Source organism: Peromyscus maniculatus, chromosome 15, assembly GCF_049852395.1.
Source record: "Peromyscus maniculatus bairdii isolate BWxNUB_F1_BW_parent chromosome 15, HU_Pman_BW_mat_3.1, whole genome shotgun sequence".
Lineage (NCBI taxonomy): Eukaryota > Metazoa > Chordata > Mammalia > Rodentia > Cricetidae > Peromyscus > Peromyscus maniculatus.
The window spans coordinates 77706435-77850613 of record NC_134866.1 but is presented as its reverse complement, the minus strand read 5'-3'; the positions used below and the strand labels follow the sequence as shown (position 1 = coordinate 77850613).

At 42.3% G+C, this 144179-nt stretch overlaps 2 protein-coding genes, 1 non-coding gene and 1 pseudogene across 5 annotated transcripts; 2 read left to right on the top strand and 2 right to left on the bottom strand.

Annotated features, from left to right (window-relative positions):
* Window positions 1-26637: 26637 nt before the first annotated feature.
* LOC121823018 (U1 spliceosomal RNA) lies at window positions 26638-26800 on the bottom strand. The gene has a single exon (XR_006064312.2). It is a non-coding gene; the product is annotated as a U1 spliceosomal RNA (small nuclear RNA).
* Window positions 26801-50716: 23916 nt separating this feature from the next.
* LOC143268715 (uncharacterized) lies at window positions 50717-53468 on the bottom strand. The gene is made up of 2 exons (XM_076552117.1): window positions 52922-53468; window positions 50717-50856 (listed from the first exon to the last, which is right to left on the bottom strand). The coding sequence occupies exon 1, from the start codon at window positions 53462-53464 to the stop codon at window positions 52973-52975; it is 492 nt and encodes a 163-aa protein (XP_076408232.1). The 5' UTR covers window positions 53465-53468; the 3' UTR covers window positions 50717-50856; window positions 52922-52972.
* On the top strand, window positions 53396-138623 carry Tnpo1 (transportin 1). 3 transcript variants are annotated; one of them, XM_076552115.1, is made up of 25 exons: window positions 53414-53543; window positions 85941-86054; window positions 88570-88645; window positions 93449-93598; window positions 97122-97228; window positions 100675-100808; window positions 109036-109117; window positions 112513-112635; window positions 114409-114527; window positions 114996-115056; window positions 115669-115837; window positions 118588-118740; window positions 119469-119694; window positions 121097-121268; window positions 122421-122507; window positions 124304-124411; window positions 124532-124690; window positions 124769-124856; window positions 127314-127412; window positions 127619-127714; window positions 130405-130480; window positions 131365-131464; window positions 132938-133012; window positions 133757-133899; window positions 136287-138623. In XM_076552115.1, the coding sequence occupies exons 1-24, from the start codon at window positions 53529-53531 to the stop codon at window positions 133862-133864; spliced, it is 2697 nt and encodes an 898-aa protein (XP_076408230.1). In that variant the 5' UTR covers window positions 53414-53528; the 3' UTR covers window positions 133865-133899; window positions 136287-138623. The 3 variants fall into 3 exon arrangements, 2 of the variants coding, with proteins under 2 accessions (XP_076408230.1, XP_076408231.1); XM_076552116.1 differs by lacking the exon at window positions 53414-53543 and adding an exon at window positions 85716-85809; XR_013044830.1 differs by lacking the exon at window positions 130405-130480 and having other exon boundaries at window positions 53396-53543; window positions 136287-136876.
* On the top strand, window positions 101867-102285 carry LOC102915700 (cytochrome c oxidase subunit 6C-2 pseudogene; annotated as a pseudogene).
* Window positions 138624-144179: the final 5556 nt, after the last annotated feature.

Sequence of the window (144179 nt, the reverse complement as noted above, 5' to 3'; positions counted from 1 at the left end):
AACAACTAATTCGTGCAAGCAAGGCTGGGAGCCGGACGTCCTGAGTTCAGTTCTGGCTCTATGAATGCCTTGCTGTGGGAACTTGAGGTGAATCACATGGTCCCTCTAAAGATTCAGGGTCCCCAACTGGAACTGGAGACTGAAGAGACCAGTATTGGCTCAGGATACCTTAAGACCAAGTTCTCAGCACAAAGGAGATTTATTTGCCCCAGAGGGACAAAGGGCAGGGAAAAAGAGGCAAAGACAATAGATAGAGGAAGAGGAGGATGGGGGAGGGGTATTTGTCCTGGAGAGGGGATAAAGGACTGCCTCTGGATAGGGAAAAGACAGATGTGGCCCATAGAAAAATGGTGCTTTATAGAGGTAAAAGGGGAAACCCTGAGTTAGGTTTAGGTGTCTCATTTTGATTGGACACATTAATTAGGGTAACCACAACGGGGCTTTTGATTGCTGGAGTTAAACACTTGGATAGCTGGACCTTGGTAGTCAGCCTCAGGAGGAGGAAGTGGCCAAATAAGGGAACAGACCTTGGGGGCTAGCTTTAGGAATGTAATCTGATGGTTTTCAGCAAAGCTGAGGGAATGGCAGAGAAGGGCAAGGCCTGCCAGAGCCATGTTTGCCATGCTCGGGCTGTCTAGAGTCCCTTCAGGGATGAGCAAAGAACTGAATGAGACCTAATTGATGCCAAGCCCTTAACTTACTGTTTGATACAATGTAAGCACTCTGCAAACATTAGTTGTTACCATAACTGTTGGAATTCATGGCCACTGGCCGCTCCCCCAGGTACATGACCGGGCAAGCGCTGGCAAAACGATTAGTCATCCCAGGGCCTTATCGTGAGCTGTGTGGTCGTGCAATCTATGCGCATGTGTGGCGTAGCCCTGTAAGCCCATGTGCGTATGTGCAGGGGAATCCGTAAAAAGCAGGACACAGACTCCTGCTCCTTCTCTCCCCGCCCTTGCCTCCCCCGCCCCCAATCTCCACAGGCCTAAGCACATCCTCTTTTGTCCCTCCTTCCCTAATAAACTCTGATAGTGGCTTTTCTCGCATGGTAACCGCGCCACTTAATGAATGAATGACATTGCGCCTCTGCATAAAACCAATAGTAACTTACTTATAGAAGCAACAGTACCCAGGTGCTGACTAAGCATCAAGAAGGCATTGAACTTAGACCTAAGACGGAGCAGACTTCAGCAGACACACAGACCTAAGACCGAGTGTGCTTGGGATTTAACCCGCATGGCTTTGGGCTTGACCTGACTGTGACAATAGGGAGTGAAGGACGGACAGGCAGACAAACGGACACAAAGGCTGGGATCCGGTGGGCCACACACTCTGATGGAGGTGCACCGGCAGCCCAGAAGCTCAGGTGGGGGGAGGAGGAGAGCAGTCTCACTTAGTCTGCTATCCTCAGAGAGGAACACGCTGTGACTGATGCTTTCTGCACAGGCTGTCAATATTGGTAGTCTGACCAGGGGGAGACCTTGGAGTCCTTTACATGGCCGTGCTCATGTCAACGGTACACATTCATATGGTGGTATTTTATTTGTACTGAAATGTGATTTTCATTGTATGTTAATAAATAAAGTTGCCCAGGGGTCAGAGCTATTAGAGCCATAGCAAGAGCGTGGTGGTGGTGGCCGCGGCGGCGGTGCACGCCTTTAATTCCAGCACTTGGTAGAAGAGCTAGGTAGATCTCTGTGTGTTCAGGGATACAGCCAGCATTGGACACATACGCCTTTAAGACCTGGAGGGCGGTACCTACAGACAGTCATGTGTTCGGGTTTACAACCAATGAGAAGGCAGAACAGAAAGACTATTTAAAGACAGACACACAGGAAGTAGCTCTCTTTCGGGGAAGCTAGGAGCACTGCAGGAGGTAAGATTTTAGCTCTGAGCTCTGACCTCTCGGCTTTCGCTTTTACATTAGTTCTGTGTTTCTTATTTTAATAAGACGGTTGGTTACATCTACACATTCACACAGGACTTCATCTGCTCCCTCACATCTTTGGTAGAATGCACACCCGATATGCAGGAAGCCAATCCTCAGTGCCGCATAAACAGGATGTAGTGACACACTCCTGTAATACTGCCACTTGGGAGATGGAGGCAAGAGGATCAAAAAGTCAAGATCATCCTTAACTACATAGTGAGTTCAAGGCCAGCCTGGGCTATGTGAGACTCTGTCTCCACAGCAAGGAGAAGGAGAAAAAGAACACTTTGAGAAATATGCACCTCAACTATCTATCCCTCCACATTCTCCAATTTTATAAGTGCAACCTTCTTTCTGGTGCCCAAATGTAAACAACCTCCCCCACATCCTCATGGAAGCAGGAGATCTTACCTGTACCTGTGGAATGGTGGTGTGAGAAATGACAGAAACTCCCCAGGTTCCTAGTCCAGAAGGCTCCCTCTGCAACACAGGTCCAGTCTTCACAGCGCAGCTTCATTCACCCCTCACTCTAGTCCCGGGGTGTTCGTTCAGATTCCCCAGCTTCACTTTCAGGTAAGTGGCACAGACACAGACCCTTCCATTGATGCCTCGAGTCACTCCTGGGAAGGGACAGTCCCTTCAAATAAAGCTTCAGTGCCCAGCTAAAGATGCTCAGCCAGAAGTCAGCCTACATACACTATGATAGTGACTTCTCAGAGACACAATCTAAACCCAAGGGGACTCTCTCTTCCTCCTACCTCCCATGGATCCAACCACACCCCACCCACAGGAATCTTCGTAAACCTCCATATTACAGAGTCTAACCTCAGTTTTCTCTTTGTCCCTCAAATGAGGAGAGACTCAGGACAGGGCCTTTCTCTTTCCCTCCTCAGGATGGTACCCAATTCCTGCTGCATCTCAAAGACACACCTGGGACAAACATTAGAGAGCCTACAACACATCCTCGGAATGACTCGATCTAAGTGACTCGAAGGTAGCACACCCAAGTTCCAATCCTTCTGAGCTGCGCCGAGATTCTCTCATTCTTCCGTGGACATCCATTTGCCAGGCTGGCAGGCGAAGGACAAGCCCTCCGAACCTTCCTGCACTAGTATGCAATCTTGGACACTACTTGGACTAAAATGTGAGCAACTCTACTAAGACATTTGCTTTCCCACAAAAGACAGCCTAAATCTAGATATAAATTATTTCTCTGCACTAACTTGTTAGTATTTCACCTTTACATCAGCTGACAGACATCTTCATAACATACAGTGAAGTGTTTGCATTTGACATTGTCACCCTACATTCACCCTGAGGAAAGTACACCTTTAGGTGTCTGTGAGCATGCTGCCAAAGAGAATTAACTGAGAGAATAAAAAAGAGAAAAATACCTTGGCAGTGGTGGTGCACACATTCAAACCTAGCACTTGGGAGGCAGAGTCAGGTAGATCTCTGTGAGTTCGAGGCCAGCCTTGGGTCTACAGAGCAAGACCCAGGACAGATACAAAAACAACGCAGAGAAACCCTGTCTCAAAAAGTGGGGGAAGGGAGAAAGCCAAAAAAAGTCAGCAATTTCCTCTCTCTGCTTCCCAGATGCTTCTACCAAGATGTAGGCAAGCAGCTGCCCATGATCACAGAGAGAAGTTGGGCCTGACTCCATACTTTTCCACATACAGTGAGTTGTGTCCCCCAAACCAGAGACCAAAACAAACCTTCCTCCTTTAAGATGATTTCAAAAATATTTTTTACATTTATTTATTTATTGAGGTTTGGGGGCCACTGCTGTAGAATAATCCTCTTGTAAACTGTAAAGATTTGTCACTCAAATTGGTTTAGTAAAATGCTGATTGGCCAGGCAGGAAGTATAGGCAGGGCCACCAAACTAAGAATGCTGGGAAGGAGAATGGTGGAATCAGGAGATGCTAGACAGCTGCAGAGGAAGCAAGACGTGTAAAAAAATTCGGTAACAAGCCATCAACCACATGGATAAACATAGATAAGAATTATGGGTTAATTTAAATGTAAGAGATAGCTAATAATAGCCTGAGCCATCAATCAAACATTTATAATTTATATTAAGCCTCTGAGTGGTTATTGGGGAACTGGCAGGTAGGAGAGGAACTTCTGATTACAGGGCACATGCCACCATGCATGTGTAGAGGTCAGATCTCTCCTTCCACCTCATGGGTCCTGGCGATCGGGACATCAGGCTTTCCTTGAACCTAGCAGCAAGTGTTTTGTTTGTTGTTTTGTTTTTTTTTTTTGTTTTTTTTTTTTTTGTTTGTTTGTTTTTGGTTTTTTGTTTTGGTTTGGTTTGGTTTGGTTTGGTTTTAGTTTTTCAAGACAGGGTTTTTCTCAGTGTAGCTTTGGAGCCTATCCTGGAACTCACTCTGTAGACCAGACTGGCCTCAAACTCACAGAGATCCACCTGCCTCTGCCTCCCGAGTGCTGGGATTAAAGGCGTGTGCCACCACCACCTGGGCCTTGTCCCCAGTCCCTAACTGCTTCTTGTGAGGTGTTTCATCACAATAGAGTATGCATTCTTCTTCCACATGCTTGTGTTCTAGTAGTTTTGAATGAAATAGCACAGGCAGAGCATACTAAGAACAATAAAACATTTTCAGATATGGTGGCTGCTGCCTATGATCCCAGCATCTGGGAGTCAGAGGTAGGTGGATTTCCATGTGTTTAACCCTGATTTACACAGATAGTTTTAGGCCAGCCAGTACTCCATACTGAAATTCTGTCTTGAAAATACTTTGCCTTCCTAAAAGATACTTTTGAACAAGACATGATGTCACATACCTATAACCCATGCACACAGTGGTTCTCAACCTTCCTAATGCTGTGACCATTTAATACAGTTGTAGAGACCTCATGTTGTAGTGACCCCCAACCATAAAATTATTTTCATTGCCACTTCATAACTGTGAGTTTGCTATTGTTATGAATTTTAATGCAAATATTTTTAGAGGTAGAGGTTTGTCAAGGGGGTCATGACTCACAGGTTGAGAACCATGGACTTAGAAGAATGAGTTAGAAATATAGAGCGCACAGTCAGCCCAACCTACATAGCCAGACCTTGTCTCAAAAACAACACACGCACACAAACACAAAAACAAAAATAAACAACAAAAAAAAAAAACCTTTTTCAGAGATCTTAGATGTTAAACAAAGCTTCTATCTAGAAATTAAGGAAAACCACTTTCTAGATAGTCAATAATCATTTAGTGCTAAATATATCCTCAAAAAGATTTTTATTGCTAAACAATAGTGGTGCACGCCTTTAATCTCGGCACTAGAGAGGCAGAGGCCGGTGGACCTTTGTGAGTTGGAGGACAGCCAGGGGCTACAGAATGAGTTCCAGGACAGCCAGGGCTGTTACACAGAGAAACATTTTCTTAAAACAAACAAACAAACAAAAAAAAATTTTTATTAACATGCCTCAAGATCCTGCTGCAGTGTGGTCCCAGAGCACGTCAGCCTGCCTTCAAACATTTCCCAACAACTCTCCCTGCAAATAGCCAAATTTGACAGATTTAGATTTCCCCATCAATATATTGTCTATCCTTGCCTCTCTGCAATAGGAAATTCTTAGATACATCTTTTTTTATTAGTGTTCAATTTTATTAACTATTAATAGCCATTAAAATAATATATCAGCATCTATTTTGATAGATTGTTGGAAAGTCAGTCAAGGGGCTAGGGTAATGACTAGAACAACTTTTAGAAAATTAGAGACCTCACTTATTACTACAAGGTGGGTAAAGAGGGGACACACTTCAGTTGTAAAAATGCCATTCAATCCTAAGAGGACTAGAAGGAAAAGGAATCAGTTTGCTCCCTGTCATGATGATAATGGACTGAACCTCTAAAACTGTAAGGGAACCACCCCAATTAAATGTTTCCATAGTAAGAATTGCTGTGGTCATGGTGTCTCTTCACAGCCATAAAAACCCTAACTAAGACTGGAGGAAACCAGAAAACATCGGCAAAAACAAACCAGGGAGGAAAAGCCGTCCGGTGCACGTCCCTGGCTCCTCACCTAGGGAACGAGGCCTCCCTTCTCCAGCCTTCAGCGGCAGATCAAGATCGCCTGAGAGGACCAGGTTCCACCTCCACCAAGCAGAGGGTGGCTCATTGCCTGAGGTCTCGGGGACCCCTTTTCAAGCTCTGGCCCCTCAACCCCACTGACCTCAGCTCCTCCCTGCTTCTAGAACTCTTCCGGCCAGGCAACACAACTGTGTTCAGACCTGCCAGGCTCCTGTTTCCTGCTGAGATCAGAGGCCTTCCCTGAGCAGCAGTCCACTAACTTCCCTCAGGCGGTGGGACCTGCCCTTAGGTTCTAAGAAAGAAGATGGATGAACCATCTGCAACACAGAGATGGCCCTTTGTCCTATTTTCAACACTGCCCCAGCTGGAAGTCCCTGGGGGATGCCTCTGGCAGATTGCTGGTTGTGTCTGTCCTGGCTCTTTGCTGTGGCCTTTTATCCAAATGCTAGCGCCTCCCGGGCCAGGCCAGCCCCACCTTTCCTTTAGAACCCTTCCACCAAGGATGAATACTCAGTGGCCCTCGTGGCCAAACCCAACTGAGTTAAGAGCAGATCTCAGGCTTTGCCTTACTGTGTAACCTGTGAGGATTTGCTACATGTGAAAAGTAACCAAGCCAATGTCAACACACACACACACACAAACACACACACACACACAGAGAGAGAGAGAGAGAGAGAGAGAGAGAGAGAGAGAGAGAGAGAGAGAGAGAGAGAGAGAGAGAGAGCTCTCACTGTAAAAGAAATGAGAGATAACATTCTGGCAACATTTTGAGTGACCATGGCCTGGGAAAACAGATTAAGGGTACCTCAAACTCCATGTCCCAAAATGGAAGCAGTTTCATGAAGTTTGATAGTTTTGCAGAAGAAAAAAGTCATAAGCCTTGGCTGGTTTAAAATACATCAGGGGGTACATTATAGAGGCAGTAACAGCAAGATGGAGGAAGTTTTCTACAGGCCTCAGAAGCTAGCAGATGATATTAGTAGGTTTTGGGCTGGTGGAAGCTAGTGGTCTGAGAAGTTAATAAATTCCTAAAGGTTTTATCTACTAGGCAAAGGTTAGATCCAACACAGACATGGACAAGGAAAGCTAGCCCAAAATAGGAAATTAGCCCCGGATGGGCGGATGGGCAACATTCCAACCTCTCCACATTGATGCAGTTCTGATAGTGAATCTCTGCAGACACAGCTTCTCTCCAGGAATTCTCGTGGATGGCCCTCGAGACCAAGACCATCTGAGTTAGAACAAGTCAGGATTTGCCTTATTGTGGACTCACTGTGAGGGTTTGCCCAGAGTTGACAAGGTCATCTGCAGCAGACGCTCAGAAGTGTCACAATTTGTCAACACACAGCTTGACTAGGGAGTCTCAGGTACAGACAGAAGTTTGTTCAGCAGGAGTGTGTGTCCTTCAAAGATAGACCATGCATGGCATGGCCTGCTCCATCTGTCTCTGGATCACTGAGTCTAGAGGAATCCAAACACTGTGTGTCTGCACACCCAAGCAGCTCCACAGAAAAGCCAAGAATTAAGAGCCCAGGCAACCCAGCACCAGTTTGGCAGGCATGTGAATGAGACACCTTCAAGTTGACTCAGACAACTCAGTCTCAGACAAGCCTGCAGGTCAGGCAGTCAGTGTCTGCCACAATAAGAGTCCCCTGAGATAGGACCTTCCACCTAACTACTCCAGACCTTAGCCATCTGTCACTGCTAGCGATGGCAGGTGACCGTTGTTTCAAAAGAGAAAAGCTATTTGGGAACCTGAGAAGCTTGCTCTACTTACCAGCTCAGTGACCAATATGTTTAGCTTTCCTGTGTCTTGTGTTCCTCATCTGTGAAATAGAGGCAGGAATACCTTCACCAGGTTTTTGTAAGAATTAATTTATCATAGGGCTGGAGAGATGGCTCAGAGGTTAAGAGCACTGGTTGCTCTTCCAGAGGTCCTGAGTTCAATTCCCAGCACTCACATGGTGGCCCACAACCATCTGTAATAAGATCTGGTACCCTCTTCTGGTATGCAGACATACATGCAGGCAGAATACTATATACATAATAAATAAATTTAAAAAAAAAGAATTAATTTATCGTTTGTCAATATTCAAGAACGGAGTATATAGTGGGCAGTCAAACAGCTGGTCATTGATTTTAAAGTGCCTATTTATTTTCATATTTCAACATCTCTCAAGTTGGAATTAATTTTATATTATGCTACCACCTAAGAACTTTCTTCTTTCTTAATAATATAGAAAATAACAGTACATCTTATAGCCCATGACATCTTAAGTCTGATGAAATACAATGCTTATCTTTTCTTTCTTTGACCTCAGAATCCAAGAACATATTTATTCTCTCTCAGACCTGATGAGTCACACAGCAAAAATAAAAGGAGCAGTGTGATAAATGGTGCCTTGAGCTGCTTCCACTGACCAAGAACAGTCCCCATCTCACCTGACGGGTCCCCTTCTGGGGCTGTGAAAAGACAGCAGAGATCTTTGTGAAAAATCTCTGTCTAACAATCTTCAAGACTGAATTTTTTTTTTCTTTTCTACAGGCTGGCCTTGTTTTTTAAAAATTAATTTATTTTATTGTGGCTCTCTATAAATGATAAAGATACGTACATACATACATATATAGATATAGAGAGAATGTATAATTCCACAGATATGTAACATCATATGTATGTGCTGAGGGATGTCTTTCTGTACGCTGTGAATATATGTTGCTCCCATTGGTTAACAAATAAGCTGCTGTGGCCTATGGCAAAGTAGCTTACAGGTAGGTAGGAAATCCAAGGAGAGAGACAGGAAAGAGAAAAGCAGAATCTGGAGAGACACCAGCTGCCACCTCTGAAGGAGCAGCAAGATGCCAGCAGTCTGGTAATGCCACAGCCATGTGGCAACTTATAGATTAATAGAAATGGGTTAAGTTATAAGAGCTAGCTAGTAAGAAGCCTGCCATAGTTCATACAATTGGTAATTAATTTAAACTTCTGAATGATTATTTTATAAGCGGCTGAGGAATCACAGGGCCAGGCAGGACCCAAGAAACCTTCCAGCTATGTGTGTGCATGTGTGCGTGTGTGTGTGTGTGTGTGTGTGTGTGTGCGCGCGCGTGTGCATGTGTGTGTGTGTGTGTGTGCGTGTGCGTGTGCGTGTGTGTGTGTAAGAAAGAGAGCAAGTTTTGTTATCCAAAATCAGTGGGCTGAAGGGTCCCCCAGTGAGCCTCACGCAAGCTGGAATCCAGAAATAATGGCACTGTAATTCCAGGCCAAGACTGAAGATCTGAGAACCAGGGGAGTCAGTTGTGTAAATCTTAGCCTGAGGCCCGAGAAGATGAGGTGAGGTATTCAGAGTCACAGAGACAGATATGAATGGAAAAGGAGCCAATCCCTCCTTCCCTCCTTTGCGTGATGTTCATCTGGGCCCCTCGTGTGAAGTCGAGCCGACACATAGACTTTACCCATCACACTCTAAATCACATAACTCTACCAGTCTTCTCCCTATTTTATAAAGTGTTCAACTTAAACCCATGTTAGTTAGTTCTGCCAAACCATAAACCAAGCAGGTCGAATTGTTTTACTTCTAATCTTGCTTGTAAAAAACTGATTCAGATGAGAACAGCCTTGACTGAGTAAGTCCCTCTGAGATACCTACGTAATTCTACGTCACCTGTCTCAGGGACAGCCCTTCTGGTTGCCCCTCAACAAGTGAGTGAATTCAGTGAATTCCTACTCAAGAGTCATGTACTGAAACGAAACAGTAAAGAACTTTACCATGCGACCGAAACACTTCCTGATAGCCCTGATCCAAATCAGCTTCTCCTCTATCAAGTTTTCATGACCCGCTATTGTACTTATTGGCCACTGCTCTTCCTTCATTCCCTCTGACTGGTTCCCAAAGTCACAGCTACATATTTGGTGGAGCAGAACCACATCTGTCAGACATCTGTATCTTTACAGCACCTCATGGCATCTCATAGTTCAGCCGGAAGGTAATGGAGATGGGTTAATGTTGCCAGTACTTTCACCAAATGCAGTGCAGTAGGGCCTTGTCAGAATGGTCGCTGTCTCTATTACATCCAAGAACCAAAGCATTGTAATGGACACGTGCCATGATTATGAAACATGGACCACGATTGTAAAACTGTACCTCTCTTGAGACTCGGCTAGCCTTGCTGCTGTCGCTGTCTCCAGAAAACAGCAGGTCTGCAGAGGTTACGGATGAAGGACTCTTCACCCTACCCTCCCTCTCGCTGTCACTCGCTTTCCTAATATCCTCCCCACCACCTATATTGGACTTCGTTCTCTTCCAGCAAGAAACAGGAGGCTGTCTCCACCGTGGTTGCTATGACGATCACGACGCCCCCGGTAGGAGCATGCACCCCCTCCTCCCTTCTTGTCTCACCCCAGACTCTGCCACATCGGAGGGTTAGTTACATGGCCTGTCTGCTAATAATCCCAGCCAGTTGTTAACAATGTGTCTTTTAACATATTATTTAAAAAAATAAATAAATAAATAAAAATAATGAAACACTAAATTAAAAAAAAAAAATTGAGATGGCTTTCCTGTGTCCCTCAGGCTAGCCTCCAACTCATGATTGTTCTACCTCTGCTTTCCAAGTGCTGGGATTACAGACATGCACTACCATGCCTAGTTCAAAAAAGTAAATTTAAACTTATGGTACAGGGAGAGAATAGAGCGGAAACACAGTCAAGTTACACTGCTCTGAATGCATCTTACTTTGTGTCTGACTAGGAGGTGCATAAGTATTTTAAGGGACTCTGCAACAAAATGAAACTTGGAAAAATTAATTCTCATAAAACAACAACCAAATTCAAAAATGACTCACGGAAATTATTCCAAGTTACTTTGCGACACAATCATTTGATGATGCGATCCTTGTAGAAAATGTCCTGACGGCAAGGGAGAAATACATAGTCATACGTTCTTTCTAGTAAAAGTATTGTTAGTGTAAAGTCCATGCTGTAATTTGGGGATATGTTTTGTAGGATAAAGCAACTAAGCATGATGCTGGTATCCTTGGTAACAAACCAATTTTGGCATGGAGAAAAGAGATACAGATGATGGAAGATTGGAGCATGAAATAAAAACTCCCTCATCTTGAGCTTTACTCAGAAGGACCAGTCTGAACTCACCATTTGTTTTCTGTTGTTTTTTTTTTTTTTAAATTCTTAACTGTCCACTGAAAAAGTCTAGAGAATTGATTACAGTTTCAAGACATTACACACACACACACACACACACCACACACACACACACACACACACACACACACACACACACACACCTTGGAGAACTGGCTGATTCCAGAGACGGGACAGAGATTGTGCCAGATGAGGCTGGAAAGTCACATTACACCAAAAAGAAAGAAAATTATAAATGACCAGCTGGGTCCTATCAAAACAACCCAGGAACCGATTTGGTGATGTTTCAACTGGCTGGAGATGGGGCAGTCTACGTGTTAATAAGGATGGAAATATACCAAATAAGTTTAAATCCATAGATTCACAATGAGATTTTGAAAACCTCCTCACTGCTGGACATGGTGCACACTTGCAACCCCAGATCTTGGGGTAGCAGAAGTAGGAGGATCACAGTGAGTTCAAGGCCAGCCAGGACTGTATAGCAACACTTTCCTTTAAAAAAAAAAACAAAACAAAAAAAACAAAAACAAAAACAAAAAAACCTAAATTTAAAAACTAACTAAATAAAAATCCCTCTCGACTGTGGTTTATAATAAATTTCGGTCTTACTCAATTATTGAAAAAAAAAAATAGCCAAACGAATGGAAACACATGAACTATGAACCAATGGCTGAGGGGCCCCCAACTAGATCAGGCCCCTCTGAATAGGTGAGACAGTTGATTGGCTTGATCTGTTTGGGAGGCAACTAGGCAGTGGGACCAAGTCCTGTGCTCATTGCATGAGTTGGCTGTTTGAAACCTGGGGCTTATACAGGGACACTTGGCTCAGTCTGGAAGGAAGGGACTGGACCTGCCTGGACTGAGTCTACCAGGTTGATCTCAGTCCTCGGGGGAGGCTTTGCCCTGGAGGAGGTGGGAATGGGGGGTGAGCTGGGGGTAAGGGGAGGGGGTGGGAGGGGGGAGAACAGGGGAACCCGTGGCTGATATGTAGAACTGAATGGTATTGTAAAATAAAATAAAAGGGAAAAAAATACAAAAAAAAAAAAAAAAATCCCTCACTGCTCATTTCCACAAGATGCTGAGAAAATAATTCATTGTTTCAAAGACTGGTAAATAAAGAGGAAGAATCATGCAAGTCTTAACATTTTTATCCAGACTATTTCTCAGACCACTCTATTTTGTGTAGGGAAGTTTATCTTTTCAGGAATCGTCCAGCTAATAAATAATTCTATGATCTAAATATAACCATCTTATAAACCCTGCTGACATCCTTGTATTCAGACTGGAGTATCACAAGACCACATTACAAGTCACCACATGCCAAATAATCCAAGACAAATGTCCCAACCCTGCAGAAATAAAGGAACAAGTTACAAAAACACAAGAGCAAGCACATGCTGATAACACTGTCACAGGGGGTCTAGCTGAACTATGTAGACATCTCAAGCAAAATCTAGTACAGTAGAGCTTATAGCAAAGTATGGAGGAAAATAGTTCTTAGTTTTAGAGGCTTAAAAACCCAAGATCAGGGCCCTAGCACATGTAATTGTCTGGAAAAGGTCTGCTGACTTTTTGTACAGCTATCTTGACAATGAGTCCTCACATGCCAAAGGACATGGAGTGTCTATCTTAGGGTTTCATTGCTGTGAAGATACACCATGACCATGGCAGATGTTATAAAGGAAGACATTTAATGGAGTTTAAATGTTTAATGTAATTAAAACATTTAATTCAGAGATTCAGTCCATTATCATCATGATGGGACATGGCAGCCTGCAGGCAGACATGGTGCTGGAGCTGAGAGTGCTACGTCTTTTTTTCTTTTCCTTTTATTTTATTTTACAATACCATTCAGTTCTACATATCAGCCATGGTTTCCCCTGTTCTCCCCCTTCCCACCCCCTCCCCTTACCCCCAGCCCACCCCCCCATTCCCACCTCCTCCAGGGCAAAGCCTCCCCGCGAGGACTGAGATCAACCCGATAGACTCAGTCCAGGTAGGTCCAGTCCCCTCCTCCCAGACTGAGCCAAGCGTCCCTGCATAAGCTCTAAGTTTCAAACAGCCAACTCATGCAATGAGCACAGGACTCGGTCCCACTGCCTAGATGCCTCCCAAACAGATCAAGCCAATCAACTGTCTCACCTATTCAGAGGGCCTGATCGAGCTGGGGGCCCAAGTTCTACATCTTGCACAGACAACAGAGAGTGTTCTGTCTCACTGGACATGGCTTGAGCATATATGAGACCTCAAAACCTACCTCCACAGTGACATGTAGCTAGAGTTTCCCTGCCTTGCCCACAGTCAGGACAAATCTCTGTCTACCACAGACGCTCAGACCCAACCAAGTAAACACAGAGACTTATATTGCTTACAAACTGTATGGCCGTGGCAGGCTTCTTGCTAACTGTTCTTATAGCTTAAATTGATCCATTTCCATAAATCTATACCTTGCCACGTGGCTCGTGGCTTACCGGTGTCTTCACATGCTGCTTGTCATGGCAGTGGCTGGCAGTGTCTCCTTTACACTTCCTGTTCCCTTAATTCTCCTCTCTGTTAGTCCCGCCTATACTTCCTGCCTGGCCACTGGCCAATCAGTGTAATCTGACATACCGACCATCCCACAGCAGTGACACACTTCCTCCAACAAGTTCACACCTCCTAATAGTGCCACTTCCTTCGGTGGCTATTTCTTTCAAACCACCGCAGTGTCCATCATGAGTCCCTTTTATAAGAAACCAACCCTGCTGGGTGGTGGTGGCAGCAGGTGGCGGCGGCGGCGGCGGCGGCGGCGGCGGCGGCGCACGCCTTTAATCCCAGCACTCGGGAGGCAGAGCCAGGTGGATCTCTGTGAGTTCAAGGCCAGCCTAGTCTACAGAACAAGATCCAGGACAGGCACCAAAACTACACAGAGAAACCTTGTCTCGAAATAGGAAAACAACAACAACAACAACAACAACAACAAGAAACCAACCTTATTTCTGAGGGCTCTGACTTTATGATCTAAGCACTTCTCAAAGCCTCCACTTCCAATTTCTGTTACTTAAAAATGAGAGTATTAACATAGGAGGCTAGGGGTGTGAGCCACTCAGTGGTAAAGAGCTTGTCCAGCATGCACAGGCTTTGACTTTGATCCCCAGTGTGATAAACAAACCACAAGATTTCAACACATGAACTTAGGGAGGATACAACATTCAGACCATGACTGGATTCAAGAAGTGAACACTGAGATCATGAGTAACCGTATAGGACAAATGGTCTTGTTTCTTCAATAAATTTCAAAGAAAAAAAAAAAAGAGGGTGTGGAGCAATTATAAATTGAAAGAGTCCAACTGACTAATTGCATTATGTGGGCCTAGATTGGATTGTGAATCAAATAAACATGAACTATGATAAGCCTAGGTGTGGTGGCTCCTGAGGCACATTCATGGCCAGTCCAGGCTACCTACCTAGAGTAAAACTGTTGGTGGAAGTTTCTGTCCCACCAGCAGCTCCCAAATAAACACACTGAGGCTTATATTAATTATAAATGCTTGACCAATAGCTCAGGCTTGTTACTAGCTAACTCTTACATGTTAAATTAACCCACATTTCTTATCTGTGGTTTGCCATGCGGCTTTGTACCTTTTCTCAGTACGGTATGCCCATCTTGCTCCTCTCTGCGTCTGTTTACAACTCCCCCGCTCTGCCCTTCTTCCTCCCAGCATTCTCAGTTTGGCTCTCCACCTCACTTTATCCTGTTCAGATATTGGCCAATCAGCTTCTTTATTAAACCAATCACCGTGACTTATATTCACACAGTGTAAAGGAATATTCCACAGTAAGACTGTTACTTTAAGGTGATCATTAGGGAAATTTAATAAGAATTGCAAGAAATTGGGAGGGTGCTGGGGAAATAGCTCTAGTCTGTAAAGTACTTGTCTTTGCAAGCACAAGACCTGCAATGGATCCCCAGAACCCATGTTAAAAAAAGACACATTTTCACAAGGTGCCGGGACACATGTTTAAGATCTCAGCAGTGGAGAGACAGGCAGATCCCTGGTGGCCCCTGGCTAGCCAGTCTTGCCTAATGGGTGAGTTCCAGGTCAGTGAGAGACCCTGCCTCAGAAAACAAGGTGGACAGTATTCCTGAGGTGTGACACTGAGGCTGACCTCTGACCTCTGCGTGCACATACATTTTTATACACACACATAATTACATAAACCAACATATACCTAAAAGTACACACACATATGCAAGTAAAGATTTATAATAATTAATAAGAACTGTTCAAATTTCAGGTGAAATAATGCTATATGATCTTTCTTTTTTTTCTTTCTCTCTCTTTTTTTTTTTTTTAGAGACAGGGTTTCTCTGTGTAGCTTTGTGCCTTTCCTGGAACTCACTTGGTAGTCCAGGCTGGCCTCGAACTCACAGAGATCCGCCTGCCTCTGCCTCTCAAGTGCTGGGATTAAAGGAGTGCGCCATCACCGCCTGGCGTTATATGATCTTTCAAAGACACTCGGGAAATATTTGTACATATAATCAGGGATGTGCTCCTCGAGGTGGGAAGTGGATGGAGGCAATTTAAATATGTTCATGATGCTGGGCCTAGATGCTCAGAAAAAAGTAAGGTAGACATGGAAGCATGGGGGTGGGGTGTGTCAAAGACAGCATCTCATTGCTTTTACAGTAGGATTTTGATACAGGAATTTGGTGGGGTTTAAAAGTTACTATTTTAGGCTGGGCGGTGGTGGTGCACGCCTTTAAGCCCAGCACTTGGGAGGCAGAGCCAAGTGGATCTCTGTGAGTTTGAGACCAGCCTAGTCTACAGAGCAAGCTCCAGGACAGGCACACAGGGAAAGCCTGTCTTAGAAAAAGCCAAAAATAAATAAATAAATAAAAAGTAACTACCTTTTTTTTTCCCTAGACAGGATTTCTTTGTGCAACAGTCCTGGCTGTCCTGGAACTCACTTTGTAGACCAGGCCAGCCTCAAACTCAGAGATCTGCCTGCCTCTGCCTTCCAAGTGCTGGGAATTACCATCACCCAGCTCTGAAGTTACTGTCTTAACATTGAGTCATACATGTTCAGGCCCTAAGCCTGGGTCATTGCTGTTTTAACATAAAATATCTATCTATGAAAGGAACATTATTCTAGCTGGTAGCCATCTCGGCAAATACTGTTAATTGTGCTGGAGCCTTGCTTCTCACATGGTGAGAGGCTTCAACCAGACCCCAGGACGAGGGCTTCCTTTCCCTCTCATGTCCCCATAATTTCCTTGTCTTTCTTTTCTCCATACTTGTGTATATGTTTGAAAAACTTCCATGACAAAGAATGCTCAAAATATACCCCTGAAAAATAATACTATGTATTTCACACCCTCATTTAGAATCTTGAAAACAAGCTAAAGGGAGGATGAATGTCTTAAGAAACTGCCGTGAGTTTCCTCAGTGTGGTTAGACGATTCAAGAGAGTACACTGTGGCCTGGAGGAGCTATCCATTCAGGTCAGCACAGGCTCATGCAAAATACATCTTTGGAATCTGGTACATGACTGGGATCACAGCAGCCAGGAGGCTGAGGCAGGAGAATTGCAAGTTTGGGGCCAGCCTGGATTATGCAGTGAGACTATTTTTCAACATTGAAAAAGATGCTTTTGGTTTTTTTTTTGTTGTTGTTGTTGTTTTGTTTTATTTTGTTACTTGAACTTAATCACACACATCTTTGTGTAACGCCATTTCTGGAAGATTCTCGGTGAGCTATAACATTAACTGCATTCTTGGACATCGTGCAAAACAATGGTGCTCCTTGCTCTGGGTCCCCCGCGGCACTGCTAAGGGGTTTGCAGAAGCCTCTGGTTTGTAGACTTGCAAGAGCCAGCAAGGCTCAGCTGTTGAGATTCCTTCCATTAGAGGTTGCAAATTTTATTACAATTTTATAAGGGAGACAAACATCCCTGGCCCCTCTTCTGCAGTAGTCTGCTCCTCTTCCAAGGTCTTAGGAACATAGACCGTATTTACTGACCAAGACTGCTGGGCTCGGACCTGGGCCCAGGTTGGCAGCTATGGCTGCAGCCTCTGGGGCCGGGGTGGGGGCGGGGGCGGGGGCGGGGGCGGGGGCGGGGGGTGGGGAGAGATCCTGCACACAGACATCCCTGTGACTCATGGTGAGAAGCTGGCCTGCCCATCCGTCCCCAGAGCCGGACCCTTCATGACCGTACTAACTCTGGTCTCTGCCAGGACAGGAACTACGGACATGCAGGCAGCAGACTCTCAATAAACAATTATGAAATCCAAGCGCACACACGGTTGTTGTGAGAAAATCTAAAGATTTTTTTAAATTTTTTTAACTGTCATTGAAAGAGCTTAGTTTCTCCACTTCCACACTGCAACGCACATAGCTTGAGACAGTAGCCATCAGTGTCTGGGCATTGGGTGGCAAAGCATATCCCTTCCACAGAGAGCTTCATATGGAGAAATTATTAACAAGGAGGAGGATTTAAACATTACTATTTCCATGTAATTGAAGACACATTGCATAAGCCATGTTTTTTTAATTTTGCACAAATCAGGAAACTATATTTCATAGTTTCTGGTACACTCTCCACAAGCTTCAGCAAATGTTAAGGGAAACATTAGGATTCTATTGTATTTTAAATTTGCATTTAAAATTTAATTTAGGTTTATACAGAACTGATTTATATGAACGACTAAATATTTTTAGAAAGAAAAATGAACCACCAGCTCTATGTGTGCCAAAATTTGTTTCAAAATAATTTATTCAGAAAACTTACCCTAAATGTTTTCACAGGTTATAAAACACTGTGACAATCCCTCCAGTAACATTAGCAAAAAGACTTGTCAAAAACTAAAACACTCAAAGGGTATTTTTGATTTGACATTTTCCAGGATCAACTAATGTTGGTTTTCATTATATCAATTGAAAACAAAATTGTAAAAAGTTTAAGTTGAATGACTCATTAAATAACCATGGAAAGACATTTAACTTTTGGGAAATTATGTTGTTAGTGATTTATCATTATTACCTTGCTTGTAATTTGCAAGTAATCAACATTTCAAAGGAAAGCCTTTACAGTGCCTTATTGGTGCTTTTTCCTTATGTTTTTAAACCAAGAGTTTTAGACTTTCATTTGAAAGTCATTTTAAATTCTTACATGAGAGAAGGGGGAAAGCCATAACTCTAAAATAATGCTGAATGATTTTGTACAAGCCCAGGATTACAGAGGGTTCTAATTGAGCATGGTGAGGGTGATCCTGGATGACCAATAATTTCATCAACTGCTTAGCAAAACGGAATCACGCAACTCTGCTTGGTTTGGGGTCTCAGGTGGTTTAGGAACAGAGTCCTCCTCTTCCTCCTCCTCCTCCTCCTCCTCCTCCTCCTCCTCCTCCTCTTTCTCCTCTTTCTCTTCTTTCTGTTTGATATAGGCATACATCACCCACCAGTGATGGTTAATATTTTGTTGTTATTTTATTTTGTTTTTCAATATCTTAATTTGTCTTGTTTTGTCATTTTGTATGTTTGGATGTCTTGCCTGCAAGCATGTCTGTGCACCACGTGTGTACCCATGCCCTCAGAGGTCAGAAGAGGGCATCAGAGCTCCAGAACCGGAGTTATAAACAGGTGTGAGCTGCCATGTGGGTGCTAGGAATCGAACCTGAGTCCTCTGCAAGAGAAGCCAGCACTCTGAACTGCTGAGTCATCTTTCCAGCCCACTTTTGTTTTTTTGTTTATTTTTAGTGATGCTTTATCATGATTGACAGCTTGATGGGATCTGTGAGGGCATTTCCAGGAAGGATGAACCAAGAGGAGACCTTCTACCCAGAGCTGACAGCACCTCCCAGTGAGTGACCCAAATCTAAAGATGCTCAAGTAAAAAGCTGTCTTCCTGACTCCACTCCTTAATGGTGACTGTATCCATCATTGCTGAAGCCACTGCCACACCTCCACTGACGGATCAGACGGTGTCTTTTAGCCTTCAGGGTGGACTACAGACTAGTAACTCTGCAGTCATCTTCCTGGCCTTCGGTGCCAGGCTGAGAGTGCTGAGGTATCCAGATTTGTGGGGTGACCAGCAACCAGGCACTCAGCCCTCCAGCATGCAGAGGCCACCGGTTGGGTCACTCAGCCTCAATCATGTAAATCAGTCTAATGCATCCCCTTTTATAATACATATGCATTCTATTAGTCCTGTTCCTCTAGAGAGCCCTGCTTAATAACCTCTGAGTCCAGTTCAGGGGCAAATCTAAAGAGAAACCACCTTAAGTCTTTCAGTTCTGCCTGGTACAACTCCTGATTTTGTTGGTTGCTAGCTGTGGTCCAGCAAATCTGAAAGCAACTGAGATATTGGGGGGAGGGGTGTTAATGTAAGTAAAGCAAAAGCTGAGAATCCAAACTGGGTTGTGAGACAGTCTCCTTACACAGCATCACATCTCTACCAGCAAGAGAAAAGGTGTGTCCAAAGGACTGGGGCAGTGAAAGAGACACTATTGTCACCCCAGATATAAAAAGGAAAGAAATACAGGCCTTCTGTCTTTTACCCCAGATTGCCGCTGACAGAGCTGAGCTGGAAGCGAGCTGAGAGAAGAGCCAGGGACGTTGGACCTGAAGGAAACAGCCCATTGTGAGATTGAGCAGAACAGGGAAAGAGTGGAGAACAGAGCTGAAGGCAAATGAGCAAATGAGCAGAAGAAATGCGCCAAGGCTAAGAACTTCAAAGCGTTTCCCAGACATGGGAAAAGTGCCAGTAGCCACAGGTTACTCGAAGTCTCCAATTATTGACCTAATGCAATTAAAGCTCTCTCCATAGGCTCTGCTCTGCTTTCTATTGATGTGATAAACACCACGACCACAAGCAACTTGAAAAGGAAAGGGTTTATTTGGCTTACTGATCCCAGCTCACACTCTGTCACTGAAGGAAGTCAGGGCAGGAACTGAAAGCAGGAACCTGGAGGCAGGAACTGAAGCAGAGGCCATGGAGGGAGGGGTGCTGCTGCTTAGATTGCTCACCGTGGCTCACTCACCCACCTTGGGCTGGGCCCTCTCACAACCACCATTAATCCAAGAAAGCGCTCCACCGATTTGCTTCTTAGGGGCCAGTCTTATGGAGGCAATTTTTCAATTGATGTGCCCTCTTCCCAGATGACTTCTGCTTGGGTCAAATGGACAAACTAACCAACAACACATCACAGTAAATGGAGGGTAAGAAACCATCGCTACTGTTACTACTAGTCAAGGAAAAGAAAGGAAGTGTCTAAAGGGTGGGGGGAACCCGTGAGATGGTTCAGTAGGTAAGCACATTTGCCACCAAGCCTGATGACCTAAGTTCAATCCCCAGAACCACTATGGTGGAAGGAGAACTCCAGCTTCTGCAAGTTGTCCTTTGATCGCCACATGCGGTCCCCTAGGGCATATGTCATACGTACATACACAGGCAGAATAAAAATGGAGCAAAACTTTTCTTAAAAAAGAAAGAAAAGAATCAGAGGGGTTTAAGCGAGGGTGAGGAGACCTCTCAGTATCTGAAACAGAGAGACCAGGGTGCATTTATTGCTTCTGCCCTTGTGGAGGTGGGGCTAAGCTGATCGGGCCTAGTGTCTCCATATAGATCAAGCCGTTGAATCGGGAGAAGCATGGTGATCTGGGAATAGACAGACTATCGGGATATTAGGGAGTCGACATCACCTGAAGAGCGTGGCTGCACAGTGACAAGTGTCACTGACAACTTTGCACTCAGATGCGTGTTTGTTGGAATCAGATTGTCCCGTGAGCTGTCAAGAGCGATGGGCTTACTGAATTAAATTACTCTTTATCGATTGAATGGCTTTAAAACTGTTTCTTGTGGTTATTTGTTTGCCCCACTATAGCGGGAGAAAAACTACTGATCTTTCCTCATTTCAGTCCTTCCTATTGGTCTGCAGGCAAAGCCACCCAGGTGAACGTCAAGACTTGTAAAGATCAGGCTGGAGATATGGCTCAGAGGTTAAGAGCACCCCAACTGCTCCTCCAGAGGTCCTGAGTTCAATTCCCAGCACCCACATGGTGGCTCACAACCATCTGTAATGAGATCTGGCACCCTCTTCTGTATGCATAATAAATAAATCTTTAAAAATATTTTAAAAAAAAGAGTTGTAAAGATCTTGACCATTATTGCTGACTTTGATTAGAGGTGAGATTTCAATAGTGTGCTGGCTAGTTTTGCGTCAACAACACAAACTAAAGTCATCTGAGAGGAGAGGACCCCAATTAAAAAAATGCATCCATAAGATCCTGCTGTAAGGCATTTTCTTAATTAGTGATTGATGGGCGAGGGCCCAGCCCATTGTGGGTGGGGCCATGCCTGGGCTTATTGGAGAAATTATTTTGGCCAATCCACATAGTTAAAAGGATATTTATTTAATGGCGTAACTCACAAATTAAGTGAAAGGTAGGTCACAGGGTCTGGGGAAAGTGTATCGCAGTCCAGTGGTGTTCTCCGGAGCTCTGTACAGTCCACCTTCATTGTTCAGCGTCCTGGCACAGAGAGAGCGCAGGCCCATCCAGCTCTCGGGTCCCCAGGTGCCTCCCCTGGCCCCGCCTCGTAAGCGTGACAGTTGCCAGAGTCTCAATGGGGGTTGGAACTTCTAGATCCAAGCTGGAATGGCTACCCACTACAGGGCTGGTCATCCTGGGTTCTATAAGAAAGCAGGTTGAGCAAGCCAAGGACAGCAGCCAGTAAGCAGCACCCCTCCATGGCCTCTGCATCAGCTCCTGCCTCCAGGTTCCTGCCCTGCTTGAGGTCCTGTCCTGACTTCCTTTGATGATGAACAGCGATGTGGAAGCATAAGCCAAATAAAGCCTTTTCTCTCCAGGCTGTTTTTGGCCATGGCATTCCATCACAGCAAGAGTGAATGTTTGACTCTCAGTTTCTGTGTCTCTTGGTTGATGGTACTCTGGCTCTTGTCTTTGAATCACTTGCTCAATCGTCTGTCAGAAGAGTGGAGGAACAGCACTTCAGATCTCACACAGCAGATGTTGAACAACAGTGAGGCAAGTCAGTGTCACTGAGGGCCTGGGACACACGTCAGATCCACAACCCTAGATTCCAAGACCTGATCAAGGAAACAATCTCAGAGATATTCCAAGTCACTGCGTATGGTGGTGCACGCCTTTAGTCCCAGCACTCAGGAAGCAGAGGTAGGATCTGTGTGAGTCGTCCAGCCTGGTCTACATAGTGAGTTCTAGGAGAGTGTGTGAGTGTGTGTGTGTGTGTGTGTGTGTGTGTGTGTGTGTGTGTGTCCTAAGTCTACCTCAGGTAGTCAGGCTGCTTTGGATATAGATTATTGCAGTCCACCTGTAGAGCTTGGGTTGGATATTCAGTGCCAGCAATGGTTTAAAAAAAATATTCCTTCATTTGGCTCAAACAATCCCAAGGCCATTTGTATTACCTATATCTGCATAGCTGGCTAGGGAATTTAACCTCAGGGGTTGAGCTGTATTATTTACTATGTCTGCTGGAATGATAGAATGGCCTTCTGATGAATGCCTCTGAAGTTTCATTTCGGTGGACTGTCATCATTCTCAAAATTCTTTTCTCACTACAAAATTTATATTTGTGTTGTTTTTAAAAAGAGATATAGTCCTTTTGGGATGTTGAGACATTGTATTAGTTATCTACAGCTCTGTAACAAATTATCCCAAACCAAGCAGCTTGAAACCAGAATATAGGGCTGGAGAGATGGCTCAGTGGTTAAGAGCACTGACTGCTTTTCCAGAGGACCTGGGTTCAACTCCCAGCACCCACATGGCAGCTCACAACTGTCTGTAACTCCAAGATCTGACACCCTCACACAGACATACATGCAGGCAAAACACTAATGCACATAAAATAAATAAATTATTAAAAAAGAAAGAAAGAAAAGGGAAGCAGAATATTATCTCCAAGGTCCTAAGGGTCAAGAGTCTGGGATCAGCTTCCCAGAAAGGCTCCGAGTCAGTTTCAGGCATGAGAGCTGAGGCTGCAGTTCTCCAAGGGCTTAAATAAGGGGGTATAGCCTGTTCCCAAGAAGGCTCACTCAGCTGGCTGTTCACTGGAATCGCAGTTCCTCCTGGCTTGAACAGGAGGGCTCAGTTCCCTGTTCCCATACTCAGAAGGCTGGCTGCTCATACTATGACAGCTGACTCCCTTTAGAGAGAATTAGAAGAGAGGCGGGCAGAGAACACAGTCCTCGACAACCTTGGGAGTGACATACCATCACGGTTGCCAGATTCTATTGGTCACTCAGGCCACCTGTGGAGTGCTGAAAGGATCCATGTCTGACGTTTACAGTATTTCTGGTTTAATTTAAAGCTCGCACTTGCCACACCCCCTGGTACATAAAAGTGTGGGGATATTTTGTTTGTGCTCTAACAAATAAAGCTTGCCTGAAGATCAGAGGGTGGAGCTAGCCCCTAGTTAACCATAGAGGTCTGGAGGTCTGTATAGACAACAGACAGGAAGTGATATGGCTAGGCAAAGAGAGGAAGTAAGTGATAAGGCCGGGTGGAGCCAGGATCTCAGCCTATTTTTTCAGTCTGAGGATTAAGTAGAGGTAAGAAGTCTCTCTAGCCAGGCAGTGGTGGCACATGCCTTTAACCCCAGCACTCAAGAGGCAGAGCCAGGTGGATCTCTGTGAGTTCGAGGCCAGCCTGGTCTACAGAGTAAGAGCCAGGACAGGTACCAAAACTACATGGAGAAACCCTGTCTCAAAAAAACAAAACAACAACAAAAACCAGAAGTCTCTAGTGGCTGGCTCCTTTACTTCTCCGATCTTTTAGTATTTACTCTGATATCTGACTCCAGGTTTTTATTATTAAGACCAATTAGAATTTGCACTACACAAACCTTTTCTAGACATTAACACTCTGGCAAGTTGTTCTTGCTATAGTAGGATGTCTCATGGGAAAGCTCAACTGTATCACTTTGAAGTTTTACATGGAGCCATATGTCTAATTTTGACAGATCTCGTCCCAATTCCTCAAATAATTAAATGATTCTCAGTGTTTCTTTTGAGAATGTGAGCACTGGGGCTCGTGAGATGGTGCTTGCTGCTCTTCGAGAGGACCTAAGTGTCCTGGTGGAAGCTCCCCCTCAGCCCCTGGCACCCTGGCAGCCCTATCCCCAAAGAGTCTAGAATGTTCTGATGGAAAATCCACCTCAACTCCCCTCCCCCATCTTTTTCCCAAACCCACCCCCTCAAAGCCCACCGAACACGGCTCCTCCCCCAGAGATGCTCAAGGCTCAAGACCACTCCCATAGGGTATTGAAACTGCATCCCGGAAAACAGACACATGGTTTTCCGGTCTCTCATCCCCATTTCCTCTCTGCAGGGGCTGGAGAATCACCTGGGAACACTTTACCCATTAAGCCGGGCTTTTCTAATTGGTCTGACTTGGTCGATTCCGATTGCTGCATCGGCGGAGAAGCCTATCAGGGTGCAGAAACCTTTCCCTAAGTTCATTTCCCAGCATCCATGGCAGGTGGCTCACAGCCGTCTGTAACTCCAGCTCCGAGGGATCTGCAGGTACCAGCACTCAAATGGACATACCCACAGACAGACACACACCTACATATAACTAAACGCAATTTGGAAAGATACAAACATCTGCCCAGCACAATGGTACACTTGAGAAGCAGAAGCAGGGAGGTCTCTGTGAGTTCAAGGCCAGCTTTATCTACATAGTGAGTTCCAAGCCAGGCAAAGATATGTAGTGAGACCCTGTCCCCAAAATTATATCACTAAACAAATAAAAGGTTTTTAAAAGAATAAGCACCCATATTTTGTGTATTCGTTATGGAATTCATAACTTCCCCTGTGGGTTTTTTTTATGATTATGCTAGTGTTTTTATGAAGTTCTTATCTAAAGAAATTTTTTAAATTTGTTTTGTTTTGGTTTTTTGAGGAAAGATCTCTTTATGTATTCCTGGCTGTCCTAGAACTTGTTATGTAGACCAGGTTGACTTTGAACTCCCAGAGCTCAAAAGCACTTCGAAAGTATTTATTATCAACATTATTGTATACCAGCATCTAGAATTCCTCTTTTTCTGCTTCTACCTTTAATGTAGCTGTTATTTTCAGGCATAATCAAGGAATCAAGTAATTAATGAGCCTATTTTTTATTTTTTTTAAACAACCTAATTTTATTTTATTTTATTTATTTTGAGACAAGGTCTCCGAGGTTTAGTCCATTGTTATTATGGTGGGAAACATGGTGGCGTGCAGGCAGACACGGTGCTGGAGAGACAGCTGAGAGTCCTGTACCTTGATCTGCAGGCAAGAGGAAGTGAACTGTGACACTGGGCAGAGCTTGAGCATAGGAAACCTCAAAGTTCAACCCCAAAGTGACACACTTCCTCCAGCAAGGTCACACCTCCTAATAGTGCCACTCCCTCTGGGGGCCATTTTCTTTGAAACCAATACAATATTCATGTGTGGGTGCATGTGTTTGTATGTGTGTGTTTTATATCACATTTGTAAACTCTCTTTAAATCCCTGCCTTTGATCCTTTGGTATACATACGCACAAGTATGATTGTTGGATCACATGTTACTTGAACTTACAATGCTTTGAAGAGCCTCATGATTGTCTTCCATAACTGTTGCTCTGTCCTCTAATCTCACTAACAGAGCATGAGTATTAATTTGTCTAGATCTTTTCCCTTTTCCAGTACCCTTCTGGATTTCTTTCTTCTTCTTCTTCTTCTTCTTCTTCTTCTTCTTCTTCTTCTTCTTCTTCTTCTTCTTCTTCTTCTTCTTCTTCTTCTTTTTTTTTTGGTTTGGTTTTTTGAGAAAGGATTTTTCTGTGTAGTTTTGGTGCCTGTCCTGGATCTCACTCTGTAGACCAGGCTGGCCTCGAACTCACAGAGATCCGCCTGACTCAGCCTCCTGAGTGCTGGGATTAAAGGCGTGTGCCACCAACCAACCAACCAACCAACCAACCAACCAACCAACCAACCAACCACCCACACCCCCCCAGCTCTTTCTTCATTTTTTAAAATTTTTTTATTTATTTAATTCCAAAAGAATTTTAAATTAAAATACAATTACCTAATTTTCTTTCTTTTTTCTTTCTTTCTTTCTTTTTTTTCCCCCCGGAGCTGAGGACTGAACCCAGGGCCTTGCGCTTGCTAGGCAAGCACTCTACCACTGAGCTAAATCCCTAACCCCTCCTAATTTTCTTTTAATAGCTGCCATCCAAATGGATCTAAGATGATCTCTAGCTGTGATTTGAGTCATATTTCTGTTAGTAATGTTCCACATCTCCTCATGTTTGCTATCCATCTGGATATACCTCAGTAGAAATGTCCACTCAAGTCTTTGCCCATGTAGAGTTTTTCACTGTTGAGTCATGTGAGCTCTTCATATATTATTACATAATCTATACATCTCTTATCAGAGATAGGATGCATGTTTTCTTGAATTCCTTTTTACTCTGTTATGTCTTTTGATATTCATTTTCTCTCTCTTTTTCCCCCAGGGGAGAGCATAAACGCAGTCCCCCACTACCAAAATTATGCAGTCAAGTTTCCCGAATTTGGGGAAATTGCAGGGGTCAACACACCCCAAGTGCAATGGGTGAGCCTCGCCTTGGGAAAACCACCTGCTTGATCATGGTATCTCCCCTGCCAGGTAAGTATGATATTCATTTTCTAACTCTGATATAGTCCAATTTATCTCTTTTTGCATTAATTATCTATGTTTTTAATGTCATATTCAAGAAATTATTGTCAAGTCCAACATTTGGAAATTTCCCCCATGTTTTTCTTCTAGAAGTTATGGTTTTAGGACTTACTTCAAGGCCTTTAATCCATTTTGATTTATTTTTATACATGGTAGAAGACAGGAAACTTTTAAATTTGTGTGTGTGTGTGTGTGTGTGTGTGTGTGTGTGTGTGTACTCACATGTCATAAATAGGTTATGCATGTCACAATGTGGGTGTGGAGATCAGAGGACAACTTGCAGGAATTGATTCTCTCCTTCCGTCACACGGCTCTCAGGGCTCAAACCCAAGTCATGGGGCTTGGTGGCAAGTGCCTTTGCCCACTGAGCCATCTCTACAGCTTTCAGGAAGATTCTTAAGGGCTTTGCTGAAATTAAGCTGACCATATCTGTGCAATCTGAATCTTGCATAATCTAGGCATATTATTAACCATATCATTGCAGTTAAGTAATTTTTTTAGAATTTTTTTTTTTTGAGACAGGGTTTCACTATGCAACATGGGTTGGTCTCAAATTTATGATCCCCTGACCCAGTTTCCCAAATGCTTGAATTACAGGGAACATCAACACGCTCAGCTCTCTGGGATTTAAAGTAATCCTTTGGCAGGATATTTTGTCTGGCCGTTTGTAAAGTAAACCCTACATTTTAAATTCGTAGATGCTGTACTACAGAGAAGAAATGGCTATTCTTTCAATCAAGGGGTCTATCAACTACCAGATAAGAACTGGGGAGGGACTTGGGAGTTTTGCCAATTTTCCTTATTTGAGAGCTTCTAGTAAACAGGAGCAAATGAGTCATGGTTTTCCTTGAGTCTTCTGAGGTTCACTGTGTCGTATGAAATGTGTCTTTCATCCTTTTGCATCTGGCACAGCCAGTCATTTTTATTTCAAGATAATTTGTTTTCCTTTCTGTTTTTATTGGAAGTATTAGTTGTTCTTCAAAGAACTTTAAGCGTTTCCCCCCGTGGAATATGATGTTACATAGTAAAGAGATCTGTGGTAGATACAGCTGCTGACCTAGCAAAAGCAAAGCTGCCTCGGTCCCTCTGCTAGTGCAGAGGAAGGGACCTCCAGGGATCCATCTGTCTGAGCAGCCTCCACGGACAGATTGTACACAATTGTCCTTCTGTCCCGTCACTAATGAAGAACACTCACTCTTTCTATGACCCTTGTATCCACAGCATCTACATCTATGTCCACAGGTCCCCGATTCCTAGAGGATACATATCCCATCGCCTATGTGAGCATAAATACATTTTTATAAAGAAAAGGAAACCAAATAGATAACAAAATATCAATTATGTAACAATTGTCTTCTTGAGTTCTGAACACTTGGAGAAATTTATTTATTTATTTATTTATTTATTGTGTGTGTGTGTGTGTGTGTGTGTGTGTGTGTGTGTGTGTGTGCACTATGTGTGTGGGGGTGCCTGCAGAGGCCAGAGAAGACACCATAATCCCTGGAACTGGAGTTATATATCATAGTAAGCCATCCAATGTGGGTGCTGGGACCCACTCTGCAAAAGCAGCAGGTGCTCTTAATCACTGAGCCATCTCTCCAGCCCCCCTCATGTATGAACCTTTTAAATTATAGCCATTATGTAGTTCTAGATAAAAATTGTTAATCTGTCCTGTGACCAAAAAATAAATGCAATATAATTGTCATTACCCAGAGAAGGCAAAGCTGACTTAGAAGGCCAGATAAAGCTGAAAAAGAGAAAAAAATGTTGTTCTTCAAAGAATAACAAGAGAGGCTTCCAAAGCTCGAGAAGTCTTGAGAGATTCTCTTGGTATTAGAATGATTTATGAGACCTCAGCACACCACAAAAGAAGGTGACTTTTTACTGGTGTTTTTCCTCCCGTTTGTTGTTTATGTATTCATTAGACTTTCCTTTAAATATATTAATTTAAATATTCATACATGTCAGATGTATTATTAGTCCAAATCAAATTTTTTCTTCTGCCGTGTACTGTTACCATTTTTAAATTTTAGTGCATCTCTTTTTGTAGCAATAATAGGGCTTTAATGTAAGGCATAATGTGTTCAAGACAAGTGCTCTACCACTGAGCTACAGCAACAGCCTTGGACTATAGCACATCCTAAAGGAAACAGAGGCCCTTTCAGGAAGAGACATGTAGATAGGAGCAAACCTGTAACCCATATGGAAAGGAGGGTGTTGTGGTCAGTTTACAGCATGAGGTTTAGGTGACTGATGAACCCCAACCAGCTAGAGAGTGAGGGAACCACATAGATTTCAACCTGATGATACTTGACTCTGGGGATGTGTAAAGTAAAGTGAGTTGCCTTCCCAAATTATCAGGTAACAAGAAGCCATCATCGAAGGTTTTATGCTTGGTCCCAGACCAAGTCCCCTCCCCTTTCTTAACAATTGATCACTGGTCTAATAGACTTCCAGCGTCAGCACCCAAGGCTTGCTTATTTGCCTTGGAAAGTCATGAGGCCCTCATGTCCACATATTCCTTAGAGAGCACTCCCTATACTCACCACAAAAACAAACAATCAAAAACAAGGAAGGCTGTGTGGGGACAGACAGGAGCAAAAGGGAGACCACAAGCAGGAGAGGAAGTAGGTTAATCATCTAAAAACGCTAAGTGGCTCACCTCCAAACTGAAAGGTCTACTTATCTTATTGCACAAAGACCTCGGTCTAATTATTTACCGTATGGCGCATCGTTAACCCAAAAAAGTCTAATTGCTTTCTACAAAACCTAAATTTAAACAAAAGCCTATTGTCTACAAATCTCAGAATAACAAAATTAGTTTGCAGTAAGAACTCAGCAGATAGCAGTCTGAGCAGGCCTAGATCACTTGGCAGTCCCCTGAAGAGAAATAAGCAGGATTTGGGTACAAGGTGTCCATCAAGCGCCGCTGCTGACCTAATGGTCACCCGCAATGCTACCAACTGAAGAGTACTCAAAACCATCTTGAAAAAACCCTCCCAAACTATCAAAAGACAAGAGACCATTATTTAAAAAAAAAAAAATCAAAGCCAACTATTGCTTATTACTGTAAGAGATGTGAGTTGACACAGTCCTCCCAAGCAGAACAAATGCCTGGTCGTACTCACATTCTGAGGAAGTGTGGGATCTGGGAATCAGTAATCAGTAATCTCGTAATTTTAAGTAGATTGGCGTCATCAGATGAAGTATGGCTGCTCACGTGAAACCGCTGTTGGCTGGGTAACACTCACAGGCACACTTACTGGAGTGTGTCTGTTCCTTTCTGGTTGCCTTTCTGAAGTGAGAGAGCTATAGTGAGGTTGCCCTATGGCGCTATTTACAGAAGTGAGCCGTTTGGTAGAACAGGACTCGAACCAGTTGTGGTGGCTACTTGTTACCAAAGCTTCTATAATCCTATATGTTTGCAAGGAACTTTTTAATTCTCAAGTTCAAGGAGACCAAAGCTGCATGTGGTAGTTCATAGCTGTAAGCCCAGAACTCTGTAGGCCCAGGGAGGAGGACCCCGAACCTGAGGTTGTTCTCAGCTACAGAGTGAGACCCTGTCTCAAAAAAGAGGAGGGGGAGAGAAGTGAAGGATTGGAAGCTACTCATGACAGAGCTTGACATACAGCAGAATTTACCACTGGGGACGCAGGTCTGCCTTGAGTAGTCTTCAGTGTGTGAATGATTGACTTACATGTAAGGTTGCGTTTTGCATGATTAAACCAATAGAAAAAGGAAAAGTCAGATACTTCCGGAAGATTTGCAATTGAACAAGGAGGGTATTTAAGCAACTTTCAAAGTTTCATTCTTTCCTGTATACAGCATTCCTTTTCCAGAATGGTATTTATGAAACATGAATGTAAATTTGTTGAAGAGGTGTTCTATTTTCTACTTACATATTCTCTTACTGTTTTTCTTCCTTATTTTATCAGCATGGCAGGTTTCCCTTCTAAGAACTCCATAGCCAACACGGCAAGCCCCGCCTAGCTTTAATTTATGATAATAACTCATTTCCAAGGCAACTGTCTGCGATGCTATTTGTAGCCACAGAGCTGGAACTTCGTCATAGACTAAACATGAGAAAAAGTAACTCGGACTTTACTCAGGGGAAAGGGCAGGAGGAAGTAGTGTGTTTATGACTGACAGCTTGACCTTTAGACTCAGGCAGATCTGGGTTAAGTCTGGGATCCTCAACAGGCAAACCGTGTGACCTGAGGCAAATTGTTCAACTTCTCCAAGCTTTTATGTTCTCACCTGTGAAATGACGATAGTAAATAATACAGACTTTACAGGTATACACAGGATTAAGAGCAATAAATGACCTAGCAAGTTTGCCACAGTTCCTGGCGCACGATAGACATCTATAAATGGGATGTACCATTTTTGTAATTTATAGGAAAAGATATGGAGAAATTTTATGCCAAGCCACAGCATTTACATGGCCTTCTTCCCTTATTTCAATTTTGCTTCTGCATAAAAATTACTTGTAATTCTTGATACTTCTTTCTTAATATTTACAACACAAGATCTTAGATACACTAATAGCAAGAAATCTACTTAAATCTCCACAGCCCTTTGAAAGAAATATGCTTGGTAACAGATAAGAATGGAAATACAGCCGGGCGGCGGCGGTGGCGGCAGCGGCGGCGGCGGCGGCAGCAGCAGCGGCGGCGGCGGCGGCGGCGGCGGCGGCGGCGGCGGCGGCGCACGCCTTTAATCTCAGCACTCAGGAGGCAGAGGCAGGCGGATCTCTGTGAGTTCCAGGCCAGCCTGGGCTACCAAGTGAGTTCCAGGAAAGGCGCAAAGCTACACAGAGAAACCCCTGTCTCGAAAAACCAAAAAAAAAAAAAAAAAAAAAAAAAAAAAAAAAAAAAAGAATGGAAATACAATGTCAAAGAAGTGTCTAGGGAAGAAAGTCATTTGCACTCCTAAAGACCTTTCTTTCCAGCAACCCTCAGCAGTGGCATACTATGTCACTGTAGCAGAACAAGTGACCTGTCCACTTGGGACAGGACCTCCCATCACTCATAAATGACTCTGAAACAGGAACATAGAGAAGACTCAAAAGGACAGGTAACACTTTTGAGAAATGTATGACCCATCATCTGGCAGCCAGGGGAAGGAAAATTGAACCCAACTGTGGATGAACAACTTTTATGTATGGAACAAATCATAACCCATTTAACCATTTTGTACTATGTGGTCCCTAGGTGCTTTCTTTTTACGGTGTAAATGCTGATGCTGCCAGAATTTTTATAGAGTCTTTTCTTCTACAAAAGCGACTCAGCACAGTAATAATAAATCCAGAAGCTTCAGATTCCAGCTCTTTCCTTGACCAGCCATGTGATTTAAAATAATTATTCAACCTTTGTGCACCTCAATTTCCTCTTGTGTCAAATGGGATAATGAACATTCTACTTCACATGCCTGCCGTGATGGTGAAGCCATTTCACACGTACATATGTTCACGTACTGAAAAAGATAACATTGGACTGAGGGTGTAGGGCTATCACCCCAGATACTCAGGGGGCTGAGACAAGAAGATCACTAGTTCAAGGTCTGCCTCAGCTGGGGAGTGAGTTCAAGTCCAGCCTGGGCAGCTCAGTAAGTCTGTCTCAAAAAAATATGAAAAGAGTGCTGGGGAGATAGTTTAGAGGTAGCGACTAGCCTGGCACAGGTAAGAACTTGAGTTCAAGCCCTGGGACCAATACCTAAACCTCTCCAAAGGAAAAGGTGCCTGGCACAGAGAAAGTACCCTAGATGGTAACTGCTATGGCACTGAGGCTGGAATTTGAGTTATTCTTAGTTGCAATACGACATTTCCAGTATCATGGTCTTGATTTTTAATGCTAAGTCACTTTTTATTTTATTTATTTACTTATTTTTATTTTATGTGCATTGGTGTTTTGTCTGCATGTATGTCTGTGTGAGGGTATCAGATCTTGGAGTTACAGACAGTTGTGAGCTGCCATGTGGGTGCTGGGAGTTGAACCCAGGACCTCTGGAAGAGCAGCCAGTGCTTTTAACCACTGAGCCATCTCTCCAACCCCCCTAAGTCACTTTTTAATTTACTATATTGCATCAATTATATTGACAGTGGTCAGTTTTTCCATGGCTTCCTCATAATTCTATGACATACCCTTAAACACATTAACTGTGAGACATCGCTCTGCTGTTCCTTCAGTGTGAATTTATTTCACTGTTACGGAAAGAACTCTTACAGTTACTTTTCCTTACCTGCTGTCAATGCCCTTTTCTTCCCTGGCCGTTGGTCTCAGGCTTTTGCTTTCTCTAAAGTCTAAAAAATTCAAAATGCCATTACTTCGTTTTTCCGATTTCCTTCAAGGACTTCCCCTCATCTCTTGTTTTCTCTCCTTTATTCTTCTATTGTTCTTCACTTTGTAGCATTTGACATGTTTATGGAAGCACATGTTTCCATCTTCTATTCTCCCCCCCACCCACCTGTTTCCTCTCCTCTTTTTTTTCTAATCACTGGGTTTGTTAATATTTTACTTCCTGTAGTTTTGTTCTTAAGACAGACTTAATCATTCTTGGGCCTGCACAGCTAGCCCAGCTCCAGCATGGAATCAACAGCCAAAAAATAGTTGTGGGGTGAATAATGAAGGGACGAGTAGACGGTGTTTCGCAGACCACAGAGCCACAGGGTGACACACTAAGGTCCTGTTCCTTTAACAGCCGAGCTAGGAAAACCACACACCTGCATGCTATGGACTCTTAAAGCCCGCTTTCCCGTGGGATCAACCTCCCCTGTGCCCATCACTCATCCCACTGATTCGGTCCTTACGATGTTTTGTTGTCACTGAGTCCAGAGGGTTACTCTTGTCATCTGGTAACTGCTTTTCCAGAATGTCATTCTGCCCTATGAGTTTCTCTCCCAAGTCTGGACTTCAAGCTTTCCCTTATGCCTCAAAGTGCAGCTAATGCAGGAATAAAGTGGCTAAGAGCCCGAGCTATAGTTAATGGTAGAGTGCTTACCTAACACGTGTAAGGACCTGGATCTGATCCCCAGAACCACAAAAAGTGATTGATTGATTGATTGATTGATTGATTGATTGATTGATTGATCAACTGACAAAAATGTGCTGCAGATTTGGGGTATGATTTTTATTATTGTTGTTTGTTTTTGAGACAGTGTTTCACTGTGTAACCCTGGCTGTCCTGGAACTCACTATGTAGACCAGACTGGCCTCAAACCACAGAGATCCACCTGCCTCTGCTCCCTGAGTGCTGGGATCAAAGGTGTGCACTACCACCATGCTCAGCAGATTTGGGTATGAAAGAATAAATATGACATGAATGCCAGCAACTGTTGGAACACCCAATCTGCAGTGGCCAGTTTACTCCCAAGCAGCAGAAATCTTCGACTGCTCCACACTCCAGAGCACTGGCCCTAAGAACTGTGGTAAGAGAGGAATCAGTTATACAGACAGACAGACAGACAGACAGACAGACAGAAGGAGACCCTCCATGCTTCATGTCTCACCTAAGAAGACAGTTATAAAGATGAAATGGCGGGCTGGAGAGATGGCTCAGTGGCTAAGAGCACTGGCTGCTCTTCCAGAGGTCCTGAGTTCAATTCCCAGCAACCACATGGGTGGCTCACAACCATCTGTAATGAGATCTGGTGCCCTCTTCTGGCCTGCAGGCATACATGCAGACAGAACACTGTACACATGATAAATAAGTCTTAAAAAAAAAAAAAAAAAAGATGAAATGGCAGGAAAAATCCCATCCCATCATGGCTCAGACAAGTCAATGATGATGCACTAACAGTTTATTTTCCAGGTCTGAGTTACTACGTCTTAAATAAAATCATGTGAACTATACCATGGTCCCATCCACGAAGTGTCCTAACAGCCCAGCCCCAACCGAATCCATTTTATACCTCTCATCTCTGGATAAGGGTAAGATCTCTACCACCATATTTCAGTCTCTCTCCCTCCCTTCCTCTGCCCTCTCCTCCTTCCTCTCCTTTCTTCTTTCCTCCTCCTTTCCCTCATCCCTTTTGTCCATAAATCAGCTACTCTGGAAGGAAAGTTTGGGCCTAAATCCACATTCCGGGGATATATACTTTTCACTCTGATCCTGAAAACAGTAACAACAAAGCAAAAAACAAACAATAACAACAACAACGACGAAACACCAGCCAATAAACCCAATTTACACGTCTAAGCCATAGTTGTCAGCCTACCAGAGACTTCAATTTTCTCCAAAAGCAACAAGGAGATATTTACTGAACACCTGGGTAATTTAAAAGGTCCATTCTGGCGATTTTCTCAAAACAAAGACATTCTTCTCCAAAAATCATTTGATGGCTTCCCTGCTGTAAAAAGAAAAGAGGCCTGGATGGGGGTCAGGGTGGGGAGCTCATGACTTTAATCCCAGCACACAGGAGACAGAGGCAGGTAGATCTCTGTGAGTTCAAGGCCAGCCTGGAATAGCGAGTTCCAGGACAGCCAGGCCTACATAGTGAGACCCTGACTCTAAATAAATAAATATCCTGTTGATTTGAATGCAGGTCCAGAGACAGAAGTGTGGTGATATTCTGATAATGTAGTGCATCGTTTGGGAACCACCTTTAGAATGGGTGTGCTGACTGCTTTTCTGACTGGGCGTCTGTTGCCCCTGGGTCTAGTTTCTCATTCAAAGGGCCCTGAAGGCATAAGTGGACTGTTGACTGTCTCATTTCCGCAGTTGAAAGGAAAGAAAACAGCTGGCAACTTTAAATGATTTAATGCAAAATTCTAAAACAAGCCAAGTCCTGTCGGGCAGCCTCTTACAGACTGCTCTTGTCCACAGGGACACCTGCTTTTTTTGTTCTGGGGATTCTGTTGTTTCTTTTCTTTTGCGCCAAGGTTAGTTATAGAGCAGAGTCTAGCCTAGGAATTTGTTATGTTGCCTAAGCAGGCCTTAAATTAGAAACCCTTATGCCTCAGCCTCCAAGTGCTGGGACTACAGCCATGTGGCTGCCATCCTGAGCCTGAACCTGGTGTCTCGCTGGCCCTTGAGTGACAGTTCCTGATTATCCAGTTCAGCTGAGCTGACCATGCTTGAAATCCATGCAATTATTCATTTTTATTACTTTAATACCGTTTCACCTTATTTCCTTTAAAGCCTTAATATCTAGCAAGAATAATTTTTGGGTTTTTTTTTTTGATAATACTGTTCAATTACTTAGCCATTTTTTTTTTATCAAATTCTATAAAGTATTCTCTGCTTTTTGATAGGTACATGTTACATCTACCTATTAATTTGAGAAGCGTCTTTACTATTATTTTTACTATTATGTCTCTGCAGTCACTTTTTTTGTTTGTTTGTTTGGTTTTGGTTTTTGGTTTTTTTTCAAGACAGGGTTTCTCTGTGTTGTTTTGGTGCCTGTCCTGGATCTCGCTCTGTAGACCAGGCTGGCCTTGAACTCACAGAGATCTGCCTGGCTTTGCCTCCCGAGTGCCGGGATCAAAGGTGTGCGCCACCACTGCCTGGCTGTCACTTGTTTTTAAAACTTTCTTTCATTGATGTTTTAATAGTTTGTAAGAACTTTCAAGTTATTCTAACTAGGTCATTATTACTAGTGGACAAAGTTTCTCTCTGTCTTGGCAGCCTCTCCCAAATAATCACTCAGACTTAATATTAATTATAAATGCTCAGCCAATAGCTCAGGCTTGTTACTAACTAGCTCTTACAACTTAAATTAACCCATTTCTATTACTCCATGTATTGCCATGTAGCTCCTGGCTTTACCTGTCCTGTAGCATGTCTTGCTCCTTCTGTGTCTCCTGGCAACTCCTCAGATTTGGCCCTTCTTCTTCCCAGCATTCTCTTTCTGGCTGTCCCACTTGTACCTCCAGCCTAGCTACCGGCCAGTCAGCTCTTTTATTAAACCAATCAGAAGGTGGCTTGGCAAAGACACATCTTCACAGTGGACAAAAAAATTATTCCATAACAACTACTAACAGAACATTTAGGGAAAACTGCAGGTGTTTTGAGTATTGTGTATTTTTGAATCTTACTGGATATTTTCTGTATCTGACAGTTTTGCAGAATGAGGGATGCTTAATTTGCATTTTATGTTTCTTTGAGTCACACTTTTGTTTTCCTTTTTGCCAATACTTCTCTCTCTCTCTCTCTCTCTCTCTCTCTCTCTCTCTCTCTCTCTCTTTGGAAGTCATACTGTGATAATAAAAACACAATTGACATTAAACTGGGCAATAAGGGTGATTGACAAAGAGCACTTTTGCCTTGTTCCTCTTTTAAAGGGACATGTTTGCTAGACTTGCGCCACCCCTTATAATGTCAAGTCTTAATTTTAGATTCTCTCAGTTTTCCTTTTTTTGTTTTGTTTTGTTTTGTTGTTGTTGTTTTTTGAGGCAGGGTTTCTCTGTGTAACTTTGCACTTTTCCTGGAACTCGCTTTGGAGACCAGGCTGGCCTCGAACTCACAGAGATCTGCTTGCCCCTGCCTCCCGAGCGCTGGGATTAAAGGCGTGCACCACCACCACCCAGCCTCTTTAACTTCTTTTAAAGCAAAAGACAAAGTATTTCCAAATGAGTAAGGAGATAAAGATAAATAACTCTTAGCTGGATGGGGACCATGCCTTTAATCTTAGCACTAGGAAGGCAGAGGCAGGTGGATCTCTGTGAGTTCCACAGAGTAAATTTCAGGACAGCCAAGGCTACACAAAGAAAATGAAATAAATAAATACTTGGACTCTAATCCAGTTGGACACTGCTCCCGTTATTAACACTTTGGGTCTCCTGCTTAAAATGAAGCGTCTGCATAGACTTAAGATGCCTTCTAGCTGCAATTCAAGAGAAATAATTTGATAGAAATTTATAAAATCAATATCAATATACTGTTTTTATGTCTAAATTATAGAGTAAACTCTGGTAAACCTTCAAGTATTGCTCTTACCCAAATATGATGCTGGCATTATGAGATATTTTTTCTTTCCCTAAACATCTGATGTCTTCCAATTAAGTTTCATGCTGAGTGCGGTTTATGTGTAATACCAGGACCAGGGGGACTGAAGCAGAAAGGATTCCCACAGGTTTGAATCCAGCCTGAGCTACTTTGCCAGAGCTGCATAGTGAGAACCTGTCTTCAGAAAAACCACTCACTGGACATGGTGGCACATACATTTAGTCTCAGCACTCGTGAGGCAGAGGCAGGCGGATTTCTGAATTCAAGGCCAGCCTGGGCTACAAAGTGAGTACCACAGAGAAACCCTGTCTTGAAAAAACAAAAACCAAAACAGGAAGAAAGGAGGGAGGGAGGGAGGGAGGGAAGGAGGGAGGGAAGGAGGAAGGAAGGAAGACCAACCATAAAAATATCTCGGAAACACTGACCTGGAGAGGTTCTTCTCCAGGGGAGATGGCTGGGTAGGTCAGTGCTTGCCCTACAGTAGAAAACTATGGAACTCCCTAGCTCTTCTGCTTGATTAAGGATCTCTTCCTTCTTCCCACCCCCCTCTCCCTCCGTCCCCCACCCCCCAACAAGCTATGCTACTGACCAGTACTTCTGACCACACACAGAATCAGCTGCGGTCCAGATGTGGTCCAGATGGGGCACCTCCTCAGATGCAGTGAGTCCCTTCTCAGGACTTTGGAATTTAGATAAGGAAAACACAAACAAACAGGGAAAGGGAGTTGATTCTTGAAGCTTTAGATGTAAACCTTAGACACACAGAGCAGCTGTGCTGGCCAGGGAAGGATGTCAGAAGAAACCAGAGGCCAGCAGACAGTCAGGACTGGATGGCTCCTCAGCTCCACAGCAGACTGGGCCATTTCCCCTTGAGAAATACTCAGGTGCACTTTGAATGAGGTGGCCGTTTTGCCTCAACAGTCTGACTTCCTTGCCTCCTCTCCTCCTTATGCTCCCAAATATCTAAGCAATGTGATTTATATTCAGACAGAATGAATCTCTGCTCTTCTGATAATCTCCGGACAGGGGAAGACTCCTGTCGTGGCTGCTGGTCTGAGACACTGCTATTCCTTGCCTTCCTTATGCACATTACCTGTTCTTTCAAACTGCGAATGCTCTGTTAGCTTAACTAGTCTAAGCTACAGTTGACCGGCACAGTTTAGAGCTATCTCTGCCTTGACCATCCTCCATGGCTGAGCCCTCCTCCTGCTTCAGACCAGCTGCTCTGAGTACCCTTCCCATGGAAGAAAACAGCAGACGCAGATCTAGGAATTGTATATGGACTTTTCTTGCACCAATAAAATGGGCCTTAATCATACTTCCTCAGAGCCTGGATTGAGAGGGAAAAAGAAGATGTGGATAGTTTGTGAGAAACCATTTTGATGATATCCCAGTCTTTTGGCTAAAATCCAACAGTTAAAAAACAAAACAAAAAACCTTAGATGTAAAGAATCACGGTAAACCCGTAACAGAGTAAAGTGAGGAGCTTCTGTTTCCTCGGCCCTAATCCTGTATCATATCTGTATGTGCCAGTTGTCTCAGTGGGGTGTCTATTGCTGTGAAGAGACACCAAGACCACGGCAACTCTTATGAAGAAAACATTTAATTGGGGTGGCTAGCTCACAGTTTCAGAGGTTCAGCCCATGAATGCCATTGATGCAGAGAGCGTGGAGAACTGCAGGAGACATGGTGATGGAGGAGTAGCTAAGAGTCGGATGTTGTTGTTTGATTTTACTCTTTTGGGGGGCCCACCACCAAGCTCCCAAATAAATCACACACAGAGGATATTCTTTTTTTTATGATTTTATTTTATGTGCATTGGTGTTTTTCCTTCATGTATGTCTGTGTGAAGGTGTGAGATCCCCTGGAAATGGAGTTATAGACAGTTGTGAGCTGCCATGTGGATGCTGGGAATTGAACCTGGGTCCTCTGGGATAACAGCTGGTGCTCTTAACCACTTGGCCATCTCTCCAGCCCCCAGAGGCTTATTCTTAATTATGAATTCCTGGCCTTAGCTTGACTTGTTTCTTGCCAGCTTTCCTTAACTTTAAATTATCCTGTCTACCTTTTGCCTCTGGGCTTTTTCTGTTCTCTTCTATAAATCTTACTCTTATTCTCACTCTGTGGCTTGCTGTGTAGCTGGGTGGCTGGCCCCTGGGTCCTCCTCCTTCTCTGGCTGCTACTTTCTTCTCTCCCAGATTTCTCCTTCTATTTATTCTCTCTGCCTGCCAGCCCTGCCTATTTCCCCTGCTCGCTATTGGCCATTCAGCTCTTTATTAGACAGCCACAGTAACACAGCTTCACAGAATTAAACTAATACAACATAAACAAAAGTAACACACCTTAAAATAACATTCTACCACAGTCCTACATCTTGCAGGCAACAGGAAGTCAACTGGGACCCTCGGCAATATCCTGGGCATAGGAAATCCCAAAGCCCACCTCCACAGTGACACATTTCCTCTAACAAGGCCATACCCAACCTCCTAATAGGGCGATTCCCTATGAGCTTATGAGCTTACATTCAAACTGCCACACCAATGTAATTACGCACTCCAATGATCAGAGCATACTCCAAGAAAGAACACAAGTTATTTGAACAAGAATGAAAGCTTTCCTTCTGTTTGGTCCTCGGGAAACACCAGCCACTTGCCTTTAATGGGCACTCACAAGCCCTGTGGAACGGTGACAGGGTTTTCATGCCTCAAATTCCACTCCTCTCGCTGTGCAGTGACCACCAATATGAGCAAAGCCAATCCAAATGACCACTCCCACTTTGGGGCAGCTAGAGGCAAATTTGGTCCCCATTTAGAGTCCTTTCAATCTTCCCTGACTGAAGAACCCGGGAAAGCATGGCATACATGAGTCACAAGTTGGTCCTTTGACAAACTGCCAATCTACTGACTCCTAAAGAAAGAACAACAGTGAATACCAAGAACAACAAGACTGGCAGCTGAGAAATGTGTAGCTAGAGTTTTCCTGCCTTGCCCACAGTCAGGACAAATCTCTGTCACCCGCCAGTCCCACAGCCGCTCAGACCCAACCAAGTAAACACAGAGACTTATATTGCTTACAAACTGTATGGCCGTGGCAGGCTTCTTGCTAACTGTTCTTATAGCTTAAATTAATCCATTTCCATAAATCTATACCTTGCCACGTGGCTGGTGGCTTACCGGTGTCTTCACATGCTGCTGGTCATAGGAGCGGCTGGCAGTGACTCTCTGCCTCAGCCTTCTGCTTCCCAGAACTCTCCTCTCTCCTCCCACCTACTTCCTGCCTGACCACTGGCCAATCAGTGTTTTATTTATTGACCAATCAGAGCAATTTGACATACAGATCATCCCACAGCAGAAATGTGTGGAAAACCAGGCTAAAAATGCAAGGACACACTCGGAGGCAGGCGGATCTCTGTGAGTTCGAGACCAGCCTGGGATACAGAGCAAGTTCCAGGACAGGCTCCAAAGTTACACAGAGAAACCCTGTCTCGGAAAAAAAAAAAAAAAAAAAAAAAGCGGGGACAAAGCAGGGAATGTGGGTGCACATCTTTAATCCTGGCACCCGGGGAGTGGAGCAAGTGGATCGCTGAGAATCCTCTCTCTTTCTCAACCCCTCCAGACCCCACCCCACACACATAGCATGAAAGAAAAGGTGGGGTGACCCGAGTTATATGCACTTTAGCACCCCAAGGGAAAATTTCACAAAGGAACATTTAATCTCTTTAAAAGTTTTGACAGTTTTGGATATGTGTAGTTACAGCAGCAAGGCCTCGTAGTTCCGTGGAATTGTGTGGGATGCTTGATTATCTGGCCGAATTTCTGGCGGAAACTCCAAACTTTCCTATGACCTGTGCTTGCTCTCTACCAAAACTCTGATTCATTTGAACTACTATGCCTGTAGGTAGCTTCATTTAAAAAAAAAAAATCTGTAAATTTTGCCATAATGATCTCATTTAAAAAATATAAACCTTTCTAGTTAGGCATGGTGTAACACACCTTTAATCCCAGCCCTGTGAGGAGTCAGGCAAAACTCTGTGAGTTCCAGGCTACAGAGTGAGGACGCACACACACACACACACACACACACACACACACACACACACACATGAACATACACACATGCACACACACACACACCTTTCTGGGTAGAATGTCTCCGATCTGTGAATGCTTCTGTTTCATTTATAATTAATTTTGTGCAGAATTATCAGAAGAAGAGGGGCTGGAGAGATGGCTCATGGGTTAAGAGCACTGGCTGCTCTCCCAGAGGCCCTGGAATTCCAGAGGTTCAATTTCCAGCACCCACATGGTGGCTCACAACTGTAACTACAGTCCCAGGGGACCTGACATCCTCTTCAGGCCTGGACAGGCACTGCATGCATGTGTTATACAGATAAATATCAAACAAACAAATAGACACATAAAGTCTAAAACAAAACTTTTTAAACATGAACAAATACTGTAATTTTTAGATCGATTATATTAAAATCATAAAAAAATGACTTCGATATCCATGGAATTAATTTTAAATTTAATTTTAAAATATTTTATTCCAATGTGAATCTGGTAACTCAAAATTATATGCATCAAAATGCTTTTTTTGTCTTAGTCAAACTGAAAAAATGAAACTGTGGCCAGAACCTCACCTTATAGCTTCTGTAAATAGAGTCAAAAATTCAGTTCTAGGAACTGGGAGAGGTGGCCCATGAGCCTTTCATCCCAGAACTTGGGAAGAGAGGCAGGTGGATGTCTGTGGATTTGAGACCAGACTGGTCTACATACCAAGTTCCAGACATCCAGAGCTACATAATAGAGAGGCTGTGTCTCAAAAAGAGAGAGAAAAAAAAAATCAATCCTAGGAGTTGGAGAGATGGCTTAGCAGTTCCGCGAAGAGCACTTAGTGATCTCAAAGAGGACCTGAGTTGGCTTCTAGACCCCACAGGTGGCTCACAGCCATCTGTAACTCTAGGTCCAAGAAATGGAAGCCTTCTTCTGACCGCCTCGGCACCAGGCACACATATATATACGTGCACACATAAAATAAAAAAAAATTTATAAAAAAAAGTTTCCAAAAAAAAAATAAAATTCAGTTCTGCCGGGTGGCGGTGGCGGCGGCGGCGGCGGCGGCGGCGGCGGCGGCGGCGGCGGCGGTGGCGCACGCCTTTAATCCCAGCACTCAGGAGGCAGAGGCAGGCGGATCTCTGTGAGTTCGAGGCCAGCCTGGGCTACCAAGTGAGTTCCAGGAAAGGCGCAAAGCTACACAGAGAAACCCTGTCTCGAAAAAAAAACAAAAAAAAACAAAAGCAAAAACAAAATTCAGTTCTAAGACTAGCAAGACTGCTCATCTGGTAAAGGTGCTTGCCACCAAACCTGACAACTGAATCTGTTCCTGGCCCCACGCGAGTTTGACCCAGTTCTCACGAGTTGTTCTCTGACCTCCAAGACTACAGATGCCCACAGAGACACACTGAATAAGTGTTGTGACAATATAGCTTTTTTCAATTAGATACATTATATGCCTATTCATATAGTAAATTGATATATTAAATTAATATACATGAAATATATGTAAAAAGTATTAGATTTACATATTGTATTAAATATATATAAAAAGTATTAGATTTATATATTTAGTTATATGTTATATTTTTATATATAACATATTGGCATAATATTTATATATTATATTAAATATATAAATCTAATACTTTCTTATATCTTAGTCAAACTAAAAATGAAATGATGGGTCAAGGTGGCACTGAAGGCGAAGAAGTTTCCTGCCCCTTCCAAGGCTGTAGCCAAAGCAAAGGCCTTGAAAGCCAAGTGCTGCTGAGAGCCATCCACAGCCACAGAAAGAAGATCCACATGTCACCCACCTTCCAGAGACCCAAGACCCCGAGGCTCCGGAGGCAGCACAAATGCCCTTGAAAGAGAGAGCCCAAGAGAAACACACGAGCACTATGCTGTCATCAGATTGCCCCAGACCACTAGGTCAGCCATGAAGAAGACAGAAGACAACAAACTCACTGTGTTCATTGTGAATGTCAAGGTCAACAAGCACCAGCGTACGCAGGCTGTGGAGGAACTCCATGACACTGATGTGGCCCAAGTCAATACCCTACCAAGGCCTGCCAGAGAGAAGGAGGCCTGTGTTTGGCAGGCTCCTGATTATGATGCTCTGGATGTTGCCAAGAAAACTGGGATCGTCTAAACTGAGTCCGGCTGGCTAATTCTAAATACATATGTTTCCATCATAGGAAGGAAGGGAGGGAGAGAAGGAGGGAGGGGAGGAGGGAGGGAGAGAGGGAGGGAGAGAGGGAGGGAGAAAGGAAGGAAGGAAGGAAGAAAGAAAGAAAGAAAGAGAAAGAAAGAAAGAAAGAAAGAAAGAAAGAGAGAAAGAAAGAAAGAAAGAAAGAAAGAAAGAAAGAAAGAAAGAATGTTTATTAGTATCAAAAATTCTGGCTTAACCTGCTAGGCATATTAGAAAATCAGAAGTCTCTGAAAAATGATAGTAAAGGCATTTTTTAAAAGGTATAAGTAAGTCTACAGATGAAAAAAGACTTGGAGAATACTGCTGACAAGGAACGCTGAAGAAAAGAATCTGCATGCCTCCACATCTACTGTTAGTCATGTTAGAAGTGGCGTCATCTTCAACTGGTGAGTCAGCACCCATTCCAAGCGTAAGAATAATTGCAGGCATTTATCAAGTGACAGTCCCTTTTCAAGCACAGCCTCACCTAATCCTCTCAGCACCACAGGTGAGTATCACTACTGCTCTCACAGTACGGAGGAGGAAACCAAGGTTTTCTAAAGGTGATCGGCACCTTTAAGAAGGCAAAGTTAGGATTCAATCTACGTAGATATTTTTCCAAAGGTGATTGACAATGATCAATAAGGACACAAAAAGAGGTCTGGAAAGATGGCTCAGTGGTTAAGAGGGTGTACTGCTCTTTCAGAGGACCCGAGTTCAATTCCTGGCTCATACATGAGTGCAGCTCGCAACATCCTGTAACTCCAGCTCAAGGGCCAACGCCCTCTTCTTGGTCTGACCTCCACGGGTCCCTGTACATGTACAAATCATGCCATTTTTTCTTTTTCTTTTTCTTTTTTCTTTTCCTGATGCTTATATATTTACTACCAGACATTTCCTTCCAGTAGGCATGTGGTGACAAGCCATTTGATTTCATGTGCATTCAAATAATGGTTCATGATATCAGCTGGTTTTCATTATTGAACAGGCCATGAAAACCTAGATAAATCGGCCTTGATCATGGTGTGTAACTCATTTACATGTTATTGAATTTTGTTTGCTAATAATTTGGTAAGAATTTCTGAGCTAATTTTCTTGAGAAAGGGTTGATCCGTAGTTCTCATTTTTGTACTTTGATCCTGGCAACAGAAGAGCAGCTATCTGAAGTGAGTTATGTTTACACTTTCCAGGAGGTGACTGTGTGATGATTGTGCTAATTCTCAAGACTAGAAGGGATCTCCAGTGAAACTACCTGAGAGTTAAGATTTCTTTCCAAGGAGTTTTTAAATTGTGATTTCAATTTCCTTAATAGTTTCAGGCTCTTCAAGATATCTACTTTCTGTTGGGAGGATTATAGTCACTTTTATTGTACGACTGTATTTACCCATGTTTTGTTTAATGCAACAGTTCTCAACCTTTGGGGGTCGCATATTAAATACCCTGCATGTCAGGTATTTACATTATGATTCATAACAGTATCAAAATTACAGTTATAAAATAGCTGGAGCAATGAAATAATTTTATGGTTGGGGGTCACCACAGCAGAGGAACTAATTGTATTAAAAGGTCACAGCATTAAGAAGGTTGAGAACCATTGACTTAATGTCTTTCTTGGATCCCATGGTTCCTGTAATCCTTCTTTTACAATTTCCTCTTTAGAGAACTCCATTTAAATATTTTTTTTTTCTTCAGAAAAAGTCCACTGTGTGGGAGGCCCGCTCCCACTTTTTCCCCCAGGGTGCTCTTGAGGAGGGTGAAGTGAGAAATATTTAGACAGAAGGATAGAGGGGAGAGACAGATGCGCACACACGGGATGGCTCAGGAGGGCCTGGGTCCTTATCCACCCGGCGCTCCTGTCTCTTCTAAAGAGCTATGTAGAGGAATGCCAAGGGGTGGGGCAAAGACCTTTCCCTAGCTCGGCCAAGTGCAGACACTTCCAATCACCTAGTAACCATGCACATGGTCAGGCAATTCTCTAACGCAGCCCTGCTGGGTAAAGCAAGCTCAGATCTCACTAGGAAACCTCTGTGGGCCCCCACACCACTGGTGACAAATATGTTTTAGTTTCATCTAAGAATGTCTTCACTCATCTTTCCTTCTAAGGACTCTTCTGTTGGGTTTGGGATTTGACTGGTAGGGTTTTTCCTTTTGAGTGAGTTTTTTTTGGTTTATTTTTCCTTTCTGCATGTGGCAAGATGTGGCATGCCTTCTTTGTGCCTCTAGGGTGGCTGAAACTCCTGTCATTTGGATTCTTCTCCCCTGTGGGGAAGGTGCCATTTCCTGCTGCCTTCCAGATTTCTTTGTTTTTAATTCTCAGAAGTTGAATGATAAGATGTCTTGACATAGATTTCTTTGCATTTATGTAACTTAGGTTGTGTGTGCTTTTTAAAAAAAATAATAGCTTTATTGAGATATCATTTGTATACCATAAAATTTAGTCTGTTAAAATGTACAATTCAGTAGCTCTTGGTATATTTACAGGGTTGTGAAAACTTCACTATCTAATTTTAGAACTTTCACCACCTCAGAAAGAAACCCTACACTTACGACCTGTCGCTTCATCAACCCGCCTACACCCTTAGCAACCACTAATGTACCTTCTGTTTCTATACTGTTGTCCATGCCAGACATTTCACATAAATACCATCATTCAGTATGTGATTTTTTTAAACTAGCTTCCTTTACCTAGCAGCTTTTCAAGTTTCATTCATATTATAACACATTCATATTTAACGTTAATAAAAGTACTTTATTCCTTTTTTAGGGCCAGATAATAGTTGGTTGTATGGAATATATTGTTTACTCACTAGTCAGTTGATAGATTTTTTTTTCTTTTTCTTTTTTATTTTCTTTCGGAGCTGAGGACCAAACTCAGGGCCTTGCCAGCAAGCCCTCTACCACTGAGCTAAATCCCCAACCCTGGGTTGATAGATACTTCTATTGTTCTATTTTTGAAGTACTTATAGCCACAAGTAATGCTGCTATGAACATTTGTGCACAATTTTTGGGTAGACTATTCTCATGTCAGCTATGAGAATGCTGAGAGACAGAGAGACTGTGCATTTTTTTTAAGGAACTGCTAGACTGTTTCCCAAAGGGACCGCAGCATTTGATAACCCTACTAGCAAGGCCTGGGGGTTCCAGCTCCTCCTGTGCTTCCCAATAACATGTGAATTATCATGGTTATCCTACTGGGTATCAAGTGGTACCTCCATGTTTTGACTAATAGCTACTGATACAGAGCTTCTTATCATATTGTTTTACTTCATTTTATTTTTAAAAAATGGGGCTGAGGAGATGGCTCAGAGGTTAAGAGCACTGGCTGTTCTTTGAGAGGTCCTGAGTTCAATTCCCAGCAACCATGTGGTGGCTCACAACCATCTGTAATGGGATCTGATGCCCTCTTCTGATATAAATGAAAATAAAGTATTCATATGCATAAAATAAATAAATATTTTCAAAAATGTATTTCTTGACTAGGTTTGGTGGGAATCACCTTCAGTCTCAGGACTGAAGGCATAGGCGTGTGAATCTTTGTGAGTTTGAGGCCAGCCTTGGTCTATAGAACTAGTTCCAGGACAGCCAGAGTTACACAGAGAAACCCTGTCTCAAAAAACAAAAAAGGAAAAGAGAGAGGGAGGGAGGGAGGGAGGGAGGGAGGGAGGGAGGGAGGGAGGGAGGAAGGAAGGAAGGAAGGAAGGAAGGAAGGAAGGAAGGAAGGAAGGAAGGAAGGAAGGAAGGAAATGCTCAATTTTCAGCACTTGCAATAGCTCTATGACCAGTTTGGGGTGACTTTTTATACACTACACGATGTACAGAATCAACTTGACTCCTTGGCATCTGTTTACTCAATCACTACAGCACTATTCTTTCAAAAGGCTATTGTGCCTCCATTTAACTATGTTGAGAGCTTTGTTCAAATGTGCTCAGCTTCTTGAATTATAGGTCTCTATCTTTCAACAGATCTCAGACACTTTCTGCTATTATTTCTTAGAATTTTTTAATCCTTATCCTTCATTCCTCCCTGAAGTCTGATGATTCCACTATTGGACCATTATTGCGGTCACCCAGTTCCATGACACTGTTCGATTGTTTTGCAGGGTGTTCTCTTTGTTAGACTGGATAATTTCTTTACCAAGGTCTTTTTTCTTTTTTCTTTTCCCCCATCTGTCTCCTCTCTTCTGTAGTTAAATTTGTCCCCATATATTTAGCATGACTGTTTCATTTTCAGCTCTAAAAATTCACTTTAATTTTCTTTATATTTTTCTATTTCTTCATCAAGGCTCTCTCTCTTTTTATGTTGTTTGGAGACAGTGTCTGACTGGGTAGCCTTGGCTGGCCTCGAACTCACGGAGTTCTACCTGCCTCTGTCTCCTGAGTGCTGGGATTAAATGTGTGGGCCACTCTGCCAGGCTTCTTGTCAGATAATTCTAACATCACTGTATTCTTTTTTAGATACATCTATTTGTTTTATTTTGTGTATATAAGTGTTTTGCCTGCACATATGTCTGTGCACCACTTATATACTTGGTGCCCATGGAGGTTAGAAGAAGGTATCAGATCCCCTGAAACCGAAATTATGGGTGGTTGTTAGCCACCAAGTGGGTGCTGGGAATCGAACCTGAGTCCTCTGCAAGAGCAGATGGAGCTCTTAACTGCTGAGTCAGCCCACCCGTGCCACCTCTGTGTTCCTGGCTTGTCATCTATCACCCTCCCTCTCGCCCTGCTTGAGATCCTCTTAGTCCTTGGTGAATATTTTCCTGCTCTATCCACGGTATTTGGGGCATTACACTAAAAGATTTAGGATATTTTAATCTCTCTTTTACCTAGCTTTTTCTGAGAGAGTGTTGGCAAGATGAGAGGGTGGAGGGCAGATACTGCATACTACTAACCACCTAAGAGTAGTAATCTAGGCTCTCTTGTCAGGTCTCTGTTGGCATGGCAAAGGGGTGGAAGGTGTCTTAGTTAGGGTTTCTATCGTTATGAAGAGACACCATGACCACGGCAACTCTTATAAAGGAAAACTTTATTTATTTATTTATTTTTTGAGACAGGGTTTCTCTGTGTAGCTTTGCGCCTTTCCTGGAACTCACTTTGGAGACCAGGCTGGCCTCGAACTCACAGAGATCCACCTGGCTCTGCCTCCCAAGTGCTGGGATTAAAGGCGTGCACCACCACCGCCCGGCATAAAGGAAAACTTTAATTGGGGTGGCTTACAGTTTCAGAGGTTCAGTCTATTGTCATCATGACAGGAAGCATGGCGGCGTGCAGGCAGACGTGATGCTGGAGAGGTAGCTAGAGACCTACATCTTGCAGGCAACAGGAAGTCAGCTGAGACACTGGGTGGTATCCTGAGCACAGGAAACCTCAAAGCCTGCCTCCACAGTGACACACTTTCTCCAACAAGACCATACCCACTCCAACAAAGCCACACCTCCTAATAGTGCCACTCCTTATGAGATTATGGGGGCCAATTACATTCAAACTACCACAGAAGGTATCATAATTTTCTTTGATTTCTGCTGACTTAACCAGTTTTTTCCAAAAGTTTTCTGTATTCTGTGCTGTCCCTTCAGCTGGAGAGAGCAGTGTTTTGATGGAACTTTTCTGTTGTTTTGTGTTTTGGTCTGAGCCATTGGTATTTCTAGCTTGTTGAGTCTTCAGTTTCAAGTGAGGGATATATGTAAGGCCAAAGAAAACCCAGAATTCATCATTATGTCATTCCTTGAGTCCCAAGGTCCCGCTTAGTTTGTTTGTTTTCTACCAGAAGCTGCTGCTTCTGTTTGTTTTCTATGTCATGCCCGGGACTCTCAGCTGTACTGAAAAGAGCAGTGAACAGTGTCTGCTTCATCTTCCCAGAAACAGGAGTCGGCGGCGGAGTAGGCCCTTTTTATAAATAGAATTGTATTTTAATTACTAGGAGTTATTAATAGCTCGAAGAACTTTGAAGTTAATCCTTTCCAGCTTAATAACTCCTTAATTTATTATTTTATAAATTAAAGCCTTATATAAGGGTTTGCTTTAAGTAAGAAATACCTATAGATTATTTACATATTCCTAAATGGACTGTAACTGTTCCCTTTCAATACTTTTAAATTCTCCTAAATTATTACTTAGAAAAGATTTTCCTTAATGTTAACCTGGAGATGTTTCAAAGCAGAAGACAATTTCTTAAGCTGTCTAGTGTTAAATAATGAGGAGTTAAGAAGGGGAGTGGGTACAGGGTCAGATGACAGTATCTTCCCAAAAGTATACCTGGAAAAATGGTTCTCAGAAGTATCCTATTTTAAAGCTTGCCTACCTGAAACATTACTTCAGCTCTCTTAGTGAGTTTCTATATAATACTAGCAATTAATAATTACTAAAATAAAATAATTTAATAATGTTAATAAAATTATTAATAAAATAATCAATGTATTGGTAATAATTGCCTATTAAAGACATTTAGCAAGTTTTGGGCTTCCAGGTCTATTTTTTTCAAAATCACCCCCCACAGGTAAACATGGTCTTTTCATTGACTGATGCCCACCAATATTTTTATCTATTGCCTCATCAGGGCCCAGCTACTGCTATTGAACTCCTCATAGGCTTTATCCTATCTAAGACAGAGAAAGTGCAGCTCAGAGAGCCAGACTAAAAGCATGCAGGAGTGATAAAGCTGGCATCTGGAGGCAGGTCGTGGCCTCCTGAGTGTCACAGGTTTTTGATGATGCTGTATTTGACGCAGTAAGCAACTCTTCTTTCCCAAGTGTCTAGTTTCTCACTGTGGTGCCATTTTGTAACTGTTAATGTTCTTCACTTTTACCTTTGTCAACGTTTTCTCCTTAGACAAAAAATAATATAGAAATGAAAGAATATAAAGGTTTTGAGGTTAAAAACGTTTATATACCATCTTAAATTTCTAAATATGTCATTGAGAAATATCAACAATTCTGCAGTTTTAACACACGAAATGTCAAGAGGAAACATCACTGAGTAGTCATTATCATATGCACAAAGGAAAACCAAAATGACAGGAAAGAAAAATTAAATAAGCCATGTTAATAAGACTTTAATGATGAGTAAGAGTTATTATTTAAAACAGATATTTTTAATTTGTACTAGAGGATAGAGACAATGGCCACCTAGATAAACATCTCTACCCAGAACCATTTTACAGTAACATTTCCATTTCAAGGTTATAAAAGAATAAATTCTTGATTTACCTCATCTCATTTTATAACATCTGAGAACCAAGTATTTTTTTAAAAGATTTCGAGGGAATAAATCCTTTTACACACACTAATTAATACTCAACCAGTCCCTCCTCCCTTCCAATTAACTTCATTTATTCCCAAAGTACTATTTAGGTGAATTCATATTAATTGCTTAATAGGTCTTATAACTGTCATTAATAGCTAATCTTTCTGATTAGTTTTTTATGTATATGAGTGTTTTGCTGATGTGTATCTGTACACTATGTGTGTGCCTGGTGTCTGAGGAGGTCAGAAGAGGACATTGGATCCCTTGGAACTGGAATTATGAATAGTTATGATCTTCTATGTGGGTTCAGGAATAGAACACAGGTCTTCTGCAAAAACAAGGGCTCTTACCATCTGAACCATCTCTCCAGCCCCTAATCTTTTAGATTTTTAACAATATTGTATTTTTTTTTAAACTCCAGCATTGTAAGATTCAGTTACCGCAATCCTGATTTATACAAGTCTCTACTCTACAATGCAATCTTTTAAGTGCAAAAATATGACCTGTTTGTATTTTCCTTGCAACAAATTTCCTTGCAGACACACCAAACAGCTCTGAAGAAGGGTTTACATTAAATTGTTTTTCTTAGGAACATATTTTCTCTTAGAAACCACCTTTGCAAAAAAAAAAAAAAAAAAAGAAAAAGAAAAGAAAAAAAAAGAAACCACCTTTGCAAGAACACTACTCAGTTATCCAACTTCTATTAAGTTAACGTTGATATGTATATTTTAGTGGTTTTTTTTTTGTTGTTGTTGTTGTTTTTTTTTTGAGACAAGGTTTCTCTGTGTGCTCTTTGCTGTTCTGAACTCTCTCTGAAGACCAGCCTGTCCTGGAACTCAGCAATAGGCCTGCTTCTGCCTCCCAAGTGCTGGGATTAAAGGGGTGCACCACCACGCCCGGCCATATTTTAATTATTTTAAATACTTTGCATTTCTTTTTTTTTTTTTTTTTTTTTTTGGTTTTTTCGAGACAGGGTTTCTCTGTGTAGCTTTGCGCCTTTCCTGGAGCTCACTTGGTAGCCCAGGCTGGCCTCGAACTCACAGAGATCCGCCTGACTCTGCCTCCCGAGTGCTGGGATTAAAGGCGTGCGCCACCAACGCCCGGCTTAATACTTTGCATTTCTATGCTCAACTTTCTGATAATAAAAATGATCTTTTAGTCTCAAACTTTGAGCTAAACTAATTGTAATACTAATGAGTATCACAAGAGAAGATTCTTAAATTCTCAATAAATAAGCCGTCTTAAATATTTAGCATTTTCTAGAATTAGGTACTATAATTTTATATATAAAGTGATGAAGAGCAATCAATAACTGCCTAAACAAAAAGTCTGTGAGACTAAGTACTGATGTGAGGCTAATTCTCACTGGCAACTCACCTTAGGAAATAAGGAGCACCTTGCTGTGCACATTTACAGTATTCATACAGAGTAAATTTGTACAAAAACAATCGGGTGGGGGAAGGAGAACAATTTGTATCTATTCATTCCCATCATGGCAACTGGGTTTAAAAATGTCTCCCTCTCCCATTTTAAAACATTTTTTTTTTCAGCTTGACATGACAGGACTTTTCTCACGGTGGCTGTCTCAGGCGAGGAGAGCTCATTATTTCCAAGCTCAAGAAACTAGTTTGACATTAGATACCTACCGAGAGAAGTCAACCGAATTTTCTAAATCATTTGATTGGGTTTATCTAGTGCTAGATCGGCACATCTCCTAAGCCCGTCTGGTACCAAGCGGGCAGCGGGTCGACCGCCCACATCCATCTGCCTCCCTCGTACCGCGGAAGCTGCAACTGGTTCGACTGTGGGTTAGGCGGCCTGTTTGGCTCCGGGGGCTCGGCTGTCACTCGGGGCCGAGAGCGGGGGACACGAGTGTGGCCGGGGCACGTCCCCTCCCTGCGATCTAGGCATTCACACTCGCAGCCCGGGCAGCGGCGGCCGAGCCCTAGGCCGGGCCTGCGTGGCCGCGCGAGGTGGGCGCGGGATCGAGACCGCGGGGTCCGGGCTCGGGGGAAACCGCTGCCGTGCGCCGTCAGACGCAGGCCGGCCAGGCCCAGGCCGCAGTGTGTTCCCAGCCCCGCCGCCGTTGCCAAGGCGACCGCCGCCGAAGATTCCCGCGCCGGGCTCCGCCCCCCGGCCAATCGGACCGGCGCTCGCCCGAGCCCAGATTCTCTTTGTTCCGCAGCCATTTCAGGCCCCGGACGGGAGGCAGCGCCGCTTCGGCAGAAGGCCCGAGCGCCGGAGGCCTCTGGGATGGTGTGGGACCGGGTAGGTGGCGTGAGGGTGTGCGTGGCCGGGGCGGAGGGGCGGAAGCGGCCGAGCGAGCTCCGACCCGCCGCCGTGCCGAGGGGGGACCGCGCTCGGCTTGCCGGCTCCCCCGGACCCGGCGGCCCGGCCGTTTGGAGCCCGCCGGCCACGGCGCGGTTCTAAGCCCAACAGCTGCCGCCCCGGGCGCCCTGCGGGACCGGGACGGAGCGGGTGGCGCCCCGGGGGAGGGCGGAAGGGCGGCCCTAGGGCGGGAGGGCGGCTGCCGGAGCGGGCTGGTGCGGTGCCTGTCAGGCCGCACCGTGCTAGGGCCCGAGAGGTCGCCGGTCTTTGTCCCGGAGCTCACACAACCTCGGCGCCTGCAGCCGGCTGATCCGTCTCCTCCCCCACCCCACCCCCCGAGGGCCTGCTGGCCCCGCGACGTGTTTCCATCGTTTTAATGTTTGTGACTGCGGGTTTTGCTTAGGTTGTGTGGGTTTTGCACGTCTCCCCCTTGTCCTGTCCGTACACGCCGCAGGGGACGGCCGCCGAGGAACAGACCCGCCACCGCGATCAAACTGGTTTTAGAAAGAAGGCTCTTTCTTCCTCTTAGAAATGATCTCGCGTTGTTTAAATTTTTCTTTAATCACGTGGGTTTTGCAGGGATTGTTTACAGTTTCACTTTGTTATGCCAGTCGCAAATCGGCTGCTGTAACTGTAGAAACGAAGTTGGAGGCTGTCCACTAATTGGGAAGGTTGAACGAAGAAGCTTAGTTTGTCCTGCTGTTAAACAGTAATGGCTTCAATGACTAGGAAGCCGAGCTTTTCTCCCTAAAGAAAAGATGCTTCTTACGTGCAAAATGTCTGGTAAAAATCAGTGTTTGGAACTGACTTGTCTGGAATATGCCCATTCAGATGTGTTCATCTTTAGGCTACCAAAAATACCTGCTGGATTTTAAGTCTCCCTATCGATTTTTTTCATTTAAAAGTGAAAGGAAAGTGTCCTTTAATGAAGTAGCGGAGGATTTGGGCGTTGGGGAGGGGTTATGGTTTCTGTCGTCCCCTTACCCTGCGTCCCAGTTGTTCTAGAGAATGGCTGTCCCGGGTGAAAACTTGGAACTGCAAAGGGAAAATACTAGTTGAGAGGTTCGGATTTCTTTTAAAATCCTTGATACATGGGTGTGGGTGAATAGTGGTTTGGCAATACTGTTTTCACTTGAGTCAGTATAAGCCTATTGCGGTCTGAGTGTTTCGTTTTCCTTTTCTGGAAAGGGGCCTCTGCCTTCCAACAGCCTTCATGTACTTCCATCATCACCCAAGTCAGGACACAGAATTCCTCCCACTGAAAGACCTGTAACAAATAGTTTCTGTACTTCTACCTCCATTCCTAAAAGCTTTTTTCGTTACATAATACGAGCAGACTAGATTTTGGGGTAAAAAAAAAAAAACCACATCCTAACTGTGACTATTTCCAGTATCAATATTTGTTATATTCATTGTTTTCATGACTGATTTTTTTTCCTTACTAATATAATGTTAAAGTGATTGTGTGCATTCAGTTTTCTTAAAAACTAAATGGATTGTGTTGAAATGTGAACAGGTAATATTTAGAGCAATTTCTTGTATTTGTTAACCATATTGGGTTTTGCAGACATTTTTTAGGAAGAGAAATGAGGTTATAAGGAAGCCAAATGAAGTTAGACATGAAGTGAATTTAACCAGTGTAAACAGAAGAGAGGAACACGGAGATAGGGGGGACTTCTTTTTCTTTGCCAGGTATAAAGAATGTGGTACACAGGGCCCTGGTGGTGCTCATCCCTATTCCCAGCACTTGGGAGGCAGAGGCAGGTGGATTGCTGAGTTCTAGGACAGCCAGGGCTACACAGAAAAACCCTGTCTCAAAAAAAAAAAGTGGTAGATGGTTCCAGAAAGACTTAATCCCTCCTCCCTCTCTTCCACCCTTCCCCACACTGGCTTCCTTGCAAAGGCTGAGGAAGCTGAACTAGTGTGAATAACTGATGAGGTTTTCAAAATCATGGAGACAGTGCCCCTTCAAAATAGGAAGGGTTGGGTGAGTGCAGTGTTCAGAAGATGAGGTTTACTCAGCAGTTGTTAGCAAGGGTCTGGCAGGTCAGAGAGGGAGTGGATTCACGCCGGGATAGATAGATGGCCGTCAGAGTGGGTAGTTTGTGATGGAGCAGGTAGAGCTTAGTAGTGAAGGGAAGAGTGACTTTGGTTGGGTGGTTCTGAGACTTCTAATAGTGTTCTTGAAAGTATTCAGTTGGAGTAATAAGTAAGAATGTTAGCTTTTAATCATCTCCATGGTCAAATGAAATACTGAAACAGGAAATGAGGGTGAAGATTTCTCTTGGAATTTTTTGTTTGGTTTTGTCTTTTGAGACAAGGTCTCACTCTGTTGCCTTGGCTGTCCTGGGACTCACTTTGTAGACCAAGCTGGCCTCAAACCCACAGAGATCCACCACCTCTGCTCCTACCTCCCCCCCCCCCCCCAGTGCTGGGATTAAAAGCGCACTCCATCACACGTGGCTGTCTTCAAATATTTCCGTACCAGATAATATGGATAAATTCTCTACCAGATAGGTGACCACATCTGATTTCCAAAAGACAGTCAGTGACTATGGAACTCCTCACTCAGCACCCAAAGGAAACGTTGCTGTTTTGTGAAGAGCATACGGTTGGAGTCAATGGGTACCTTTCTAATGATTTGCTCTATGACCTAAGATAAAGCTGTCCTGTGTGGTGGGGGCATCAGGAGCAGACACTTTAAGCCAGGCCCTTTGTAATTATCAGTGTAACCTGAAGCAAGTTACAGTGTCTCAATGTTTGTCTGATTAGTTTGTTTGGAGAACTAACTGAGTTAGGAGAGTAAGCAGTCTTACCCCAGCCTGCATGGAGTGAGTGCCCCACGGGTCTCCTCTGTTCTCAGCATTGTCATTACCGTGGGGGATTATTTTAGAAAACTAAGAAATAAACACTCAGCATTGTCATTACCGTGGGGGATTATTTTAGAAAACTAAGAAATAAACACCAGTCTCAGGACCCTATAACGATTTCTATAAGCCCTTTGGTATATTTCCTTCCAAAATGGGTTTTTTTGTTTTCCTACAATTGAGATTTTATTACATAAGTAATTTTCTGCTTTTTTTTTTTTTTTTAAAAAAATTGGTATAAACATTTCTTAAGCTATTTTGTTATTTTGTCTGGTTTTTAATGGTTATATAATGTTTGTGTGAATTTCTCCAAAAGTGTTTCTAATCTCTTATAGTTATATAAGAAACACTGCAATGAACATCTTTGTGCATAAAACAATTACTGCATTTTCTATGTTTCATTATGATTCTGAGTGTCATCCCAAGTTCTGGATCTTTTGCTTAAAGCAAGTGTTTTCATGCTAGTGTTTTGAGACAGGGTCCATCACTGTAGCTCTGGCCATCTTGAAACACCCTATGTAGATCAGGCTGGCTTCAGACTCACAGAGATCTGCCTGCCTCTGCCTTCTGAGTGCTGGGATTAATAGTGTGGGTACTGTGCCTGGCTCTTGGTGGTGTTTTGACTATATTGTGGCTGTTTTTTGTGTGAGTGCTGATGGGGTTGAACTCACGACCTCATGCAGGCTACACATATTGAGAAAGGATTAAGTTATGCAGGCTGGCCTTGAACTCACTCCAGTCCAGGAAGCCCTTAATCTTAATCCTTTTGTCTTAGCATGTGCTTATAAACCTCTACTATTAGGCCTGCTGGTTTGTTTGTTTTGTCTTAAGACAATCTCTCTTTGTTGCTCAGGTTTAGCCTGTTTGTATCCTTCTGACACCATTATCCTAGTGCTGAGATAAGAGATGTTCACTACTGTGCTAGGCTTGCTTGAGGGAATTTAATAACGGTCCTAAAATAAATAGAAGCAACCTAACATTAATGCACCTACTAATGTGAGATAGAAAGGGGAAGAAAGACTGAACGAATCCCTTTTTCCATTGTTGTATGTCAGGAGTTACCTGTAGACATCTGGTATAGAGTACTTCTTTTACATAATTCTCATCATCATAGTCCTGTTTTATACATGAAAATTACTTCCCTTTAATTGATGCCAGGAGATGAATACACATTTTGCCCAAGGGCTAGATGTACAAGCCTGACCCTGAATCTAGGTCTGCCTAAGTAAAAGATGATATTATTTGTACATTTCTATGTAATAGGTATTTTCAAAATGTTATGGATTTAACTACCTGTAGACCATAGGCCACACTGTTAAAATAGTTAGGTGAGTTGGAAGTAATGAATGGTTAAGTTACAAAATTAAACCAGACAGAGCTTAACTTTCCACATTTTAGAAAATGAAAAAACAATCTTTCCCTGGATGAACTACAATATCTATAGATGTGTAGGTAGGTGTGTGGATACGTAGGTGTCTGAAGTGTAAAGTGAAGGCCGCAAGCATGTGGAGCTCAGCATGCTTTCGAATGGTCTCAAACAGATGGGAAAGGGGAACCAAAGAAACCCCAAAGTTGATGAAATTGAGTGACTAAGAGAAGTTTAAAGGCCCATTAAGTAATTGAATTGAAAAATGCACTTGATGAAGCCCATTAAATGATAGTTTAAGCCCAATAAATGATAGTTTTAATGGAAAAATAAGCCAGAAAGACTAGAGCTGTTTAACATAAAGAGAATAGAAGATTTTATGCTGGAAGTGAAAGGAACAACCCCCCCCCCCACGTGCTCTTAGTTGCGTTTTTACAGCTGATTAAAACATTAGTAAAATAGTGACGTTAAGGCCCCTTTATTCCAGGTGCACAGATCACTCCCACTGACACGGCGGATCCTTTCTATCATCTTGTCTTTACTAACGAAAGAAACTATAGGAGAGAAATAATTGAATATTCCAAATTCATGTAGCATTTATGCAAACAAATGCTTAGTAATAGATGGTGCCAACCAAATCCTAAAAAGTGAACATAAAGTTACAGAGCCACTATCATTCATGCTTCCATTAGGAATTAACATTTTTTTGAGAAATACCTGAGCTGAAGAGATGGTTCAGTGGGCCAGGTACTTGCCACGAAAGTGTGAGGGGCTGGGCTTGGATCCCGAGAACACATGTAAAGCCAAGTATGGTAGCCTGCATCTGTAATCACCTCTCCGTCCAGAGACAAGGGAGGCAGAGACGGAGAGTGCCCAGAACCTTGTTGGCCAGCCGAGTGTACTCAGCAGTGAGCAAGGTAGAAGGGGAAGATTGACACACGGGGTGTCCTCTGATCTTCACACCTGCCCCACCCCAATATTTAAAAAGAGAAGGGAAAATACTTAATAAACTAAAAATAAGCTGTTTGGCTAGGACATAGGAGAACACGCAAGTTTTGGAAGTCAGTTGATGCAGTAAGCCCTTAGAAGGAGGCTCCCTCGGCTGTGTGCTCAGTTCTAGGACTGGCTATTGTATGTAGTGTGGACAACTGTGTACACAGAGATGTGCCGCAGCACAGTTACAGGGTTTCAGGTTTTATGGCATAAGCCTGTGCTGGCCTCAGGGGCGACTGGCAGGGTCCGTGGAGCGTGGAGAAGGGCTTGAGCTGGGGGAAGTTGGCCTATCCCAGCCTGGGCATTGCCAAGTGCGAAGCAGCTCCAGACGTAAAGCTACTAACGGGTGTGGCCAGATTTGCCTCAAGGGTTTTGATTGGACAACCGGTCCAACTGAACCCAGGTCTTGAATTGCACTAGAAAGAATGAGATTTTAAAGTGAAAAATGCGGCCAGGCGCACGCCTTTAATCCCAGCAGAGGCAGGCAGATCTCTGTGAGTTCAAGGCCAGCCTGGGCTACAGAGTGAGTTCCAGGAAAGGCGCAAAGCTACACAGAGAAACCCTGTCTCGGAAAACAAAAAAAAGAAAAGAGAAAAAGAAAAAAAGAAAAATGCTTATTACTTGTGTAAATCATCAAGAACAGAATGGTTTTTTTTTTTAATTATGAAATACTTAAAAAGGAAAACAATTCAATTCCTTCCTTTTCTTTTTCCTTTCTTCCTCCCTCCCTCTCTACCTTCCTTCCCTCCTTCTCTCTTTTTTCTCTCTCTGTGTAGCCCTGGCTTGCCTAGAACTAACTATATAGCCCAGGCTGGCCTTGAACTCACAGAGATCCTCCTGCTCCTGCCTCCCGAGTGCTGGAGTAAAGGTGTGCGCCACCCTACCTGGCACAAGTCCGTTTTTTAGAGGAGGAAACACATCTGTGTTAGTGAGCAGGGTGCTGTCTTACTAAAAGGGACATGGCCAGTGAGTCGGTAAAGTCCCCGTCACACTGGCAGAAGAGCACACAGCGTCTGCAGAAGGCGTCTAGCAGAATTCACACACGGCTAAATCAGCACGGGTATTTTATTTATTTGTTTACTTATGTATTTTTAGGCAGGGTCTCACTATGTAACCCAGGCCCCAGCCTCAAACACCTACCTTCACATGCCAGAGTGCTGGGGTTAAAGGCATGAGCTACCACACCCGAAGCAGGTATTTTAAAGCGAAGCCACTTTTGTCCTAGTAGCTTCCATTTTAACAAGGTGGGTAAGTCAGGTGTTGGGACATCTTTGTCAGTAACTGCAGAACCTCCAGGGTCCTTGTCTCCCTTTGTCTTCTGTGTTCCATTCATAAAACTGTAACACAGCTCCACCCCCCTCCCCATCCTAACTCTTCTTACCCTTATATTATGCCCTCTGGGACTTACTGTATCTACCAAAAAAAGTTTTAGCATATTCATATTTCTAAGTGTTATTTCTTTTACTTGATGTGTATGAGTGCTTTGCTTGCATGTATGTATGTGCACGGTACAGGCCTGGTGCCTAAGAGTCAGAAGAGGACTTCAGATCCCTGGAACCCGAGTTAGGGATCGTGCGAGTGACCTTGTATGTCCTCTGAGAGAGCAGAAAATGCTCCTAACCACTGAGCCATCTCCCCAGCCCCCCTCTCAACATATTCTTTTAAACATTTTTTCCTAGATTTATTTATTTTATCATTTTATGTGTATGAGTGTTTTGCCTGCATGTATGTGTGTGCATGCCCAGCGGAGTGACAGAAGGGTGTGATCCTCCACGTGGGTGCTGGGAATCGAACCTGGGTCCTCTGCAAGAGCAACACAAGCTCTTAATTGCGATGGCAGTTCTCCAGCCCCTCAGTGTACTCAGAATCATTCCCTTCTCTCCTTTCACTGTCGCCCCGTCCTACCGTCCACTTCCCTGGCCCCCTCATTTTCAGTGTCCCCAGTGTATCTCAGGCTGGTCGCAGACGCAGTTCCACTTCCGCCTCTGTGTGCCACCATGGCTGGTGTTTGTTTCCTGTCTTGCTGGGAACTTCCTGCGTTAGTGGGTGGGTTTTGCATGCTCTCCCATAGTGTTTCCTAGAAGTGGGAACAGCACCTGGGAGTCCGTTTCCGCTTTTAGGCCCCTCCCTCCAGCCCCCAGCCTCGGGTTCTCTCATGAAGGCCTGCATACCTGTTGGTATATGGTGCTGCCTGGTTTTTGTGTGAAGTTGACAGCAGTACACTGGGTTGGTTGCTCAGCGCCCTGGTGCCTCTTCCGGAGTCTTTTTACCTGCGTTGGATCAGTCAGTATATGCACTTGAGTAGTTCCTGTGCCGTGTTCTGCTAGCCTGTGACCACCACAGCCTGGCTTTGTAGTGGACCCCCAGGCCCTCACCCCTGCCTGCTGCTGGCTCCAGTGCGCTCTCCGACACCTGTCACTGCCTCCCTGCCAACACTGTCTTGTTTTCACTCTTTTCCGTTGGAGTTCACTCAGCTTAAATTCCAGGGTTAGCCGTTTGAACCGCTCCTTTGGATCCCTTCCTTGTTCTTGGCTTGTTTGGCACAACCAGAGTCCTAAGTTGTGTGCTTCTGCATTTTGTTCACACGCAACCACAAATGACCACAAATCTCAGTCAGGTCGTGTGTGATGCCTGGTGTTCCTCCTTGATTTCCTGCTACTAAATGAGTAGTTCGTGACTTCTCTTACAAACCCGTGTCTCTTTGCCCATCCTCACTCTGAGCCCAGCACCTTGCTGCCTGCTTTCCTAAGACAACTGAAGTAACGTGAAGAGAATTTCCACAGACTCCTGCCGCCACCATGATCCTCCAGGCATCAGTGTTAGTGTGTCCCGTCTCCTGCCTGGGACCTCAGAGTACCCACTACTGTCCACCACGATCCTCCAGGCATCAGTGTTAGTGTGTCCCGTCTCCTGCCTGGGACCTCAGAGTACCCACTACTGTCCACCCTGATCCTCCAGACATCAGTGTTAGTGTGTCCTGTCTCCTGCCTGGGACCTCAGAGTACCCATTGCTATTGTCTGCCTTTGTCCTAGATCCGTCATCTTCTGTTTGCTCAAGAACATACAGCTTTAGCTTCTCTCCTATAGCATACATTTTGTTCTTTTTTTTTTGGAAACAGGGTCTTAGTGTAGTCCCCTGGCTAGCCTGGAATTCACTGTGTAGACCAGGCTGACCCTGAACTCACAGAGATCTTTCTGCCTCTGCTTCCCAAGTGCTGGGATTAAAAGTGTGCACCACTATGTCTGGCCCATTTTATTTTCATTAGGGAATCATTTCTCTTAGAAAACAGACATGTGATTGAAGTCATCTCTCAGTGTTCCTGAAGGATTGTTTCCAGGACACCCCTCCTCCCCCACCAGGATACCAGAGTTCACAGATACACAAATCTCTTTTATGATGTGGCCAAGTATTTGCATAGAACCTACACATACACTCCCATATTCTTTTAACTATCCTTAGATGACTTGTAATACTGTATGTAAATCCTGTGTAAACGACTGTTACACTTACTGTATTGTTTAGGAAATAAGAAAAGTCTGTGTTAGGTTTAGTGGACACAGGTTTTATTTGCCTTCACATCTTCAGTCGGTCTTGGTTGAGTCCATGAATGGAGATCTCTTGTGTACAGAGGGACATTGTATTTCTCTCTTCGTAAGAACTTGACCCACTTCAACACTTGCTTCTCCGATTTCATTTCCTTGTGGTAGGATCCTTCAGCAGAATTGTCTACTACACTTGCTATTACCAAATTTGTTACTCCAACATCCTACCCATCTCTCTGCAGTCAGGTCGCTGCCTCCGCCAAGTTGGCCGGTGGCTCCTTTGGTATGCCAGTGGTGTTTGCCTTCACTCTCAAGTGTGGGCTTTTGTCTCAGCCGTCTCCTCCCCTTCGTCTGGAAACCCTGGCTTCTTTTGTTCCAGGTACCACACTCCTCGGTGCTCAGTGCCCAGGTACCACACTCCTCGGTGCTCAGTGCCCGGGTACCACACTCCTCGGTGCTCAGTGCCCGGGTACCACGCCCCTCGGTGCTCAGTGCCCGGGTACCACGCCCCTCGGTGCTCAGTGCCCGGGTACCACGCCCCTCGGTGCTCAGTGCCCGGGTACCACGCCCCTCGGTGCTCAGTGCCCGGGTACCACGCCCCTCGGTGCTCAGTGCCCGGGTACCACGCTCCTCGGTGTTCAGTGCCCGGGTACCACGCTCCTCGGTGCTCAGTGCCCGGGTACCACGCTCCTCGGTGCTCAGTGCCCGGGTACCACGCTCCTCGGTGCTCAGTGCCCGGTGCTCGCTCTGTGATTCTTCCCTGCCCTTTTTCTCACCGATGTCTACTGCATTTCTTCTTTCTAGTCTCATGGCTGGAAATGTCTCCTAGATATCAACAGTGCCCACATACACGTCTTCAGCTGCTGTTGTGTGTATGTAGCTGTCTGTTCGTCATGTCCGCCTCCGTGTCTAAGGACAGCTGTTAGACTCGACACAGTCAGGCTCAGCTCCTGAGCTTCTGCCCAGTGCTGCCCTCCACCGGCTTCCTTTTTTTTACAAATAGTAACTGCATCTTCTGAAATTTTGGTGTTGTTCTGGACTTCACTTTTTTCTTTTACTCTTCAAATCTGTTCTTTTAGGTCAGTCTGTTTTCTGAATCTTCAAAATACCATGGACGATCTACCCATGCTTCCTCCCACCACCCCCACCCTGGTCCCAGCCACTGCCACGGTAACCTGCCCGCTGACTGCCGTGTGTTACCTCGTGGTCTGCCCTTTCTTCCTGGGCTCTCCTGGCTGTTCTCCAGTTCATTAGCAAAGGAAGGCTGCTGCAGATCATTTCTGCCCTTGCTACTTCTCCATTGTGTCTGTGGTCTGAAAAACACATGTGCTTCCAAAACTCATGTAGAGATCCTGACTCCCAAGTGATAGTATTCAGAAATGGGGACGTTAGAGGTTAAATTAGGCGAGTCAGGTCTTCATGAATAGGCATAGTGCCCATTATAAAAGAGGCCTGACAGAAAGGTGCCTCTTGTCCCTTTGAGGATACAGCAAAAAAGCTGTCTGTGAGCCAGAAAGAAGGCCCTGATAAGATTCCAGCTGTACCTTGATGGTTCACTGCTGAGAGATTGCTACTGTTTTTAAGTTAGCTAATTTAGGCTATTTTGTTATAGCAGCCTGTACATACTAAACCATTCCGGACCGACTCTCAGAGCAAAGCTAGTCCTCACACTGACCTGTGAAGTTCTGCCTGATCTGCTCAACCCGTTCCTTTTTCTTCCCCTTACGCCTCGGCTTCACTTCCTGCGGCCGCTTTCCCTCCATCCCGCCTGTTAGGTCTCCAGTGTCTGCAGCCTCTCAAATACCCGCTTGGCTGGGTGACTTCACCCCAAGGCTTTGTTCAGATCTTTCTAAAGGGTTGTAAAACAAAGAGCATTCAAGGCACATGGGGCCTGTGATGCCTACAGTTTCTTCATTTTCTTGATATTGATGGTAGTTCTATTTTCTGATGTGCTGGGGAGTAAAGCCAGGGTCTGACACGTGATAGGTAAGCAAGCATTCTGTCACTGTGCTATGGTCCCAGCCCTTCAATTGCTCTGTCCCTTTCGGGCCTCTTTTAAAATACATGGCTGTAGGAATCCTAGAATGTGTAGGTACCTAGTAAAATAGCTAAGTGAACAGGTGACTTGCAGTGATTCAAAACTTAATAGGTTAAGTGTTTATCAATGAACTAGACTGTATTCATCAATCTATATACAATGACTGGGGAACCTAACCCACGCTTTGAATGTGCTAACGCACAGAAATAAAGTGCTTCATTATTTCTACATATTTAGATGCACAGAAAAGAACTTTACAAGGATAATACAAAAGTACATGATGATGGTTTTAGGGAGTTTGAATTTCATATTGTCTTCTTTTCCTGACAATGAAGAGTCATTAATTTTTCATCCCAGGCTATTTTTTTAACAAAGTAAAAGGGAAATAATGAAATAGAGACTTCAAAGAATGAAGCAGTGAGAAGAAATAGATTAATAGGCTGGAGAGGAGGGCTGAGGACATTGCCTTCAAAAATGTCACAGTGGTCAGAAATCTGACCGAGAGAAGGAGCCGCCAGCGTGGCAAGGGAACCACAAGAGAACAGATGTGACTAAAACATGGCGAACAAGGTGGACTGTAATGCCCTTGGAGAAGTGCGGCCCGGGTTAGATAACTGCTTTGAAGGCTGTGATAGGAGTATAAGCCCGTCCATGACTAATTACAGGCTTCACCAGGTCATCATTACTGCTTTATCTCAAGCAGCTATACGGGAGCAAAACGGAGGCCTGGGGATTGCTGTAGCAGGTCATGTTCTTAGAAAGCACCATGTCTGGACCTCCCTGGTAGAGGACTGGGCAGTCTGATTCCGAGCACATTTGAAGGTATATTTGGACAGCACTGGGGGGATTTTAGATGTGGGACAAACAGAAAATCAAGAATGACCTTTTACTATTTTGATCTGAACAACTGGGCAAAAACTAGTGACATTTAGTGATAATAGACAGGAGTGGGAGTAGATTTGAATGGATTGGAGAAGGAAATCAAGAGTTCTTTTTCAGTCTAGTTTAGAGTGGTAGGTCTCATAGGCAGATTGCAAGGTCCAAGACATTGGAGCTACAAGACTGTCCAAACAGTGCTGCGTATGAGATGGCTGTCTAACAGACAAGTGGGTGTGTCTTACATTGGACATTGGAGTCTAGAATTCAAGTGCTACTTAATGGCACAGACTGCATGGATTTAATGGACATGGAGCAAAGAAGACAACCTACCATGTTTGGGGGTAGTGGGTCATCAAAGGAGACCAGCAGGGCAGCCAGCAGGGTAGAAGGGAAACCATGGGGATATGACGCCACAACTCAGGGAGAACATGGTCACTTCTCTTCTGCACTGTGCTGGAAGGGAGGCCAGAAGTCACCCAGGAATTCTGTCTCAGGAGCGGAGTAAAGAAGGGAGGATGACACTAGGTCACCTTGGAGCATTTCTGCAAATAGGAGTAGGAAACTTGGGTATGCATAGGGATGGGCAGTCTCTTTGTAGTCATTAGATATTGCATGAAGGAATTATAAATGCACAGGAAAGTTGGTTGCTTATTCCAGTAATATCCTGTACACCATTTGTGGTTTTTCTCCTGTCGATACGCAGTCCAGTCCAGACGTTTGTGTTATAGCTAACTGTTAGCACTTTTTAGACAAGAGGAGTTTTTATCTTCTCTTGTTTTGTTTTAAGACAGAACTTTGAGCCAGGTGGTGATGACACATGCCTTTAATTCCAGTACTTGGGAGGCAGAGGCAGTCAGATCTCTCAGTTCGAGGCCAGCCTGGGCTACAGAGCTAGTTCCAGGACAGCCAGGGCTACATAGAGAAACCCTGTCTCAGAAAACTAAAAGGACAGACAGACACAGAACTTTGGCATTTTACTCTTAAACAGCCCCCATGAGATGTAGGTAGTACTATTAGCTATCTCATTTTATTCTTAGACTTAATCCTACAGTCATTATTTTTCCACAACTGATAAGTGATAGAGTCAGAACTCAGAGCCAAGCAGAGGGAGTGCAGTGTGCGTTTGAGCTCTGTACTGCAATCTTCTCAGACAGTACACAGAAAAAGATGAAAGTCGTTATTGGAAGAGGACAAGGAAATCAAATGTATAGATCAAAGTCAGTGATACTTTAAAAATTTCTAGATCAGGCCGGCGGTGGTGGCGCATGCCTTTAATCCCAGCACTCAGGAGGCAGAGCCAGATCCCTCTGAGTTCAAGGCCAGCCTGGTCTAGAGAGTGAGTTCCAGGAAAGGCTCCAAAGCTACACAGAGAAACCCTGTCTCAAAAAACAAAACAAACAAAATTCTAGATCAGGACCTGGAGAAATGGTTCAGTGGTTAAGAGCCCTGGCTGTGGGTTGGGGAGGCCCTGGATTCGATCCTCATCTCAAAAAAAAAAAAAAAAAAGCACTGGCTGCTGTTGCAGAGGACCCAGGTTCGGTTCCCAGCATGAGTGGGAGCTCACAACCAGATGTAACTTTAGTTTCAGGATGTCTGACACCCTCTCTGACCTCTGTGGGCACAGACATGCATAGACATACATGCAGCCAGAACTCCCACATAAATAAATAAAATAATCAAATTTACATTTCTAGGCCTTTAGTGTATTGCTTCTATTTTTAACTTTTTAAAAGATGTATCATTTTTGTTATGTGTTTTAGTGTTTTACCTGCATTATGTCTATTCACTGTGTGTGCCTAGTGCCTACAGAGGTCAGAAGAGGGTGTCCGATCTCCTGGAACTGGAGTTATGGAAGGGTCCTCTGCAAGAGCGGAGCTAAGTGCTCTTCACCTCTGAGCCATTGCTCCAGCACAGTGCTTCTAATAGAAGACCAGTTTACTGTCTCATGCTGTTAAGTTGTGTCAGTCAGGACAGAAGGAACAGCAAGAAAAGTGAAGGTAGTTAAGTTTTGTGTCAGAATATCACATTTTAGCATAAATGATACTTTTCAGTTGTTGATACTAATTGTTTACTTGTTTTTTGTTTGTTTGTTTTTCCCGTGCCCGCACGAGTGGGTGCTCTGTGTAACAGTCCTGGTTGTTCTGGAACTGGCTTTGTAGACCAGGCTGGCCTCGAATTTACAGAGATCCATCTGCCTCTGCCTCCTGGGATTAAAGGTGTGTACCTTTAAAAGGTGTGTACCAAGAAATTTCTATAAAATAAAATACTTAGATTACTCCTCTTGTGCTAAAAGTCAGTTAGTATAGGAACACAATTAAAATCCTGCATCTGAGCCAGGCCTAATGATGCACGCCTTTAATCCCAGCACTCAGGAGGCAGAGACAGGCAGATTCTGAGTTCCAGGACAGCATGGGCTACATAGAGAGAATCTGTGTATAGAAAAAACAAACTAAAACCAAACCGGTAAGCAAAAAACATTCGCTCTGTTTCAGTTTGTTTGAGCTCCCAAAGTGCTTCTTTTTGTCTTTGAAGCTGGGTCTCACTGTAGAGGCCTGGCTGTCCTGTAACTCACTGTGTAGACCAAGCTGGCCTCAAATTCACCATGTGGACTAGTCTGGCCTACATTTCACAGAGATCCTCCTGCTTCAGCTTCCCCCGTCTGGGATTAAAACAGTGAGCCACCATGCCCAGCTCAGCATGACTTTTCCTGCTGAATGTGACTTGATTAAGAAGTGACCCAAGGCAAGCATAGCCCTGTACCTTTCACAGGAGCCCACGTCGTTTTCAGAAGAACCAAGTCACAGGTAGCTCTCAGTCTTCCCAGAGCATCACTTGCACGACTGAATTAAATAGCATGTTCTGGAAGGTAGGAGAGAGGCTTGGAGAATTGCAGTAGCTTGAAGGAACAAAAATGAGGCCAGTTTAGTACATGAATTATAACCATGTTCATTATTTACACTCAGCAAAATATTTTACTTCTAGAAGCTGAAAGGAATATGGTGTTTGGCTGCTTTTCAGGTAAAGAAATAAGGCACAAGAGTTAAAATCATTTGTGTAGCATTGCCCCACATTTATTATCAGTGCAGAGAATTAAGAGAGGAGCCTGGAAATGCTAATGCCCTTGGTAAACTCTTCACGGCACAGAAGACTTACAGACTGGTGGAGGGAGGCCGTTTGGGTTGAGTCTGGCTGTTGGCTCCAGCTCCAGACAGGCTATAGCTGTGAGTTTGGATCACCTTGCCAAATACCATCCCTTTGGCCCAAATCCTGTGCTCAAACAAATAAAGGATGTGGAACAGTGGAGGCCCTGTAAAGGTAGCGGATTTTTCTGGAATCTTGTTTTAGCCTGAACAGTACTGAACCAAGGACCAGCAGAGTGGATGTCAGAGTTTAACTGAGAGGGTGAACGAGGGGCAGGATTAAAAAAAGGAGAGCGCTCCAGAGAAGCCTGCCTTACCTCTTAGGGAACTTTGGAGTGTGTGTTAACCCAGGCCAAGCACAGTTGCTGCATGTGCCCGCTGCCCCCGGAGGTCGTGAATGAGCCTTTGAGTTTGAGGCCAGCCTGGGCAACATGGTGAGATAGCAAGACCTCATCTCTAAAAACCCTATAACCAGAAGTTAAAAAAGATGGCTGCATTTTGCTGAATGCATGTGGATTGCTTGTTACCTGCAGTTACTATTTAAACTAAAAGATTGCTTCACGATGACTTAAGGAGAGATTTGTTGTCCACGCCCCACCCTTCTCTAGGGAGAAGTTTAGGAATTTATTTCGTAAGAAGTGCATTTCTAACTCTAAGAGTCAGTTTAGGGTAGTAGAAACAGTGAGTCCTTGGAGGCCTCTCACTGGACTCGGTGTGTCTACACCTGGGTGTGTAGGCTCCAGTGCTATTTGCCTGCAAGGTGACAGAGACACCAGGGCTGTGCCCTGGATTCTAAACCAGGGAAAGCACGCGTGTGCTCCCGTCTGTCCTTCTTACTAACGGGCTTCCTTGAGCAGGATCCATCGGCCGCCCTGTTTAAATTGTGAGCGGTTCTCATTTGCTCTTTCGTGAGGTGTTTCTAGTGTCTCAGTGCTCTGGGAACCTCTGCCTTCACAAATGCAACACTGCCAGCTCCTCTTTAGTTAGTTGAAGCTGTACCCTCTGGTTTCTTGTGATTCATAACTGTGTATGTAACGTTTTCTTTAGGATTTATAGTTAGGACTTTTTGAAAAGCTGTTGTAGTTACTCTTACAGAAGTCTCAAAAACCATTGTAGAATTACAGGCTTCCTTTTCTGGGTGGATTTGTTTGTTTGTTTTGTTTTTAGCTTTCACCTTTTAAGATTTTTCTGTTGGTTCTGTCCATGTTGTTTGAGTTATCTCTGGGTGTTTTCCTGCATGGCATTTTCACAATTATGCGTCAGTGTCTTGAAAAATTAGGAAATAACTAAAAGATGCTTTTGAAATTCAGTAAAATTGTGGCATTGGTTCTTATGTTAAATTTTGAGCAGTGTTACTACGTCTCTGTGTCTTTACATTTAAGTTGGTCTGAATAGTAATCTCTTCCTGTGATAACATTGTTAAAGTTGGCTCCACACAGCGTTAGAGTGGTTATCACAAGTGAGCTTTTTTTGTTCTCTAAGGAAAAAATAAAGTTTCTGTCCTTTGATGTTGAGACCAGCCCTTCGAGACTTATTTGTTTTATGAATGTTTTGTATGCGTGTGTACTGCTGGTGTGCCTGGCACCTGTAAAGGTCGGAAGAAGGCGGCACCAGATCCCCTAGAACTGGAGTTAGGGATGGCTGTGAGCCACAATGTGAGTTCTGGGAATCGAACCCAGGACAGCTGAGCTCTCTCTCTCACTAGCCCCAAAGATTGGACTCTTTAAAGTGTGATAACCTTCAACGTTTTTTCACAAAAAACTTAGTAGACTGTATTTCATGCTTTTGTGCCTTTTAAAAAGTTTTATGTTGTCTTTTAGAAATTATTTTTAATTTTTGTTCCAATTTTATTTTTATTTTTCTGTGTCTGGTGTTTTACCTGCCTGTGTGTCTGTGTACCATGTGCGTGCCTGGTGGTGGGGGAGGCCAGAAGAGGGTGTTGGATCCCTGGAACTGAGTCACACACAGAAGGGGCTGAGCTGCCACCTGAGTGCTGGCACTCACACCCTGGCTCTCCGGCTCCACCTCCACCTCTGCCTTCCTAACACATCTTCAAAGTGTAACTGAAGCTCCATGACTTAAGTCGCAGCTTTGAATGGCAGCATTGTATCATTAACCAGGGACATTCTCTGGGGTCCCTGCTCTATATGATTTCCAATGACTACACTGAGGGAAGATGGATTTTTCATTTCAAGCATTATAAACTCACAATATTAAAAGGTTTTATGGAGAAATAAAGACCTAAAGCCCCTATAACATAACCACTTTGATAATTACTAACTTTTTGTTGTTTCTGTCCTGTCTTTTTCGTGTGTGTGTGTGTGTGTGTGTGTGTGTGTGTGTGTGTGTGTGAGAGAGAGAGAGAGAGAGAGAGAGAGAGAGAGAGAGAGAGAGAGAGAGAGAGAGAGAGAGAGAGAAAGAGACGGGAGTTTCTCTTGTGAACTTTCTTTTACGTCCTGTCTTTGGTTCTAAATGAGTTTTCCAGATAGTTATTTGTGTATTACTCTTATGAGAACATACCAGTTTGTACTGATGGACCATTGCTGGAGACCCTTTCACAGTTTCCCAAATAAGGCATGTGTTTGTCTACCAACTTCACACAGTGCTACCCCGTGGAAGAACGTTAGGAGGTCATTGCCCTTCTTCAACACAGAAGCAGAGGGCTTGCCTTTAAATGACTTGGATCTCCAGAACCTGCTTTGAAAACCCGTGCCAGACTGCCGAGGCAAAGACAGGAGGATCCCTGGGGTGCTCTGGCCAGCCAGCCTAGCAGATTGGGCAAGTTCTGGTCACTGAGAGTCTATTTAAAATATATACACAGTAAAGATGGATGGTTTATGAGGAACATTCGAGGTTGTCCTCTGGCCTTCATACATTCTTGCAAATATTCATTACACAGGCACATCCATCCACACAAACCGAAGGAAGGAAGAAAGAAAAGTGGATAACAAAGGAATTTTTAGTAGAGGAGATGCATGCCTTTACTGGCTGCTATCATAATTCTACTCAGTTTCCTCTCTACCTTCTGGATGTATTCATTATACCCAGTACCTCTCGGGGACTTTGATGCTCACTTGCAAATTCATGTTGGTGTACAAGCTAAGGAAATGCATTCCCAAGATGCTCATGAGCTACCTTGTACCAACTCAACAAACAGGTCCCAGAGAACTGCAAATACTCAGGTGAAGCAAAATCATTTGGGAAAGTTTGTTGGTCATAGTGTTGTATAATCACATGATGAATATGATTATATGATGGATATTTGAATAGTTATTTAGTATTTCTTTCAAGCTAAACTTTTTTTTTCTTTTCAATTGTTTTTGTTTGTTTGTTTTGAGACAGGGTCTCTATGCAGTTCTAACTGTCCTGGAGCAGTCTATATAGACCAGGCTGGCCTTAAACTCTCAGAGATCCAACTGCCTCTACCTTCAGTGTGCTGGGATTAAAGACATACGCCTCCATGCCTGCCTCTGGCTATACATTTTTCAAGGAAAAGAAACACATTCCATTAGTTTGAAATCCAGGGTGGGATCTATTTAAGTCAATCATAGGTTAGAATTACAAAGTAATCAGGAAGCAAGGCATTCCACATGCTCTTGCTCCGTACTTTACATTCCTCTGTGCTGATCCATTCTCTCTGCTTAGACTTTCTGATCTTTGTCATTTTATCTTGGGTGTGGCTACCTGCCTACAAGTTGTGACCTTTTAGCTTAAAACTTTTAGAACTGGCAGGTAGGGCTGGAGAGATGACTCAGCGGTTAAGAGCACTGACTACTGCTCTTCCAGAGGTCCTGAGTTCAATTCCCAGCAACCACATGGTGGCTCACAACCATCTGTAATGAGATCTGTTGCCATCTTCTGGCCTGCAGGGACACATGCAAGCAGAACACTGTATACATAATAAATAAATAAAATCTTTAAAAAAAAAAAAAAAGCCAGGTGATGGTGGCACACGCCTTTAATCCCAGCACTCGGGAGGCAGAGGCAGGCAGATCTCTGTGAGTTCGAGGCCAGCCTGGTCTCCAGATCGAGTTCCAGGAAAGGCGCAAAGCTACACAGAGAAACCCTGTCTCAGAAAAAAAAGAACTGGCAAGTGGTTTTAAATCTCTTAGTACTGCCTGATCATCTTCCCAGGAAAGAAAGTTGAATAGAGCTCATCTTTTGTACTAGGATTCATCACATGGAAGGTCATTGTCTGAAGTTTCATCAGTTGTGTTTAGGAAATGAGGTCACACAGTAAACTTGGCCATGATTCTCTTCCCTGAGACATGGGGTATGGACTGCTAATTCCTTGAGGAAGGGGCCCATGGCTTTCCGGGGTTGCTTATCAGATGTCAGTGTAGCATTCAAACATAAAGGTAGAAAAGGTCACCTAAAACTGCATGTTTTAAAGTCAGAAATAAAATTCTTCCTCTTAATTTGTAATTTTGATTTCTGAGCCTTATTTTTTAAATAAAAGGATTGGCTATGTGTAGGGCTCTTTTTTTTCCCCCTCTCATGGTTAATGTGGTTATTTCAGTTAGATTTTAATTGATGAATCCAAGTGGGATGAGGGGGATGAATGAGATGTTAAAACAGCCTCTCTACTTGTGAAAGAAACTTCAGTAAGGGTTAGTATTAGGACAATATTCATTTTTTAGAGTCATATACTTATAACCAAATACTTTCTAAGTACTTAGGGTTACTAGTTAGGCCAGTATTCAGTTTAGAGTTATACACTCACATTTGGTTAGCATTATCCTGTGTTCACCACAGTCTCAAATTTCCTCATATTTTATTCTTTTAGTTTATTAATTTTGGTGGGGGGTTAGAGACAGGGTTTCTCTGCATAGTCCTGGCTGTCCTGAAACTTGCTCTATAGACCTGGCTGTCCTTGAACTCGGAGATCTGCCTGCCTCTGCGTCCGTGGTGTTGGGATTAAAGTGTTCATTACCATACCTGGCCTTAGTTTATTAGCCTTATATTTCTCGTTAAGCTTCATTGTTGTTTTGTTATAGTAAAAGGAAAACAGACTGTCTCAGCTCATGGTCCCAAGTTCTCAGTGACATTAGTCACTCCTGTGATTCCCTGCTGTCCTCCATGCCATTTAGGTGTGCTGCAAATCAGTCTAACAGCAGTTAGGAGGGAATGTCTTCACAGGATGGAACACAAGAGAGAACACAGGAAACGAAGCCAAACTTTCAAACCAAGTGTTGGCACATCATAAAAATAGGGATGTGTGAACCACTGTATAGTGAGTGATAGAAGTGTGTGTGTTTTACTTTGACAAATTAATAATGTTAAAATAATGTTCAATGTAATTTTTTTTAAAGATGTACTTATTATGTACACAGAAAAAAGGTGCCAGACCTCATTACAGATGGTTGTGAGCCACCATGTGGTTGCTGGGAATTGAACTCAGGTCCTCTGGAAGAGCAGTCAGTGCTCTTAACCTCTGAGCCATCTCTCCAGCCCCAATATAAATTTTTTTTAAAAAGAAAACATATTTGAACACTCGGACTATATAGTACCGCTTTTTGTACTAAAACTTTTAGTTAGGTGGCAACATCTTTTGTTTGATTATATTTTCGGCACATTTTCCCCACTTTTTGACTTTAAAGTTTTCTTGTGATGTATTTTATCTGTCTCTGCAGACTATGAAGATCACTATCAACCAAACCCTGTCTTTTTCTCTTAATTTTTTTAGGCATATTAAACTCCTATCTGATTTAATATTCATCACTTGCTTTCCATGTCTCTGTTTGTTTCTCCTCTTCCTCTGCTGTTTTCTCAGTTTTTCTGGTTCTCCGGTATCACCTGTGTGAGTCTGCTGACGCCACTGTAGCAGAAGACTGGGTGGAGTCCTTCCTGGTTTTTTGCTGTGTCTTCATGTGGTTATGGCATGCGGCGGAGTAAGAATGGAAGGGCCAGCAATCCACCTCGACCCTCTCCTAAGCCCTTTTCACCTTCCAAAGCCTCGCTCTTGCCTGTCCTCTGGAAAGTGGGTTTCAGTGTACATTCAAACCCCAGCAGGGCTCCTCCCCTTTAGATGACAAGTGAAACAGCACGCTCTGTTGAATGTTCTCTGATAACACAAAACCGATGCACATCCTCTTCGTCTTACTGTTGTCCGATGGTGTAGGTTGGCTTGGGAAATCTTGAGTTTTACTGACAGTTTCAATAGGCACTGTAGTGTGAATATGAGCAACAATGCAGCTGTGGCTCTTTATATCCTTATTTCATCTTTTCATTGGCTCACTTTGCAGATCATTAACTGTTGCTCAGAAAGTTTCCTGAAAAAGTAAAATTGAGAGAACTGGGGTTATACTCATAGCAGTTAAAGTGTGTGTGTGTGTGTGTGTGTGTGTGTGTGTGTGTAAATACAGTTCAGCTTAGGAACTAAAACTACAAAACTTGATTTCTGGGCCGGGCGTGGGAGATGGGTCAGCCGTTTCCGGTGCTTGCTGCTCTTGTGGAGCCACAGGAGCCCTCGTTCAGTCCCCAGACCCACCTGGGGCCTCACAGCTGTAGCTGCAGTTCCAGGGGACCTGATACCCTCTTCTGATCTCGGTGGGCACCAGGCACATGTGTGGTATACGTACATACAAGCAGATAAAAATACGTATACGCAAAAATTAAATAAGTGTGAAAAAGCTTTTAAAGTTAGTTTCCTTTGCTGTGTTTTTCTGCTGTGTCTGTCCTGGAGCTGAACATTACTGAGATGCACCCCGTTACGAGTGAGTGTGCCGTTCGTTAGTGAACAGGTGGAAGATTAGGTAAACACTGCTGCTAATCGCATCTCTAACCGCTTACTGTGTTTTAACCATTAGTCTTCACACTGCTCTGACCATTTTCTAATTTAATCCTTGAGAGTGAACACAACCCCGGGCTCCTTTTTCTGTTTCCCTTGAGATGGTAAGATATGCACCGAATCGAGGCACTGTACTTCAGCATAGTTGGGAGATGAATGCGAACTAGCCAGGCTATCTGAGAACTTGAGAGCAGTCTGACAGTGAAGTGGCGTGCTGTCCTCAAGACGGTATGTAGTGGTTAGTTAGCCCATGGGCTATCTAGTGTTTTCCTAGAGTCAGCTTAGTTTTCTGTTTCAGTTTCAAGCATGGCTCACTTGATAAATATGTACAATAGCACCTGTAAAGTACTGGACCCTTCCTTATATTGACTTAACAATTTCAGACGTTTCATGGGAAGAAGAATTGGCCTTTTTTAAAAAATCCTCCTCCTCTTACTAACTCCTTACATTTAGTAAGAGCAGTAGCTTACATGATGCTGGTGTGGTTTCATTCGCTCGGTACCAGCACTTTACCAGGCACTATCACCGTCTCCGGCATTTATGCATGCCAGCATCTAAACCAGTGAGTTAAAATCCAGCAACAGAGTAACGTTTCTTTAAGACAGGATACCGTTTATTTTGTTGATTGTACTTACATAATTACCTATGAACAAAAGCAGTATAGTAGAAACATTGAACTCAAAATAGGAAGACATTCCAGCCTGATTCTTTTTTAATATTTATTTTTACTTATGTGCATGAATGTTCTGACTGAATGCTTGTATGCACATGACATGTGCCTGATACTCTTAAGAGGGTGCTGGAGCGCCTGGAGTTAACAGTTGGGAGCCTCCATGTGACTTGGGCACCAAACCCCAATCTTCTGCAAGAGCAGCAAGTGCTCTTAACAGTAGAACCTCTCTCTCTGGCCTCCCAGCTCTGTTCTTTTTTTTTTTTTTTTTTTTTTCTCTCCGTTTTTTGAGGCAGGGTTTCTCTGTGTAGCTTTGCGCCTTTCCTGGAACTCACTTAGTAGCCCAGGCTGGCCTCGAACTCACAGAGATCCTCCTGGCTCTGCCTCCCGAGTGCTGGGATTAAAGGCATGCGCCACCACCGCCCGGCTAAATGCTCCAGTTTCTTAACAATCAATGAAAGCTAAATGAGCTGAGGAGCCCAGCTCAGTTCTTAACACTTAGTAGCTAAGTGACTTTTAGTGAGTTTTAATTTAACATCACTAAGACTAGCTCCTCAATTCAAGTGAGAATTTTGAACAAATCAAATACAAAAGCATTTTGAAAATTATTAAAACCTCTTGGCAATAATCAATGTTCTAAAATAAAATTTATAATCATGTTGTTGTAATAGTTAGAGGAGAATTTAAAGAAGCTTTTCCCTTAACTCCGTGTCCCAGGGCCTGTGTCCTGTGTCTCATTACAGTGAGTAGTAGCACTAATTCTGTTTAGAGAAACAGCCCTGTGATGTCGCCATGGACGAGCACTGGTACACCCTAGTGACAGACACTGCAGTGCTGGAGGCCTGGAACCCACTCTTTCCTTCTGGTGTCGCGGCCAGGATCGGGGTTACTCACAGGGTGGACTGCCAATCAAGGGCCGTCATTTTGACTTTGGTTTTACTTGGAATTTATTAGAAATAAGTACTTTTGTTCTTCCACCAAAACTGAACTCTTCTAGGTTTTCTTTTCTGCCATTGGGCCTAAGTGCAATTCCTTACCCACTCTGTCACCATTAAATGACAAAGCCTCTGGTATGTCTGCGCTATAAAGTACAAATTATTTCTTAAGATTTAGTCTCTCCTTCTTCCTCTCCCTTCCCCCTCCTTCCCTCCGTGTGTGTGTGTGTGTGTGTGTGTGTGTGTGTGTGTGTGTGTGTGTGTGTGTCCACATGTGTGCACAAAGGTTTAGGTGCCTGGGAGGCCAGAAGGCATAGGATCCTCCTGAGCTGGAGTCACAGGTGGTTGTGAGCCACCTGATGTTGGTCCTGGGAGTGGAACCCAGGTCCTCTGCAAGAACAGCACTGTTAACTAACCACTGAACCATCTCTCCAGCTCTGTGGTACAGATTCTTCAGTAACTGAACAGTATGCCCTTAAGTGTTGGTTTCGTCAGCCTTCCGACAGCTAGGTTTCCATATTAACCAGTTAAATCTGCGTCTGTTCCTTTCTTCTGTTTTTGTCCTTTTAGTTCAGAAATCGATCACTAGAGTAAGAAGCACTGAGCGTTTCCAGAGGTAGACATACTGAGGTGGACTGCTTCTCATCCAGACGCAAGTCTCTAGTGATTATGATATACGATTGGAGTTCAAAAATCATTGGCTCAAGTTACACAACGATACACGGAGACGGAGACCCACTATGATGGTTCCATTTGTTATAGAACTCAACAAGGAACTGCTGGTTTTTTGCAAATGACAAGTATTATCAAAAGTTAAATATAAAGAGACACCAGTCCTATCAGCCTTTTGTTTTGATTAAAGATTAAAAGGTCAAACTCTAAAAAATGAGGCCGATGGGATAGCTCTGTTGATAAAGTGCCTTGCTCTCCAAGCATAAAGACGTGCTTGATCTCACACACACACACACACACACACACACACACACACACACACACACACACACACACACACACACAGGCAAAAAGCCAGGCATAGGTTACATGCTAACAATCCCGGCACTGGGGAGGCAGAGTGAGTCCCAGGTGGCCAGCCATCCTTGTCTAATTGGTGACAGACCTTGTTTCCTAAAGTGGACAGACAGTCCCTGAGGATGGCCTTCACACACACAGAAAGGAGCTCTAGACACAGGGTACAGTCCTCAGACCTGAAGTGACTGAACTGGAGAGGGTAGCTTCAGGAGGGCTGCCGAGTTCTCGGGGATACGTAGGATGGGGAAAGTGTCCCCAGGAGTGTCCATTGCTTGCCCACTGTTAAGTTCTGACGAGTCACACGTGTGGAGGGCCACAGGCAACGGGGTACGGTGTGTGCTGGCCCTGGCCAGGCAGACTTTGGAATCCTGGCTTTTTGTTTATACCGTCTGTGGCTGGGCACACTGCTGTCGTTCTCTTCCGTCCCATCCTCCTGGAAAGTAGAGATAATAATAGTATATATGCATGGAATTAAGCACATTTAAACAGCAGTATAAAGCCTGGCGCGTGGATTACTGTTATTACTCAGCTCTGTACAGACTTGGGGAATCATAATTTGGTGTTGAGTAACTCCCTCTGTCCCATATAAATTAAACAGGCTGCATAACCTCTCCCAGCTTCTACCTCTATGTGGTGGATTAGTGCCTGTCTCCTCACACTGTGGTGAATGTTGGATAAGCGGGAGTCTAAGAAGTGCTTGTTTGCCGGGCGGTGGTGGCGCACGCCTTTAATCCCAGCACTTGGGAGGCAGAGCCAGGTGGATCTCTGTGAGTTCGAGGCCAGCCTGGGCTACCAAGTGAGTTCCAGGAAAGGCGCAAAGCTACACAGAGAAACCCTGTCTCGAAAAACCAAAAAAAAAAAAAAAAAAAAAAAAAAAGTGCTTGTTTAGAGATGGGATTGAATTTGGGGGTCAGGCTTTCTCCCTTGTCACTCAGTCACTGAGACACACACCTTTTAATGCTGGTGGCATTGCTAATGGTCAAAGGTCTTCTGCATGCTAAGAATACATTTATTTAACGTTCTCTCTCTTCTGCCTATCTTCCAGCACTTTGGCACCAATTAAGTTTGTGCTGCTGGGAAATGAAGATTTTAACTTCTTAGCATGTTTCTTCCAAGTGGCTAATTGAACCACTTATCCTAAGCAGTCAACCAGTCAAGAGTGTTTTAAAACTCATGTGTCTAATACCGTGTTAAATAGACTGTCTTGCTGGGAATGTAGCTCAGTGGTTACAGTACTTGCCTAGGATGCTTGAAGCCCCAGGTTCAGCCTCCCCGACCTCGACCACTGCTCTCTTTGCTGCTTTCCAGTCTAATTGAGCCCAGTTCCTGAACTGGTTAGATTCATCTGAGTTTGGCCTCACCCCCTCCCTTCCACCCAGTGGATACTCTTTTTCCGTCCCATGGATATCTGTTTTCCCTTCCTCCTTGCTCATCATAGCATCCCCCTACCCTCCAGGGAAAAGCCAGAGTAAGAGACGTTTGCTGCTTTACTGCGGGAGTCTATGTCTTAAATTTTTATTCTGCAAATGATTCAGCACAACGACTCTTAAGCTCTGCTTTGATTCACATGCCTTTTAATGAAAGTAATACATGGTATGCATGTACAACAAGGGGACTAAGTGAAGATTTAGATCTAGAACATTTTTAACTCAGCGATGTCAAAATATCTCACACTGGTTTTTGAGGTCTGTTAGGATTTTTACAGTAGTAAAGAATGGCTTTACTTTTTTACCTCACACAGAGGTATCCAGTATATTATTTTGTGGACTTGTGTGTTTTACAGTTAGTTTCCCAGGTCACAGATTGAATTTCTGTTGGAAAGGCAGCATATCAGGGCCTGGACCCTGATTTGATACCAGAGTCCCTCATGGGTGGGCTTTGTTTAATGTTTTGAGACAGGGATTTGAACTTGTGACCTCCTCCCTCTCCTCAGAACTGGGGTTACAGCACCACCACTCTAGTTTGGGTAGAGTCATAGCCTTGCCATCTCCTTGCTGAGTAACCTTAGGCAAGTGACTTCCCCGTGAGGCAATTTGCTTATCCGTTGCACGTGGTTGCTATCAATACCGTGTCATGAAGTTGTGAAATTTAATTAGTTATCATATGGAAGCACTTAGAAAACTGCTTGGTTCTCAAAAAAAAAAAAAAAAATGTTAGCCACCGCTGTTATTGACACAGTACTCTATTGGGTTTTTGTTGTTTTAGATAGGCTGGCTTTGAACTCATTTGGTGCAGGCTCTGCCTCTGCCTCCTGAATGCTGGGAATAAAGACCAGTACCACCATGACCCACATGTATAGAACAGTGCTTAAGTCTTCTACAGTTTACAGCCCAAACTTGAACTTCTAGTGGAACATGACTACCCTTCTGACACTGGAACTCCAGGTGAAGTTTGGACAGTTAGGTTTCCTGTGGCTTCTCCTGCTGTCGCTGTGGCCTGAGGGGTTTGCAAAATCCCTGTGAACATTAGCCAAACAGCATGGAAGTCCAGAGCAGAAGATGGGCATCTTCTTGGTAGGAGGAGCTTCTGTGAGTATGCCTTTCCCCGCCTCACGACGCGGCTACAAGCCATGGGTCCTTAAAGTCCCCCCCTACACACACACCACTGCCAGTCTCCACCCTCCTCACATTTGCTTTGGCTCTTGGTCTGTTAGATCTTAAGTGAAAGATCAGTTCTTGGCGGAAGTTCTTTCCCGACCTCACAACTGGATTAGTATTCTGCTGTCTTAGTCTCGTACCCTTTCCTTGCTGTAGACTTTCCCCACTGAGGCGATGCTGCTGACGGGGAATGACGTCATGACTAAGAGATACTCTTCATTTATAGGGTAAGACAGAGTGGTGTTGGGTGTTCACTGGGAAGAACTGCCCTAAGCCATCCTGTATGTTTGTGAATGTTCTACTAGAACGTCTCAGAGAGGTGAAACAAAAATGTGTTTATAGTTTTCAGAGACAATAGCCTTACTCTTATTTACATATACACATGGAACTCTTGGCAAGGTTATTATGTGTACACATAGACACATATTTTTCTAGGAGTAAAACTCAGTGTTGCAGTAGACACACACGTTCCAGTACACACACACACACACACTTTTCTAGGAGTAAAACTGCAGTGTTCTATCCACTAGGGTGATGATGCCATGTTTCCTTTGGAACGCTACCACTACCACACCTTATTTACATTTGGGGAAGTCCTGTCACTGATGGCCACATGTATCACTTCATGGTGACGCAACATGTAGGTGGGAACTTGTGACTGTTTGGCAAACAGTTGTCTGCATTTTATTGAAATGGAGGAAGAGCTTTGAAGCGATGAGGGAAACATTTCTCTTTCCCAGCAGAATGTATTTGCCTGTTTCCCTTAGCACTCCTTAGTGGACAGTTTGTCCATCTCTCTCATTGAGAACTGTATTTTACTTACCTTTGAATCTCCAGTGCTCACCATGCATGAGATAATTGCTCAACTTCATATTTATTCAGTTGAATGAGTAGCAACACAGTAGTATTTAACAAATATTTGTTCACTCAACTTGATGCACCACATGGGTGCTTGGTGCCTGCAGAGGCCAGAAGAGGGCATTGGAGCCCGTGGGACTGGAGTTACAGATGGTTTTGAACTGCCATGTGGGTGCTGGGATTCCATTCTTGTTCCTCTAGAAGAGCAGCCAGTGCTCTTAACCAGCCCTATTGGTTAACTTTTCCCCCCTTTTTTTGGGATTTTTTTGAGACAGAGTCTCACTATGTAGCTTGTCTTAGAACTCACTCTATAGACCAGGCTGGCCTTGAACTCACAGAGATCCGTCTGCTCTGCCTCCTGAATGCTGGGATTAAGACGTGCTATGCCCGGCTGTCTGTCTGTCTGTCTGTCTGTCTGTCTGTCTGTCTGTCTGTCTGTCTCTGTCTCTCTCTCTCTCTCTTTCTTTCTTTCTCTCTTTCTTTCTGTGTGTTAGGGTTTTGCCTTCATGTGTCAGTGCACCACTGCATATGAGTGTTGCCTGTGGAGGCCAGAAGACATCAGATTTCTCCAGAACTGGAGGGACAGGCAGTTGTGAGCTGCCATGTGGGTGCTGGGAATGGCGCCTGGATATTTTGGAAGAGTAGCTGGTGCTCTTAACCACTGAGCCATCTCTCCAGCCCCTTGGTTAACTCTGATAACTACTTTTTTTTCAAGTTGTTGATAGTCTGTGCTGAGCATCATCTATCTATAATCTAATTGAAGTTGGTATATTCCCGTTCAGTAGTTGGGAAACTAAGGCTCCCAGGAATGATTGACTTGCCTAGGTTTCCACAGCATCTTAGTCCTCATCTCTCAAATAACTGATTTGTTTATTCATGCTTTTTGAGACAGAGTCTCACTCGGAAGCCTTGACTGGCCTGGAACTCATGCAAAGCAGGCTAACCTTCAGACTGCGTGACTCGAGGTGGCTCTCCGAGAGCTGCCTTTTGGGTTTTTATTTACCATTGGATGTTACTTTTTTTGACACATTTAGGTGTGAGTCTTCAACTATGAAAAAAGTAAGTCATCCAGTAATTATTTAAATGTTAGAAGAAAATCTTTATTACTTTTGATATTCTATTGAATTAACATAAATGTTCTTTAAATAAGTGGTTTCTACCTCATGTAAAGCTGGTATGCTTGGTTATCTTGTTATATAGTTGACTCTGAAATGGCTCTGCCTACTCTGAGATATGACTTTGATTTGATCGCTGGTAAACTGAGGTAAGCTCTAGAGATGGCAGTGGCAGCTGGGGCACAGTAATGAGAATGAACTTGACGCTGCGACTGCACACTAAGAATGGCTGAAGTGGAAAATTTTACCTGTTTATAATTGCAGTGGTATGCTTTATGATGTTTTGGCAGGTTCTAGTTAGGTAGCCTAGGCTGGCTTTGAACTCTTGATCCTTTTGACTAACCCTCCTGAGTGCTGAGATTATAGGCACAGGCCACCATGCTTTGCTTTGCCACACTTATTAAAAAGTGTTATAAATCAAATATTTTTGAGAGCCTTTTGTTATAGATAACTTTGATATGGTATTGGAGGTCACTTATCAGCGTTGTCTGGTAAAATTAGATATTAATTAGATTTTTTGGGGGAGGGGATGTTTCCCTGTTTATTGCTGACTGTCTTTGCTCTCACTCTGCAGACCAGGCTGGCCTCTAACTCAGAAGATCTGCCTGCCACTGCCTCCTTAGTGCTGAGATTAAAGTCATGTGCCACCAAACCCAGCTCAAATTAGGGTTTCTCTGTGTAGTTTTGGTGCCTTTCCTGGCTCCTGCTCTGTAGACCAGGCCGGCCTTGAACTCACAGAGATCCGCCTGGCTCTGCCTCCCGAGTGCTGGGATTAAAGGCATGCACGACCACCTCCCTGCTAGATATTCTTAATACTAAACTGTTTGGAAAAAAAATAAAGAGCCATGCATAATGGAGCACATCTTTGAGCCCATCACTCAGGCAGAGAGAGGCAGGCAATCTTTGAGCCAGCCTGGTCTACACAGTGAGTTCTAGGACAGCCAGGCCTACTACATAGTGAGACCCTGACTCTAAATAAATAAATATCCTGTTTATTTGAATGAAGTGTGGTAATATTCTGATAATGTAGTACATCTTTTGGGAACCACCTTTAGAATGGGTGTGATGACTGCTTTTCTGACTGGGCGACTATTAGCCCCTGGATTTAGTTTTTCATTGAAGAGGCCCTGAGGGAATAAGTGGGCTATTTCAGCAGGCGCTAACTACATGCACTGGCCTGGAGTGATGATTGGTGCTATATTATATATGAAAGGTTGTAGAGTTAGTACCAGCATAGCATGGAGGATTATCTAACAAAGAAGGACTATATGCCTTAGTTGTTTTTTTTTCTCGTTGTTGTGATACATTTTCTGATAGAAGCAATATAAAGAAGCAAAGTTGATTTGGTGGAGATGGTCTATTATGGCAGAAAGCCATCCATCATGGTGGGCAAGCATGGCGCCCTGTTGCTCCATAGACTAGGAATGTTCAAAGGAACAGGGAGCAGAGACCAAACAGGAGTCTAAAGGTGGGCGTAAAACCTCTCTATGCCCACCCCCCCAGTGACCCATTTCCTCCAGAGAAGTGATGCCTCCTAAAGACTTCCAGCACATTCCTCAATAGTATACCATCTGAAATCAAGGGTTCAGACACGTGAGCCTGGGGCCATGTCGTATTTCAGCCATAACACTGTATGTAACCAAGACTAGAGAACAGTGGAAAAATAGATCAAATTTAGTATCATTGTCTCAGAGGTAAGCTTGGTGGTGGGAAGAATCAGCTTTACTTGTGTGACCATGTTATTTTAGTATAATGTAGTTCTTGCAATTTAATAAAAGCTTTTGAAGTTAGAAAAAAAGCATAGTTTATGATAGAAATTATACTAGGGCTTATTGTGCTAACCAGCCTCAGAGACCTCCATCTTGACTGGGTGTGGATGGAGTAGTTGTGTTCACTTGTAGAAGTCCATCTGGTTATATGCTTACAATTTGTACAGTTTTGTGACTTTCAATTAAAAGTTTAAAAAATTTACAGCACAGCAATATAATGGAACACTATGTGTTTTAAAATATTTTCTTAAATTAAGTAATATTTAAAGCCAGGGAAGAAATGAGAATTCCCACTATTACATAATGTAAAAAAAAAATACAATGTACGTAATGTAAAACATTACAGTATCAACAGATACTAGGAAAACTGGAATACAAACCTTACTACATCAGTATTTGTTATGTCCGGATGAGAGTTGTGGGTTGTGGGTTTGGTGTAGTTGTTTTTGTTGTTGCTGTTCCTTTGGAAGAACAATTGATTTTGTTTGCCCTGTTTAGGAAGCCAATGGAAGATGTTGAGCAATGTCATGTTACAGATAAGAAGCACAAAACAGTGAAGGAGAGAAGGGGAAAACATTTTTTAAAAATGAAGGAGAGGACAAGGTCAGTTAGAGGATTATAGTACTATCGGGGAAAAATTAACCTGCTAGGACGTGGCTTTACTAACTCAAGTTGTTAAACCATTAATCTAGTAGTAGAGTCGATGAGAATCCTCTCCTTCACCAAGCCTTTCATAGGTTTGCTTATTAAAATTAATTAAGTTAATGCTTTAGTTTTATTGGTTTTGTTCGAGAATTTAATTGTAATGAAACTGTGCCATTGATAACAGTCGCCTCAGTTTGCTCTAGCAGATGCAGCTCACACTTGAATTCCCGGTCTCCACCGATTAACCTTTGCAGTGATGTGCTCAGCTTTAGTGAGGGCAGATAATACACCTCACTAGGTTTTAGAATCAAGTGGAGGGTGACCGGTGAGACTACTTGACCAGAATTAAACACTACCCCATTGTAAACTACATGATTTTTCTTGTTTTTCCTTCTTCCCACAGCCCTTTGTGGAAGGCAGTTATTTGGTGATGGAATTTATTTCACTTACTGAGTTCCTAAGTTGAGGTTTATGAAAGGATGCATGTTTTCCATCGACGTTCTTCAAAGGTTGCATTTAATGTTTTTGAGGTGTGGTTATGATTGCAAAGCGCCTTAATATTTTATTTGAACGACTAATATAGTTTTTATATTAAGTTGAAGTTCAAGTGCTTTTCTTTTCACTGTTGAGCTGTCAGGGGAGTTACCGGCGTCTCCCCCAGTCCAGTCGCTGTCGTTATTCCACCACGCTTATTTAAAATAACGAGCCGAATCCGATTTCTACAGGGGCTGCTTTCGCAAGGCTTGCTTTGGAGTAGCCTTCAGTGTACCTAGCCTGGCTGAATGAGTTGGGCTGGACTGAGAGCGCTCCGTGGCACTAGGACCCAGGGGGCTCCCGTGAGCGGATCTTGGGGCCAGATTGCAAATTCGCGGTGACTCAGTCTGGTCGGCTCCTGGCGCTCGAGGCGGCCGCGGCGGCACAGGCACAGCGGACGTTGGCGCGGAGCTGCGGAGCGGTCCGGCCGGGCTTCGGGTCCGAGCCTCGGTTGGGGCCGGGGCTGGGCGGCGGCGGCGGCGGCGGCGGGCGGGTGCGCGGACGCGCGGCGGGCCTGTGCGCGGGACTAACATCTGCTCGTCTCTTCCTGTGTCTGGCTTTATTTGCAGCAAACCAAGATGGAGTATGAGTGGAAACCCGACGAGCAAGGGCTTCAGCAGATCCTGCAGCTGCTCAAGGAGTCCCAGTCTCCAGACACCACCATCCAGAGGACCGTGCAACAAGTATCCTTGCCGTGCGGGGCCTCGCGCCGCCGCCCGCCGCCCCTCCCGCTCGCCCGCGGCCCCCGCCCGGCCTCGCGCACGCGGCCGCAGCCCGCCAGGCCCGCCGCCGCCGCCGCGTGGGGCTCGGCCGCCGCTTCCGGGCCGCCGCCGGGGAGGCCACACGTGCCGGGCCGCCACGTCCCCGCCGCCGAGCGGGAGCGGCCGGGCCCACACAATGCCCGGCGGGGCGGGGGCGCCGGGCCTGCGCGGGGCTGAGCGGCGCGGCGCGGCGCGGCCGGGGGTGGAGCTGGCGCGGGGTTTGAACTGTCGGGAGGGCCCGGGGCTTTCTCCAGCCGCGCCTGAAAGCCTGGCGGCTCGGGAGTGCTCCCGTTAACACCTGTTGCAGGCTCCCTGGCGCTCCAGTGGGGTTTGCGGGGTAAAGCTTTGGCCCAAGGCTGGACTACGGTTACCCCAGGCAGGGGTTACTGAGTGCTGAGTGCCGGGGTAGCGGTCCCATTGCCACAGTTGCAGGGGGAAAGATAGTGCATTTACAGGTGTGCACGGGTGGAGAGCTCCTGCAGGCTCCAGAAAGAATGAACTCCTAGATCTCAACCAGTTAACCCCTGTTAAGCCCAATCAAGTTAATTCTTTAAGAACTTAAGTCTCCAATGTTAGCAGCAAATTCTCCTGTTACTGTTTTCAGTAAGCAGCAAAATCACCTAATAGGGAACTTAGTAAATAAGCTCCTGGTGTTTGAGCTTATTTCATTTTAAAACACCATAGAGATGAAGATACTAGAGGATTTCAAAGAAGCACTGCGTTGCTGTAACCTCAGCTCTCCAGTAGATGACTGCTTATGACACGGCCGGATTAAACATGGATGGGATAGTGACTTAGATCTGCTTGGATTGTTTAAAAAGACATTTTGTTTGAATACCTTTGAGACTAGGGAAAATAGTTTGGAGTATAGTGGAGCTTTTATCTGAACCACGCTGTAGATTAAGTCTTAATTTGTGTTATCACTAGAAGTTGAAAAATGTTGGTATTGTTATACAAAATAATTGGTTTCTAAAATTAACCAAGTCCAGAATTGCATTGTAATTTCTGTAGGACTAAGTATTTTAATTTCTTGTTTTTTTTTTTTTTTTTTTTTTTTTTTTTGGTTTTCGAGACAGGGTTTCTCTGTGTAGCTTTGCGCCTTTCCTGGAGCTCACTTGGTAGCCCAGGCTGGCCTCGAACTCACAGAGATCCACCTGGCTCTGCCTCCCAAGTGCTGGGATTAAAGGCGTGCGCCACCACCGCCCGGCTTAATTTCTTGTTTTAAATACCTATTGTATACCAAGTATGGTGCTTGGACCAGTCCAGTAGTCAGTGTACAGTTTATACTTTATATTCAGAGCGTATTATGTTCTCTGAGTAAGAACAAATTAATCAAGCATGGTCCTGCCACCTCTGTAACCCCAGCACTTGGGAGACTGGAGGGATTTTAGAGTGCTAGCGGTGGCCTGTTCTTTCTGTCTGCTTAGCATAGAGATTTATTCTGTATAGGCTTGAGCACTTTCTGAAAGACTGTTATACAGATACACGGATGTATATATGTGTGTGTTAAGTTGTATGGGAATAAGTCTTTTCAGAAAAATATAGGTAAAATTTATTAACATCAGCACACTAAAATAATCCTTGTTTGGACTTTTCTTGCAGAAAGTAGTTAGATTTTGGAGTTTCACTAAGGTATATTTTGCTAGAATTTACATCCTGACCCTAGGCATTTTGAGGCCATTTCTGATGTGTATAAAGCTTACTTAGTATACTCTAGTGTATTGGATGATTGAGATTTCTGTGGTGAAAACGCTTTAATCTCTCGGTGCAGTAGAACACTGTAGGCAAGCACATACGTCACTGTCACCTGCCAGTTTATGTCCTCACCTGTCCTCTTGGGATGGAAGAGAATTGATTTGACTAACTTTGTAAAGAATTGGTGTGGAGACATGGGCACAAATGGCATTTAGTCCTTTTTAAATTCTAAAGAACTAATGAGTCAAAAAGAAAGAAAGAAGGAAGGAGGGAGGGAGGGAGGGAGGAAGGAAAGAAAGAAAGAGAGAAAGAAAAAAAAGAAAAGAAAAGGCCATCTTGCTAATTTCCTCAAAAGCTCTTGAGCTCATTTATTTCTTTAGGATGTTTTCATTATTTTGTCTTTTGTGCTTAAATACTTACTAGGTTAGGATGTTTTAAAGTTATCAACTCTGTTTTTGAAAATGCATTGATTTATTGGGCGTGCATAAGCTTACCTTCACTTATGTCTCATTGAATATATTTGATACAGTATTATAGCCATAAGGAACTCAAAGGTTTTGTTTTTTTGACAAGTACTAGTGTGTCGTAAATACCATCAAGTTTGATTTAATAAGCAAATATTCTTAGAAAAAGTGGAAGCCTAAAAATACTGTAAAAAGGATTCTTGATTGTTAGATTTAAAAATGCTTAATTTCTTTCTTTGATTATACAGAGAAGTTTCCTTAACTACTGTTTGTTCTAGAAACTGGAACAACTCAATCAATATCCAGATTTTAACAACTACTTGATTTTTGTTCTTACAAAATTAAAATCTGAAGGTAAGTAGAGCTTGTGTAGCTAATTAACGAAAAGCATCTTTTATCACTATTAAGATCTACATACTGTGAATCATTAATTTCAAAGGATTTCATTTTGCCATCCGATTGATGGATGTCAGATGTCCCGCCTTGAGAGTTATTACCATTCCAATATTTAGATGGGTAATAAGCATGCTCTTTCTGATTGGGTACTGATAAGTCCCTTCATTATTTGCAGTTGGGAAATGTGTTGCACAGTCTGTCTTGGTGTTTTGCTTCATTGTTTGTATATGAGTATAGCAAAGGTTGACTTTTAATAGTATGCAGATTGAATGTAGGGTTTAATAATTACCTAACTATATGTGTATATTCATTATAGAAAAAATCCTGAAAACACTTCATCCAATTATTGTCTCTGAACTTTATTCTAATTTATAATTATATACTTTTTTAAAGTTATTAACAAATGGAGTCATTAACTATTACAGTTTTCCTTTTAAGTTATTCCTACATTACTTTAAAACTAACTAGTCTGCTTTTTAAATGACATGGTCTTTGACTGTTCCTAATACATGTCATATGTCCTTCTGGACTTTATTACACAAATTATTTGTTAGCACTGCTTCTTTGTCAGACAATTTACAGGCCGTGGGAAATAAATACGAATAAAACAAATACTGATCACTGCCCTCACTGAGCTCATATTATAGTGAGGCGTGTTCTTTATAACATTGAGTGTTGAATGTCCCTTCCTGGAACACTGCAGACACCTAGATAAGTATTGACCGTTTTCTGGCCTCTAAGTGAGGGCGCTGTCGCTTGTTTGGCAGTGGGTGTTTCAGAAGCCATAGTCAAAACAGTGCTTGGGGTGTAGAGGAAGCTGTTGGACTCCAACACTAAGGCAGTTAGCCTGTCCTGCTTCTTTCAGCTGGAAATGCCTGATGGACACCCAGATCCTATAAGATCTCAGCTCTGGTTTCTAGCCCGTTACGGAAGTAAAGATTTGATAACTCATTCACACTCTAGTGATTCTTTTGATTTGTTCTCAGATTTCCTAGTTACTTTAGTGGCTTTTGTGATTGAGGGACATAGTAAAAAAGTTAAAACTAAATCTAGGTTTTAAACTAGAAATTGCTTTAGTTAATTTTTAAAATCAGTGATTACTATTCTGCTTTGGTAAATACTTGGGAATATACTTTTTTTCTTAGTATAGAAAAGTCAGTTTGTGATCAGTAACCACTTGGCTACAGGTGTAGAGGTGTAGTTCATTTGTAGAGCAGCAACCCCCACCTACCCCCTCCCACCCCCCTCAGTGCAGGGTTTCTCTGTGTAGCCCTGGCTGTTCTGGAACTCTGTAGACCAGGCTGGCCTCGAACTCAGATTCATCTGCCTCTGCCTCCTAAGTCCTGGGATTAAAGATGTGCTTCGCCTGGCTAAAACATACTTTTTTGTTGTTGTTGATGTTGTTTGGTTTTTCGAGACAGGGTTTCTCTGTGTAGCTTTGTGCTTTTCCTGGAACTCACTTGGTAGCCCAGGCTGGCCTCAAACTCACAGAGATCCGCCTGGCTCTGCCTCCCGAGTGTTGGGATTAAAGGTGTGCGCCACCACCGCCTGGCGTAAAACACACTTTTTTTAAAGAGCTAAAATATTTATAAATGAGATTCTGCTCTGTAATAATTTTATTTTAAGAATTTAACCTGTTTGTGCTCTGTCCTCTATCCTTTCTTACTCTAATCACAAATGAGTTGTTGTAGTATTACTTTTTTTTATTTGTTAAGAATTTCTTGGCATGCAAAGATACTTTTAAGAAAATACATAATTCAAATAACGGGAAGAAATTAAATTTTAGAGACAGCTAACCCCCCCAACACACACACACATACATAGACCTATTAAATTATAAACCCACAAGATATTCACATTTTTTTTTTAATCTAAAGTTTATTTTGGCTATTTCTTAGGCACTCTCTTCAAAGGATATAGTGGGAGTTTTGTATTTGTGTAAAGAATACTTTTTTTATTTCTTCTTATGCCACTGGTAAATTTATCTCCTTTCAGCCCAGAAGAATGCTATACCTACCTTTTCTAAGGAAGCCAGCTAACCTCTACTGGCATTATGGCCATCCACTTTAGAGAAGGAACATGACTTTGTCTTTCAATGAAAATGCTTACTCTTTTTTTTAATGTGTAGCCCAGGCTGGCCTCCTGGCTCCGCCTCCTCCAGCAAATACTACCGGCAGAAAATGCTTACTCTTTAAAAGATTTATTTTTATGTATGGAGTGTTTTGCCTGCATGTATGTAGGTATACCACATGCATGTGGTGCTTCTAGAGATCAGAATCCCCCGAAACTGTAGTTACAGATGGTTGTGAGCCCCCATGGGGTGCTGGGAAATGAGCACAGGTCCTCTTAAGGAGCAGCAAGTGCTCTTAACTGCCATCTCTCCAGCTCCATTATTTAGTAATTTTGTTGTTGAATCATTAAATAAAATTTTTGTTTGTTGAGCTTTCTTTTAAATTATTTGTTGTAGAGGTAGGGTCTCACTCTGTAGCCCTGGCTTGCCTGGAACTCACTGTGTAGATCAGGCTGGCCTCGAACTCAGAAGAGGTGCCTCTGCCTCTATGGTGTTACCTGACCTGAGTAAGATGTTTAGGTTCAGAAGAGGCCTTGGAGATGAGCTAGTCTATTTCTTTACTTTACAGATGAGCAAATCAAGGCCTGATGCTGTAAAGTCCTATTTTAAAGGGTTGGAAGCAATTCATTGGTAGCTTTTTAAATGGAATTTGGACCCAGGAAGTATACTTTAAGTGGTTTTGCCTTATGGTTTATTAAAACTCTCCATCTTGTCATACTTAATGTAAAAAACAATATATTTCCTATGAGTAAATAGATACCACTTAAACTAATTATTACTAAATTATTCAGCTGTGGTATTTTCCTTGAGAAAGTTAGATATCTGTTCATTTATTTTATATTACCTTTTCTTTTTGAAACTGGATCCAACTCTAGACAAAGATGATGTTCAGTGAAGTTTTAAACTTAGGATTTAATGTTTTAAGTCGCTCACTGAAGTGCATGCTAACTAGAAATAGAAAGGTGTTTTTAGGCGTTGCCAGAGTGCTCTTAGTTCATGCAGCTGTGGTGACGTGAATAGGATGTGTGCCAGGGAACTGCTTTAGTCCTGAAGATTTTCCTAGTCAGGATTGGGGTGCACCCTGACCAGAACAGTGAGTGATGGGAGTCAAGCAGTTGTGCCGCAGTAGCATTTTAATGTGGGCTTTACCCTTTTTCTTATTTGTGTGTGTTCCTGGCTGGCTGGGTCAGTGTACGCTGTGTATGTGTGGGTGCCTCGATAGGTCCCCTGGAGATGGAGTTACAAGTGCTTGTGAGCCGTCCTATGTGACGAGTACCTTTTTTTTTTTTTTTTTTTTTTTTGGTTTTTGAGACAGGGTTTCTCTGTGTAGCTTTTCACCTTTTCCTGGATCTTGCTCTGTAGCCCAGGCGGGCCTCGAACTCACAGAGATCCGCCTGCCTCTGCCTCCCGAGTGCTGGGATTGAAGGCTTGCGCCGCCACCGCCCAGCTGGAACTCGCTTTGTAGACCTGGTTGGAAACTTAGAGATCCTGCTTCTGTTTCCAAGTGCTGGGATTAAAGGCATGTACCACCACTGCCAGGCTCAGATAATTTAAAAGTCTGAAATAATAACGAGATAAAACAAAACCTGCTGGGGCAGGCAGATCTCTGTGAGTTCGAGGCCAGCCTGGGCTACAAAGCAAGATCCAGGATAGGCACCAAAACTACACAGAGAAACCCTGTCTTGAAAAAGACAAACAACAACAACAACAACAACAACAAAAAACCAAAACCATTGCTTTGAAATAAAGGCATGTTTTATCACACTTTGCCCATGTTAAGTCTTTTTTGACTCAGGTTCTAATTTTTTAACTGTGTGTTGGGTTATTACCTACCTTGAAAGGATGTAAGAATTGAATACAGGCCAGGCAGTGGTGGTGCATGCCTTTAATCCCAGCACTCGGGAGGCAGAGCCAGGCGGATCTGTGTGAGTTCGAGGCCAGCCTGGTCTCCAAAGAAAGGCAAAAGCTACACAGAGAAACCCTGTCTCGAAAAACCAAAAAAGAATTGAATATAGTAATGCTTGTGCTAGTGTGGGTGCTTTGTGAGTTTTTAGAAGAGGGTAGGTAGCCTGGTATCATCTGTTAGCACTAGCAGTAAATGAAGAGAAGTATGAGCCTCGAACGGCTGAGCTGTCTCTCTTACTCTATCTTGAACGTTTTTGAAAGTCAGTTTATTTTAAATGGTTTGGAAGATTTTTGCTTTACTGTTTCCTCCCAAATAGACAGGTAAAAAGCATAGCAGTCGTGTTGTGTGGAAGTGATCCTATGTATCATATATATTTGCTCCCTCCCCACTTCTCCCACAACGTGGAAGAATTTTTGAGATTCCCAGGAGCAGTTTTCTTTCAAGGAGACTTTTAGCGTTATCTGAAACATTTCAGATTGCCATGCCTGAATAGTGACATCTGTGACATTGCAGTAATGCCACTAAGCATCTTAAAATGGACTAAACAGTGCCCTACTCCAAAGAATTACTCTGAAAATGTCAGTCGGGCCAAAGTTGAGAAACCCTGAACCATAAATTATAGAGCTGATTTTTGACAATTTGTGATTTTTAAAACAAACTATAACGAAAAGAAGTTGGAATGTTGGAATCAATCCTTGACTATAAAGGCTTTTAAAGTGATTGCTATTGTACATTTTGCAATAAGGATTCTTTTAGAACTCAGTACTGTTGCTGCTCCTTACAGATGAGCCCACAAGATCACTGAGCGGTCTGATCTTGAAGAACAATGTGAAAGCTCATTTCCAGAACTTCCCAAACGGTGTAACGGACTTTATCAAAAGTGAATGTCTAAATAATATTGGTGACTCCTCTCCTCTGATCAGAGCCACTGTTGGTAAGTTCTGTTACAGAAAGTTTGTATCCGTTTTGGGACGGGGTTACTTTTAGGAATGGGATGCTCTTTGTGCAGGAATTTTTTTTTATATGTTTTAAATCCTTATGTCATGTTCACCATTGCAGTCAAAGCTCTGCAACCCCGGGAAGCCAAGGCCGGTGGTGTTGGTGAATCAGTTGGTTAGAGTGGGGTATCAGGGCTGGAATTGGGATGCTGCCGTTTATGCAGGTTATGTGCACTGACATCCCTGTTGTCTGCAATTCCTTGGGTCATTTCTAGTGTCGCTCTACAGGGACAGAAAGTCTTGTTTCATAGCAAGTATAGGATTCTAAAGTTTTACTATTGAACTCTAGTTTTACTGGCCGCCTTTGTGTCTGCTCCAGCAGCAGGGTTTGGTTTCTTTGCTTTTTAAGTCTTTTCAGTGTTCAGCTTGGTTTCAGCGATTGAAAAACCTTTTATGTAGTAGTAAATTAAAATAATGCTAATAGCTGGCATGAGTCACTTTGGGAGCACACCACTGACCGTTCAGTCTGTACACATGTCGGCGGCTCACCATAGAAGTGGCAGCTGCGAGTACTTCATAGAAACCTCCACTGTCGCCTGCCATGAGTGTAAGCAGAATGCTGTTGATGGAGCAGGTTGTTTAAATGAACATCTGTGAAATAGACTCATTTAGTGTTTCTTGTTCTCAGAGGGGACCCTTAGTTTTATAGTTTGTCTTTTAAGTTTGAGGAGTACTGTTTGTGTTTGTGAGGCTCTTAACTCTCACCAGGCATTTCCGTGTTAGAGAGTACCACTATTCTGACTTCAGTTTAAGGAGTATGGTCCATTTGTAATTTGGGGTACAGACTAAGGCTCTGTAGGTCATTCTCATGTGCTTGTGTATTCTTAAGGCATCACCAGCTCTTGGCGGTGGTTAAAAAGAGTGGAGCGTGTGGTGATTTCTATGTAAAACCACGGAAGGAAATCCACATACATGTAGTAAAATGGGATTTCAGAAGAAAAGCAGGTTAGTTGGAAGGGTGAGATCCAGAAATTCAGTGTGAGATTGTTGGTTCCCTAAGCTGTCGTATCATAACCCTGCCTTTAGTATGTAGTCCAGACTGTAGAATTTGGTATACTAACCTTGGAAGGTTGGAAGTACTGGGGCAGAAGAGTTGCCTTTCAGTGAGTGAAGACTGGATTTCCTTTGCCAACAGCTTTTGACAGTGTTTGGGACCAGGGTTTATTTTAGGATTGATCCCCTGAGGTTCTAGGAATTGAACCCATGGCCTTAGATTCGATAGCCACACACTGCCCTGAGCCTTGTCAAGCTTAGAATTAATTAAATATTACCTTTTGTTTTCTTATTTCAAAATAGAAATACTGTTGTCTGTTAATCTGTATTTCTTGATATCATTTCATAAAGTATGTCTGGTTCTTGGGTTTTAGGTCTAGTTTTTATTATGTACTTTGGTATTCAGATTGTGAAAGGCCATTGAAGTTTTTTGGTGCAATCAACAGTTTTTTCATCTAACTTCAGGTGTAACTGCAGTATGTTTCCAAGTGATGTCTAGAATATGATAAAGTAATTGAGTTCAAAGGTGGGTGTGGGTAGAATGGCCTAGGCAATGATTGGCATGTGTTAAAGACTATGGCAGAAATGGTAATGAGTGCGTTTAATTTAGTTCATTGTATTTCTTTACTTTCACAGCTTAAATATTCTTGGGGTTTTGGAATGTTTACATAACGTTTTGTCAGTTGGGCAACCCTTACTAGAATTCACATTGTTATGAAATCTGAGTGTTCTGAGGTAGTCTCACTCCACCTCTGGCTGGCATGGAACTAACTCACTAGAGCTCCTTATTTTTGCCCCCTGACTGCTGAGATTGAAAGTGTGGGCCACACCTGGCTAAAAAATTTCAATAATTTAAAAATCTGAAACATTAACTACATAAAGCTATCAACTTGAAATAGATTAGCCAGTTAAATTATCTGCTTTGTGTTATTAATTAAAAATAAAAGGCCAGTGGCTCTACAAGACAGCAAAACAAAAGCTTAAAAACACGCAGAGATTTACAGTGCTCGTGGTGCTGAGGATGAGGATGAGAGATAGTTCAGTGCTCAGCCCAAATAACACAGCTCTGCCACCCTCTCTAAGAGTTCAGGAAACATCACAGAAGAAGCAGGTAGGAAGAATGTAAGCACTGGAAGCTAGTGAGAAGGGCTTTGAAATGCCATCTTCTGGGCATAGATGGACATCGAATTCACCTGTCCTGGGACTGCACTAGACTGGCCCTGTGAACAGTTCGTCTTGGGGTCTTGGGTGGAGGAGGAAGGGGTTCATGAGGTCCTACTACCTGCTGGCTTCTGAAGGACTCTGGGAGAGGCGTAGTCATTGTCCTCATTGGTGTGCACGCTGGAGAATCCACCAAGCTCCAGTGAATAATCTCAAAGGATGGATCGCAAAACAAAGACCTGAATGTGGAGAAGAAATTGTAGGAAGAAAGAGGGTGTTGAGGAGAATGAGCAATAAGAGGGTGAGGGTGCCAGTAACTAGGGTGTATGAATTGTAAAGAACAACTTTAATAAAAAGGGAAAAACCTTCCTCCATTCTCCTCCTGTTTTGTTGGAGAATAAAGGTAGCAGAAGAGCAGGAGGGACTTGAAGAGAGAAGTTACTGGGCGGAACACAGTGTTACAATCACTTAATTGTCAGCCTTCCCATGAAGCATTGCCTAGAATTGGGATTTCCTTGTTTGTTTGTTTGTTTGTTTTCTCAAGTTTTTTGCTTCAGGAAAATAAATATGAGCATGTTGTAAAACATCGGTTTCCAAGAAATCTGGGAAAATTTTTTATTATTTCTTAAATTAGTTAATCTTAGTTCACATGAGAAAAGATTTAAAGTACTTTTGGGAACATGTTTTGTAAGTAAAATAGTTTATCTGAAAGGCATTTCTAAGAATTGAAGACCAGATCTTCACTCATCCCCTTGACAGAGAATTCTTGAGGTATGTATAATGGCATACTACATTATCAGTGTATAGGAGTTTTATCAAGACAAGCAGTTTCTAACCTCAACTCTTGACATTTTCGGCTAGGTAGTATTTGGGGTAGAGCTCTTCTGTGGACTGTAAGATGGTAGTCAGCATCTCCAGCTTCCCTTAGGATGCCTGAGCTGCAGAACTCGGTGCTGTGCCCATCCAGTCTTGCCCATTGCCAAATGACCGAGCCTCCTGAGGGCAAGGACTGTTGGCTAATTTTAGATTTCTTGTCACCCAGTACAGTATTATACTGTATTAAGAACTTAGTAAACATTTTAATTAAAGATTTCTTGCAACTTGAGGCTTACATTGTTTAACTTGACGTTGCGATGGGACTTGCCTTCCTTCACTCTCCTGGCTGTAGTGCAGGCATGTGCCCACCGCACCCCAGCTGTCATTTCTTCCTCCTCTCCTGTTTCTCTAAAGGATTTGTGAAGAAGCTGGTCAAGAAAACGTCTTCGGAAGCTACTTCATTTTAATGATTGTGTGCCGTCTTTCTAGGTATTTTAATTACAACCATAGCCTCCAAGGGAGAACTGCAGAATTGGCCTGATCTCTTACCGAAGCTCTGCAGCCTGCTGGATTCTGAGGATTACAACACCTGTGAGGTAACCCTGCTTGCCTCTTCAGTCTGTCTTTCCATACCACGTGTGAGCCTTCAGGAAACACTTCTGAAATAGACTGCGTCACAACTCAGAAGCCTACAGTTAGCTTTGTATTTTGTATTTGTTACCTTTTGGGGGTTTGTTTTGTTTTGTTTGTTTTTCGAGACAGGTTTTCTCTGTGTAGCCCTGGTTGTCCTGGATCTCGCTCTGTAGACCAGGCTGGCCTCGAACTCACAGACATCTACCTGCCTCTGCCTCCCGAGTGCTGGGGTTAAAGGTGTGCGCCACTGCCACCTGGCTATTTGTTACCTTTTACTGGTTTTCTGGAAATAATATGACAAAAATCTTCACTGTTTCCTGTAAGGAAATGCTTTGTCTCTCTAAAGTTATTCTTAAATGTTATATGCATGTGGTTAGCAGCTGTTTTCACATTTAATCAATTTTTTAAATTTGAATTTTACTTTTTAATTTTATGGGTGGGAGTGTTTTGCCTGCATGTATGAATGTGTGCTGCATGTGTGCCTCGTGCTCTCAAGGTCAGAAAAAGTCATCAGATTCCCCCAAAACGGGTTGCTAGTGGTTTTGAACTACTGTGTGGGCGCTAACAAACAAGCCTGGGTCCTCTGCAAGAGTGACAGACATTCTTACCTTCCTGGTAAGCCTCGCTCCTGCCCAAAGTTTACCGCACTACCAGACTGTAAATTGTTCTGAGTTTCTCTAATGACATCCATAAAAGGCACAGACAGTTTTATAGTTCAGTTGGGAGCCTCGCCTTTAACAGCTCAGCCTTCGCTCCAGCCTGCCACAAACATGTTTTAATTATATGTTAATTCTAATCTCTTGATTTTATGTTTTAGTTTCTTAGGTTTTGCATTGTGTGTGTGTTGTTGTTACTGTTTTAATTATTTATATGTTGTCATTGTAAAACTTACGTTTGGGATAATGAAGAATATGTTTGGATTTGTGTTTTGAGACAGTCTCATTGTGACCTTGAACTCTTCTGGTCCTCCTACCTTCCGAAGGCTAGGATTGCAGACATGAGCCACTGTGCCCAGGTGCAATTCCTTTCTTATAGTCTCTCAGTGTCGATGAGCACTGTGATATTTGATTTATAGCAAGCAGAATTTACTTATGTATTTGAGACAGTATAGCTCTGGGTGGCCTAGAACTCCTAGAGATCCATCTACCTTTGCTTCTGAGTGATAGGATGAAAGCTGTGTACTGCCACGTGGGCAGAAACCCATTCTAGATGCTTCAATGGCACACGTCTTGGAGGTGTAAATGAACAAGATGGTGTCAGGTGGTTTTATGACTAGCCTGGTCTGTCTCAAATGGGAGTGACCCTGGAGAGAAGAAAGGGGAACTTGAGAGAGTAGTCTCTTAAGTCACTCTTAAAAATATACCGTCTCAGGCTGGAGAGATGGCTCAGAGATTAAGAGCACTGACTGATCTTCCAAAGGTCCTGAGTTCAATTCCCAGCAACCACATGGTGGCTCACAGCCATCTGTAATGAGATGTGGCGCCCTCTTCTGGCCTGCAGGCACTCTGTGTACATAATAAATAAATACATCTTTTTTTTTTTTTTTATCTTGGTGTGCTGAAACCCTGGGAACACTCTGACAGAGTGTAAACTGTAAAATTGTAAGATGATGTGCTAAAGATGTAGGCTTTCTAGATCATCACACAATAATTCCTAAATGTTTGCTCTTAATGAAATTTGTTGGTTTGTTGTTTTTGTCTTTTTTGAAAATTTATTCTTCTGTCTGGTGATGGTAGTGGTGCACGCCTTTTAATCCCAGCACTTGGGAGGCAGAAGCAGGTGGATCTCCCAAGGCCAGCCAGGGCTACACAGAGAAATCCACCCCACCTCCAAAAAAATATATTATTCTTTTATTATTTTGGTAGCCAGTTAGTTGAAAATTTTATTGATTGCCACAACAGGAAACAAGTGTACATTTGACTTCAATCATTGGCTTTTAGAAATACAGCTTGTTTGTAAAACCTGAATATTCAAATATAGCTATTTTAACATAGCTAAAACCTATAGTAGCTAATACATAAGATTGATTTTATTTTGTTTTTGATAAAATTTTAAGTTTGAATTTCAAATTTTAATTTTTGAGACATTATAAATTCTAAGAAGAATTTTAGAGCAATTACCTTAAAAGACTCTCTTAGTGTTATTGCTGTGAAGAGACACCATGACCACGGCAACTCTTTTTTTTTTTGGTTTTTCGAGACAGGGTTTCTCTGTGTAGCTTTGCGCCTTTCCTGGAACTCACTTGGTAGACCAGGCTGGCCTCGAACTCACAGAGATCCACCTGGCTCTGCCTCCCGAGTGCTGGGATTAAAGGCGTGCGCCACCACCGCCCGGCCACGGCAACTCTTATAAAGGAAACACTTAATTGGGGTGGCTGGCTTACAGTTTCAGAGGTTCAGTCCATTGTCATCATGGTGGGACTTGGCAGTGTGAAGGCAGACATGGTGCTGGAGCTGAGAGTGTTACGTCATGCTGGCAGCAGGAAGTGGACTGAGACACTGGGCGGTGTCCTGAGCATAGGAAACTCAAAGCCTGCCCCCATGGTGACACACTTCCTCTAACAAGGCCACACCCACTCCAACAAAGCCACACCTCCTAATAGTGCCACTCCCTATGAGATTATGGGGCCAGTTACATTCCAAGTACCACAGACACTGTACCTTTTGTTAGCACTTCCATAAACCAAGCGTACTGCAGCCATGTGTCAAGTTGTTGGTGATGAAAGCAGAAGGAGTAATTAATTGACCTCCTTAGTACATTATAGCATGTGCAAGAACTCTGCATTATCCTCTTGATAAGAAAAATGATCGGGGGAAATAGTCAAATTGAATCTCCTGTTCTGTTACTATATTATGTTGCCAGGGTCCCAGTGTATGGCTTGCATATGATCGTTTTAAAAGTTATTGGTAAGATATATTCAAAATGAATGCATGTTACAGTGGTTAAATACATTTCTATGAGAATTTATTTTAGCATTTAATAAGATAATTTTAATATGGACTTAAAATTGATAAAAATATTTCAATGGAATTAGATATTTCAGATGCTATTTATTACATTCCAGCTAACCAAAAATATTTTCCAATTTTTATTTACTTAATGCTAAGATTTAAATGTATCATTATGGTGATATTTTGATACTCTGAATTAATTTGTTTTAAAGTTTTGTAAAGCTTGTGGTCTAAGAACATAAATTTGTCTAAATTAGTTGGTAGTCCACACATCTTTGCTTGTTTTGCTTTGTTCCAGTCTTTCTTTGAGGTGGGGTTTTGTATCGTCTAGCCTGGTTTCAAACCAGTGCTCTTCCTGTCTCCACCTCTCAAATGCTAGGATCGCAGAGAAGGTACTACCTCATCTTCCATTTGTGGTTGTTTTCCATGAATTCTAATATTACAAATGTCTTCCACAGGGAGCCTTTGGTGCCCTCCAGAAGATATGTGAAGACTCTGCGGAGATCTTAGACAGTGATGTTTTAGATCGCCCTCTCAACATCATGATCCCCAAATTTTTACAGTTTTTCAAGCACAGTAGTCCCAAAATAAGGTGTGTATATAGCATGTTTGTGTATAAGCTGATACAAGCCTGACAGACCATTTAAGACCAAATGTAGTTTGGGAAAATTGTTTTTTAAGTTTTCTGCCTTGTCACATCCAGATACCTTCATCTATAGCTGGATAATTACAGTTCTTGTAGTGACGCATTGACGTGCCCATGGCCATCGAGGTGAACAGGGTTAGCTGATGTTCTTTGAACTTTTCACCAAGATATCCTCCTCCTTGCCTGCTCCTGTTTCCAAGTTCAGTTCTGTCCTCTCCTTTTACTTCTCATCCTGTGATAGGTTAACCGACTAAATTGTAATGAAAACCTGCTTTCATGGAGTTGTTAACTATGTTATTTTAAAGGCTTTATTTACATCTAATTAGAGTCATTTCAGCACAGCACCAGAACCTTTCCCTCTGCCCTGAACTGGCACAGCAGGCCTCCCTGGAGGCTCCTGGGTTAGACTGGGGCCCTTTCTTCACCTCGGCCATCGCAGTTTCTAAGATGACACCACCATGTGGAGGTCAAATACCATACAAGATGAATTAGCCTTGAGAAAGCCGATGCCATCCGTTCCCCAGCAAGTTAGAAGTGCAGTGTATTGATGGAAGTATGTGACGTCTCCTGTATTTCCCTGAGCTGTTAAACTTTCTTTGTGGGTGGGTGGTTGACTTCCCTAACTTGTTACTTTGGAAGATGTTGCTGTTTCTGCTGTCAGTTCCTTCAGATTGTTGTTGTTAATGCTCCTTGTATTTCCATAGAATGAACAGATGTATTGGCATGTAAGTAGGATCATTGCCTAGAAATAATGGATCACTCAAGGGCAGTGGACATCAGTGCCGACTATAGCTGTTAGTTGGGCCTCAGTATTCCATCCCACGGACTGACTTCAGCTGTGTGACCAGACATGAATTTATTGATTAACTTCTATTGTACAGCTCAGTTTCACTTCAGGCACTTTTTCATCTTGCACTGTATTGGTTTGTGTTGTGCTTGGTGGAAACTTTTCAGTAGCTGTTTGTGGGGTAGTGTCACAGGAAGTGCCCCTGTAGAAATAGATGTCACCCTCTGATTTCTGCAAGGACCAGAAAGGACATTGGTGTAGAGGACATCCGCCACCATGAGTTCCGGTACGTTGCGGAAACCTCAGATGCGTGGTCTTCTGGCCAAGCGCCTGTGGGTTCACATTGTTGGCGCGTTCGTGATAGCCCTGGGAGTTGCCGCTTCCTATAAGTTTGGTGTGGCTAAACCTGGAAAGAAGGCATATGCAGATTTCTACAGGCATTATGACTCCATGAAGGACTTTGAAGAGATGAGGAGGGCTGGTATCTTCCAGAGTGCAAAGTGACTTCAGAATGTACAGAATATTTGGATTGCACTCGATAGAAGTTCATTGCTGACCTGTGTTCCTGAACTATGAAACATGAATATGTGGGCTAAGGAGTGGGTTACCTCAATAAACAATTAACAATTATATGGACAGTTAAAAAAAAAAAAAAAAAGTCACCCTCCATGCGTGTTTACTAGGTAGGGTTTATCCTCTACGGACTCTTCCCTGTTAACACTGTCGCCAGGTGATTGGAGTGCTTATTTATATGCCTCACTTCTAGAAATCTGTTTATATTTGCTCTGCACAGCTTTGACTGACCTGGAGCTCCATGTTTAGACCAGGCTGGCTAGAACTCAAAGAGATCTACCTGCCTCTGCCTCCTGACTGGGATTAAAGGTGTGTGCCACCACGCCTGGCCAGTTTAATTAACAATCTTAATTAAATTTTTTTATTAATTATTTATTTTATATATATATATATATATATATATATATATATATATATACTGTGCTTACACTTGACTGCATTTGGTTCCCTTTCTACCGTGTGGTTCCTGAGGATCAAACTCAGATTGTCAGGCTTGGCAGCAGGCACCACTGACTCACCTGTCCCAGAAAACAAGGAGAAACCCATAGAAGTATTTCTTCACTTAGTTTTGTCCATGTTCATTTGATTAAAATTTTAGGTAGAATTCAGCAGCAGAGAAATGTTCCTTTGGTGAATCTTTATTATTAGCCACTTCAAATTGTTTTCAAACTGTTTGCTTTCTTATGTATTTTTTGGGTAAATGAACTTGTCAATTATGTATTTTAGTTGTTTCAAAAATCATCTTTCTAAATATTTGTGTTATCTTTATGTATCGTACTTACAACATCTTACATAGTTTTAACTAGTTCTCTACTCTTTTTCATTTGTTTGTTTGTTTGCATCAATGAACATGGATATGAAAGTATTTGACTTAAAATCTTTTGTGTGTGTGTGTGTGTGTGTGTGTGTGTGTGTGTGTGTGTGTGTGTGTGTGTGTGTGTGTGTGTGTGTACCCAGGAATGGTACAGCTAGCTTATATGGTAGTTTTATTTTTAGTTGTTTGAGGAAACTGTGCTGATTTCCATGGTTGCTGTTCCCATCATCAGCAAAAGCAGTTCCTCTTTCTCAGTATCCTTGCCTGCATTTGTTAGATCTTTTTTTTTTTTTAATAGCCATTCCTATGGGTATAAGATGAAATCTCAGTGGACTTTTAACTTACATTTCAGTAAAGTAATGCCTAAAGATGTGGAACACTTTCACATACTGATCATTTTATATTTCTCTGAGAACTTTCTATTCAGTTCATTATCCCATTTAGTGATGGGTTTTTTATTGTTATTTAATTTTGTGAGTTCTTCATAGATTCTGCACACTGACTTTTGTGTAGTTGTCAGAGATTTTCTCCTTCCTCTCTGTGCTGTGTTCCTCTAGAAGTTTCAGTTTGCAGGTTTTACATTAAGGACTTTGATCCTTTTTTTTTTGTTTTTTTTTTTGTTGTTGTTGTTGTTTTTTGTTTTAACATAAGGTGTGGGTCTGTCTAGTTGGTTGTTAGTGTGCAGATACCCAGGTTACAGTGTGTGTTTGGGGACCTTGGGTCGCCACAGACAAGCGAGCTGATTTCCAGGCCTGTGCTGTGTTCTGTGGGTGTGGATGTGTTTCTGTGATTCTCGTGTGACTGAGATCAGGTGCTGTGAGGCCCCCAGCACTGCCGTGTTTGGGGTTGTGTGACTGTCCGCTGTCCTGTGGGTCTGGGAGTCGGAAGTGTTAGTAAGGTGGTGGCTTTCCTGAGAACTTCCCCGCTGCTTCCTTGTTTTGTGCCAACACCTGGACCAGCGTGTGTTGTGTGAACAAGTTATTGGTGTTAATGCGAGCATTGTAAGTGCCTTTTCTGTTTGGATGTCTGTTTCTAGGTTTAAGGTTTTTTTTTCTGCTATGATTTTATTGATCGGGTTCTCTCCTGTAAATTTTTGGGTTTGGTTTCTTGGTCGTATTTTGGGGTTCTTGAACATTGTAGTCATGCTTAGTTTGTTTTTGGTTTTTTGTTTTCCTTTAAAAAAAACTTTTCTGTGTGAGTGTAGTGTTTCCTTGACCTTGTCTTTTTTTCTTTCTTATTTTAAATAAGATTTATTTTTATTTTACGTGCCTGAGTGTTTTGCCTGCATGTATGTCTGTGTACCGTATGCATGCAGTGCCTGTGGAGGCCAGGAGGTCTTGGCTCCCGGACCTGGAGCCATACACAGCTGGGAAGAAGTCCGGGTCTCTGGGAGAGCAGCCAGTGCTCCTGGCCTCTCCTTGACCCTTGTCCTACATACCTGATATTCTTTCTTCTGCTTTGCTGAGTCTTTTGGTAATACTTCCTACTTTTCTTTTTAATTTAGTTTATATGAAGCTTTCATTTTCAAAATCTCGGTTGACTTACTGAATTTCTCTTTGATTTTGCCTCTTTAGCCGTATGGCTGAGACTTGCTTACTTCCTCTTCTGCTGCTGGCTCTCCTCTAGATGCTGCTTTGATTTCTTCCTTACATCACCCGCGTGTTTAGACCCTTGTTGAGGACATTGATCATTTTTTTGCTATTTAACTTTGAGGTCATCTGGCTTCCCGCCCACTCAGTCTAAATTCATTAGTGGAGGCAGGGTCTTTGAGGGAGTCTTGTTGCCTTGCCCTTCCACGTTTCTTGTGTCTCTGTGTTGCAATGTGTGCGACTCTTGGTTTAGATACTTCTCCCCGTTTCATTTAGGGATCTTGTTAGGAGGTAGCTTACTTTGGTGGACTCAATCAATTTCTAGTTCCATTTAGTGAGAAGCAAATAAGCTGGGTTTTGTGGTGGTGGTTTTCTTGTTTGTTTATTTTTTTCCAGACAGGGTTTCACTGTGTAGTCCTGGCTGTCCTAGAACTTACTGTGAAGACCAAGCTGACCTCGAACTCACAGAGATCCACCTGTCTCTGCCTCCTGAGTGCTGTATGAAAGGCATGGAAATAGGAAACTCATTAATGTAGTATGCGTTTCTTGAAAATAAAGAACTAGCATAAGCGTGGAAATGGTCAGGGCATCAGATGGAGGAGGCGAGGACTGGGGAAGGTGAGTAAGTAGACAGAAGGAAGAGAGAAGAGCATGGAGATTGTGAAGGGGGAGAGAAAAGAACAGGCAGTTAAAAAAGGAGGAGGATTCTCCAGTAATGAGAAAATATGTGGACAAGAAAGATGAAAGTAAGAAGGGGAATAAAAGAAAACAAAAGCTCTTTCAAAACTACAAAAAGAAACTGAGTGTGGCAGCACATGCCTTTAATTCCAGCGTCCAAAGAGGCAGAGGCAGGTGAATCTTTGAGTTCGAGGCCAGCTGCTCTACATAGAGAGTTCCAGGACAGCCAGGGGTATGCCAGAAGTCTTCTCTTGCATACAGAATTTACGAAGATAAACTCACTGGTGTTGGAGAGATGGCTCAGCAGTTAAGAGATTGCACTATATTATAGAGGACCTGAGTCGGGTTTCCAGGACACCTCACATACCCATCCACACACAGACACAAGCCCATGATTGAAAAAGAAGTGGGCGTAGAGAGGTGGCTCCGCAGTTAAAAGGCTGTATGTACTGTTACAGAGGCCCTGGGTCAAGTCCCCAGGACCAGAAGTTAAGAGCACTCGCTCTGGCAGAGGACCCAGGTTTGGCTCACAACACTTCTGTGGTGGCTCACAACTCCAGTCTCAGAGGCTCTGATGCCCTTTTCCAACTACTGCAGGCCTGCACACACATGGTACAGGTACATATGCACGCAGAACATCCATTTGTATAATACAGAGAATTTTTAAAGTCTTTAAAACATTCAAAATTTTACTAGAAAAGAAGCAGAGGCATTAAAAGGATTGCCTGTTGTTGATGGAAATTCTTAAACAAATACATTAAAGGTAGTAAAAAATATGAAAAAGTAAAACTACTAAGTCCAGAAAAGCAAAGGACGAGCAATAGTGACGCACTGGTGTGGCGTCTCACTGAGTCTTTGGAAATTGGGGCGTGCCTGGGGTGTGCAGGTTGTGAGAAGGTCAGTTGTACAGGGGCTCTTGGCTTCCTTACAGTTTATTCTGGTCTGAAGCTTGTGTGAGTGTCTTCACTTTGGTACATTCACTTCATTGTGTGCCAGGGTCCTGTGCTGGCCACACTTTGCTTTGTAGACTGCACTGAGTGGTTCTCCTGTCTTCCTGAGAGTGTGGGAAACAACCCTAGTGCTGAGATCTGTGCGAGTGGAACTCCTTCCTACTTCCATGTCCTGCTAAGTATTACTCACCGTGCTGGTGGGGTGGAGCTGTGGGTGGTAGGTAGTCCTCTGGAGCTCTGGCCTTCTGAGTCCATGACAGACAGTTGGCTCCAAAAGTGGTAGGGCACCAAGGGTTAGATTGCCTTTCTCTGGATTCGTCTCTGCCTGCACTGAGACCTGCTACCTTGACTTGTCGGCATTTGACTGTCAGCTCTCTAAAATTTGACTCCCAGGATTGTCCCTCATTCTGGGGCGATAGCAGGTTGAATTTAGGTTCGTGGTTCGTCGTCCCCTCCTCCCCCCCCCCCCCCACTTCAGTTCTTAAACAGTAGGATGTAGCATCCCTCTCAGGACGCCACTGGGCCTCAGTCCTCTGAGCCATTGGAAACTCCTTCCTACTGCCAATCTGTCCTGGCGTAGAGGACATGGTCTTAGGGCCTGTGACTGGGTTTGAGGTTTGCAAGACGCTTGTCCTGTGGGTAGGACTCCTTTAGGTGCTTTCCCTCTGTCTGCCATAGGCATCATGTGACTGGAGCTGTGTTTGGCTTTATCACACATTTCTAATTACTTTTATTTTTTGAAGTTATAGTATGATCATATCATTTCTCCCTTCCTTTTTCTCCCTCTAAATCTTCCCATGTATCCCTCCTTGCAGACTTTGAAATTTCATGGCCTCTATTTTTTTTTTTTTAATTAATTACTGTTACGGTCTTGTTGGTGAGACATTATAGGTGTAGCTTCTGATATTCCCAGGAGACACAATCAGCAAACTCCCCAATTCTCTGGCTTTTACAACCTTTCTGCCCCACCTCCTCTTCCAAAAAGTTCCTTGAGCCTTAGGTTACAGGAGTTGTTTATTGATGTATCCCTTGGGACTGGGCTCCACAGCTCTGCATTTTAATTGGTTGTGGTTTTCTGTATGGTCTGTGTCTGTTGAAAAGAGAAGTTTTCCTTGACGAGAGTGAAGACTGCATTTGCCTGTGGGTATAAGGACAAATATTCAGAATATAGTAGGGCTTATGCTGCCTTAGTAAAGTGGTGGGTATAGGTTCTTTCTCAAGATCCGTGAATTCACTAGCCCTGGGTGCACTTGACTGGGTTTCTGGTAAGTACCAGGCATGATTCCCATCTTGTTGACCAGGTCTTAAGTCCAACTAAAGAGCTGTTGGTTACTGCCAAGGTGTGGACCACTACTGCACCCTTAGTAAAGTTGTTGTGCCATGCTGGTTGTTGATAGGCGTCATAGCTGAATAGAACTGTTGGTGGCTTCCCTCCTTTGAAAGCTTGCCTGGTGCTAGTCCTTCAGAAGACGGTATATGGATCAGTTCCAGCTCAGGGACCTCTGGACCCTGTGTCTGAAATGCATCCTGTTTTCAGCAGCAGGGACTGACTTTCTCCTCTGGGAGCCGCCCAGGGCTCTAGCACTGGCCTGTAATGTGTTACTTGACCTCCTTCTTGCCTTGTCTCTAGTTCTCTCCCTCTCCTTCTGTTGTTCCCAGCAGCAGTCGCTTTCTGCTTCCCTGGTCTCTGCAGTAACTTTAGGATATGTGCTCACATCTGAAGATTGGGAGCCAGGAACCTCTGACGAGAGAGAGCATGTCACATTTTTCTTTCTGGGTCTGGGTTCCCTTACTCAATGTGATCATATTGTAATCTTTCAAACAATTCCACTCCCTGGTGACTACATTCAGTTATGTGAGCCTGTGGGCACCGTTCTCGTTCAAACCACCACACAAGCACATTCACACTAGCACACACCTTTGATTTCCAAAGGCAGCTAGATCTCTTGAGTTTGAGGCCAACTGTGGCTATACAGTGACACACTGTCTCAAATGGTTTAAGAATGTCACCTGTCCGGTGTGAAGTCCATGTGTCTGTCAGTTGGTTTTTTGGGCCCTTGTTTAATGACCATAATGCCATACTGGATTCTAGTCTGTTTCAAAAGTTTGAACTTTTAGCAAATTGCAGTCATTTAAAATGTAGCTTATAAAAGACAATGAGGAGTGATCACTGTCAACAAGGAGAGTTAGCCATTGGAAGCCCGTAGGAACACAGGTGTTTACTGCAGTAGTGTAGCAGCCACTGATAGGAGCAGAGTGATCCCAGCGAGGCCAGCTGCCAGCTGGGGAAGGTGGTGACTGAAATAATGGACACTTCATTGCAGAGTTCTAGCTACTCAAAGTGTGGACTAAAGAAAGACTAAATGTTACTTGGCTTAAACTATACATGCATTCCAAAATGGAACTTGGAATTGAAATACATTTTACTTTGCTTAGGTTTGCTCTGTGCTTACTAAATACTCAGATGCTTCTAAAGCAAGCACTTTTACTTTTTCTTCAATTTAAAAGTATTGTGTTCTGTGGAAGAGAAACTGCACTGTAAAAAAAAGGTAGTATTTGGGTAAGTGCGGTTTACATACTGTCAAGCAGAACAGTTCAGAAAGTGTGTGGCTGTGTGCCGGGACTGTTGTGCCATCGCTGTGAGTGCTGCTGCCATGGCTCCTCGGCTTTGGTTTGTACTGACCGTGTCATCGACAGTCTCTGGTGATCCCGCACATCTCCAGAGATGCACGTCAGAGCTCTGGCTGCGGGAGCCCGCCTTAACTGTACGCTTGCTTTCTAGGTCGCATGCTGTTGCCTGTGTCAATCAGTTCATCATCAGTCGGACTCAGGCCCTTATGCTGCACATCGATTCCTTCATTGAGGTAAGATTCATCACTGCCCACGTAAGGACTGCCCTGGTGCTGTGGGCTCATTATATAGCTAGTTAGTAATTCACAATATGAAAGTAGTTATTATTGCTGCTGGTGTGAAAATTGGACACAACGTGATGAGTTTTTCCTAGCTGGAAATAAAAGCACCCTTTGTGTGATAGAACATTGGAGTGGGCCTGCAATGCTGCTCATGGGGGACATCTGTAGTTCTGTTTACCAGCGTGACTACAAAGAATCTTTCCTCAATGTACCATTCAAATTGTATGTGCAAATTGTTTTTCCCAGCTTGTGAGGAATATTTGAAGCAAGTAAACAAAACAGAAAGACTGGATGAAGTCAACAACCCAGACGACAGACTAGAGGAACTGCTGTGTAATGGTTGACCTGACTGCAGCCTGCCCATTGCACAGTTAGGGTCTTCAGTGCCCAGACCATTTAGGCTGACTTTGTGTTTTTACATTGACTTCCCTTGTAAATGTAGAGGTAACAAGAGAACTATTAATACTAACTCTTAAATACCAAGTACCATCATAGTGGGATAAATGCAGAGAGAATAAGATCGTAATATCTGGCCATGATCCATAAACAGTACAGTTCCTTTTCAGAACCTCTTGCCTGATAACAGCAACTATAAAAACGGAAATTGCAAGAAGGGGGGGTGTTGCTAGAGTTTTCCTGCCTCGCCCACAGTCAGGACAAATCTCTGTCACCCGCCAGTCCCACAGCCGCTCAGACCCAACCAAGTAAACACAGAGACTTATATTGCTTACAAACTGTATGGCCGTGGCAGGCTTCCTGCTAACTGTCCTTATAGCTTAAATTAATCCATTTCCATAAATCTATACCTTGCCACGTGGCTGGTGGCTTACCAGCGTCTTCACATGCTGCTGGTGATGGCGGCGGCTGCAGTGTCTCTCCGCCTCAGCCTTCTGCTTCCCACAATTCTCCTCTCTCCTTGTCCCACCTACTTCCTGCCTGGCCACTGGCCAATCAGTGTTTTATTTATTGACCAATCAGAGCAATTTGACATACAGACCGTCCCACAGCAGGGGGGGGGGTCATTTTATTTTTTTTAATAGCTTCTTTGCAGTTGTGGCATGAAGTAGGGGACAGCCTAGAGATGTGACTGAATATGTAGGTAGAACAGCTTCATTCCTTTTTCGTCTCAATCCTACATGGAGTTTCTATAAATAACAAGTTTTTCTTTCCTGTTCGTTTTTTATTTTTTAATGCTGTGTGTGTGTGTCTTTTCTCTCTTTCTTTTACTTTTTCTCTCTCTCTCCCTCTCTTCTCCCTGTCTCTCTCTCTCCCTCGTGTGTGTGTGTGTGTGTGTGTGTGTGTGTGTGTGTGTGTGTGTGTGTGTGTATGTATGTATGTATGTATGTGTAGTGCCTAGGATGACCTTGAACTCCTGATCATCCTACCTCTATCTCAAATGATGGGGTTGCAGGCCAACCAGACGGCACTAGCTTCCGTTCTCATCTTCAGGTTGGCTTGTGCTTATAGTAAAAACTTGTTGATATAGTCAGAAAGTACCAATGTGCACCTAAGATTCTATGCAAGCCAGTTTCAACTCCCTTCTTTGTTAACAACCAGTTTGTCATCTGGGTTGTTAACTTCATCCAGTCTTACTATTTTCTGTTTACTTGCTTCAAAGTTTTTTAACCCCTACTAATGTTCACTTATAATCTGTGAAAATGAGTAATAGTATCTTAGGGTTATACATACACTCTTAACATTCTAGAAGAATTTGTGAGAAAAAACATAAGATTGGCTACCTTGACTACTGTTCACTTTCTACTAAGTTGGTAGTTGACTTTTGAACAGCAGCAGTTTCGAGTTAGGTTTTTTTAACCGGCTCCCTCTGCTGCTCCAAGTGAGGGTGAACACCTGGGCCCCAATGATACAATTCCATTATTTGTTTGATTGGTTTGTTGGTTGCTTCTGTGAGACAGGATCTCACTTTGTAGCCTAGATTGGCCTGGAAATCACTGTGTAACCATGGCTGCCCTTGGATCTCTGCCTTAGTTTTGGTGCTGGAATTGCACACCCCGAAATCCATTCTTCAAACTTTAAAATTTTTTTTTCCCTTACTTTAAAGTACAACTGAGGGGCTGGAGAAATTGCTTAGTGAATGAGAGCACTGGATGCTCTGCCAGAGGACCCAGGTTCAATTCCCAGCACCCACATGGCACTCACAACTGTCTGTAACTCAATTCCAGGGGACCCAACAGACACACATGTAGGCAAAAGACCAGTGCACATACATAAAAACAAATCATTTAAAAACTATTAAGGACCCCTGAGCAGCTGAGAAGATGGCTCAGTCTATAACATAAAATAAAAACAAATCATTTAAAAACTATTAAGGGCAGCTGAGAAGACGGCTCAGTCTAGGAAGCGCGTACTGTGCAGGCCCGAGGACTTGAGTTCAGATCCCAGGCACGCACAGAAAAGCCAGGCTGGCACTGCATGTCTGTAACCCAGCCCTGGGTGCATTAGAGACAGGAGATTCCTTACGCTTGATGTCCAGCCATAGTCTAAAACTGTGAGGCTTCTGGTTCAGTAAGTGATCTTGCCTAATTTTTGAAAAATAATAACGTGGAGATTGGCTGTGGGATATCTTTGGCCTCCACGTACACACTTCTGTACACACATGTACTTATCTCCACCACTCACATGAATGTACACTGCACACAAAAGCCATAACTTAGTGTAGTCTTTTATTAAGAATGGCATTTTAGGCCTGGAGAGGTGGCTCAGTGGTTATCAACATGTACCACTCATCTAGAGGACCTGAATTCAATTCCCAGCACCCACATCAGGTGATTCACAACCACCCATAACTCCAGCTCCAAGGGATGACACCTTCTTGATATCTGTGGTACTCCCCTCCCTACATTCACATAATAAAAGAAATGATTTTTTTAAATGGCTTTTTAACCTGGTGTTATGGTGCACACCTTTAATCCCAGCATTTGGGAGGCAGAGGCAGGTGGATCTCTGAGAGTTCCAAGACAGCCAGCAATATACAGAGAGATTCAGTCTCAGAAAATCAAAAGGGAAAAAAAATGATCTTTGTTTTTGTTTTTAATCTTTATATCACAGTCGTGGTCTTTGGTGGCTGCCACTTCACAGTTTATGTTTTGTTTTATCATCACTTGTTTGTGAGGCAGTTCTGGGATTGGCGGGATGTTTGTTTGGTTTGGTTTTTTTGAACAAAGTCTCAGGTATCCCATTCTGGCCTTCAGCTGTCAAGTGCTATACGTCAAGCTTTAATTCAGTCTTCAGGTACTCTGTTACCTTAGCATTTCTACTAAGTATAAACCTTTTTAAAACATTGGGCATTTTAAAGTTGGGGTGAAAATATGTTTCTTCTCCACCAGAACCTCTTTGCACTGGCTGGTGATGAGGAAGCGGAGGTGAGGAAGAATGTGTGCCGGGCGCTTGTGATGCTGCTTGAAGTCCGGATGGATCGCCTGCTTCCTCATATGCATAACATAGTCGAGGTAACCTGAGCAACACAAAGCCTCGTGTCTTCCTTCCCCCAAGAGAAATACTTGGCACAAAATGTATAATGTAAAGATAGAGTTTTCTAATTCATAGAACACCTTTCAGGGGAGGGGCGTAAAATAGATGGGGTGGTTTTTAAATTGTCAATCCTCTTGGTGATTTGTCTTTTGTGAGATTTAAGATGTTATGGGAGGAGTTTTTAAACATAGAGATAGTTTTAATCATTGTATCTAGGAAATTCTCATTAAACATGGTATAGATCAAGTTATGGATGTTTGGGGAATATTAGGTGACATATTCTTGAATTGTTGGAGAATAAAACTAAAGATTTGAATTTGTTCTCTTCACATTATCAACAAGATTCGTCTGATTCAGGCTGTATTCAGTACTGCTAGAGGCAAGCTCTCCCATCTGATTCCATATTGCTGAGTGTAGTCATATTCATTTATTACATGGCTTCCCAGGTGCTTTAAGCCTGTGAAGTATATTGTCCAGAGCCTCACTCACTTCTGCTTCCAGCATTCTCTGGTGTGGTGAGAGACTCTGGAGAGATGGCACCGTAGTTAGGAGTGCCCTCCGCTCTTGAAGGTGGAGCCTCCACGAACCCTCGCCCTTGGAGGCGCACAGCTGCTTGTCATTCCGGGTCAGAGAGGTCCACCCCGTCTTCTGGCTTCTGGGTACTTTGTACACGAGGGGCACACTTACAGAGAAGCAGGAGCCCACAAAAATACAAATATGAAATCAACAAATAATGTTTTTAAAGATGTGTTAGAAAAAATGCTGGCATCCACAGTGTGTAGCATCTTCTGTTGTCAGAAGTATAGAAGTGGTGTCTGGAGTCTGTTTTGTCTATGAAGTCAGCCATGATTGGTTGAAAGGTTAGAATTTGAAGTTAATCAGAAAGTTTAAAATTTTATCACTTGGTGTAGGTCACAGGTGGGGAGCCTAATTTATATCGTTATGTAGTATTTTATTCAGCAATACTCGAAGCCTAGTAATTGATATATAGCGGAGTAGAACAGGTCTCTGACAGTTGCTGTATTTTGCCATGCAGTGTGTTTTAGTCCAGAAGAGAGAGTGTATTAGAAATTTGTTGATTGACTTTGATTCCAGTCCCAGGTATACTAGGAAATCCCATGAGTGAATTCAACTTCATGTATTCAGAGCACATGATAGATAAAACACATTGATGAAACTACAAATTGTAGTTAAGGAATGTTAGAGCTAGGTGTGGTGATGCACACCTATAATTCCCTCACTTAGGAGACAGGAGGAGGATCCTAAGTGTGAGGCCGTATGGGCTACATGGTGAGCTCCAGGCCGGCCTAGGATCCATGCTTATCTGCCCTGTCTCCAGAAGATAAAAACAAGGTGGAAAGAAATATAACTTTTTTTCCCAAATTAAAAAATATTGACTTATATCACTTTTCTTATGGAGAAAAGTATCTACAAGAGACAACTTGCTATTTTAAAATTCATTTTAAGGAAGACATACAGAATTATTTTTGTTTTTCTCTGATTAACATTGACATGTCAGAAAATCCAGCAGTTTCCCATACCCCTGCACAGAAGCAGATCAGTAATGCATACAAATCAGAACTTCATTCTTAAGCAGTGGTTCTTTAGTTTTAGTCTTGTTTAAAAGGCACATGGCTTTAAGAGAGAGAGAAGTACAGATTGGAAACCATGATTACAGAGTGTAGGATCAGGACTAAATTACTGTGTACTATCCAGGATAAACTGATGAGTACTATGGATTTCCTTCACAGTACATGCTGCAAAGGACCCAAGACCAAGATGAGAACGTGGCTTTGGAGGCCTGTGAATTCTGGCTGACGTTGGCTGAACAGCCAATTTGCAAAGATGTACTTGTAAGGCATCTGCCTAAGTAAGTGTCAAGTGCTGCTTGTCCTCAGCACACTCCTACTCGCCGTGGAGGGAGCTTCTGAAGAAGTTGGATTTCATTATTGATATGAATAGATTTTCAAGATTACCTTTTCTTAACTACATGAAAATAGTTTATTCGTGTGTTGGAGGTGGATGCCCAGCTGCCAGAACAGGCATGTGGAGGTCAGAGGATGAACCCTATCTAGACAGAGAAGCATAATTGCAGTGTTTAGTTACTGTTGTATTGGTCTCCTATATTGGAACTTGAGATGAAGGTTTGACTGACCAATATCTCTTAAACCTGTCCCATTCATATTCCTTGAGTTAATAGGAGCAGCAATGTATCACTGGATATGCTCAAAGACTATATTGCCACTGTTATCATTGGTTTAATTAGTGTACATAAGGTTGTTAAGACAACTTAAAATTCTGTGGATCTTTAGATCTTTGTTTCATTAATTCTCTCTAGGTTGATTCCTGTGTTAGTGAATGGCATGAAGTACTCAGATATAGACATCATCCTGCTTAAGGTAAGGAAACCGTTCTCTGATTAGGGAGCATAACATCTGTATTGGTGATAAAGCTTTGAATGTGATCACTAGGACATTTATTTAAAGTAGAGCCTGTGGGGTGGAGAGATGGCTCAGAGAGGTTAAGAGCACTTACTGTTCTTCCAGAGGTCCCGAGTTCAATTCCCAACAACCACATAGTGGCTCACAACCATCTGTACTGAGATCTGGTGTCCTCTTCTGGCCTGCAATATGTGTATATGTATATAATAAATAAATAAATCTTTAAAAAAATTAAAGCTGGACCCTGTGTAAAGACTTCCTGTTACCTGTAATAGGCTACAGATGTTCAAAGTGGAACAAGCATGATCAAATCTGCTGATCGGGACTTGATTTGGGTTATTCTTACTGCACCAGCTAGGAGCTGAAAGGGCCTGGGACCTGGCACGTGTCATATACTCTGTTGCCCCTTTCACAGAGACCTCTTTACTGCGGAGGGAGTGGTTTTCTCCCAGGAAGCACACTCCAGAATGCTGTGCATGACCTGTACGGTGTTCTGCTTCCTTCACGTATGTAGGTATGCATAGCTTCAAATGAAATAGCCACTGAAGGTTTCTGTTTCCATGACAACAGGGTGACGTGGAAGAAGATGAGACAATTCCTGATAGTGAGCAGGACATAAGGCCACGGTTTCATCGCTCCAGGACAGTGGCTCAGCAGCATGAAGAGGATGGAATTGAAGAGGAAGATGACGACGACGATGAGATTGATGATGACGATACCATTTCTGACTGGAATCTGAGTAAGTCGGATGGGGGAAGGACGCACAGTTCTCACCTGGATAAATTGTTGCTGGTGTGTGATCCAGTTCTTGGGAAGCTTGATGTCAGCCTGAACCAAGTGGTGAGACCTCATCAAGAAAAGTGTAGTGATGTAGTGCGTTTGATCTGTAAATCTGTCCAGTCATCACCGTGTGCATTAATGTGGATATTTCTGCTACCCCCATCCCCACTAGCCATCAGTTTGTCTGTCTAAGGATTTGCTGCTCATAAATGGCCCTTCCTGACCAGCTGTGACTTGGCCGCCATGTTGTAGCATGTGCCCATAGTTTTTTCCTGTACCACATACTTTTCCTTTTATCAGTTGGTGGATATTTGTGTGGTCGTGTTTTCAGATCTGTTGGCCAGAGTATCCAGCATATGGTTTGTTGGGTCATGTTTCACCTGGTGGCTGCACATTTTCCCCTCTGCCCCCAGCGGTATCAGCATCTGTTTCTCATTCATCTCTTGTTCTGTTGCCAGTCTAGTGAATGTGACTAGGAATCTTTGATTTTTATTTCCCTTAGAGCATGCTCTGGTGTTTAATAATCATCATATTCATCTTGTTTGTTGGGGTTCCCCCCCCCATTCAGAGTCTCACTATGTAGCCCTGGAGCCTGCTGAATAGACCAGGCTGACCTCGAAATTTCATCACTCCGTCTGCCTCTGCTTCCTGAGTATGGAGATTACAGTCATGCACCATTACTATGTCCTGTGCCTTATTACACTCCTTAGAAGACTTTTCCTGTTTTCCCAACAAGCTTTTATATGTTGGATATAATTGTCATTAACAATAGGGATCTTCTCCATTTCATCATATTCAAAACTTAGAATTGTATTTTAAAGTCCATTGATTTTTTTTTTTCTTCCTCCTCTTACCCATCACCTATGGAACTGGCATTCTAACCTATGTTCTTTTTCATTTTAAGTTTTTATTATTGTTGGCTTGGCTGTTCTCCCTTTATATCAAGTGACTGGTCCTCTGATGTAGCATAGTAATTGGATCTACATGTCAAGGAAGGCTGCATGCTACTGCCTTGACTTTAGGGTACCACTGTGCCGTTTATTTCCTTGATACAAAGATGCCCTTAGCACCACAGTGTGGTTCCCATGTAGCAAGACCTCAGGACCTTGGCACGTGGCTCTCCTGTTTTGTTTTTGCTTGCTAGCTGGTTTTTAACCTCTGCCCTAGCTCAGGGTTATAATATGCTAATGATGTGCACACAAGTTATGACAATTAGCAGTGTCTCCATACTTTGTCAGATGCCCCTTGCCACAGAAACATCCTGGTAAGGACCTAGCCCTTCTTATTTTCCAAGTGTTGGGATTTCTAATAACTGTATGATTGTCTTGCAATCTCTGTCATCCTGGAGCACATAATTGCTATTCTGCATGTCTAATTTGCTGTGCACTATGCCAAAGGCTTTGTATGCATCTCACATTTAGTCATTCAACAACCTTCGTAGGAAGAGGATTGATAGGTTGGCTTAGATAGATGTTACTGACAATAGGTTTCGTTCAACAACTGCTCACATCCATTTACCTTTACCCTGCCACATGGAAAATCCTATGAGCCTTTTAGGGCTAAAGCCAGATTTCCCAAAGACACCAGATTGTGTATACTTGCTGTTCTTCAGGGTAGCTTCAGCACAGAAATTTTTTTTTGCTGTTTGCCACTGTGCTATTCAGTTGTACAAATCTACCGTGTGTGTGATAACTAAGACCTTTTTTAATAGATGAAGTGTTTCTTGTGGGCAACGTAACAGCTTTTATTGTTGTACAAAATTTTGCTATTGACTGAAGTTTGTAATCAACTATTTGCTATCTCTAGTTTACATTGGAAAAAAGTATACGTTATATCTTTGTTATTTTAATTTGATTATCTTGTTAATGAAATCTTAGTTGGTTTATAGTTCCATAGTTATATAAAGAATTTTTCTAAAATATTTTATGTGGTAATGATTTTGTTCCAATTTATGTGGCTAACTTCCATATAAATGATATGCTTATTGAGTCCAGCAGTGGTGGTGTACTCTTTTAATCCTAGCACTTGGAAGGCCAAGGTAGGCAGATCTCTGTAAGTTCTAGGCCAGCCTGGTCAGCAGAGTTGAGTTTCAGGATAGCCAGGGTTATACACAAAAAACCTTAATCTTGAAAAAAAAAAAAAAGGAAGAAGTAGACTTGATTCTAAATTATCTACTATTAGAAGTATTAGAGGGCTAGAAAGGTACTATTAGAAGTGTTAAATAGAGGGCTCAGAGGTACTGAGTTCAGTTCCCAGCAACCACATGACAGCTCACAACCATCTATAATGAGATTTGATGCCCTCTTCTGGCATGCAGGCTTGCATGTAGACAGAACATTGTATACATAATAAGTAAATAAATCAGAAAGAAAGAAAGAAATGTTAACTAGAACTAAGCTGGTATTTTGTTGTTTTGTTTTTGAGATGGGGTCTCATGTAGCCCTCTCTGGCCTGGAACTCAGTATCAAGCAGGCTGGCCTCTGAGAGATGTGCCACTGTAGGCCTGGCCCTGAGTAGAACGCTGTTTTAAGTGAGACTTTATTTTCATCTGTTTGCTTTAAAGTGAGCACATTTTGCCACACACCTTTTATAATAACCGTGACATTCTGGAAGCATTGGATTGAGTAGAACATTAGATTTTTCCACAAAGATAGAAGAATTTGTAATCAAGTACAGAACAAAGTATCTTAATCAAATGTATTTCTTTAGGAAAATGTTCTGCCGCTGCTCTAGACGTCCTCGCGAATGTTTATCGTGATGAGCTCTTGCCACACATTTTACCACTTCTGAAAGAACTGCTTTTCCATCACGAGTGGGTTGTTAAAGAATCAGGCATCTTGGTTTTAGGAGCAATTGCTGAAGGTAAGTCCAGTTTGAATTACCAAGTTCTTAATAGATACTAATAAGGCTAGGTTATTTAAGGAATTGTTACTAATAAGGCTAGGTTATTTAAGGAATTGTTAACTTAGTAAGCGGAAACTTCAATCTGAATTCACATACTACATGCCTCTGCTTTGCAAGACTTAATATGTGGTAGACAAGACTATGATCCATACTGAACTTAAAAGAGATGATTGAATTCAGAAGCCACCTTAATGTAAATCCCTACTAGGTACCACTTTATTCTTACAAACAATGACAGGCTCACTTCTAGTCCCAGCCATATGCTCTACAGATGTTTTTGTTACAGTAAAGGAAACTAAAAGGTAGAAATCTGATGTGTGAGGGCTGTTGCTTGGGAAATAGCTTTATTCCCCAGGTAAATCTAGGAAACTTGGTGAAACAAATGTCATTACCCTCTAGAAAGGATTGTTCTTTTGTCCTGTCTTAGCTGTAAATATCTATTCCAAAACATTTTATAGGCATCTTTGAAAAACAGTATTTTCATGACAAAATTTATAATAAAATGTAATTTTAACCTTGTATAAGATACCTAGGGACAATGAACTCTGGTTTGTTATTTTAAATAATTCAGTATCAACTTTTCTGTTTGTAGCACTGGAAATTACTAAATTTTTCTTTATGGATGCTTGTGCCCTTTCTATATACAGTTGAATTTAGCACTTTTAAAGATTGCTCTTCTCTCCTAGGTTGCATGCAAGGCATGATTCCATACTTGCCCGAGCTCATTCCTCACCTCATTCAGTGCCTCTCTGATAAAAAGGCTCTTGTGCGTTCCATCACCTGCTGGACTCTTAGCCGCTATGCACACTGGGTAGTCAGCCAGCCCCCAGATACATACCTGAAGCCATTAATGACAGAATTGCTGAAGCGTATCCTGGATAGCAACAAGAGAGTACAAGAAGCCGCTTGCAGGTGCGACAATTTATAACATGGTGTTGATTGTGAAAGTGAGCCTGGTCTTGAACCAGTAGTAGTGTATTGACATCTAACCATCCATGGAGTGCTTATAACACACAGTGTTGCAGTTATGATGGGAAATTTAGTTTTCCTGGGTTCAGTTTTAATAGGACTGATTTGTAGCTCTGGGGTCTTTGCACATTATCATATTTTACAATTTTTACTCATGGTTTTGTTGAACAAAATGTGACTGTTAGCTAGACACAGCCTTTGCTTTCTTATTCTGTCAACTGAAGTGTTCGTGGATTCTCAAAGGAATAACAACATTCTAGATAATTCTTCAGTCTACAGTTCCCCTGCCATAACTTGACAGAATGTCCTGCAGACTTTTGGTGTATCCACAGTGACATTGTGTGCTTGGTGAATCTGTGCCAGTAGCTCTTCTCTTGGGTTTAGGGCATTCTTCTCACATCAAAACTATTTGCTTTCATTTCTGCTAGTGTCTGTTTCCTGGAGCAAGGGTGCCTACCATTAAATTTTTAACTCTAAATTCCTTTTATCACTGTCCCTTATGTGGGTTTAGGGATCAAACCTCAGATGCACATGCCAGGCAAGCACCTGGCTATTGACCTGCCATTTCAGCTTATCAGTAAGTGTTCTGTATGCGTATGTTCACGTGTTTGAGACAGCATCTTTCATTAGCCTACTTGCACACTAGGCTCGGCTGGCTTACCAAGTGCCTTCCCAGCTCTGGAATACAAGCAATCACTAATACACGTGGTTTTGTTTTTTGTTTTAAATCTAGGTTCTGGAGCTTACACTCCAGATTGCTGCATTCCCAGCACTCTAACGGTACGAATAGTAAACACCAAATAAACTTGTTGAGTGGATAAATACAAGGACCAGAAGTCTTAATAGTTTTAGATCTCACCACTGTAGCATATTAAGGAAGGGGGAGCCCGGCAGTGGTGGTGCACGTTGATCCCAGAGGCAGATCTCTGAACTTGAGGCCAGCCTGGTCTACAGAGTGAACTCCAGGACAGCCAGGGCTGTTACACACAGAAACCCTCTCTCAAAAAAAAAAATTTTTTTTTTAAAGGAAAAGGGCGAGCTGGAGATAAGGCTCAGCGCTTAAGAACACTTGAGGTTCAGTTCCCAGCAGCACATGACAGTTCACCATCATCTGTAACTCCATTTCAGGGGATGAGATACTTAATATTATCCTCAAGAACTCCTTCATGCATGTGGAGCACATACAGACCCAAGCATATACACATAAAAAAATTTATGAGAGAAATGAAAAATATTAAAAACCATTGTAAGCATGTAGAGTGAGGCAAGGAGACACACGTGGTATACTGTGTAATGTCGTATGAACAGGAGACTTCATTTCCTGTGTTTCTCTTTTTCATTGTAGTGCCTTTGCAACATTAGAAGAGGAGGCTTGTACAGAGCTTGTCCCGTACCTTGCTTACATACTCGATACCCTGGTCTTCGCCTTCAGTAAATACCAGCATAAGAACCTGCTCATCCTGTACGATGCCATAGGGACGCTAGCAGATTCAGTGGGACATCATTTAAACAAGCCAGTAAGCTCTGAGGATGACTGCTGGGGGACGTTACAATAAGCTGCGATAAATACATAGCGTGTATTTCAAAGTGAAGAGACGGAGAAGTGGGAACAGTTAGGTTTTGCTCCTTTGAGAATCTCTTAGGAAAGAGAGAGCAATGGAAAAAGTTGATGGTTAGTGTAGACATTAGCAATAGCATCGCGTCTAGAGGAAAGGAATAAAAAAGACTTCGTACTCTGGGTTTCTACATTTACTTAGTGCCACTTAAGCACTACTTAGCGCTGGCTTCAAAGCTGCTGCGTCTGAACATTGTGCTTTCTTTCCAGAGCACAGCAGGCATTAGGAGTCTACCATGTAAGAGTTAGAATGGGAGTGGTGGATTGAAAATGCCGAAGAGCAGTGCAGTGTCTTGTCTGTCTCGGGGTAGAATACGAGGGGAGGCTTAAAGACTTTGAACATCGCTCAGTGCCCCTGCTGACAGCCACTTGATGAGACACGTGGCTCCTGTGGGGAGAGCCTTAGCTCACCTGTGTTTTTAAGTTCCCCTCAACGTGGAAGCCAGACAGTCTGGAGGTCTGCTTTGGTGTCGGGATCGGTTGTGCTTTACAGCCAGTACCTCTTGTGTGACTATTGTGAGCGCACTGTAAGACAACAGTCACTATGTCATAGGCCACAGCCAGGCCTTCCCACCCCCAAATAGTCTTAGGATTAAAACCTGTGATTTAACAAGTTGTGAATTATGCTGGATGTGGTGAAACACACTTTTAGTCCCAGCACTTGGAAGGCAGAGGCAAATGGATCTCTGGCTTTGAGGCCAGCTTTGATTACACAGTGAATTCCAGGCCAGCTAGGACTATATAGTGAGACTGTCCTAAAAATAAAAAGAGGAAAAGAAACCCAAGTAATAGATTTTAAAGGAATGAGATACTTATACACATTTTCTTTTAGAAAATAAATATGATTACTTTAAATCAGGGTCATATGAATTCAAAAGTGGAAATAGAGTAGAAAAATTTTAAGGAAGCTATAAAGTGAAGAATGGGTCTTAAAAGTAGGTTTGTAAAAGTTTAGCACGGTTGCCCCAAATGGGCCCTAATTTTCATGAACTCAGAATGAACTAACTTGTTGACAGAGGACAGTGAAGTTCTGTGTTTTTCATTGTGTAAACAGGAATATATCCAGATGCTGATGCCTCCTCTGATCCAGAAATGGAACATGTTAAAGGATGAAGACAAAGATCTCTTCCCTTTACTTGAGGTATGCTGAGCTGATAATGTTCTATTATTCCAACAGTGTAATTCCATCACAGACATGTTCTGAACCAAAATGTGTGTGTGTGATATGATAAAGTGTCAATTGTTTCTCAGAACAAATCTCTATCACCGGCCAGTCCCACAGCCGCTCAGACTCAACCAAGTAAACACAGAGACTTATATCGTTTAAACTGTTCAGCCTAATGGCTCAGGCTTCTAGCTATCTAGTTCTTACATCTTAAATTAATCCATTTCTATAAATCTATACCTTGCCACGTGGCTCGTGGCTCACCAGCATCTTCACATGCTGCTTGTCATGGCAGCGGCTGGCAGTGTCTCCCTCTGCCTTCCTGTTCTCTCCTTCCTCCTCTCTGTTAGTCCTGCCTATACTTCCTGCCTGGACACTGGCCAATCAGTGTTTTATTTATTGACCAATCAGAGCAATTTGACATATAGACCATCCCACAGCACAGAACAGTTTCCGTTGAAATGCTGATTAGGCACATAACTTGTGTTTTGCAGAATTTTAAAATTTGTTCTTTGGCAATTTCATACATGTAGAGAATGTATCTTGGTCGTATTTTACCTAAATTTTCTCTCCCACTCCTAAAACTGCATCCCTGTGCGTCCCTCCCACTTAAATGGCTTTTGTTTTGTTTTAAGATGAGGGCTCACTGTGTAGCCCTGGCTGTCCTGAAACTCATTTTATACACCAAGCTGGCCTTGAACTCATGGAGATCCCCCTGCTTCTGTCTCCCAGGTGCTGGAATTAAAGGAGTACATTACCATACCTGGTTTTTTGTCTGTTTTGTTTTTGTTTTCTTTTTAAGTAACCTATTTAGCCCAATTAATATTGTCTGTATGTATGCCCATGAGCATGGGGCCATCTGCCAGAGCACCGTGCCAGCAGGTATACCCCAAAAGAAAAATTCCTATTCTGTAGTTCAGCAGCCATCAGTAGCTGCTCAATTAGGGGTGGCCTTCATGAGCCCCTCTCCCATCTGTTCTGGAATATTGACCAGCTTGATCTTGTGCCACTGTGAAGTATGAGTGCAGTGGCCTTGTCGGATCCAGAAGACAGCATTTCAGAGCACTCCTCTGCATCCTCCAGCTCTGTATTCTTTTAACCCCTCCTCCATGGTATCGTTCCCTGCACTTGGGGGAGAGGGTGTATAGATGTCTCATTTAGGGCTGAACATTCAAAAGTCAGTTATTCTCAGCCCTTGACTGCTTCTCAAAGCAAAAAGGTGCTTCTATGACGAAGGTGAAGCTTAAGGTTAATCTGACTGTAAGTGTAAATATTTAGGTATTTTGACAACATATCCACTTAGCAAAAAACAACAGTAGTTTCACTCCAGAGGTCTTTGACCATCTTATCCATGACCATTTGACCAGATATACAGTCTCAAATATGAATTTTCTCCTGTGGAACAAGGCTTTGATTAAATGACAAAGTGGTTGGTTGCTCCATGATAGTCATGCCACTGCTGTACCATAGGCACAGTAGTCTGCCTGGCATACTCACTTCCTCACACTCCAAAATCTGTTTTCATGCTCAAGTTGTATGTCATGTTTGTGTATAATTTATACATACCCTATATTCCCTCTGTATAAATCACATCTAGACTGCTTATAATACCTGATGTAATATAAGGTTAATTGTTTTCTGATTGGCTGACAAATTGACAACAAATGAGGTTTGAAAGGATAAACCTGCTGTGATAGCATCATAGAACAGATGCATAAATGACAGACTTTTTAAAATCTGAAAACTTAGTATGTGTACTTGATTCTTTCTAGTGCCTCTCATCCGTTGCCACAGCCTTGCAGTCTGGTTTCCTTCCGTATTGTGAGCCTGTGTATCAGCGCTGTGTAAACCTAGTACAGAAGACTCTAGCACAAGCCATGGTAAATATATACATCATTTTTTATACTTTTTTCTTCCTGACTGTCATAATTTTAGAGATATGTATAATATGTACCCACTTTTTCAGTGTGCAACAACAAAGACAATGTGTTTAATTTCAGCTAAATAATGCTCAACCAGAACAATATGAAGCTCCAGATAAAGATTTTATGATTGTGGCTCTCGACTTACTCAGTGGCCTGGCTGAAGGGCTGGGAGGCAACATCGAGCAGCTGGTAGCCCGAAGTAACATCCTGACACTAATGTATCAGTGCATGCAGGTAAGATTTGGAAGAGTGAATGAGTTGGAGCCTGCTTCTCTGTGTTACAAGAAGTTAATTTCTTCTTATTTCTCGTAGGATAAAATGCCCGAAGTTCGGCAGAGTTCTTTCGCCTTACTAGGTGATCTGACTAAAGCTTGCTTTCAGCATGTTAAGCCTTGTATAGGTATGAATGTTTTCTGCTTTGGGTGTGTGGGGTATCATATCTGTCCTAATTGTTGTATATTTATTAAAAACAAATTTCACCAAACTACAATTTAACAATCTAATTTGACAGAAATATGCACCACCACCACCCTTTTTCTGTCTCATTGTGTAGGTTTGACTGGCCTAGAGTGAGATCCACCTGCCTCTGCCTCCCAGTGCTGGGATTAAAGGTGTGTGCCGCTGCACACAGTAGGAATATGCTTTTGAATCAACTATTTCTGGACTTTAAATAATGTCAACTATAGTATGTTTAGTCATGGTTTTAGTTTAATGCTTTCTTATATATAAGTATATATTTTGTTTTGTTTTCGAGACAGGATTTCTCTGTGTAACAGCTCAAGCTGTTCTGGAACTCTCTCTATAAGCCAAGCTGGCCCCAAACTCAGATCTCCCTTCCTCTGATCTTCCTCCTGAGTGCTAGGATTAAATGCATGTAACACAACTTCCCAGCTTCTAAATTATAAAACTTATTTTTAGGGTTTATTTATTAATCATGTATACATTGTTCTGCCTGCATATATCCCTGCAGGCCAAAAGAGGGTACCAGATCTCATTACAGGTGGTTGTGAGCCACCATGTGGTTGCTGGGAATTTAACTCAGGACCTCTAGAAGAACAGCCAGTGCTCTTAACCGCTGAGCCATCTCTCCAGCCCCTGTAAAACACTCTTATGAGAAGCTGCTCATGCAAGTGTGTAACAAAGCTCTGTTGTCAATACATGTTAAACCATGTTTCTCATATGTTACTGTCCATAGACAAAAAGAGTACGGGTATTTTTTAACTCAGTATTTCAGAACTTACCTCTAAAATCTTTCTTGTCATTGTTTTTCATTATTAAAAAGATCCAGGGTTTTGTTTTGAACTTACTGACATTCTTAGTGTACTGACCGAACTTCTGGTGTTATTTAATAAGCACAGCACTGTAGCTAGAGTTTTCCTGCCTTGCCCACAGTCAGGACAAATCTTTATCACCCACCAGTCCCACAGCCGCTCAAACCCAACCAAGTAATCACACAGAGACTTATATTGCTTCAAACTGTATGGCCGTGGCAGGCTTCTTGCTAACTGTTCTTATAGCTTAAATTAATCCATTTCCATAAATCTATCTCGTGGCTCGTGGCTTACCGGCATCTTCACATGCGGCTTGTCATGGGGGCGGCTGGCAGTGTCTCTGACTCAGCATTCCACTTCCCAGAATTCTTCTCCTCCTTGTCCCACCTATACTTCCTCCTGCCTGACTACTGGCCAATCAGTGTTTTATTTAATTTACTAACCAATCAGAGCAACACATTTGCCATACAGAACATCCCACAGCACACCACCGTTCACTGTTTGTGATAAATTAGCAGTTAGGTCGAGAAACTAAGCTTCCATTCACTTCCAGGGTTTGGGGTGCAGGTTTGTGGGTTCTTTGTTTTAGAGATGGATTTGTGTGCTTTTTAGAGTATTTGTGTTATGTTCATGTGTATGCCATTATGCATTAAGTGCACTGTGTGCATACACATCCAGGGAGGTCAGAGGACATCAGGATTTCCTGTAGCTAGAGTTAGACAGTTTGAGCCACGTAGTGTGGCTGCTGGGAACTGAATCTGGGTCCTCTGGAAGAATAGCAGTTGCTTTAAACTGCTTAGCTGTCTCTCTGTCCCAAGTTTTGTACACTTTTTCAGAAGGTACCTGGAAACTAGTTGTCCCTCTTTTTGGTAATGCTACCAACCATGATGGTTACTAAGTAGATAGTGGTTCTCACCCTGGGTCAGTTTTGCTATCTGGGAATGTTAACAGTATCTAAGGACATTACTTGGCACAGATTAGGTTAGTATTACTGATGTTTATGTGTATAGACACATACATTCAGGCAAAAAAGTCCTACACGTATAAGATAAAAATAAATGTGGTGGGGAGCTGCTATCTGAATTATGCTTAAGCCTCGTATGAAAATTCAGTAGCCAGATATTACCTATGTAATTTTTTTAAAAAAAAAATATTACCAACTTTTTAAAAAATTGCATATTTTTATCAATTTCAGAATTGAAACTGTAACATTTGTTTTATGATGAAACATAAATTTTTGCCTGGATTTCAGTTTCTATCTAGTAGATTTCCTTTAAAAGTAAGAAGTCTGGTGGGGCTGGAGAGATGGATCAGATTTTAAGAGCACTGGCTGTTCTTCCAGAGGTCCTGAGTTCAATTCCCAGCAACCACATGGTGGCTCACAACCATCTATAATGAGATCTGGTGCCCTCTTCTGGCCTGCAGGGATACATGCAGGCAGAACACTGTATACATAATTAATTAATTAATTAATTAATTAATTAACTAGTTAATTAGATTTTTTTTTTTTAGTTAGAAGTCTGCTCTTGACAAATTTACTACATAGCCTTATTTTATTACTTTGTTGTTCTTTTTGTTTTTCCTAGCTGATTTCATGCCAATATTGGGAACAAATCTAAATCCAGAGTTTATTTCAGTCTGCAACAATGCCACCTGGGCAATTGGGGAAATATCAATTCAAATGGGTAAGGTTATTTTACCTCTGAACTCTGTGTCTTTGTAGGTGCCTTGATTGTTTTCACCACTGCTCTGTTTTGGTTTGTTTTGAATTTTTTAAGATTCGGAGAGAGTGGGGGGGGGACAACCTGTGTCGTCGTTAGGAAGGAAAAACTGTTCTGTGATGCTGTCTTAACGTTCTCTTCTTGTTCTCTCTCTGTGTGGTGTGACCTAGGTATAGAGATGCAGCCTTACATCCCTATGGTGTTACACCAGCTTGTAGAAATCATTAACAGACCCAACACACCAAAGACGCTGTTAGAGAACACAGGTACCACGTGACTGAATGTTATGGGGAAGAGAGAGTGATTGACTTCTTAAGTTGACATCGAGATGTGCAGAGAAACCACAGCAAAGCTCGCTTTGACAATCCAGCCACTTAGTGTTGTCATGGGTTTGAGTTCTTGAGAACAGTGTCTTAGTTTAGCTGTGTTCAGTTGCCAGTTTGTAGGGACATTGGAAAAACAGTTTTCTACGTTTTCTCAAATTCACTGCCCTCTAATATATATATTCTTGCTAAGCTAATCGTTGGGTCATATGATTTTTTTTTAATTTTAAATTCAGAAAGTTACTGAGAAAAGTAATGACTTTAAATATATATTTACATATGGCCAAAAACAGTATAATTCAGCAACTAATTGGCTCAAAATGTCATATGTATTTTGTATTTTATCCTAAACTCTTGTTAAATCGGGAACGTAAGCAGTTCCTGGTGGGGTTTTTCTTTTTGAGCTGTTCCCCTCCTGCATTTATGTGAAGCATGTTGGTGTTAAAGAGGGCCTTCCATACAATAGCACACAGAGGGTGATGTGTCTCTTCCTCCCACCCTCGCTGACAGTTCCGGCACGTCTCTTTCTTTATATATTGAGGTAATAATTCTAGTAGTTTCTTCATAGTTGAAGTGAGTCCTGCCACTCTAACTGGAAAAAGATTAAAATAAGGTTTTCCAAATATGAAAGTTTTCAGAGGCATTTTAATTTGGTATTTTTAAATTACACAGTTTTACCCTCATGAACTGAAGTTTATACTGTTTATTGGTATGGAAGGAAATCTTTTAATTATGGAACAGTTATCTGGCTGATTGGCTGTATGGGTACTGTTTACTTCAAAGTAAATTAGATTTTCTTGTTGAAAAATATAACAGTCTATGTGTAGAATGGTTTCAAAATGTTGGCAGATGTTTTTATCTTCTTAGAATGCAGTACCTATACATGACATTCAGAATGGAATCACTTGGCTATTATAAGAATATTGTTGAACCGAAAGAAACATTCCTATTTATCTTTAAATGTGAATGCATAACTGCAAATAAATGTTGAGTGTAATGTATATTGAAGTTTCTTGTGGGATATCACCTGGTGGATGTCTTATACTTCCTTCAACAAATTGGCTTTTTTTATATTAGATTATACTCCTGGCATGATCATTCCTCAGTAATAATAAAACAGTTGATAATGCCATACAAGTTGATGGACTGAATCAGTATGAGAACCACACGGGACTCATTCAGTTACTTTTGCCCCAAGTGGGGCATACATTACTGACTTCGTTCCTTACCCCAAAGAATGGGCTTTAAACTATTAAAATCACCATGTTTTAGCAATTTACTCTGTTTTCAATATTCCCTGAGGCCAATCCTTAGTCTGCTGTATTTGCTGTTTCCAACTAGTATATCCTACACTGAACTTTTTCAATGGACCATCATCTGCTTTCTCGCATGTTTCATTGGATTGTTCATACTTGCCTGTTTAATGAGAATGTTGCATAGTTTTGTGTCTTTCGAACATAGGTTTTCTTTCTCTTGCTTCATATGAATCTGCTGAATTTTAGTATTATCTGTGTAGTTTGCTTCAAGTAATCCTTAAACATTTTCTTTACCCTCCCAACCCCACCCTTCTTTATGAAAGGTTAACCTGTAAGTTGTTGAGAGAACACCATTAAAGCACCTCAGGGTTTGTTTTCTGTTTGTGTACTTACCGTTGTGTGTAAATGTATTTATATGTATGTACCTTCAATTGCAAGGTGCAGTTCTGAGTTGCAGCTCCTTCAGCTATTTGTACATGTCAGGAATTCCTGAATTTTGATGGAGCATGTTTACCCACTTCATTTTTTAATTCTTTTTTTAAATTAAATAATGTTCTAGTGCTATGCTATTACCTATTTTGTGTTAGGCCTTTTGTAGCAAAGATTGTTTTTTTCCTATAGTCCATATCACCTGTCATTACAGTGGACTATCTAAATTTCCTCCACTAGAATTTTGTCTCGTGGCTAGTGCTGTTAGCCGAGTCATTGGAGGTTTGTCAGAATGGAGTCGGATACACCGAACAGTTGCTCAGCCTGTTCATCGGGTGTCCGCCTGGCACTTCATGTCTGACCAGGGATTTTGACACAAGCAACAAAGCCCCACTAATTGAGAAAAGTTAACTTAAAAGCTACCAAAATTGGGGTTAATATCCGTAGGTGATTTTTAAAGGTTGTAAGTACTTATAAAAAGTTGAGAAATTTTGAATTAATGCAGCTCCAAAGATTGGTGTTTGAATGAACTTAATAAATGTAATCACATTTACTGATAATTCTTGGGGAAAGATTTCATATTCTGAAGTTTGGAGTGGCTTTGAAGGAAGATTCTGTAAGCCCACTCACGTTAACCGCTCATCTCTTACCAGTCCTGACATTTGGGTGAACGAGAAACGCACTTGATGGTTTTTGGTGTTCTCTCAATCCTTAGTCCCTTTAATTCCTTTGTTTTCCTTTTTCCAAGAGTATGCTCTATATGTTGCTGCCCCTTCCATCGGGGGTGGTAATGAACAGCACTGGTGAGATCTTATGTTTATTATCATACACAGATTCTGTTGGTTTGTTTCTGAGTTATTTGTTGTTTTCTTTATTTTCTCCTCCCCTTCATTTGCTCATGTCTTGGTTGGCGTTTGGTGGTGTATAACCGTGATTGCGTTACCTTAGCAATAACAATTGGTCGTCTTGGTTACGTTTGTCCTCAAGAGGTGGCCCCCATGCTACAGCAGTTTATAAGACCCTGGTGTGTATTATTCAATCTTTTTTTTTAATTCATTTTTCTTCACTCTTTCTTTCTCTATCTCACTTTTAGATATATTTTCAGTTGGTTACAAAAAAAATCACAATCCTTAATCATTGCCAACCATGTGACTAATCTTGTCCTATCAGGTTTGTGAGGTTTTTCAGTAGCATCGTCATGTATATTTATTTTATGTTGTGGCTAACGACTAATTGATGCATGGGATAAGATTGTCACATGCTTGCTGTGTTTAAAAAGCTTGATTATACATAAAAGCATTTAAATATCCACCAGAAAAATTAAGATGCATGCAAATTTTATAAATTTAGGTTCTTGCATTACGTTTCTTTTTTAGAATTAATTTGGATAACTTGAATTGCATTAAATACATGTTTAAATTTGTTACGTACAAACTCTTATTTGCTTGTTAATGTCAGAGTTAAACATCTATACCATAAGTGTATAGTAATAGTTTATATTGTGACAGTACAGCCTGTGTTCTGCTTCTTTCAACTGATAATCTTTCAACTCAAATCATTTTTAGTAGTGTTTAATGGAATACAAGTCATAAAAGAATTTTAAAAAATTAATTTGATAATATAGTCTCTTTGGCTCAGGCTGATTAATAGTTTAAGTAAAAAAAAAAACCAGCTATCTATTTTTATAGATTCAGTCTATTAAGAAAATATGAATTTTACTGTTAACACTATTGAAATAAGATGGGTGAGACATACAGGAATATGAGAAACTTAAAAGTCAAGCTTTCTGAAAATGTATTATAATCACTATATCTATTGTGGTGCCTATTCCATTAAATACTGTCTATTAGCATTGTGTTGAATGTGCTTTTTACTTTGAATACTAAACTCAGTTCTGTAATTCAATAGGTGTACCTCTCTGAGAAACATAAGAGACAACGAAGAAAAAGATTCAGCATTCCGCGGGATTTGTACCATGATCAGTGTGAATCCCAGTGGCGTAATCCAAGTAAGGTGTTCACAGGGCTTTGTTTTTAGTGTACTATGTGCTAGATAACAGATTTGTAAAGGAAGACTGTTTGTAGGCTTTAATTACTGTTTCTTGTGAGTGAACACACACATACCGTGGCACACTTGGGAAAGTCTGGACAACCTATATATAGAAGTCAGGTCTCTCCCTCCAGCAGGTCTTAAGGCATGGCAGCACACCTGCTGTTTTTCTCAAGCCTTACTTCATTAAGTCAGATAGTAATGGCAGACTGGGAGAGGAAGGTTGTATTGTTGTCTTCCGCTGGACCAAGCCTTTTCAGGCACATATAGATCCCATTTATTTACTTTGTACATGCTTTCTGTCTATGGATATCAGTTTACTGAGTTTGAACTTTAAATAGAATATTGAGTTATTCTTTGAAATTGGTTTGAAAACTTATTTTTATTTTATTTTTTAAATATGTATGGATGTTTTGCCTGCATTTATGTTTGTACACCTTGTGTGTGTGTGCCTGATGCCCGTGGAAGCCAGAAGTGGGTGTCAGATCCCTTGGAACTGGAGTTACACGTGATTTTGAGTGACTGTGTGGGTTCTAGGAATCAACCCCGGGTCCTCTGGAAGAGCAGCCAGTGCTCTCTTAACTGTTTAGCCATCTCTCCAGCCCCTCTCTAGACATTTAATTATTTAGTGACAAGTTTTACATACGGGAGTTCAGTTGGCCAGACATAACACAGAAGAGACCATTGAATTCTATACCACAGGCTCGAAATAAAAAACGCATGTATGGAACCCTAAATTAAATACTCAGTGTTCATTTGTTTGGTTGATTGGTTGGGGTTTTGGTTAATTGGCCCACTCCAAGATCAACTGAGCTCTTAACCCTAAGACCTCTCTCCAGACCCTGGTTGGTTGTTTTGAAATAGGTTCTCACTGTATATGGCCTGTGGGTGCTGAGATCTGAATTGAGGTCCTCTTCCAGGCAGCCAGTGCCCTTAACTGCTGGGCCTTCTCTTCAGCCATGGACTTAAAGTTTTAACATCAAATGTAGATGTTTGGATGACATGAAGACTCCTAATTTGAATAGAATGAGCTTCATGCAAAAGATGTTTTATTTGTTTACTATTTCAAGATGGTTGTTAAATTTAATTCCCTTTATCTATTTCAAACTAGCATGTAGTATAAATATAGGTGATTTCAGGTTGTTTACAATCTAATCAGAACTGTGTTACTGTTGACTTTATCTGATACTTTTAGACCATTTCTGATGGGTTTGCTTTTGTTTTGTAAATTCCAATTTGATATAAGTTACTAGAAGATAATGAGTTAATAGAAATATTAAACAATCACTTCTAATTCCTTAGTGGTCCTAGTTGATTTTAAATGTTTCAGATTTAGCTAAGTCTGTCATGACAAGCTCTGAAGTTTACATAAGTATTTTTACTGAATTTTGTCAATATAGTAGCAACCTAAAATGCCTCTTGCTTGTTACAGGATTTTATATTTTTTTGTGATGCTGTTGCATCATGGATTAACCCAAAAGATGATCTCAGAGACATGTTCTGTAAGGTAACTAATCAGCATTTATGACTGTTAATTCCGAGTTGAAACACTAAAGTTCCTCTTAATTTTGAATTTAGCTTCTTTGGAGCAGTATTGGTTGACTGTGTGACCTAAATTCTTAGCAAAGGATCTGGCTTGATCTTAAGATATGGAACTAACCCGTGCCCGTGCCAGTATTCTTCCAATTAATAATACTGATTCATGTTGTCTCATTGCAATTGTGGAAAATGGCATGAAGTTCTCCAGGTAAATTTGGAATGTAAATTAAAACTTGAACAGAGTAAACCTTCACAGGTGCCCCTCACAGGGATTGAGTCTATGTTGCTTTGTTAGTACTCCCTTCTGATTAATTATAGTTTGTACTTAGCTGTAACAGAGTAAGAAATACAGTACTGTTATGTGCTTGAATCACTTGAAATTAGTGACTATATTTACAGTCAGAAACACAAAGCTTGTACATTTCTAAGTTGAAATAACCCAACATTTTAAAAATAATTATCCATTAGATAGGTTTGACTTTTTAATTTGATATCAGAGATCTCTGGAGTACATCGTGTTGCTAAAGACATTTAGCTTAAAGCATGGAGGTAGTTTTGGTCATCACAGGGTCTAGAGCTTACTTAACAAAGTTTGAGACTTAGTACTTTGAAATGGAAATCATAATTAGCATCAGTAATGCTTGATTTCTAAAGTTATACAGATCTGAGTTTTTGTCTTTATTCGTAAGTTAATAGTTTTCATTCTTTGCAGATCCTTCATGGATTTAAAAATCAAGTTGGGGATGAGAATTGGAGGCGGTTCTCCGACCAGTTTCCTCTTCCCTTGAAAGAGCGTCTTGCAGCTTTTTATGGTGTTTAATCTAATACACTGAAGCTGCAGTCCCAGAATTAGGGGTAAGTTACAAATTGTAGACATTTTTAGAGTGAAAGTATTTAATGAATACTACAGTCAAATACTACAGTCAAATAATGACACACACACACACGACCCCAACCTCCCAGAACCTTAGATAAACAGAATCCTAGTTGATACACTGGTTTGATTTCTATTATTTTATCCCCTTTTTTTGGTTTGTTTGTTTTCTTTTGCCCTACATGGGCAGCATTCACAGTGGGGGTCCAAAGTGGTTCAGGTTTTTTTTTTTGTTTGTGTGTGTCCTGGAGCTAAGGACCAAACCCAGGGCCTTGCGCTTGCTAGGTAAGCACTCTACCACTGAGCTAAATCCCCAACCCCATGGTTCAGTTTTGACGCCTTACTTTAACAAGAGGCTTTGTGTGTTGTGACCTTTAAGGAAACAAATTTAGAAAATTCTAGAAGTAGACAACATTTAACATCCATTTGTTAAATACCTAGCAGCTACCCAGAATTCTTTTTGAGAGTTGTCCCTGGCTTTCTCTGGGTTTGAGGAACTAGAGGGCCAAGTGCTTGGGTCCCCATTCTTTTTTTTTTTTTTTTTTTTTTGGTTTTTCGAGACAGGGTTTCTTTGTGTAGCTTTGCGCCTTTCCTGGGACTCACTTGGTAGCCCAGGCTGGCCTCGAACTCACAGAGATCCGCCTGGCTCTGCCTCCCGAGTGCTGGGATTAAAGGCGTGCGCCACCACCGCCCGGCTGGGTCCCCATTCTTGATTTCTCCATTCTCAGTGTGGGATTAGCAGTGGTGTTCACTTAGCTCCAGCTCCCTGGCGTTATGTTGAGGATTAAACAGAGTGTGGTATATAGTCACAGAACTTCCTGTGTTTGCCTTGCACACAAAATTGGCTCACTGTTTGGACCAGTATAGTGAGCTAGTATAAATTCTTCAGGTTTTGAGCACAACTTGAGACCTACCTAATGCCAGCCATAAGCCACAGTAAATGTGTAGAAATGTGTCCTATACCAGATTGAAGTACCCTTCACATCACAAGGGTTAGGGGTGGTTTCTTTTTATTTTTGCTAGCTGTTTGTTTAATCTGAGCATGCAAGACTTCATTATCCAAGTACCTACCCTAGGAGGGAGTAGAGCTGAGTTTATAGCTTCAGGCTGTCCAGGCCTCTCTGTTGTTGCACTTCAGTTAGGACTCCTCAGCTTCAGCATTTGAGAAGTGTTGGGTTTACTTTCTTAGGCCATGAGAATGCTGTAGAGGAGAGTGACTTAGCTTTGAAGAGTCAGCACTGAGCTAGTAAGTCCTAAGTCCTTTGCCAGTCTTTGGGTTCATCACCAAGTAAGAGTTAACCGTGATGATCCCACTTCTGGGATGGGGTAGGAAAGAATTCTCTTCTACTTAGATTTGAAAGTGGGTCTGCACCTTTTCTTCTTGCTTCTTTGTGCTCACGTGCAGAAGCAGGAGAAAGGAGTTGGTCATAGTTCACTGATGGGTCAGTTAACCTCTGAATTCATACGAACATTTACAAGTGTCCACAGTTTGGCCTGAGTGGTTAGTAGTGGTTTTGTAATAGGACCACTATCAGACATTGGATTAACTGTTGCAGTAATCTTACTTGATTTCTTATGTCTGTTTTAACAATTAACAAGTCACATCAGTAAAAATAAAATCACCTGAGAATGTAGGAAATAACCATTAAGGTTGGAAGAATGACTAATTACTAACATCAAGAAGATGGGGTGTCAGGAGGCTGGAGAGATGGCTCAATGGTTAAGAGCACTGGTTGCTCTTCCAGAGGTCCCGAGTTCAATTCCCAGCCACAACATCTGTAGTGGGATCTGATGCCCTCTTCTGGCATAAAGGTGTACATACAGATAGAGCACTCATACATAAAATAAACAAACAAATCTTTAAGAAAAAAAAAGAAGAAGAAGATGGGTGTTAAGTTCTGTTTTTGGACATTACTGAATATTCTGACCTCAGTAGGGTAAAATTAGAATTTGTTTCCTTAAACATTGGATATATTAGAAAAGTAAGTGATCCTTTAATTCTCTATAAGGAAAGTGACTATCTTAAATTGTGATGTCACTTTTAAGAATGTAAAGTGACATTATGCAGGAAATGTTCAGTTTGCATGAGACCCATTCTGCTAAAAGAGGTCAAGATAATAACATTATGCAAGGCAGAATTCTCCATATGAAGCATTGTACACTGAATGTCCCCAATGTACGTTCACTTTCATATCCAATGCAGGTAACTGTTCAGTCTCAAAAGAAGATACCATAATCTTTGGCAATTTGTCCAATTTCCTGTTTTCTTTATAGGTAAAGATAGAATTGTTATTTGACTGGTTTTATGCTCTGTTGGCTCTGAAAGAGAGGCAGGTATTAAAGATAAAATTGGTTTTGTTTTTTGCAGGTCCATCAGTCTTGGAGACTATAAGGGAGCCTCTGCACCCAGGGAAAATGTTACCCTTTACAGGGGGGAAGGGTAAACCAGTAGGGAATACAGTACAATCCCAACCCTACTGGGAGGGGCGGGAGGGAGGTGTTGCCGTCACTGTATTAAGTCGATGTTGGGAAATGTTTTAACATCTGGAGCCTTTGTGGGTGGAAATCTGTCTCCAATTACAACTCTGCACTGGATGTGAAGAAGCAAAAACTATTCAGTCTACTCACAGAACAGTACTTTCTGGAATATTATGGGGAATTGTACCAAAACAAGAACCACATAAACAATGCGTAGGGATAAGGAGGAGGAAAAGCCCATGGTCCACAACAAAGAAACCTAAGAGTGGGACGCTACAGCAGTAAGGAAGCTTTTTCATTAAAGGTTTTTATATATAAATGTTCCCACGTTACGGGGCCTTGTTTGCATGCTGATGAAGAACTACACAAAACTAAGTTAAAATCAGCTTGCCTCCCCTAGTAGAAGCAGGTTCTTGGAAGTTACAATTGAAGGTACCCCCAAAAAGTTGGAAATAAAACGAAACAAATTTGAACAATGAAGCACCCTGTGAGATGCCAACGAGTCACTCCTTTTACCTTTGCGGGCTGGGCAGGGAGGGAGGAATAAATGGGGTCGGGGTATCAAACTAAAGGTGACATCTAATTTTACATTAAAACGTTAGTGGATATGATTTCATGGTTGTACTTCTTAGATTTAATTTCTAGGCCAACACGTTATCTTAAGGTGCAGTTTAAGGTTCAGGCATGCGCTCTGGCTCATAGTGATTGACAGTGATGTAAATTAGTGGGACCGTAGCATGCTTGCATCACATAGAGTGCAGTTGGTATTCATTGACCTAGGTTGCGCCAGTTTGGGTTGCAGTTTACCAATTCAATAGCCCTGCATTTAAAATTACTTTAAGATTTGTGGATTTTATTTTTATTAAGAATAGAGATATATAAAGTACTGTAGTTTACAGCTAGGCCTTGAAATATCTTTTTAGGATCTGTTAGGAATAAGATTGATATTGTATTGTGTGTAACCTGCACAATGTGGAAAGCTGATATACCTGTGCAAAATCTTTGCCTCTGTGCTGTCAGTGTGGTGTGCTTTCTGCATGGTTATATACTACTAGTGATTTTATCAACTTTCAAATTACATGGTAAAAGATCTGTAAAAGGCTGCATAAATGTTAGTTGGCACATAAAGACAATTGTAGAAGTTGAAACATGATTGCTATATTTCAATGTTTATTCCCACTCAACATATTGCCTCTAAGCTTTCCTTTTTTTTGTTCAAAGCATGATCTTAAAGATATGTTTAAGTTAATGGATGTAATGCAGGGTTCCTACACTGTATTGGCGCATGTTGGTGGCCCTTTGTGCCCTAAGTATATGCACACAGGGTGCAAGTTCAAAGCTACAGAGTGAGAGTTGGTTTGGATCCTCTTCATTTCATTTGTTTGTTTGGCTTTTCTGTTATTTTTTTTTCCTCTACTCACATGTATTCCTGTGAATAAATCCTTGTTAAGTTAACCCTTTACTTTTCCTTCCATGTGTATTTTCTTATATACTGTGAATGTGAAGACCCTAACTGGTACACTTGATCTTATGTCCATATGAAAGTGCAAGTCTTTATTAATTTGGATTGTCTGAGCAGTTGTATCCCATGATGATGAAGGAAAATGGAGAGATTTTTCTTTTTAGCTCTGCTGGTCAGAGATAAAGCCACACCTTTCCATTTTTCAATGCTGCATATTTAATCTGCAACAAAATGTTAAGCCATAACAGCTTTTTTATATTTTAATTTGTCACCTTTGCATTGCAGAATAAATACCGAATAACCATTTTTATAAGCAGTTGCTCCTCTTTGCATGGTTCTGTTCTCTAAAAGTGTTCACTGATACAGCCATTGCACTGAAGTGTGAGCTGTGTGCGTGTGACTTTATAAATACAGTTTCAAAACATTTCACATGCATGGCAGCATGCAAAAAGGTTTTAGTTGTTGTGGATATGTTTGTTTTAACATACTCTTTTACCTTTTTTCTTCTATTTTGGCTTTGCAAATTTCAGTCTATAGAGCCTGAAATAAAACCATCTACAGTACCCCCCAATCTTTATTTTAATTTCAAGCTAGACTCAAGGGTGTGTGGCACATCACCTTTTAGTACAGTTACCTTACTGGGAGCTCAAAATTTGCTACTTGAGTTGGCTTTAAAGCCAGAGCAGAATAGCTGTTTGCTCCTTGGGCTGCAGTGTGCCCTGGAGTGCTTCAGATGCTTTCCAAAGCTTCACATCGGAGATCATAGTCTGCATAAGTCGTAAGTAAAGAAACAGCCAGATCCGTCTCTTAACATACTTAAGAAAACAAATACAAAAGCTTTCAGTCCAGTTATATTGACCCGTGATACACAATTCTGTATTAAGTAAAAGTGGCATTGTCACCTGTCTGATTACGAAGATCTTTTCAATTTGGCAGTTATGCAGCACAAAAACAAACACTATTTAGTTTTATAGTAAATGTATTTGTTTCTAAATTTAAAAACTAGAATAGAAAATTAAGTAAATATGACTGACAACCTAGGATTAGGGGTATTTTCTTTTCTAATGTAGTTTTATTGTTTCTTCCTAATTTACATTATATTTCAGACAACATAATATAGCACAGGAATTTGCAGAAGCCATTTAAGTTGGGGGTTTTTTTGTTTTGTTGAGGTAAACGCTGAGTTAGCATTTGTTGTTTTGATGAAACATAACACATCATGGGATATATAAATATATATAAAAAAGCAACCTAATTCTTGTGGTGCAGTCTTGATAGCTTTGAATGTTGACTGAGTGTCTGTGAGAGTGTGAGTCTGTCATTGTTACATTCCAGTGTTTCTGCCTCTTGGCATGCTTAAAGCGCGGCTTCCTCCGCCTGCTCCTTTCACACTAAGATGCGTTAGTGTGCTCAGCTACAGAGAGAGCCGCCGCTGAGTGATGTAGATTTTCTACTTGAATATTTTTATGTTGTAGGAACCTCAGGAGGTCAGTGTTTACTGTTTTATATATATGCCTTCTTTTCCTGTTTGAGCTTCTCTCTTTGAAGGATTCTAACAGAACAAAAGCTGCTGATCAACCTAAGTTGGAAACAGAAAGTGTGTTTAGTATCATTTAATGCGTACTTGGCGGTCCATGTTACAGCCCATGAATTAGTAAGTGAGCGTAGTGCCACAGCTGTTCATTTATTCAGGAAATACTTTCGCTTTCTGTATTGTCTAATCTTTAATGACTTCATACTGTGTGAGAAAAATCACTTTTGTATTGTTTGTTGGTTATTTCCAAAATAATCAACTTGTAAATATCCTTAGAGCCAGTTCTGATGCTTACATTATTGCTACTTGATTTTGTTATGCAACTTAGATTTCAGATCTTAAAACACTTAACCAAGCCATTACATCTTAAAACAAAACAAGTAGCATACATTTTGTAATTAACATTGATAAACACTGTGATTTTTTTGGTTAAGACTTTTTCATTGATCTGAATTGCTTAAATTGCATATATTGTAAAATAGTCAGATGTATATTTTAAAATAATTTCAACTGACTTTCCTCTTACTGCTTTGTCTACTCAGTTATGAATATTCAGATACAAGTTTTATCTCAGGTGAATATCCTTGTATCATTTTGCTTTGGTGACATGTTTATAAAGAAAGATCATCATACATAATAGTCTTTGGAGGTTTGTGAGTTGTTTTTTTTTTTGTTGTTTTTTTATGTATTTTATTGAGAATCTTCCCAGTTAGTCTGGTATTTTTCCCCCTCCAATTATTCTATCAGACTGGAGGGATACAGAACGCTCTCCACATTTGGTATGCAGATTTATCTGAAAATGAGTCAAGTTTGGTCCTCCCCTTTTTCCAGACCCTCAAAATACGAAAGTGGAACCTTTTCTCCCTCCATAAAATTCTGCATAGTTGAAGTGCCAGAGTTAGATTATGTCCTAAACTCTTGTCTCGACTTAACACCTTTGCAGTGAAGGAATGGTTTGCTTCATTTAGTTAATTATGTTCATATTGAATGTATTAACAGATGCCAGAGCAAAAGCATTCTTCCCAAGAGAAGAGTGTGTCCTGCATCCTGCACCCCTAAGTCCTTCCTCTGTTAGTTCTTCGGGTACACTCAGCTTTGCTTACAGAGTTCCTTTTGCAAATATTAAAGGCAGGGAGACACTAATTGTTGCTGCTAGTACTGTTTAATAAAGTGGGCATTGGGATCTCTGAGAAGACGAGGGTCGTGTGGTTACCAGCCTGGGATAATTGAGATGGAAAAGGAGCAGTGTGACCTGTGTTGGTAACAATATTATCTAGTGCTGATACCATGCAGTAGCATTGTATATCCATAGTGCACTTCATAGTGTATTAAATATGGCAGTGCTTCTAAGGCCTCTTTAACGTTAAGTTTCACTTGAAAGTTAGTTTCTCTTACCTGTGTGCTTTCTAGGTGACTGGAAATTAACTTCAGGCTTGATACAGATCTTCTCCCTGTTGGTATTACATATATGTAGATAATTCTCAATGCCTAATTACTATACAATTGTAAGGTATAAGCTTAATTACAGCAACTGCTTTTGTGGTTTGTACCCCAGAGTGTATTGTGTTGAAATAAAAAGATGCATAGCAGCTGAATGTATGCATGACTTAGAGGGAAGTTAAAGCTGGTTTTCTTTTCCCCACCTCTGTACTTTAAAAACTAAGCCAAATCTATTTGCCAATAGTAGATCACTAATTACAAAGCTAAGGAATTTTCCTTTTAGTAGGAGTTTTTTTTTTTTTTCCGTAACTCCTGCTATGGCTTGGTACTATGCAGGATTCTTTCTTTACAGGTATAGTCATCTACTAAACGCCTGCTCTAACACGGTTAGCCTGTAAGGCAATGTTCCCCCAGTGTCCACCTCATAAAGGGGTTCCACTATATTTCCCTCCTATCTTTTTGTCACTGCTTTCCTATGTGGATATATAACCAAACTGAACTTCATGGATTTTTTTTTATGAAGATTATAATTAGATAATACTATGTAATTAATTTTACTCAATAGATATCATCTTAAGAGATGCTTAAACGTGGTAAATCACTTCATATTATGAACGTTTGACACTTAATATTCATGTTAACATTGGGTGCAATAACTTAATAGTACTTGCTTAGTTATAAATAACTGGATCTTTCTGCTGACAACTTAGGTTGTATGAGTTATGCTTCAAAGCTTTAAATCTGATGTTTCCTCACCTGCCACACTATGTTAGAATGTGTCCTTCAGACATCCTCCCGCAACTTCTCAAACTGTACTAAATTGATATTTCTTGAAGTCTAACTCTGTGCTAACAGATCTTCATTTTAAATAGAATACGGTTTTAATTTTTGATAAGCTGCTGAATTTTAAAGAGAGTTTTTTGGGGCCACCAAATATTTTGGATCATGCAGAGAATATATATTGTACTGTAGTAATTTTGTATTTACATTTGTATGATGTGACATAATAGATGTGAATGTTAATCACTGCTTGACTATGTTAATAAAGTTGTTTAACTATAGACGTTGCACTCTGATTTTTAATGGAAAGAAGTTGTCTTTCTTTGTCCTCTTCTATTTTGTGTCCTAATAGGTTGGGGTGGGGGGTTGGGGGGATTAAAGTGTTGAGTGGTTTTTGTTGTGTTTTGGTTTTGTTTTTCTTTAGCTTACACATGAGTGGCCTGTTGTTATCCGAGCAATGTTTTTTTTTTCTTGGTCATGTACTACAGTAAAAAGAAACTTTTGCATACATTTTAACTTCACTACTATTAATGCTTTTCAACTCAAGCTAACTGCTTTGCCAAAGGAAATGAATAAAGGTGACGGAAGCTGTGACGGAAGGAGCTGATGATAGAGAAGACAGTGTGAGTGTCCTGTGGAGGAGCTGAGGCTTGTGGTTTGGGAAGTTAACATTTTCAAGTCTTTTCCTCTTCAGGTTTTAATCAGCTAACGGAGTTTTATGTTGCCAATTAAAATTTAAATATATTGATACATTCTAGAATTATGTGCATACAAAGCTGTAAAGTGGTCTTTTTAACTCAAGATACAGAACATTTTAGAACAAGAAAGGGCCCGGGATGAGTCATTGCAGCCCAGAAACTAAAGAAGTGAAGCCTGAGTTTCTTTGCTTTTGTTAAAAATTTTTGAGGTAACACAATTATGTTGACGAGAATGAATTGGAGCTGAGATATAGTGTTCTCTGAAACACCTTGCAGAAGGAGTCCAGGCTTGGGGAGAAAGGATTGTAGGAGCCAGAAGAGTCAAAGACATCACAATCACAAGAAATCGCAGAATCAACTAACCTGGGCTCAGAGGAGCTCACAGAGACTGAACCAGGGAGCCTGCATGGGACTGGCCTAGGCACTCTGCATATATGTTACGGTTGTGTAGCTTGGTCTCTTGTGGGACTCCTAACACCTAGCAGCAGGGCCTGTCTATGGCTCTTTTACAGGCTTTTGGGACTCTACTCATACTGGGTCACTTTGCCCAGCCTTAATACATGGGGAGGTGCTTAGTCTTACTGAAACTTGATATGCCATGTTTTGTTGATACTCAGGGGATAAAAAATAAATAAATTGATTAAAGTTTAAAAAAAAAAAAAAGAGCTCAGGGTGTGGGATTAGGTTGTTGGAGACATCATTTAAATCTACATGATCATTAGTTCAGGATTCTGATTTGCTTCCTAAAGAAATTGTTCCTGGAGATGAAATCTTGGCATTTTAGTGAAACTACAGTCTTATCAGTTTTATTCAAATGATTTTGTTGCTCAGTTCATGTGATAGCCATATTGGTAAGTGAGTAAATGAGTCCATTTCTCAGCTGGTGTTTTTGTAATGCATTTATAATCTGACCAAAAAAAAATTCATGTTATTTAGGGCTTGTGGTTAAAATGGCAGTGGAACCGTACAGGTCTTGGCTGGCTTTCTGTAGTGTGCAGTTGACAGTGGGCGCTCCTCTCCCTGAATGTCACTTGTGGTCCTTTATCTCTGAGTCTTGTGTTGGTAAGACTGTAATGACTTCCTGAAATGTCTCTGGATTTACTGCAGCTTGCAGGTGACAGTCTGAAGTTGAATAAACCTCAGGCCTCGGACATTGGTGTGAAGATGGCTACAGTGGCCATCTGGATTTTTGTCCCAGCCACTCACGGAGTTCACTCTATACATGTTAGAGCGGTCTTACTGGAACCATTTCAGGTATTCCTCTTCATTATTGTATTGGTGAGTAAGAAGTACAACACACCTGCTCTCAGGAGACAGAGGCAGGAGGATCTCGATGAGTTCAAGGCCAGCCAAGTTCCAAGACAGCCAGGACTACATAGCGAGACCCTTTCTCAAGAAAAGAAAAATCTAAATGAGTTTATCAGTAATTTGCTGTTCATACTTTTGAGTACATATAAGTGTGGAGAGTTTCTGTGTTGTTTCTAGGCAGTGTTACATGTATCCAGACTTGTCAGTTGAAGAATGCACATTAATGTAGCAAATAACACCTAACCTAGTTTACAATTTCTACAGCTGTCCTACTGATGTGCATTCAGATGTTTTTTTCTGAGTGAAATGGTGATGGGTGTTTAGATGCTTGAACACTTAGCATACTTTCGCAGTAATCTTTTAGTGAAATTGTTAGGCCCAGAAGTAGCTGTTATAACAAGGTTAGGCTCAGTTATGATCTGCAGGTCTTCCTAGCCGCAGCACCTTGTGTACTGTGAAGTTGTGCTAATGGCGTGAGTTTCTAGCTTCAGGAAGCTCTGTGTGTGAAGTGTGCTTTCATAGTGCAGATTTCACAGGTACTGAGTCTTACGTGTAAAATAG

Coding starts and splice junctions, on each gene's coding strand:
- LOC143268715 (XM_076552117.1), bottom strand. CDS start 53,464: ATGGCTGCGGAACAAAGAGAATCTGGGCTCGGGCGAGCGCCGGTCCGA.
- Tnpo1 (XM_076552115.1), top strand. Junction 122,508..124,303: donor ATCTCTTCCCTTTACTTGAG/GTATGCTGAGCT, acceptor GATTCTTTCTAG/TGCCTCTCATCCGTTGCCAC. Junction 124,857..127,313: donor GCATGTTAAGCCTTGTATAG/GTATGAATGTTT, acceptor TGTTTTTCCTAG/CTGATTTCATGCCAATATTG.